The following is a 144,179-nucleotide window of genomic DNA, read 5'->3' on the forward strand; positions in this document are numbered from 1 at the left end:
GTGTCAAAAGCCAAAGTTCCAATGGATAACCTTTATCACTTGAAATACTAAAAAATAAATATATCGAAATAAAAATTTCTTGTACAATTGGAGAAATCTAATATCAGATTTCAAAAAGAAAAAAAATCGTCACCCATTACATTGCAAAATCATTTTAAATTCATTAATCCGAAAGAAAAAATGCATAATTTTTAAGTACAACAATTTGATAAATGGAAGATAGAAGTCTATAAAAGAATTGTCTTTTATCTGCATTTATTGAGAACACACAATTTTTTAACTTGCATGTGTATCTAAATGCATATAAATTAGGTACATTTCATGTTTAATAAAATTTAGTAATCTATTTCTTTCACATTCCACCAATATTTTAATTACTACTTACTGAAAAAAAAAGGGTATGGTTAAATACTACTAAAGAACTAAAAATGAAATCATACTTAGTATAATATACTGTATAAAAATACTAGCACATAAAAAATTATATTTATTTATTATTTCTATAACCAGATATAAATAATCCATCTATAATTTGAAAGAATAATACAGTCAAAAGTCGTTAATTCGGACACCCATAATCCGGAATGATCTGTAATCCGGACCTCAAAGCTACAAACTTTCTTTCAATGTAAGCGTTGACGCATGCGCAGAAGACCTTTGCGTCTGCGAATATGTGTGTGCGCGTGCGCAAAATACGTTTACGAATGCGCGTTTAATGTATAACGGATGGTATAAGTTAAGCTAAAATTATCTAATTATCTATTTCAGTTAATGTTGCAGATTGCGTTGTTCCTAAATCTTCGAACTGGATCCAGCTTATTATTTTTTGCAGACTGTTAGAGCAATTTTATAAAAGTAAGCTTGAACTTTCGATTATGTCAAATAGAATTTCTGATATATATTTACTAATATGTAAAGGATGCACAACACGAAAGTATGTTTCGAAGTCCATTAAACAAAAAGTGGAATTGCTGCAAAAAATGGATAAAGGCATATCCTTTGTTTATCTAAACTTTAACGTTTGTTTATCTTTAACGCCGCGCGCGCAATGAATTGGAAGTTGATTTGTCAGCACTATCCTTATCTTCAGGGCAGATGTTTTTATTTTATTTGGCTTATAATTCCTTACTAAATGTAGTATTTCATCTCGATGTACTCCGTCTTTGATATGATTTAAATCAAGTTTCTCGTCATTATAATTCGCTTCCGATAGTGAAGAAAGTGACAGAGAGGTTATTGAAAACGAAAACATTTCGATTGACAAATTAGTCGGCATTCTCGACACAGCAATTATAGGACCTGAACAGCGGAACTTTGTAACTGAACAAGAAATTATGTCTGTTTATAGAATTAAATAGAATGTATTATCACATAAAAAACGAAGCAACTTAAACAACTTACATTGAAAGAAATGTTTAATAAAATAAACAAATAAATATTAAGCTTTTTTTTTTTTTTTTTTTTTTTGCAAATTTTGATACCCTTTAGATCATAATTGTTCTTTATTTCATAAATTACGGTTTCATATTTTTAATTTTATAACTTCTGCATGCCGTCTTACCAGATTTAAACTGATGATCTGTAATCTGGAAAAATCGATAATCCGGAATCGCCGAAGTCCCGACGAGTCCGGATTAACGACTTTTGACTGTATTATAACAATAATATCAAATACATTCTAAATGCAGACAAATTTAATCAAAACATACTACAGACTGAAAAATTGGTACTCTGTTATCGGGACTGGATTAAGGAATATATATATATATGCATGTATGTATGTGTCTATATGCGTACACATATACATACGTATGTACATATCATATACATATACACTCATTTCTGAATCCAGTTCCGATTACAGAAGAGTACCGAAAAATCTTATTTCAGGATTACAAGAATTGAGGATGTATTGATAACTGACATTCAGTTTCTTCCTCTGTCCCTGAAAAATACTTATTTGCGCTTCATTTAATTTCTCAGAGTACAAATATGTTTGACAAAATGTGCTTATTTCCTTCCTTAAATAACTTTATTATAAAATTTTGGGCACATAGCTATAAGCCAATAGTTTGTCCCTCCCTGCACTGGCCAAGAAGTTATGAACTGCACTGGCTCCATAAGAACGTGTCATGAACACAAGAACATTTTGCATTTATTGTCAAGATATTATGATCAGAAACCTGCAAAATATTACTGTCGTACATAAAGATCTTATCTAAAGGCTTAAACAAGAATAAAGGAACTATATGCTATCAATAACAGGAAATATAATGTTTATCAGGATTATAGAAATACATATGTTTGATAACTTTTAAATGCTTTGAAACTTATTAGCTAAATGATATTAATCTACTTAATATGAAATAATATTCTACAATATAAAATTATTGAGGAGTGTTACTTAAAATCCTTGGGTTTACTAAGAAAATAAATTACATAAGCATTATACATATCTTATTTCAAATTTATGGAAAGATACATGTTCATAACATTATGAAAGCTGAGTTATTATTCAAAACTAATCCTACGTCAGAAAATTCTCAATACACAGTTTTATAGTTTTACATATATGTAACAATTATGAGTACAATCTCATAAAATTAACATAACCTTCTCATTTGTGGTGTCCAAAATCAAGATCCGAAAGAGATTAAAATGACCTACTGACACCTACTAATTTTTTTTATAAACTGTATTAATCTATCTCATGAGAAACTTGCAATATTTTCACATGATGCTTCTAAAATATCATAATAATATACTGGTAAAGTAAAATGTAGAAAAGACTACTCTTTTTTCAAACAATTGCATAACAACATATCCTTCATAAGAAGAAACAGGGTATTTTACATCAATAGGTAAAAAATTACAATCCCTTTTCACATGAATTTTTAAGCACTATAATTAGATAAAATATTAACAGATGACTTCAAGAATAATATCAAAATCTAAAATCCCAACAAACACCGTAATTCGTTTTTAAATAATACTGCAAACGAATCCAACTAGTTATCTTTTTTCAGATCCTGATTTTTGACAACAAAACACAAATAAGAATGTTATGCACCAAAGATGTAATTTATTATGAAAACCAGAGAGAAATTTAACTAATATATTCTTCTCTGTTTACTATTCTATAATTCGGAACTTAATTCCAATTGAATTTTTCGAATGTTTCAGGTGATACATAAAAAATATTAAGCAGAAAATTATTCGTTAAGTATAGACGAATTCATAAAAAAATGTTTCTACAACTGAAATTGATCAGAAAAGCAGAAATCGCGACACATGTAGAATATATTATAGAATAAGTGATTAAGTTATTTGCAATTTTAGACTGAAATTTCAACAATTCAAATAAGTAACTTACTCTTAGCTCAGGCGGCAATCCAGTAAAATGTAAGTCTTCGAACAAAAGCTGTTAGTTCAGAACAGAATACAACTGTTTATCTTCTCTAAATAACTTTATAAACTGCTTAACAGATAAGGCAAACGTATCCAGTATGCTTCGGAACATTCTTCTTTGAATTGAATTACGATGATGTATTCAATTTAAAAGATACATCGCTAAACATCCATTCGACGCCATTACTTTTCGATCGCAAGATTTTTAAACGGTTGCATATAAGCAGCCGAAAACCAGACGATCGCTACGCCGTACGAAATGGTTTCGATCGGTGCTGGAGGATTGCCAATTGTCGCTCCGCACGAAAAACCCGTCATATGTGACGTCACTCTCGTATCGAGATCTCGTCGCACGCAAGGAGGATACGGCCCATGGTCTAGCGTTCGCTGGATGCGATCAAACGTAAGATGTTCCTTCATTTTCGTTAGAAGCGCAACAATTAAAACAACGAGGAGAACTCTTACAAGAATTCGAAGGATGCTCGTGCTTTAGAGAGAAATTTATACACACAGGCGCTGCCTTACCCTGGTGGCTGGTGTGACCTAAGGCTTGGCAGTTATAAGAGCGATTAAACCTTATGTGTCTTCTAAATGGACAAGAGGAAAAGCCAAAATAGAGTCTGCCTTGACTTCTTAATTTATTGAAGTAGATCCTATCAAGGCTTACTATCCAATTGTTCTTGGAATCTGTGCAAATACTATTGGAGTATTATACTATTGGATACTATTGTGCAAATACTAAATACTGGAGGCAAAGGTGGCTGACCTAGTAGGTGCTTCCATAATAAAGGGACCTCCACTTCTGACCTTAGTAATCGCCAAGCCGAAATCGGCTGAGGGTCCGCCATTGAGTAAAAAAAAGAGAGAAAAAAATTTCGAGAACTGTTATGTATGCTAATGTTGTGAAATACCCAGCTGCGATAAGATATAGCCTTCCTGCAAAGCGAGGTTAGGGTTGCCAGAAAATGGCAGGAAAAGGCATGGTTGCCAGATTTAGCGCGAAATCGCCTATTTCCCGACATGCCATAGGCAGAGCGAGAACATTTTAGAACGCATTTCTTAGCGGTTTTCCAGAGAATATCCTCGAAAGGAAATCTATATATACCATGCCTTTAAGCGGAGCAGGATTATCTGGAATTCAGTAGTGTAGTAATGTCTTGGGTTCAGAGATTAGCTTAAGAGCGATTGACCGATTCGAGAGCTGTACGTGTCTTCTCCGTTATAGTTTGAAGGTAATGTTGTTGATTGTTTTAGCATGTTTATCGTAGTTTTTCGATGGCTGTAAACATGTCTTTGGAACTGCCGTGTGTAATACTGGCAAATAAATTGTGTTTTGATTTTTCGTCAATTGTTATCATCAATTACTTCAAATCCACGATCTCGTATAATGCAACGACTGGTGTCAGGAGTAGGATTTGTGAGTGAATGCTAGTGACCCGCATACAGGAAAATGCCATGGCGGAGGCAATGAAGGCTTTGATGGACTTGTTAGCAGCTGCAAAAGCCGGATAAGTAGAGGTGAAAGCCAGACAGCAGGAGATTAATACTCAGATCAAGAGCAATATAAAATCGGGACAAGAAGAAAGAAAAGCTGCAAGAGAAATTACATCGAGCAAAAGCAAGATTAGAAGCGACTTGTGGATCTTAAAGAGATTAAATAAAAAGATAAATTAGATAGATAATTAGAAGATAAATTAGAAGACATGGAAAAGAAAGTGAAGGAAAAGTTAGAGGAAACTGGAGCCAAAATAGCAGATGTGGGAGAAAGATTTGAAGAAAAATTGAGAACGTTCTGGAAAGAAGTAGATGTTTTGAAAGAAAATGATACTCAGCCCAAGAACGAACCTGAAGACTTTAAGGTTCTCCCAGTTTCTTCTCATACCGTAATGAAACGAAGGATATAAGATGGAAAATCAGCATGGAGCGTATATAAGACCCAGTTTTTGATCGTGGTGAAAACTAACAAATGGAACTTCCACATGAAGGTCTCGCAGCTCACCCCGAGGCGATGCTGCAGATATCTTAGCGGTCCTATCAGAAGACCAGATTTCAAATTTCAACGTCCAATGCAGTTGAAAACTCGCTAGCAGAAAGTCACGGAAAGAACTGGTTATTGACATTGAGAGGTTGGCACATCAACCATTTCCGGATTGTCCATCTGATGTCTGCAAAAACCTGGTCGTGATTCATTTCGTCAATGCAGTCAAGGATGCAGAAATTCAGAAGGCTCTCAGATTGGCGGATCTGAAAGACCTAAAATGCGCCTTAGTCTACGCCATAAAGTTCGAGTCAGCTCAACAAGCTACTCTAAAAGATCGTCATCCTAATAGAGCAGCTCGAATAGAAGACTCAAATTTTGATATCATTAATTTCAGGAAAGAAATAAGAGAGATTCGGGAGACGTTGAGAAGGCCGAATATAAGCAACACTGAAAAGAAAACAGTAAAGTGCTGGAATTGCGGAGACCACAGGAATTGTGAAACCAAACCAGAGAAACTAAAATGTTACAATCTCATGGGGCGGAGATTGCCAGGCAGAGCTGCAGCTCCTTTGAAAGTTCTCCAGATCGACAGAACAGATATAGCTCGGGTATTGAACGTAACGTTGCTATGGACTCCGCAAACGTTTCAATGGACTATGTGACTTTACAGACAGTGACAGGTGATAAGATCCCCACTGAAAGTGAAATTAACGTCACCATTACCTTCGGAAGTAAGATATACCAGCACTCTGCTTTCGTCGCTAACATCGCGGATGAATTAATACTTAGACTGGACTTTTTGCGGAACTACGACTTTACACTGGACTTTAAACATAACGAGATGCACTCTGCAAAGGGAGATATAGTTGTGTTTGAAATGAGAAACAGCATTCCTCAGCTCACCAATTACAACAAAAACATATGTCACCATCCCTCCGATGACAGAACTATTAATAACCGACTCCATAGAACACAGCAATAGCTTCAAATTTGGAATAACTGAACAGCCCGAAAATAACTCAAGAGTTGTATTAGTGGCCTTGACAGTTGTATTAGTAGACTTTTTGAGAGATTTCGTCCCTGTCAGAGCGGCGAATGTTAGCCCATAGAAAAGAATAGCTTCAGATTGGGATTAATTGAATACCCTGAAAATAGCCCAAGAGAGGTATTAGTGGCCTCCTCATTAGTAGACTTTTCGAAAGGTTTTATCCCTGTGATAGTGGCGAATGTTAGCCACAGACCGAGAAACATCCAGAAGGATGAAATGCTAACACCATGCACTCCAGTTATGTGCGTTTACAAAGCTCCACCTCCAACTCCGACTGAGATACTTGGAAATTAATGGAAGAACTTCTGCAGAGTGCAAACTCAACCACAAACAAAGATGTACTGCAGAGAAAGCAATTAAAGAATTTGAAGATCTATTTTCTATAGCATCCAGAGATGTTGGCCTCATAAAACCGAAGTAACATCGAAGTGATATGGGGAATTACTCTGTCATCAAGTAACATCCGAGACATCTGGCATTCGCAAAACAGGAAGAAGTTGGAAATCTGAAGAAAATGACATCATCGAACCATTCACAAGCTGATGGGCGTCTCCTATAGTTCTCGTCCGGAAGAAAGATGGTTCGACAAGATTTTGTGTTGAATACCGGAAATTAAATAATGTCACTAAGAAAAACAGTTACCATCTTCCTAGAATTGACAACACTCTAGACACCCTATCAGGACACAAGTGGTTTTAAAATATCATAAAGACTCCTCCCACGGAAATGCGGATGCTTAATCCAGGAAGCCTTGTCCTGCACACTGCAGGCATTGTTCAAGAGCCGTTGAATCCTAGCATCCGACAAACAACATCTTCAACATCAGCCAATCCACATTGATTGAAAAAGTTAGAGCAGATCAATTGGTGGACCCTGATATTGTGACAGATTAATCCCATACTATGGTCATAGTACTAGTTGTTCTCATTCTTAGAGGTACCGTAATTATTATAGAATAATTTTCCTGTATAATTTGTGTATATAACTTGTATGTAGTGTAAACATTTGATTCTTGTTTTGTTAGTATTGAATTTAGCTTTTGACCATGGATGGTACTGCCCAGGACGAGCAGTCCTTGGGAGGGGGCAGTGTTGCGAAATGCTCAACTGCGGTAAGATAGCTTCCCTGAAAAGCAGGGTTAGGGTTGCCAGAAAGTGGTAAGAAAACTCATGGTAGCCAGATTTGATTCAAAATCGTTCATCTGGCGACAAAATTCGCAGTATGCCATATCTCTACCCTGCCTGTATGTGGAGTAGGAATATCTTGAATTCAGAGATTAGCTCGAGTACTTGCTTGCTAAGTACTTTGCCATGAAGCTGTCTTCACAGTTATAGCTGGGAGACAGTGCTGTTGATTGTTTCAGTGTGTTTATCGTAGTCCTTTGATGACTGCAAACGTCTTTGGAACTGTCCTGTGTAATACTGGCAAATAAATTGTGTTTTGATTATTCGTCAAGTGTTATCTTCAAGTACTACAAATCTACGAACTTGTAGAGCACAACAGTATGTTGTTGGCACTGTGATAACATTGTAAGCTGAGAGCTGAGTTGATAACTCCATTGCCAATGCTGTAATATAAGCGGGTAACTCTGTTGTCACTGCTGTAATATCTGTGCTTCATACATGTAGGAAGATATTTTGGAATATGCTTATTGTAATCAGTCTGGTGAACAAGATGGCTGCATTTCTTCCAACTTTTTATCAACATATTCCTTATCATAAAATAGGTGGAAATCATAAGTATGAAATAAAAAATGGATTTTCATTAAGCGAAGATGAATTCGAATTTACGGTACAGAGATAATTTGGCTGAAAATAATTAAAATGAAAATGCATATGGCAGTGGCTGGCAGGTGGTACACAAAGAAACAAAGTATGTATAACTATTAAATTCAAAAATTAAATACCCCAATATCATGTTTAAGTTTTTTTTCTCTAACAATTAATCTATGCGACCTGCCAGGTTGCATAAATTAATTGTTTAGGTCAATAGCCACTCAGACTTTAGCAAAATAATCAGTTTTTATTTTCACAAATTTCTTTTAGCCATAAAAAAAAAAAAAAAAAAAAAAAAAAAAAAAAGTCATACATGATGTTTTCAAATGGAGTAATAGCCACCATTTTGGGCTCATATTGCTTTATTGTCACTTAGAATCATTTTCTTTTATGTTGATTTGCTGTCTCTAACAGCAGAAAAAAAGAATCACCAAGACTGGGAAGGTTCAAACTATTGGAGAAAAAAAACTTAATAATATTCCATTCTCAAATGATAGAGTAAGTCGACGAATTCATAAAATGATAAATTCGATAAAAGAGACACTTATTTAAAAAATAAAACACAGTGAGTATTTCGCATCGCAATTGGCTGAAAGTACTAATATAATGAACTTTGTTCAATTATTAGTTTACATACATTTCGAAGAAGATAAACGAAATGCCAAAGAGTATTCTTATTCTGTGAATCTCTTCATGATAGAGCAGCTGCAAATGAAATTTTCAAAGGAACTGACAGAGAACAATGTCTGAGAATGATATTCCCTGGAATAACTGCATTGCCGTATGCAGTGATGGAGCTCAGGCTTTAACAGGAAAACATTCCGGTCTTATTTCTCAAATAAAGAAGGTCACACCCGAAACTAAATTTACTCACTGCCCTATTAATCGTTAGCTTTGCCAAAATAGTCCCTGAAAATCGTTTTGAATGAAGCTGTAAAAATTGTTAATTTCATTAAAAGCCAATCTTTAAATTCCAAGAATATTTACAATTTTATGCCAAGAGATGGGCTGTGAAGATGAAATGGTTTTGTTACATTCCAAAGTAAGGTGATTTATTCAGAGGCAAATTTTTAAATTGTCTCTTTGAATTTCTCATCAAAATTCGAATTTTCCTCCGTGGTTCAAATTTTGAATTGCAAAATTGTTTATTTAGTGAATAATAGTTGACATGTTTAGCATATTTAGGTGATATTTTTAGAAAGTTAAATGAATCAAGTTTAGGATAAAGTGTTAATTTGTATACCAGAGATAAAATAAATGTAATGATAAAAAAAAAAAAAAAAAAACTGAAGCTAATAATCAAAGAATTGGATAATATTTTAAGCTTAAGTTTTCTAATAGAAAATAATTTGAAAATAAAAAAAACAATTAGCATCCAACATTAAAAATCACTCTTTTAAAATGATAAATATTTATTATTATGAAAAAGAAAATTGGATTAGAAATAAATTTAGTGTTGCAATGTACCTGAAATTTTATCTTGTGAAGAAAAAAAAAAAAAAAAAAAAAAAAAAAAATTGATAAAAATTTTCTGCGATCGAACTCTAACTGAAGATTTAAAAAATCATGTACTTAACTTTTGGCTGAACTGAAAAAAAGAACTTAAAGGCATTTAAAATAAACCTATTAAATTTTTATTACCTTTTTGCACAACCTATTTGTGTAAACAAGGATTTTCTTCCATGTTTTATTTTAAAAATTAATAGAGAAGAAATTAAAAGTGGATCCTAATTTATGGTTAAAACTAATTAAAATAAGATGAGACATAAAGAAATCAATCTCTCTTAAACAGGCCCAAATTTCATACTAAATTTTAGAATTAAAGTATTATAACTTAAATTTTGATAATTAAAATGGTAACCAATTTTTAAGCTAACATTTTTTATGTGGACATATTTAATATGAATAGCCAATAGGTTATGCAAACGGAAAAACATTTTTTAAATATTTTTATTGAGAAATTGGAAAATAATCACTGTAAAATGTAATGGTGGTACTAAAGATTTTCAATTTTTGTTTAGCTGGTATATGTTAGTCAAAAGGTTGAGAACCGCTGATCTAGATTATACACTTCTTTAGATGTTCAGCAGCCATTCACTTTTCCCTTTTATGAGAAACTGCGGTGTCACGAATACTTTATTTCTGACTCCTAAATTTAATTATTGATATTGAAGCTTGCATGTGCATGCCAAGTTCTGTAGTCACTTTTTATAGATAAAGAGAGCTTATGACAAGGATTTTCTTTTTATTATTACGATAAAACATTAAAAGGATTAAAAGCCTAAATATTTTATAACATAAAAGCTTAGAAAAAAGACTTTTATGTTATTAAATATAGAAAATTTTAGTGATTTCTAAAACTTAGATGACTAACTGGTTGCAACATGAAATTAAGAAAAATGGGCTCTCATTAAATGAGAAATTTTTGTCTTTATTTTTTTAATGTAGAATATAGCTTATCCTTTAAAAAATATCTCAAATGATATATTTCTCATTACAAGAAAGCTTATTTAAATTTCACATGATGTTGTTAAATCCTTTATTCTCTTTGAAAAACATCTGTACTGTTATCAGATACAGGCATTTTATACAGAAGCTGTTTTTTTCCTATGTAAAAATATCTTAAAATGTGCTGGGTCATCTAATATGTAGGGCTGTCTTAAATTCTGGCCAATATAGTATTATTTTTTTGCATTTTTCATGAAAGACCTAAAAAAGAAATCTGCACATTGTCAGTCATTTGAAATTTTACTGTTCGAAGAATACTGGGATACAGCTCTCATTATGCCAGTAAGTCTTCATGTCCTTATATGTCCCATTTAAGGATTGAATGCACCTTGTAAAAGAATCAGCCCAATAAAGTACTTACTTTTAAAAACATTCTGGAGAAAAATTGCCAATTATTTGGTATGCAGAGGTCGTTGAAAATAAATTTGTAAATAAAAATTACGTTTTTATGGCTTTTATTTAATCTTATTAATACATGGAGGAAAACTGTATAAAAGATGGCAAACTGAAACTGAGTTTTGAAGAGCCAGATTGTGCATCCAAATAGTCTCCTTGGAAGCTGATACTATGGTTCAAACATTCTACCATTATTACAATATCTTTTGTTTGTTCTTTTAAACTGATTTTCATCTTTTTGTTTTAAAAAAGGAGGAAAGTCACAAATTGCCAAATTAGCAGAACAGGGGCAATTTGAAATATAGGTTTCAGATTGAAAACTGTATTTTCATAAAACTAAATAATCAAACTGATGGAATAAAAAAATGATAGCGAAAACAAATCATAGATTTCAGATTGAAAACTGCTTGCCAGAAGAGTCACAGATAGCCAAATTGGTAAATCTGATATGGATAGGAAAGCAAATCTTATGTTTTCGATGAAAAACTGTTTGCTCTTGGATGTCTGTGACTATTTCCTCCTCCTGTGGAGAAGTGAAGTTGTGGGGTCAAATTGAAAGCTTAGTTTGCTAGAAAAACCAAATAGCTTATTGAATTACACCACTTAAACTGTGATAATTAAAATAGTAACCACTTTATAATTTAATATTTTTATGTGTGCATAATTAATGCAGATAACCAATAGGTGCAAATGGCAATTTACATATTTTTAATAGTTCTATCAAGAAATTGAAAAATAATTATTGTAAAACTGGTACTAAAAATTCTCAAATTGTGTTTAGATGGTGCTTAATAGTCAAAAGGTTGAGAACCGCTGACATATGGGAATATTTAGAATGATAATATCAAAAGCAATATTGTAGTTCATCAAAGACAGAAATTATGACCTATTAAATCTGACACCAATAGTACAAGCACCTAAGAAGCAGACTATAATTGGGTCAATATTACAGAAAATGAGTTCATGCCCCTTAAAAGTACATTTTTCAATAGGTACAAAAGTGACATGTTCACAAATTTCCTTTGATAGGTTTGAACAAATTCTTTTTTTCAAAGACCAACTTTTTGATAAAATAATAAAGAAAACTAATAACTATACGAAATCTGTATTGTTATCAAAAAATCTAATTAAAAACTATTTCACAGACATGGCATGACATAAATAAAAACAAATTCTGGGCCTTTCATTGGACTTGTACTAAAAATAAGGAGTGAATACTGCGATAATTGTCCTAATGAGGCAAGAAATGAACACTGGTTATTATTTTTCCAAATATCATACATTTTAAAATAATTTTTCATATTTATATTTTTTAAATTGTACTTTAAAAATGTATGCACACTTTTTTAATGACAAAGTAGGATGTTCGATAGAGACACATTTGACACATTGTTAAGTACTCCTGGAGCACCTAGTAGCTCATAAAAAATTACTCCATTTGCAACCAGTTAAAATATTATTAGTTTACATTTATCTTGATGGCATCTAAATGAGTGAAATGATCTAAATGAAAGAAAAAGAAAACAAGTAGATTAATTCTTTTATTTTCCAGTCTTGTCAATAAAACTCTTCCAAAGCAAAGAATTGAACATTGCAAGTAACTTTATACAAATTCTGTTTTTACACAATTTACAAAGCATTATCTCTACACTTCATGTGTATATATAATATATATGTTTGTATATTCTACAAGGAATAGTCCTTTTTTAACTGTTATCTACAGAAACAGGGTGGAACGAGAAAGGCACTGAAAAAATATTTCCTTTTTTTTAATCATCCTGAAAAGGCTTCCATACATACTAGGGAAACAATCTAAACAGTTCATGAAATAATAAAATTCCAAAGAAATTTAGAAACATTTCTTTGAGTTTATGTGCATAATTTACCACATAACTAAATTAGATTCTGAAATATTTTAAAAGAGACTGCTCATCTCATTCAAGTATACTAGTACCTGCTTATATATTTATACTGGTTGGTAGCAAAAAAAGTAAGAAAATGTTGCTTTTAAAAATTACTGGGTTTAGAACATAAGAAATACTTAAAAGTTAGATGATATTTTCATGTTTTAAAAATCTGATCAAGTAATGTTTAAATGTGTAAAACAATTAAAATAGATAAGAATGAATAAAAATAGTAATTAATTAATGCAAATAACTCATTCATCATATGCAACTATATTTTTTTAAGTGCAAGTTTAAATTTGCATGTCAATCATCACAAATACATATCTATTTTATTAATATTGTTACAATCCTGTTTCTTTGATACTGATAATTAATATTTAATTTGTGTGCTAATTAATTTAATCACATAAACATAATAAATAAGAATTTTACATCTGAAAATGTGCACATTCTTACAAACAAGGTTTTAGCATCCTAAGCAAAAGTGAATACACTTTTAAAATAAAAGCTTCATACAAAAAAAACTACCAAATTTAAATACTATAAAATGAAGAATTCAAAAAAAGAAAACGCAGGAAATATTCAGAACACAGATTACTAAAGAAATAAAAATACTCGTCTTCATTCTTCTATAAAAAATTTCAAGTGGTGGATTTTTTTATGAAATGAATTACATTTTCAGAGATATAACAAATTTTACATACTCCAATATAAAAAATTAATTCATAACAGTGCACTTTTATCACAAAATAGGGAAAATATTATATTACACTTTACAGAACGGCATTAAAATAATATTTTGTTCTAGAGTATAAATAATAGTTTTATCCAGTTGTGAATACTTTTATACTTACAAAACTCTGCTTGTTGATGATTAATATAAATGACACAGATCTGATTTTTAATGATTTTCCTTAGATATAATATTGTATCTAAGGACCATGACATACTGAAAAACTAGAATTATCATCACATCAGATCATGTAAATAGTACATGAGAAGGTAAGCATGTACTGAGATGTTATGATTTTTACTTATAAGTACATATTTATTAGCTATGGATTTAGAAAAGAAATTTCATTTCATTTTTTGATTCTGTGGATTTGTTTAAAAAATTATACAATTTTTTAGAAAATTTTAAAATTAACTAAATATTTAGCATTTAAATCCAACTTAGTGTAACAGAAGTAATTATAAATTGTTTCAAGTGTTTTAATTTCATGTCATCTTCCTTTAATAAAATTTCCCCATGAATTATAACTGACCATCTTAATTACACATCAGCCACATTTTAAATAATAATAAAAAACTATACAGACGAAGAGAAATATTTAGGGTAAAAATTTATATATAAATATACAAATGTTATGTTTCAACTGCTTTTCACATTATTGTTATACACTAAAAAAACTGAACATAGTTTTATGGAATTTGGAAACAGTTTACTAGTTTTATATGATTACTTCCAGTTTTAGAATATACATAAATTTGTATATTACAAATCTTTTTAACTACTCAAAATTTTAAAATAGACAACAGCTTAACAATGTGTTTTATTTATCTGAAAAGTGCTTGCTGTTATTCATATAAAATCATACTAAAAGGATTATTAAACTTTTACAAAAAAAAAAGTATCAGTAATGTTAAAGAACTATTTCAAAAATAATACACTAAATAATATTTAAAAAGAAAACAATGCGCAAGACAGAAAATGTGTGTACAGTTTTTTTACTGACTTAGAAATATCTCACAGAATTTAAATATTTTTTTCATATGGATCTTTTTACAAGTTCCACAAGCAACTTGCAGAAACATTCTACAACCATATTTACAAATTTTCTACAAAAAGCAAATTGAAAGAGTAACATTGTAATTCACATGCGGCTGCTCACATATTCACATAAAAAAATCTATCCTGAAATTCTTAGCAAGAAAGATCACAAAAATGTCTGCACATTAAAGCACAGGACTATAATCATTAATCTGCATTTCTTTAAAATGCATTGAACTGATCAATAATGATAGTTTTATGTATAAGTGATAATGAAAAAAGAGACTTGTATGCCATCGGCTCCTTAGTCTCATGTGAATACAATCAATAACAAGGCAAAGATGTATACTTTGCATGACGATAAAATCCTAGAAAAAAAGAAAATATACTTTAAATATTTTAATTTGCTTGATAATTGACAAGATTTTTAAAATACTATGTTAATTAAATAATGGATTTTAAAGCTGTCAGTTGAAAAGTGAAAAACTGGGATATTTTTAAAACAATTCTAAATTGAATTAAAGTCACTTTAGAATGCACAATTCATATTATTCAGCTATTTATAATATAATTCAGATGTAAAATATACTAATATTTACTAATTAGATAATCTAAATTTTATATAAAAAATAAAATCAATAAATAATAATGTATAAAAAATAAAATTAATAATGTACACACTGTTGTGCAGTTAAACTTGGCAATATAACGTATATTGATGTACAATAAAATTAAACATATGTTGAATCTTCACTATTTCCTTATCACAGCAGCCTCTGAGACTGAATCAGTAATCAACGCCAACATATCTCTCCACAGGTATTAGCATTGTTTTACATATTTTCTCTCACCAGGTGTTTTTATATTAGCATCATATTTAAATTTTGTTCCGATTTTCAAATTGCATTGGTTCAAAAAAATATTACTTGTTTTTATGTAAATATGCAGTTAACAATCTTTAATTTACCAAATACAGAGGTAGACACCATGTAATTTTTTCAAGAAAGAGGTCTTTCACCTGACAAAGAGCAACTGATTGGAACAACTGCATGAAGGAAGTTTCTTCCCAACATCTAATGCTTCATTAACCCTAGATTTAATGGGCAAGTAGATAAAATCGATGACAGTTTGTTCATCTGGCATAAAAGCAACAGCAACAGAGCACTCCGTGAACAGTAGATTTGATCATATCTTTCGAGATTTATGTGGAGAAAATACATATGAATAAAATGATGTTTCTGATGAATTTTTGAAAAATATTTTGCAAATACGCCCTTATCATGACGACTGTAAAAAATTTTCTTAGAAAACAACGTGCGAGTATTATTATATATTGGTGTCATTTATTTTTACACTCAGGCTTCATGAGCTTGACGACATCCTAAGGTTGGGGGCTATTATAATGAGAATGTATCAGATCTTCATATAAAATTCTACAAATGCCTAAAGTAGATACATTCAGATCAATAAGAAATAATAAATTCAATAAGAAAATTTATGCTGAAAATCGCTAGGAATGTAAAATAGAATTTACACAATTTAAGTTTAACTAATTCAATAAATTCATTTATTGCTGGGAAATATTTTCCTTAGTAGAGACTAAAAATTAAAACCCAGGAGATTTGGCAATCTACTAAGAGACTGAGCAACCATAGGACTTGTACACAAAAGCAGAGTAATACAGATAAAATCAATGTTGATTCATCATTCAATCACTTGCATTAGATTTAAAACTACCTCACGTTTAACTTAAATCTGATGCTTAAGGTTAAAAAAAAAAAAAAAAAAAAAAAAAAAGAAATTAATCAATATGGATGATAATTGAAGTGATAAGCATTAAATAAACTTGCATGTATTCAATTTAAATATTTTAAATTATATATTTGCTTTCAGGTACCATAAAATCTATTTTATGACAGTAAATAATATAATAACATGGTAAATAAAATTATAATGGCAGAAACTTTGCGTCTGAGGGAATCTTAGAAAAATCTGATTACACTGTTCAACAATAATATTCAAAGAATGCAAGAAATGTTACTGCCAAGAATAAAAAATATGAAAGTAACATGGGGGGGGGGAATGTATAGTCACCTCTCTGTTGCACTTTGGAACTACGAACTGTTGATCAAGGTGTTAACGGTAATGCCATGCTGCTGAAGATGGGCTCGGAGTATTTGGTTTTCATTCTTCAGTTCTTCACACTGTTGACGAACCGCATCCAAATCCATATTTAGTCTTTCATTTTCTTTTAAAACATCTGGTAAGCGAGCACTAGCAACTCTCAACTCTTGGATGTAGTCACAAGCCTTTGCAAGGATTCCTCCCTTGCTTTGGGAATAAAACTGTAAATTATACAGAAAAATAACTGTTCGTACTATAAATAAATATACTTTTAAAAATTAAAAAAACAAAAGGAAAGAAAAAATATTAATGTCTTTCTAAAAAATGTAATATTACACAAAAATACATTTAATTATAAGGACCTATATTAAATACAAACAAAACTTAATATTAAGCAAATTCACACATTTTTTTTTGCTGCAGAATATTTGTGTGCAATTTAACCACTTAACAGTTTCTTTTTACCGTCATATTATGACAAAAAAATAAGCATATTTTTGATAAAAATTTTTATGAAGAAATTCATTATATAAACCCAAATCAGCAGTCAGAACTATTACAAGTGTTGAATTTATTGATTTATGCTAATTTTTATTTTCATCGTAAAAAGCACATTTTTCCTTAAAGTTGGCTTTTTTCGAAAAAGTAAGCAAACTGGAAAGAACACTTTACAAAAATAGATGTCAGAATTTTAAATGTTTTATTGTTATTACATATATGTTCGATAGCAAAGAAGAATTATTAATATCAAGTTCACAAAAGTTCCGAAATTGCGTTAGATTATCTATACTTTCCACTTCTTCATCACTAGAGAAGTCAGACAACAAACTTTCATTATCATTTAGTGATAATGATTATAAACATTTAGTGAAATTTCAGATTCACTATCTGAGTCAATATCAGAGTTATCTTCAGTTATAAGCTGCTCATTATCATTCATTTCTTCTTTTATTTTAGCTCCAAATTTAAAAGAAATAGTATTTGCAGTAGCCAGAACACCAAGCTAGTGAAAAGTAATTTCGTGCCTTTACTTGCATAAAAGAATTCAGTAAAACCTAACCTTGAAACCAGTTGTTTTTCAATTCTAACTTTACTGGATTACTAGTGCCATCTGTTAGAAACATTACACAATAAACAAGCAAAAAATTCGGGCAAATCAGTGTATTAGACTAGAAAAAAATGTTGCCATGCGCTGCTCGGGAAAATAAAAAAAGTGCCATTTCCAAGTACCCGAATAGCGTTCAGGCAAAACTGGGAAGTGGTTAAACACATCAAAAACTTATGCATACCTCTGGACACTGTCAAACAATATTCAGTTTTAGCGTACTTCATAAAAATAACAGAATTAGATAAAACTTAGGATAACCTAAAATGGGTGAAAGGTCTTTTTATAGTGGAAATCATAAATTTATAACGGTACTTTTTAATTAGTTGCCCAACCCTGAAAAGAATTCACAAGGCAATGTTGTCAAGCCAGGCAAACCATAATGTAACGAAAATATACTTGCATGGCAGCAACTGTGTACAATTGTGGATGTCACCTTTTCAAATCTCACAATCATTTTTCTGTTAAGTGTTTGATATGCATGTGCACTTTTTTCTTTTAAGAGATTGTAAAAGAACTGCAAAATTTGCTGGCTAATGAAAAAGGAAACATTGCATTTCTGCAGAATATGGAGTTTTGCTGATCAGAAAAAGAATGCAAAAATTCACATTCCACGAAGCTGTACTTTTTTAATGACTAAATTTGTGAGCTGATGCTACAATCTGTGAAATATTCTGACATTTTTTAAGCTAAAACAGATCACTATGCATATGGGGAGGAGTGCAGGGAAAAAGAATGCAAATGTTTTAGTAGGGATGTTGATTGAATTTACGTAATTCTTAGTACGGCACCATTTTCGAAAATAGCTGTTGTCTTTCCATGTTTAAATTTGACAAAAAATTAGTCACTATCTCTTTTGTGATGGTGGGCCGATAATCAAAATAAGCCTTTTTATCCAAGATACTGTTAGGGTACAGAGTAAGAATCAATTATACATAAAAAAGGATTAAAATTTTGTAACTTAAGAAAGAACAGTAGTATATAGTACACAAAATAAATAAAAATATCATGAAAGTACTCTTATTCTGAAGTACACCTAATTAAGAAAAATGGATTTATCTTTTGTCAAATACACATTACAAATTACATATTAAATGGCCATGTAAAACATTAAGCAGGAATTGTCAATGCCCTGATAAAACCATAAGACAACTGACGTTTACAGCCAGTGAAGCTCTAAATATTCCAGTTTTTAATTAGTCTGAATCTAGAAGTATTGTTATGCAAATCTAGAAGCAGTGGTTGTGTTATATTTATTTATTATATATCACATTCTTCACACTTAAACCATAAAATTCAATTCAACAGCAATATCGCAAAATAGTTTTAAAATGAGCATATCTTCAGAATGTCCAATACAGAGACTCATGCCCTGGAGATAAAAATGTTTTTCCTGTACAACGTTGCCATTGTTCAATTTGAAATCCTTGAGTTTGTTAATCAAAAATTCGTTAAAGGTTTACAAAATAGGAAATCGATAATAAAACAATTCCAAATTTGGTCTTCCACATGCCCATATTCGTAGAAGGATTATGCCATTCAAAATTCGATGGCTCTGTGCGAGCAATATACATACATTTATGCAGATTTTTCATTATTTAATTTCTTTAAATATAACACAGGGCGATACTTTGTGGCAACAGTTTGAAAAGTGGTTCACTGTTTGTAGTGAATCGATGCAAAATCACATAACGAAAACAATAGTCCTTTAGGGACAAATCTCTTTGGACTACAAATGTACAGTTTCACCTTTCAAATAGTGCAATACCTTTTTTTCCTTTGAGTGACTTTTACATAAATTTTTTTGAATAAATTTTATTTGATCTGAAATATTTTAATAAATTAGTTTTGTACAGAGTTTCATGAAAAGATAACAGACACTTAATAGTGCCAAAATCTGTATTTAATTTTGCTTTAAAATTACTTATTATAAATTTTACGTGCATGATTATATGTCCATTGACAATTAAATGTATTTTTAATCAAATCTGCTTCCTTATATGGGTTTTAATTAATATTAAATTTTGAAAGAAAATTACAAAATCAAATGACGTTAACCTCTTCCCCTTAAAAAAAGTCTTAGACGTCTAAAGTTTTTAGAATCACACAGCTAAATTTTAATTTAAAATTGTTTACAACAAAATCACATCACATAAGTTATATAACTCAAATTATGCATTCAAGTTAAATCTGACACTGTGAATCTTTAAATCAATATGGTTCAGTGCTGATAAATTTGTGCTTATTTCCTCACATATTTTTCCCACTTGCTTATCCCCCCCAGCTTCTTAATACTATGTTCTGAAAATTTTTTTAACTACTGGCAGTATTTCTCCCTTTTTCATACAGAGAATTAGCTCCCCTAAATTTTAAAATGGATTCATCCACATAGTGACTGTTTTAATATTACTGACAAACAGAAACCCTCCCAAACTACTAAAGCTCATGCCCTTCTAACAACTGAATTTTATTCCCAATACTAACAGACCAATCACTAAGCAAACATAAAACTGAAATTCAGCTTATGATTTTGCTGAGTGAGCTGCATATTCACTTTCTTCATTTATGAATGATTTGAGGACTAAGGAAAAGCAGACATAACAATAAGAATGGACCAAATTTCAAGTTACAGGGGAGTAGAAATGAAGACATTTTTAGATATTGTAGTGTTAACATTACTAAGTTTTCTTATTAAAATATAGGTTCCTTATATTAAAAAAAAAAAAAAGAGTTACCTGCAATCTACCCATGAATACTTTTCTTTCATTTGTTATGTACTTAACAGCAATCATGTTCTTCCGAAATTAAATCAACCGCATAAATTTCTCCTCCTGATTTTCGGATTAAAAAAAAAAGAGGAAAATATGTTTGAAAATATGGTAATGCTGTATACCTTTATGCCTGTATGAAAATTAGCAGATAGTCTTTAATTATTTGCTTTACATTAATCTAGCTTTTCTAGAAACATGCAATTATTTCAAATTTTTATTTACATACCGCATTTTTTCAATACTAAGGTGCTACTGATTAGGAAATACACCGGTTTCCTGGGAACGGATTTTAAGAAAACATTGAGCAAAATAAAATGTTATAAAATATTATTTTTTAATAAGTGACTTCAATTTATTACCAACAACTGCATTCCAATTTAGCAATTAAAAAAAATTACTATTTTAGAATAATCAGCAATTCAGAAAAATCTAATGATTCTAAGGAATCACTGATTCTTAAATGCAACCTGTTTAGAACAAAATAATTTTTTAGGAAAACAGGCATATTAAAATAAAAATAAATATACTTAACTTTTAAATTTGGTTAAATGTAAAACTATAAATAAATGTTTGCAATTTCCTCCATTTCATTACTGGAATTGTACCTTTTTTAAACGGCTTTTTTATTTGAAACAGCTAGCAAAAGATGATGAAAACAAATTCGCTATTGAAAAATGAAGTTGAAAAGAAAACACACATTATGTGGTAAAGTCATTCTATCTTCACTTTTTATACACCCCTTACCATACTTTTCAGACTTTTCCTATTTCATTTAAATGATTTTAAAAGTTATTTACTATATGAATACATAAAATAAATACTAGGAATACCGACCGATTTGTGAGATTTTTAAAGAAACTCGCTTTATAACAAAATATTCCTCCCTTTTTCTCTGAATGTTATTATAAATTCTTACAAGCTCTGTAATTCAGGTACCAATATTTCATTTCGAAAGAAAAATCTAATAATGTAAAGTGGAAAAGAAGTCTTGCTCGCATTGTATAAAAAAATGTAGCTAAATCTACTGTAAGCACAAAAAAATACGGAAAACTGAATTGAGCTTTAGCCTTTACCTGTGCTCTTAGAGACTTCATAAATACAAACCATTTGGATATTAGAAAAATGGCTTGAAGTAAAGAGTAAAAATTTTCTTCAAACATTTCATGTCATTCACATTTTCCCCAACATATTTCAATCATGTGCAATTAATTACTTATGTATACACTGAGGTGATAAAAGTCATCGGATAGCAATATGAAAATATACAGATGGCAGTAGTATCGCATACAAAATGTATAAATGGGCAATGCATTGGCAGGGCTTTCATTTGTATTCAAGTTATTCATGTGAGAAGATTTCTGATGAGATTATAGCTGCACAATGGGAATGAACAGACTTTGAATGCAGAATGGTAGTTACAGCTAAAGGCATGGGACACTCCATTTTGAAAATTGTTAGGGAATTCAACATTCTTAGATTCATAGTGTCAAGAACGTGCCAAGAATACCTAATTTCAGGTATTCTTGGCAAACTCTAGATGGCTGGAAAACCGCGGCTTGGTCAGATGAGTCACAATTTTAGTTGTTAAGAGCTGATAGTAGAGTTCGAGTGTGGCGGAGAGCCCATGAAGACCTGGACCCAAATTGTCAACAAGGCACTGTGCTAGCTGGTGGTGGCTCCATAATGGTGTGGACCGTTTGTATGGCCTGAGTCCTCTGGTCCAAATGAACTGATCATTGACTAGAAATGGAATGATGGAACAACAATGGAATTTTTTCAGATGGCAATGCGTCATGTCACTGGGTCACAACTGTTTATGATTGGCTTGGAGAACATTCTGGACAATTCCGGCAAATGATTTGACCACTAGATCGCCCGACATGAATATTTTTGAGACACAATAGAGAGGTCAGTTCGTGTGCAAAATCCTGCACCGACAACACTTGTGTTATTATGGGCATCTATAGCGGCAACACAGTTCAATATTTCTGCAGGGGACTTCTAACAACTTGTTCAGGCCATGGCACATTGAGATGCTGCACTTTGCCAGGCAAAAGGATGTCCGACATAATATTAGGAGGTATCCCATGACTTTTGTCACCTCAGTGTGGAGAAGCACTCTACGACAGAAATGTATGGTTTAAGTTTTCCATTATATTCACATTGAATGAATATCAGCACATTAGACCAAAAAGTAACTTATCTCACTCTTAAATAACTGTTATTGGGGGGGGGGACAAATCATGTATTTTGTCTCTATTAAAAAGGAAAAGAAATGTAAAAGGATAAAATTGTATAAAACATAGTTATGTATGCATTTTTCATTTTTTTAAAAGCCTGCAGAATTCAAACAATAATATCTAAGGAAAAATAATTAAAACTACTTTACCTGATATATAGTCAGAATGATGATGACCCACCAGATAAAAAATATATACTAATTAGAAATTTTTTAATCCATGGTAATAATTTTTATTCCACAAATAATTTTTCTTAAACACAGTTTGCCTAAGATAACAGAGAAGCTGGTTAGTCTAAATTTTGGGATACCCCTTAAATTATCGCCAAGTTGTTGTTTCATTTATGGTAACCTCAATATTTTAGATTATATGCTTTGGAAACCCTATCATGATGCAATTGACTGTAATGCATCATCATGGTGATTTTGATTTCTCAGGGCATATTTCTGCATTGGATGTCGTGTAAGAAGTATGTTGCTTATTTTGTGCTGTGCATCGTAAAATGGCTGCCTGTGATAAAAGTAATCTGAAGTTTCTGTACAATTTGGAATGAATGGGAAAAAAAGCATTAATTGACTGGTGTGTAAATGAAGGTTTACTCAGTAATCATTATAAGTGTCCTGCTTATACGAAGAAAATGTGTATGGTCGAATATTAAGATCATTCAGATGGCTTTGAATGGGTTTGTCGCAAGAAAGGTTTATATGCTTACTACATAAAGCGTTCCATTAGAAAGGGATCATGGTTCAAGGAGAGTCATTTCAGTATTACTGAGATTTTGATTTTTACTAGGATGTGGGTGTATGAAGCTAATACTAAAATGATTAAGACAGAATTAAATTTGATTCTGATTTTTGTGGCGACCACAATATACCGATTCTAGTTCAGATATTTTTGGATGCTGTTAAGGAATTCTGTTTGTCACACACGGAAGACACAGAAATTTCTAAGTAAGGTAAATCAATATTTCCTTTTTGTACTGTGTAGATTAGATAACATGTATTTTCTTTCTTATGTTATTTTCTTGTTCATTTTAAAATGCAGTTTGTTGAGATTATATATTTTTTGTTTTAATTATGTTTCACATGCCATTTTACTGAGGAGGGTGTTGGATGTAAACAGGAATGGTGCCAAAAAATCACCAAGGAGTACCCTGGAATATATTTTTACCAAGAAGTTTTATATATTACAGAAAATTTCACTTTTCTTCTCTTCCTACCCACCCCTATTAACCAACTTAAATAATAACCTTCAGATTTCAGTTTTATTACGAAAACACACTTCTCACCTGTCCTTGTTTTGTATGATCTGAAGTACAGTCTGGCACTATTTTTGAAAGCTTAACAATCCAATTATTTATCTTGTCTCTTCTCCTCCTTTCAACTGCAATAATAAAATAAGAATAAAAATATAGAAATTACTGAAAATGGACAAGAATGTTAATATTGAATTATTAATCTAAACTAAAAAAAAATGCTGCACATAAATTAAAATAATGAATAATGTTTATAATGGGCATGTACCTGAATTTACACTTTAGGAATCCAAAGTCATTAAAAAAAAATTCATTTTCAGTTCCCAAGCAAACAAAATTTTAAGCTTTTCTGCACATAAAACAATAAATATTTAAGAAATAAACCACTAGAGAAATTAATTGAAAATTATATTTTTAAATCTCAATACAATATTAAAAAATTCTATGCAGATAAACTACACAAAATCTTTTGCATTGCTTGAACAAAAAAATAATCCATCCATTCTAGCTAAAAATAAATGCAAAATATATTTTAAAGATGCATGTTCCAAAAATATAGAACAATAATATTTAAGCCCTATGGAGCATAAGGCATTGCTTTCTTGTTCCGTTAAGTGCAATTAAAATAGCCATACAGGCAGTGGCATAAATAAGGGTATGCAAGGAATGCCGTCACATAGGGGCTTGAAGGCTTAGGGGGGCCCTTAAATGTCCCCGCTGAACTACATTTACATGTTTAAACTTAAAAGACGGATTCTATTACATATATATAGAAGCTTTAATTAATTTCCTCCTTCCCATGAAACTTCAGAATTGGAGTTTCAGTAAAAGGAGATTAATTATTATTTTGATATTTTTTCCCTTTTCACTTTTCATTTCTATTTTTAGAGTTTGTACTGCTATGAATTCTTATTTTAATTTTGATATGTTTGGATTTTGTGTTAAACCTCTTTTACACGATTACTAATATTAATATAGCTCAGGAATAACCTTGCTTTGACGCCAATTTACTTTTAACTTTAGAATCTTTAAGTGTATATAGTCAAAAGTCATTAATTCGGACACCCATAATCCGGACCTCAAAGCTAAAAACTTTCTGCGCATGCGCCGCGTTTACACATGCACATAGGCGTTTACGTGTGTGCGCAAGACCTTTACGACTGCGCATATGCGTGTGCGCAAGTGCAGAATACGTTTTCGCGTGTGCGTTTTATGTATAACGGACGGTATAAGCTAAAATTATCTAATTATCTATTTCAGTTAATGTTGATGATTGCGTTGTTCCTTAATCTTCGAATTGGATGCGGCTTATTATTTTTTGCAGACTGTAAGAGCAATTTTATAAAAGTAAACTTGAACTTTCGATTATGTCAAATAGAATTTCCGATGCTGGAGCTCCCAAAGGATCTACAAAATGAAAGTATGTTTCGATGTCCATCAAACTAAAAGTGGAATTGCTGCAAAAAATGGATAAAGACATGAAGAAGGTGACAGTGAGGTTAGTGAAAACAAAAAAATTTCGATTGACAAGTTAGTTTGTATTTTCGGCACAGCAATTACGGGACTTGAACAACGGAACTTTGTAACTTAACAAGAAATTATGTCTGTTTATAGAATTAAAGAGAAAGTATTATCACATAAAATGAAGCAACTTAAACAACTTACATTGAAAGAAATGTTTTATAAAGTAAACAAATAAATATTAAGCTTTTTTTTTGTAAATTTTGATACCCTTTAGATCATAATTGTTCTTTATTTCATAAATTACGGTTTCACATTTTTAATTTTAGAATTTCTGCATGCCATCTTACGAGATTTAAACTGATGATCTATAATCCGGAATCGCCGAAGTCCCGACGAGTCCGGATTAACGACTTTTGACTGTATATAAAAGAATTCGTCTTCTTTTAAATTTTTAAGGGCCCTCTTCCTATATGGTGCAGTGACACAGTTCCGTATATGACGCAGAAAAGGGGCTCTTGGATGGACATGAAACACATTCCTTGGATGCACATTCAGTGTGTGCAAAAGTTAATATTCCATCATTCGACAATGAAATTGTAACTTCGTGACCTACCCAAGTTCAGGCATAGGAATCAGCAGAAAATAGCAAAAGTTCCTTTGTATTTCTTAGTCTCTTACCTGAAAATTATTAAAGGCTACTCAGGGAAGGAAAGGTTTCTCCCTTTGCAATCCCAACTCAAAAGGGAGTTGAAGTGGAAATTAATTGTAACTATTTATTATAATAGAATTATTTTGTATATTAATTTATTTCTGTATAATTTGTTATTATGATCGAATAATTAATAGACACATTTTTTTAAGTTTAAATAAAGAAGTAACTAGGCAGGATTCTGGTATTTAATTTCAAATGACCTTTGCAAGTTAAGAGGAAACGTGGTATATTATTTGCAGTTCGAAATTTTCATAATATGTCATTCCCAAGCATTTAATTTTGTTCACATATTGAATCTGTTACTAGCACTTCCATTAAACTCAAGTCTAAAAATCAGGACTCATATTAAGCTTGAAATTGAATTTATTAATGTGAATGATTTTTACAATTTATTTTAACATGTATTGCATTGGTTCACTATAAACGGCATATCACTTTTCAAATTGTTGCCACCAAATAATTTCACCCTGTATTATTTTTATAGAAATTAAATAAGGAAGAATTTGCATTAATGTATGTATGTATGTTTCTCGCACTGTGACGAAACAATGTTACCTAGAATGTTTGAATGTATGGTTCTCATAATGTAAAAAACGACGATGCAGTTGCACCAGGAGGCAGGGTATAGGGACGGAAAATTTTGGGATTTAGAAGTATGGAACATTCCAAAATGGCCAAGTTAAAAGCGGATTGATTTTTTCCCTTCTTTTTTAAACTAATAATCTGGAGTGGGAAATCATTCGTAAATATCAATTGCTAACTCCAGAATTTCTGCTTTCCTTTTTTAAGGACATAAAATGATTGACGTAAGTTGGGCAGTCGTGGTGTGAAAGGACTTTGCCCCACTCACATGTGGAAATGGTGTCCTCGTCCAGAAAACGCAAAGAATTTATAACACCACATTTAGAAAAGAGAGATTTCCGGTTTCTTAGGGATCTTTAAATGAATTCCAGGTCAGAGAAAAAAGGGGCAAGTTTTATGCGACAGGCTAAGAACACAAAGTTTCATTCTGGTTTCTTAAACAATAAGCGGCAAATATTCCAGTTAATTTTTTTTTCAATAAAATTTATCGAAATTCATGACTTCTTCACTCATGGGGAGAGGAAATGGAATAGATGTATATTTTTAGTTGAAATAATGAGTAAATCAATATTTATCCAATTTTTCATATCAAAATCTTCGAAATATTCTCACATCGCAGATAAAGTGCAGGTTAAGAATTCTTTAAAATTCCTAAACGAGAATTAAATCTGAAGGCATAGAACTCCCAAAATATATCTAAGCATATTTTAATGCTTGAGGATTTACATGATTTGCTTTAGGAAAGACAACAGCTGTGGTGTTTCTTAGCCAGTAAATTACCCATCTACCAAAAATTCACACTAATCTGTAAAAGAAAATTCTGATGATATTAAATTTGTTTTGAAAGAAATATTTTAATTTCCCTTCGTTTGAAAAAATACAATAAATTGCAATTCGTTTTAACAACGTGAAACATTTAATCGTAGAATTAAGTAATGCCCAATAATTTGTATGTTATTTAAATGGAACTGAATTGAATTACTATATAATAATAAAACACTTTAGGAATATTTGCCTAAGGGGAAGAATGCCTTCCTGGAGTACTTTCTACTCGCTATTTGAAATGAAACTTTAAAATTTACACTTTTGCTTTTAATTTATTTTAATTTTTATTCTACTTTTACTTTCCACAGCATTCAGTACGTGAAATCATCAATAATAATATAATAATGATAATAAAAATGACATCACAAAACTAAAAGTATACAGTCAAAAGTCGTTAATCTGGACTCGTCGGGACTTTGGCGATTCTGGATTATCGATTTTTCCGGATTATAGATCATCAGTTTAAATCTGGTAAGATGGCATGCAGAAATTACAAAATTAAAAATATGAAACCGTAATTTATAAAATAAAGAACAATTATGATCTAAAGGGTATCAAAATTTACAAAAAGAAAAAGCTTAATATTTATTTGTTTACTTTATTAAACATTTCCTTCAATGTAAGTTGCTTCGTTTCATGTGATAATACTTTCTCTTTAATTCTATTAAACAGACATAATTTCTTGTTTAGTTACAAAGTTCCGCTGTTCAAGTCCTATAATTGCTGTGTTGAGAATACCGACTAATTTGTCAATCGAAATGTTTTCGTTTTCAATAACCTCTGGGTCACTTTCTTCACTATCGGAAATGAATTATAATGACGAGGAACTTGATTTAAATCATATCAAAGACGGAGTATATCGAGATGAAATACTACACTTAGTACGGAATTATAAACCAAATAAAATAAAAACATCTGCTCTGAAGATAAGGATAGTGCTGACAGATCAACTTCCAATCCGCAGCGTGAAATTGATAAACAGATTTCGGATTTCAAAACATACTTTCGCTTTGTAGATACAAATTACATATTAGTAAGTATATATCGGAAATTCTATTTGACATAATCTTTCTAATCTATCATAATCTAATAATGACGTTTCTGCCCCCCCCCTCTGCAGCAGAGCAGCGTGAAATTGATAAACAGATTTCGGATTTCAAAACATACTTTCGCTTTGTAGTAAATATATATCGGAAATTCTATTTGACATAATGGAAAGTTCAAGCTTACTTTTATAAAATTGCTCTAACAGTCTGCAAAAAATAATAAGCCGGATCCAATTCGAAGCTTAAGGAACAACGCAATCTGCAACATTAACTGAATTAGATAACTTTAGCTTAGCGTATAACTCTTACACATTAAACGCGCATGCGCACAAACATGTTCGCAGCTGTAAGGGTCTTATGCGCTCTCGTAAACGCCTGTGCGCATGCGTGAACGCGACGCATGCGCAGAAAGTTTGTAGCTTTGAGGTCCGGATTATAGATCATTCCGGATTATGGGTGTCCGAATTAACGACTTTTGACTGTATACTACTTCGTAAATTTCAATAAATTAATTACTGAAAATATTAAGCATATCAATGGCAGCGTTGACCTAATAGTTTTAAATTGCATTTCAACATCTAAAAGAACACGGATTAGATTGCAATTTTCACTGCACAGACGAATGGAATATTTCAGAAAAGAATTCTCCCCCTTTATTGAAATATTTCAATAATTTTCACAATTAAATTTAGTTATTTAGTTAAAACGTTTTATTAGTAAATGATGCGATTTTCACTCATAAAATCTCTTTTAGCATTATTCTCTTTCATTTTGGCACCACTGCATAGCTTTTCTAATAGATAAATAAGTTCCGTTAATATACGTTCCCATACATTATATCTATTTTTCATATTTTTGTCATTAATAAATTAATGTTTAAGATAAAAATTATACGGCTTAATTTATAAGCAATGTAAAAACTGGAAATCTGAGGTCATTAATTTCTGAAACAGAAATAGTTGTTTTAAGACGTAAATAAAAAAGATAACAATAATCAAATATATTAATGCTCCTAAAATATATTGTGATTTTTGCTTTTTGATTCACCTGGGGTAAAAAATAAACCTATTTTCATTAAATGATGTTTTGCGCATTTCTCTAAGAAGTGAGCAAAACTTGTTTCAGGGTTGCCACTCAAAGAGGAGAAGGAAATTCCCTGACTTTTCCAGGTATGTTTCGAGAAAATTCCAGTCTATCCGCGTAATGTACGTTGGCTGTGCTAAGAGGTAAATTCATTATGGTATTACTTGTACTGTGTAGCATATTCAATAAATCCCAGAGGACATTTATTCTTAATTATTCTTGCTACACTTTGTTTGATAATTTTGTTTACTTTTCTGCTTAAAAAACTTAGTAAAATTTAAGATATATACAATGGATTAAACTGTACGTTTTATTTAATTATTACTCATGATTATCTCCAGTTCAACACGAGGCTAATCCGGTTCTTATAAATCACAACACAATGCTAAAAGTTAGGTTAGATTTTAGGTAAATTTAATTTGTGTGAGGTGTATTCTTAAAAGGCACCTTAACACTTGAAAAGACAAATATAATTATAATAGTTGTTTACTCCACTGAAGATTGAAATTAGAACCTGCCCAATCTGGAATAAAATAAGGCTTTTTTTGCAGACATTCTGGAGCTAAACGAAAGAAAGAAATCTATTTAATGATATTTTTTTACTAAATTGAGGTATTTTATATTTATTTCGCAGCATACATAAGGAAAAAATATGTGCATTAAATTTCGTGATGTCATCATACTGCTAGAATTAATTTCAGGATTATGCCAGAGAAAATTTCCTGAAATTTGGAAATATTATTTACTAATGATAAATAAATTTAGAGAAGAAGCAACATTAAATGATATGAATAACATAAAAATAAAGATAATTACTTAAAAATTTAATTAGAATAATCGATATTTTAGCGAATATAGTTATATATGGTTAACCTAGATGATTGATTACTATTTTTTTTATTTTACTGCAAAATGACAAGGTATTTATTAAAAAGAAAAAAAAAAAAAAAAGAAAAAAAAAAAAAGATTTTGCTGTAATATCCTAGTATACGATATGGCCTTCGCATGATTTTGAAACGGCCAAGAACAAAATGACCTGTTTACTGCTCATCATCATGTCGCCAAATCCCGCTGTACCCCATACATGGAGATTATTCTGACCAAAAGAACGTCTATGTAAAAAGCGGAGGGAAAATTTGCCAAGGGATTTGACGACGGAACGGCCAGAATTTCCCTCTCCGCGATTTGTACAGGAAATTGAGAAACACGTGTTAAGAAGAAACGTTCTTTGACAAAAAAGAAAACTACGAAAATCCGTTTTTAAATTATTGCAAAAAATCCAAGTAGAAACGTTTTATCAAAAAACGTTTTTTCTTGGATCTTTCGCAATAATTTTAAAAACGGATTTTCGTAGATTCCCCCCCCCCGTCAAAATAACTAATCCATGAATTAATTTACTTGCGCCAAAAAATATTTTCTTTTCCTTTAGAGTTTAAAGACATTTTAAACGATATTCATTTTATGAACTCTTGATAACGTGACCTTTGAACTTCGACACCGGTTTCGAGCTTTGGCGACAGATATATCGCGCATGCACAGCTGTTTCCCGCTATGATGGAACCGAGCCACGTCTGTTGCAGAGAGGTTTTCCTTCTTTACAATACATATTTTTTTAATTCTAACCTTCATGGTACCATATACTACGATTAAACCCATTTTGTTTTATACGAGAACAGGTACTTTCTTTAGTTCATGCACTGCACATGCGATTCTCAAGGTTACTGGAAACCAAAAGTTGCGGGAAACTTGCTTTGCCTTTCTAAAAAGACAATCAAATTGGAGCTACGAAAATTGGCTCTATGCCAGCTGCCCGAATGACACTCACGTGATACACAATTCGCCAAAAAAGTGATCTCTTCTGACGTCGGCGCAAAACTCGCCTTTTTTGGCGGGATCGTTGTATGAAATTCCCTGACTTTTCCAGATTTTGACTAAAACACTTAAATTCCCTGAATTTTTTGGTCAATTTCCGAATTTCCTGACTTTTTCCGGTTTTCCAGGTAGCGTGACAACCCTGTTGTTTCATACAACTTTATTTTTACTAAATATGAAGAAACTTCACACTTGTTTCCTAAACAAGTATTTATGTGTACTAATTTTAGAGACCTGTATCCAAAGAGCTTTGAAGTTTCTACCTGTTTATTACTTCATCCTAAACTTGTGGAAGAATTTTCTAAAATTATTCGAATATCCATAATGTTTACTGTTAAATATTTAATAATTATACATTAACTGAAATACATTTATAGTACAGAGGAAATGCTAAAAGATATTGTAGGTCATGTATTATGTGTCATTGGAATATGACAATAATAAAAGTAGAATTTGACTGGAAAAAAAAAAAAAAAAAAAAAAAAAAAACCAGATGTTTCAGCATTTTAAAAAGGAAAGTGGACATCTTTACAGTAAAATCTTAGATGAAAGTTTTACTGTGACTCAACTTGGAAAGACACTGGAAATTTATGGTGGAGGTGGGGTCTCTTTCTTTGCTAAACTGCATTGAAGTGTGAAATGCTATCTTCAGTATACTTGTAATTGGCTGATGACTCAGAACAGTAAACTGAACTTGCTCTTATTCTAATGGCGTTTCTCTATACAAAGCATATCAATGGCATATCTAGTCTAGTCTTTCTCTAGGAGGCACAAATTTTAAGAAAAAAAGATGAATGTTGGCCACCAGTGTTATAATTACAATTATTGAGGGGGGGGGACATTAGAGAAGAGCAGTGAGGACTGAGGAAAATTAAAAGGAAACAGTAAAAAACTTTAGCATTCATATTTTTATAAATATCATGTATTCAAGTAGTACAAAAAAGTTTTTTAAAGAGACAGGAGAAAAAACTTTACCGTACATTTCTACAAAAACTGTATGTTCAAATAGTTTTTTTTATGAAGTTATGGTAAATATGTTTTATATTTAACAAATGCATCATTTACATTATAAAAGTTCTTATTTATTACTTTTATATTATTGCATAAGTCTTGTTCGTAAGCTGAGTAAATCACAGAGTACTATATATTAGTGTAATATCTTTTCTGTATGTTTACATATTATCATGTCTGTCAGTTTATAATATAACCAGTTATTTAAGTTTGTTAAATTAAGCGAAAAAAAAAACTTAGATTGGTGCAGATTTTATATAAAAATTCAAAACCTATTTGTATGTAAAACCTCTTGGATTTTATATAAAAATCTCCACAAATCTATGCTTTCTTACTTTTCTTAATGCTAACTGGTTCCCTAAGGATGTGCTTTTATTTTTTAACAAATAATCTGGATGTGATAAAAAATCATGAAAACAATGGCTCGTGAAATCCTCAATTTTTTAAAATTTTTTTCACTTTTTTATTTTTAATTTTAAGCACATTAAATTTTTCGGGGGAGGGGCTCAGGAAAATTTTTTGCATAGGGGTCCAAGAGTTCTAGTTATGCCACTGCATACAGGAAAAGAAAAACACTTTTAATTTTCATAATACGATTCAGAAATTCCAGCCATTTCTATTAATTAAATCAAAACTTTTCTCCAATTTAGATATTTTGCTTATTGTCTTTAAAAAAACATAATGAAATTCCCCTGAGTATTTTTAAGGACATGAATCCTTAGAAAAACTATAAATTAATCTCAACTATTTTTCAACATCACAGAAATAATTTACATACTCAATTTTGGAACATAATGGTAAACAAAAAATAAATATTAAAAATACTCATCAAGAAATTAAATACAAAGCAAATAACTCTAAATAAATAAAAGATAATCGTAACAAAGAACTATATAACAAAATTATATTTTCCAATAAAATATGCACCTTTAAACTTTATTAACATGTGTATATTAACTTGTATTAAATTATGTCTTTTTTAAGTAAAAAAAAAATAAGGTTTAATTTATATACTTTATACTCAAACCATACCTTCATTATGAGTTGCTCTTCTCCTTTCATCTCTAGCAGTTCGACCACCTTCCAATTTAGGACTAAACTGGTGTGTCCTTGGTGCAAGAGTTCTCTGTCCAGTCTGTAGCACATCTTGAGGAGACATCATCACATAAAATGGTCCTGCAATTGTTTTATTATTATATTATTTTTAGGTTTACAAATGTGAATGATGAGACTAATTTTTGCATTGGAAAATCATTTCTACAATCATGCAAGTGCATGTTTTCTTTAAAAAAAAAAAAATTTTTCTAATAAAATATATGTATTTTCTGATTATCCACATACTTGCCAAAGTGCCACAGAAAAGTATTGATTATGAAATGCATCATATTGCCCAAAATTATTTATAAGGAAACTCAGGTGCACAAAGCACACGTAGATTTGTACTTTTGAAATTCAATGATAATTTTTTCCGATTAATATTTCTTTTTGCATTGAATGTATTTGCTTTTGAATTTGTTGCATAATGAAACTGTAGAGGAATGGAATCATAATGTCTTTTAATTTTATTATATTGGAGTCCAAGTTAAAATTTAAACTATTCTTGGATGATCATTGTGGCAGGTGCACAGTGCCGAGTTTGTGGATTTTCTGACTTTTCCTTTAACGAAAACATATTACTGTATACAAAGGGTAAACATATTACTGCACGAGCACAAAAAAATTACGTAAGGATTTCTCAAAAAAGGTGTTTCACTTTCTTATTGAATAAAAAAAAATAAGGGGCACTGAATGCATTGCTGAAACAGAAAAAGATACCCAAACAAATGTTTACCTTCAAAGTTGGCAATATATTTATGAATGATCTCCAAAGTCACCATTGAACTTACAACTTTTTAGTCTGTATGCCAATACTCAGAAAGTACCAAAACACATAACAGCAAAAGATTATTTTGCTGACCCTTTTTTTAAAAAAACTTTGTATTGAATATTAAATTATATACCTTCCATTAAAAAAAATTACAGTTAATTTCCCTCTATAATATTATAAGTCACATTTATCTAATAAGGTCTGCAAATGAGAGTTCACTTTGCCAAAGGTTTTTAAAATCCCATACACCTATTATTAAAAATATAGAATGCATTATAAGGTTTAAAAACAAAAATAAAACTTCAGAAAATTAAAATCGTTAAAATTAAGAGGGAAAACCACAAAATCAATATCAGCAACGCTTTTTTTTTCTCGCTGCTATAGCTAAATAAAATTATGTCAAACAGCCAAAAAAATCTGGTCCAATACTGAAAACTTTTATTATAATATATCCTAAATGAAAAATTTTTTCACTTTAAAAAAAAATTGAATCTAATTAATGTGTGCTATTTGCGAAAAGCAATTGTATGCAAACAAATATACACAGAGTAGAAAATTTTGTTTCTTCAATCAATTTTATCAGGTCCAATGGGAAATTGCACAACCTGTGGTCGAGTAATCAAGACTACTGAATGCTCGGTGCATGACCCAGGTTTGATCCTGGATGAATGGGCTAGCTGCATGATTGGTTTTCATAGTATTCAATATGACTAATGTGAGTATGGGCCAGTTTCCCTTTGAAAGTCTTCCACAAAGACATCACTCCCTGTTGGCAGATAAGCCCTTGCATTTTTTTAAACTTTTTATTATTATTATTATTATTTTATTTTTATTTATTTATTTATTTGTGTGTGTGTGTGTGTGTGTGTGTGTGTGTGATATTCAAATAATCAAACAATGGGAAATTAAATCTTTTCCCATAAGAACTAACATAACAATATTTTATTTATATACAGTCAAAAGTCGTTAATCCGGACTCGTCGGGACTTCGGCGATTCCGGATTATCGATTTTTCCGGATTATAGATCATCAGTTTAAATCTCGTAAGATGGCATGCAGAAATTCTAAAATTAAAAATATGAAACCGTAATTTATGAAATAAAGAACAATTATGATCTAAAGGGTATCAAAATTTGCAAAAAGAAAAAGCTTAATATTTATTTGTTTACTTTATTAAACATTTCTTTTAATGTAAGTTGTTTAAGTTTTGCTTCGTTTCATGTGATAATACTTTCTCTTTAATTCTATTAAACAGACATAATTTCTTGTTCAGTTACAAAGTTCCGCTGTTCAAGTCCTATAATTGCTGTGTCAAGAACACCGACTAATTTGTCAATCGAAATTTTTTTGTTTTCAATAACCTCTCTTACTTTTTTTCGCTATGGGAAGCGAATTATAATGACCAGGAACTTGTTTTAAATCATATCAAAGAACGGAGCATATCGAGATGAAATACTACATTTGGTAAAGAATTATAAGCCAAATAAAAACATCTGCGCTGAAGATAAGGATAGTGCTGACAAATCAACTTCCAATTCATTACGCGCCCGCCACGGCGCGGCGTTCCCCCCGCCAAGCAGCGTGAAATTGATAAACAGATTTCGGATTTCAAAACATACTTTCGCTTTAGATCCTTTACATATTAACAAATATATATCGAAAATTCTATTTGATATAATCGAAAGTTTAAGCTTACTTTTATAAAATTGCTCTTACAGTCTGCAAAAAATAATAAGCCGGATCCAATTCGAAAATTAAGGAACAACGCAATCATCAACATTAACTGAAATAGATAATTAGATAATTTTAGCTTATACGTCCATTATACATAAAACGCACACGCGAAAACGTATTCTGCACTTGCGCACACTGATATGTGCAGTCGTAAAAGGTCTTATGCGCACGCGTAAACGCCTATGCGCATGTGTCAACGCGGCGCATGCGCAGAAAGTTTTTAGTTTTGATGTCCGGATTATAGATCATTCCGCATTATGGGTGTCCGAATTAACGACTTTTGACTGTATTTATTTTAATCCACGCTCACTATTTCAGCAGAGCTATAAGACTGGCCAGATTTTGGATACCTATTCAAGAAATGAAGACCTTCTAAAGAACAAACTAAAAATATGCAAAGAAATGAAAAAGACTGCTTGAAAGAAATTATGAAAGACTCTGACTGAATAATTTAATTGACAGAAAGGAATTTTTCGTACATGTACTGCACCATCTTTCAAAGTATTCATGTAGAAGTTAACAACTGTTTTGGAAAAAGCTGCTTGTGCATAAAGTTGCCATTTCTTCCTTTTTAATAAACACAACTTATTTAAGAAAGTAAATTGTATCATAAAGTAGCTGAAAATTCATCATATCATAAATTAGCTGAAAACTTCAGAAATGAATTTATAAGCGTGTCTAAGAAAGAAAATATAATGTTTTCAAATTCAGTTGGAACCAATGTCAATGATGCTTCTGATATGTGGCAGATATAATTTACAGAGATTCAGAATGAACATGCAGAACTTTCATACAGCAACATTTGTTAATGTTTCATTAAAAAATAACTACACTCAGATATTTATTCAAATGTCTCAAAACATGCTTGTCAATCCATTCTGCTATTTAGTTGCATATATGTTCCTATTCTCAAAGATAAAAATAAAATCTAAATCCCTTCTGATTAAAAATATATAGATAGATATTCAAGTCGTGACCATAGAGCTGTAATGTACTAGAGAGAGAAACGGCAACTCTGAGGGGAAACTGGAATGCAAACCACGTGGGCATATGGAACATTTCCCAGATCGTATTTCCCGCGTGTCTTCCGTACCCTTGCAGTTCTATGGAGAATTTGTGAGAAGCAAGTGTTTCGCGAGTACGCACACTGTTTCGGACTTCAAAAAGTACTTTCTTGCTCTGCATATGGATGTAATTCCAGATACGTGAAAGGTGGAGGAGTAACATTTTACAGGTGAGCTTTTTCATTCACAGATGTTTTAAAATCCATTTTTTATAAAATGTAGAGGTTTTTTAATCCACTCTACTTGCCGTTTCCTAATAAAAATAGATTTTCTAATTTTATATAATATATGCATACTTGAAATAACATTTAAATAAAAGTATCTTAATATATATGCATTTTTTTAATAACTGTGTTCTGAAAAAAATGTTAAAATTTTAATTAGTATTCTGCTTTGGCGACATTTTTTATATGCCAACAAACTTTGCTTTAAATGCGTTTGTTTATGTATTCTTGGTATGCGTTTGCTTATACGGGCATGTACGAAATAGTACTGTATGTATTTAATACTTGGTAATGTCGATGTAATAGACTGAGTAAGAACTACATAAAATTAAGATTTTTTTTTGACATGAATGACCTTATTTTATCCCCTTTTCTTGCATCCAAATATAACAAATATGTTTACTTTTAATCACGCATTTTCTTTCTTATATCATGTTTCTGGCATTTATTTTAATATTAAGAATTTGTGAAGTATTAAGAAAATAGTCATTATATAGCAGTTAAATTTCAAAACTTTAATAGTTTTAAGTTTCTTTTTAAAATTAATGAACATTTTAAAATAAGTGCGACTACATTGTGCAACGTACATAATATATTTATTTTTGCTAGTAAAAAGAAGCCTTAATTTACCACTTTTTTGTTTCATAATTTATTAATTTACCTCTCTCTTTTCCTTTTAACTTATATCTGCTATATTGACATTCATTCTTAGTTCATTTAATTTAATATCTTTCTCACTTTAATTTGCCTACTCTGTAGTTCTCTGTAATACACCATATTAACATTAAATTTCCTTTTTGTATTAATATTAAATTTTCTTTTTGTATTATTTTCTGTTTTCACTCATTTTTCTTATGTTATCTATTTTTTTATTTTTTATTCTATCCTAAGTATTAAAAAACCTTCATCAAGAATCATTCTGCATTTGAATCTATCACTGACATTTTTGTATTTTTAATTTCAGATTATTATTAGTTTGTTCTCTCCAGTTTTTTTTTTATTTTACTTTTAATTTTGTAGATGCCGATGGACATTATATTACAAAATGTTATTCTACAGCATGAAAATTATCCTGTTAAATTTTAAAACAAAGTGTCCAATTTTAGGGAAATTATTAATTTTGGCTTTTGTTTATCGATCTAACCTCTTCTGCAAATTCAACGGCAGCTTCTGCGAAGTGACATCTTTCTAAGTTCACATTTCGGACTGAGAGAAAGGAAGGGGGAAAAAATCGCCAGCTGTGGCAATAGTACGCTAAAGTCTGGGTTCAGTTCCATTTCATGCCCAAACTCTTGCAGCTCATTCCTGTGCCGCCTTTTTCAGCCGGTTTTGAATGGCGATGCTCGGTCTAGTATATAACAGGTCTATGGTCGTGACTACTTGTATAGCATAGACAATCCCAGCCTTTTCATAATTCAAAATACTGCACCTAACAATAATAAATAAATAAATTATTGTTAAAGAAATTTTTGCAGTTCATTTCTATTAATGTATAAATTTGAAATCTCTAAAACACACTTCTGATGTTTTTCAAGAATATTCAATAATCTTTGACTTGTGAGCAATGCATAAAATGTTTAACCCTCTTGCTGTGTACTTTTTTGATCAAAATAGATTCAAAAATTGCGTATATTTTTTATTACATATTTCAAATCTACATATATTTTAGAGTTAAAATATACAAAAGATTTTTGTAAAGGAGTTTTTTTTTTTTCAATATATAATTAGATTATAGAAAAAGGTTGTCAGAATACTGAAATTGAAGAATAATGATATAAAAGGAAAATTTTGAAAATTAATATTGGTTAAATTATGATTTATTTTACAAAATACAAAGGTAAAACATATGTGCTGAAGAAAATATTTGCATAATGTAATATTTTGCATATCAATTGTGCACCGCTGTCGAACGTTTTCAATAGAAACTGAATTTTCAGATTCATCACTATCTGCAAAGGAATCCGAGAAATTCTCATCAGTTTCGTTATAACTATCTTCAATATACTTGAAATCAGAGTCAGAACTACTATCAGTGTCGGAAATATCGTCAGGAATATAGGTTATATCATTCGTGAAACGCTTCCACAATCTTTGAGTTCTGAAAAGCGTGCGCAAAATGCTACATTACATATTCTTGTATATATTTGGCAGAAATGTGGACAACTAATGCCATCTATTAGCCTACATATAAATAAACAATTAAACATCACAGAAAAGCTGAAAGGAAACCTTGAACGGGAAAAGAGCGAGTTGCACAGTTAAATAGTTGACAAAAATTCATCTCTGTGGAAATCGCGGGTTGTGCAAATTTTTTGCTACTTTTACACTGCCCGTGGAAATCGTGGGATGCACAGCGAGAGGGTTAAGTAGCCCATCTTGTACAAAGAGAAAGTTTACAAAGTTTAACACAAATGATAAAAGAAGATAATATTTATACAATACTTAAATTAAATTAATTGTACTGCTTTACAAAAAATTAAAAAGGGGGAGTAAACTCCTAAATTTTGAGTTTTATAAGCAATCAAAATTCCTCATTTGCAAGTTTTTCAAATTGAATGTTAGATAATAATAATCAGTGCAGCAAGAAATATAACTGTATGCTAAATTTTACACACCATTTGCCTTAATTCCTTATTTTAATTTTGCTATGATCCCTTCCTGTCTTAAAACTACTAATATAAGAGTTCAAAGTGCATCACCTGAAAATTAATCAGCATTATAGCATTGTGAATATTTTTTATCCAATCACTAACCAAATTTTTTTCCTACTTTGCCTTATTGCAGCTAGCCACACATAGTTTGCTGCTCCCCTTCATCCTTTGTCTAAAATGATGTAAGCTGTACAGAATTGTGGAGCATATAATGCCCCCATTATGAAGACATGTGAACCTGTTATGCTTATCTAGGTTTGCTTATATTGAATCTACAGCCATGTCTCCAAGTCCAACATTGCACCTACACATAAAAGCTTCTTCAAGTAACTAAATATGCTGATAAATATTTCATTTCTAACCACTACTTCTCCAATCATCTTATTACAATTAAAAAGTTAGACAGGCTTCCTCAAGTGCATGGACACTTTCAATGAAGAATTTCTTCAGCCAGCTCTTCGAATCATCACTTGACACTTCCAATGAAAAATTTCTTCAGCTACTTCTTCGAATCAACACTTATGCGATAAATTCAAGTTAATGTATAAAAAGTGAAAAAAAAAAAAAAAAAATACTACATGCACCAAATGCTTCCAGCAATCTGCTAGAAAGTTATTTCCTTTCTGCTTTTTCACAGTCGCATTTACATTTTATACTTACTAAACTCAATTAAAAAAAAAAAGTTACTCTTTAATGAAAATATCAGACTAAAATTTTATGGTATCAAAATTCAATTTTTGTAATTACATTAATTAATTAAGTAATAAAGTTTACAATATTTTAATTATTTTTAGTAATGGTTATTAAGATAACTAATTATATTGTTGTCTGCATATGGGGTGCACCCAGAATTGATGATAACACTTCACAGTTCTGGAACTTTTTACAAAAATACTTATACAACCCTTCACAGTATCACAGAACACAATCAGTAATTATAATTCAAATTACTGAGAATGTTAAGTACAACACAATACAAACCCCATCTAAAGAACGGAGGTAACATTGGTATATCAGTACTCAGAATTTAGCTCCACACTAATTACTACTACTCAGAGCAGATGCTCTCCTCTATCGTATACCGATTTCATTTGGCTGCCAAGAAAACTAGTACTTCTCAAAATTACTGGAAGGCATACGAAGGCTGGACATGGTTACAGCTATATATAGAATTAATTACAGTTATTCAATTACAATACCCATTATAAAATGAGCAGACAAAAACGTTGCCAAGTTTGGTGACAAAATTTAGTTGCGAAAACCATTGCCAGCTTGAGTAAGAGAGCCATTTACTCAAATAGACTTGCCCCATGTATTCTTACTTTTCCAGCATAGCATAGTTTATTTAGATTTTCATGTTACATTACACAGAAAAATATAACATTTTCACTAAAATAATTACATGTACAAAACTTATAACAATATTTTTGAATTTACATTGAAAATTCTGAATTATTGCTAAGAATTTTATAATTATTTTGAAAAAGACATGAACATGAAAAATTAAAATTTATAATTATATATACCAGGTGGCCATAATTAAACTGACAGTGCTCACAGTGTTCTGTAGCGCAATCTATTTGCGAGAATGACGCCACATTTTGCAGGAAGATTAAACAAGACGGGGGACAAAGCATTCCGCAAAAAACAAATTAGTTCCAAAAGTCACCGTAGGGGAATATTTGGTGCTGTGTTACTTGAAGAAGCTTTTATGTGTAGGTGTAAGAAAATAGAATGTTAACAAATGCAAATCAATACGGAAATTACCTTTTATTTTGTATTCAAATGAGGTTCAATGTGGTTGCTGTTGTTGTGGACCACATATTGCATTCTGTGCACAGTATGCACAACAGCAGAAAGTAACATGTTTGCAGGAATCTCCCGTACAGTCCGTGATATGTTATCCTTCAACGTAGCCAGGTCCTGGACCACTCCTTGATAGACCTTCGACTTAAGGTAACCCCATAGCCAGAAGTCACATGGGGTAAAATCAGGTGACCGAGGTGGCCATGCAGTTGGAAAGTAACAGGCTAATGACTCTTTCTGTTGTGAATTTCTGTTGTAGCATCTGTTGCAACCATACAGCAATGTGTGGAGGGGCTCCATCTTGCATGAAAATGATTTCCCCCAGGCATTGTCTTTGCTGAAGTGCCGGAATGACAAAGCTGTTCAACATGTGACGATATTTTTCTCCGGTAACAGAACAGGTTTCCGGTCCAGTCGGGGTAATGTTCTCATAGAAGAATGGACCTACGATAAATTCCACTGTGAACTCACACCAAACAGTTACCTTTGGTGAATGTAAGGGAATTGCTGCGACTGCATGTGGTGGTTTGTCATCCCAAATTCGGCAGTTCTGGGTATTCACAGTTCCATTGAGGTAAAAGTGGGCCACGTCTCCCCATAAGATTTTCCATGGCCAAGCATCATCCACCTCCATTATGGCAAGAAAGGTGAGAGCAAAAGTCAATCGCTTATCATGGTCGGGGTACAGTAACTCCTGTACACGGCTGATCTTGTACGGATAAAAGTTGATAATCTTTCGTAAGATTTTCCATACCGTACTGTAAGGCATATCCATATTCCAAGCTACTCCACGAGTGCTAGAGGTTGCAGCAATATTGTCTGGTCCTCTGTTGACAATCGCCGTGGCAACTGCTTCGATTGTATCCTGTGGTACAGGTTTTCATCCTCTGCCTGACTGAACCTTCAGAGAACCTGTTTTCTCAAACGTCGCAACCATTGCTTTTAGCCCATTAACTAACACAGGACCGTTACCTTTACGCATTTTTTTTTTTTTTTTTTTTTTTTTGTGCGTTCTAAAAGCATGAACAGCGGCTAAGGCGTTGCACTGGTTGAGGTAAAAGAATTTGACCAGTAACGCATGCTCGACTAAAGAAGGAGACATTGCACATAAACTTTCAATCCGATTGATTCGAAACGTAACACATTGCCTTTTAAAACCCAAGCAGCTGGCACTGTGCGAATGGATGTAACGTGAAATTTGAATAAAAAACTTCTTCTGCTCAGCATACATGATATTGCAGATCACGAGATTTTATTGGTGCTTATGTAGATTTTACGCTTTTTAAAAAGTGTTGCCATATTGCACTTGAACTAAATCAGAAAATGTGCATAATAAAAGGTAATTTTATTCCGTATTAATTTGCATTTGTTAACACTCTATTTCTATTACACAGTGCCAAATATTCCCCTAGCGGTTACTTTTGGAACTAATTTGTTTTTTCGCAGAATCCTTCGTCCTCCGTCTTGTTTAATCTTCCTACAAAATGTGGCTTTTAAACCAACTCATTTTGGACATTGTTTCAAGACTACAGAATAGCAATTTTGTTGGTGATCACTCATATTATTTTTGGCATTTATTTTTCATTAGCTCCACCTATCTTTATTTATTTATGAGACTCTATGGAGAGGTCACACTTATGTAAGACAAAAATATGATTTAGCTTTTATACCTGATTCAATATAAATATTACAATTATAAATTTAATGCTTTATTGTTTAAAATACACAAAATTTTCAATATTTTAAATGAAGAGCATACAATGTTTTCTTACCATCTGTTCCCGGACTGGCACTCCCATTTGCTGCAAACTGGTTTGCAATTATTGCTTGTGTAACTTGCTGCCCACCAACTAGAGCTGCAGATGTAGTAACTATCTGTGCAGCAGGAGCATCATCACGAGATGTATCAGAAGCTAACTGCACAACTCGGTATGTTACTGTTGCTGATGGAAAAAAATCAGTAATTGACATTTATGCCTTACAATTAAATATTAAGAAAGATCATTTGTAGATGCAAAATCAGCTTAACCATCTGCATACAGCTCGATTTTGATACATTCTGCTCCTGAAATACAGGGCTTTTTCTTTTTCTTTCTTTTTTTTTTTTAATATATATATATATATATATATATATATAGTTTCTATATCTTCATATATTCACATCTTTATAAACAAAATTAGTATGATACAGGAATTTTGATAGTTTTTTTAAATATATACAATATTGCTTGCGCGATTTTAGCATGCAAGGAATAAAAATACAAAGGAGCTTTTTGATTTTGACAAATATACATGCTAACTAATTCGTACAGCAAATAATATTACTTGTACTCACTCACTATTATACAAAAATTTTTTAGCGTGGTAAACATTGAAACATAAACATATAACACGGCTCACGCGATTTTAGCATGCTTGGAATAAAAATATACAAGATCTTTTTTTATTTTGATAAATATACATGTTAACTAATTTGTACAGCTAAATATATAACCTGTACTCACTTATTATTATACAATTTTTTTATTATTATCATAAACTTTGAAACATAGCTATAAAAATTATTCAACTTTACATTTTTCACACCAAATGTGAGTTTCTTTACGCAATTTTTTCCCATTGTTGTCTTTTTTGGAGCAACACACAGCACATTGCCTCCTAGGTTCCTTTTTTTTTTTTTTTATACAATCTGGTGATATGTGGCTTGCAAAATGCCTCCTTACAAGGTGAATAAAGTTCATACTGTCATCATTACACCACACTGATGCATATAGCAAAAGAATACTTGTCAAAGATTTCCTTGATCACGGCTAGCTCAAAATCAAGAAGGGAATTTTCTGTGTTTGTTACTTTTCTGTATATTATATACAAATTCCACACTGCTGGACCCAATATATGGAAAAATATTTTCTTTAAATATTTACAAAGTTGTTTTCGGGTACTAGGGTAGTATGACACCTCCTGATCACATCTGTTGACACTCTCCATTGTAAAGTTATAATCATAAATCACTTTTGGCTTTGTTCTACTTTTGCCATGCCTGAATAAACTGATACAGAAGACACAGCATGAACTAAGCATGTTTACTATTTTCTTACCATTCCACAATGAAAGAAGCAACAGCATCCATTGTGTTTGGCTGTGAAGAAAGAATAGTAACCCCTTACAATGATATAAACCTGTAGCACTATCTAGGTGCAAAACGAAACGTGAAATATGAATAATACAATATTCTGAATCTACACGGAGAAAAAGCGTGATCTGTATCGAAAGTAAGAGAACTAAACTTTTTCACGCCACCTGTATTACGAGATAGATTTCGTATCCCGTGGAAATCGCAGGCGCTGTATGCGAAGGGTTAACAACCAGGTCAAAATAAATAAATCTCCTAATAATAATTTTTTAAATTTCTATTAAAGAGATTTTTCACATATATAAACAACATTATAGAAACATTCTATTCAAAACAAGGCAATTTAATTTTGATGCTACATTAAGGCATCTGTCAAAATCAGAAACTCTTCTAATCAGACATAAATAAGGATATGAGATTAAAACATTATAATAATGTCTTCCACACAGTTTTTGAAAGTTACACGAAATATCATAAATACAGTGCTTTCAAAATTAAGTCTGAAAGTAATTGTATACAATATAAATATCTATATTACTAATGGAAAGTTTTTCACTCTAGCACATAAATAATAAAAGATAGCTCCCCCCAAAAAAAAGTTGGAATTACAAAAATATATTACTTTAACACTGTTAAATACAGTAAACTCTCGCTACAACGATACCCGATACAACAATAACTCCCTCTACTACAATAATGTTTTGTGGTCCCGGTGATTTTGCATATAAACTAATGTTAATCTCCCCTCAATATTGCTATATTCTCTAGAACAATAAACCTCTGTAAAACGATTTTTTCAATCTAAATTTCAGTATTATTTTCTCCCTTTATAATAATATTTTGATTTTCAAATGCTTTTTTTTTCCTTTTTTTTTTTTTTTTTTGTTATTTTTTCCGTCTATTAAGACTCATTGTGGATATTCAACTTATCCCTGAATAAATAGCTATTGTTCAGATTTCAAAATAGATGAAGACCACCCTTTTGGGAATTGGAGTGGGTGAGGGGGGGTGAAGTGTAAATGTATGCCTAGTCTCATTTCCCAGTAAGCTTTGGAATTCTGATAAGGTTTAAGGACATCTAGACCTGTCTGGTCACCTTGTCACAGAACAAGTGCCCTTTGTTAGAGGAACAGGGAGAGATGGAGGCGGGGTGTTGTTAAGTGACGTACTGAAAAGTGAGTTCAAAGGTTGTTTTATAGTCTTTAACGATTCTGAGTTCTACGCGAAACATTTGGTTTAAACTTTTCTTTCTTTCACGCGATATTGTTCCCTAAGATGGCAGGGCGAAAGCAACTATCTTTTCGAGATAAACTGAACGTTATCAATGATATTGATGAGGGAATGAAGCAGATTGATGCGGCTAAGAAACATGGATTATCACAATCTACGGTTGCAACAATCCTAAAGAAGAGAAAGCAAATCGAAGATGCTGTAACTTCAAATGAAATTAACCCAGAGCGAAAACGATTGAAAGTTGCGACAAATGAAAACATTGATGCTGCTGTTTTAAAATGGTTTCAAGAGATGAGAGCAACAAATGTCCCAATAAATGGACCTTTATTATGTGCAAAAGCACGGAAATTTGCAGCAATGCTAGGGAACGAAACTTTCAAAGCTAGCAATGGTTGGTTAATGCGTTTTCGAGATCGTCATGGAATAACTTTCCAAGAAGTTCACAGAGAGAAAAAGTCAGCCCCGATAAATGAGGCAAATGAATGGCGGCAAAACAAGATGAAAGAAATCTTAGAAAAGTATGCTCCAGAAGACATTTATAATGCAGATGAAGCTGGGCTGTTTTTCCAACTCCTACCCGATCGAACATTGGCATTCAAGGGTGAAAAGTGTTATGGAGGGAAGAAATCAAAGCAGAGACTGACTGTTCTTCTGTGTACAAATAGCACAGGAACGCATAGAATACAACCTCTTGTCATTGGTAAATCATTGAAGCCAAGGTGCTTTAAGAACGTGAAAAGTCTTCCCGTGGAGTATAAAGCAAATAAGAAGGCTTGGATGACGTCTAAATTTTTTTCCGAATGGTTACAGAAGTTAGACAATGAAATGAAGAAGAGAAAGAAAAAAATCGTTTTGTTGATAGATAACTGCGGTGCTCACACGTCATTTCCAAAGCTACAAAATATCGAAATCGCTTTTTCCCCTGCCAATTGCACTTCAATTTTACAGCCTCTTGATATGGGCATAATTAAGTGCTTCAAAGGATATTACAGAAAACGGTTGGTGGACTTCATACTTGTAAACTTTGAAAATAAAGTAGAAGACCCTTTCAAAGCTGTAAATGTCAAGGAAGCGTGTGACAATATTACTGGAAGTTGGTGGGAAGTAACAGAAAAAACCATTCGGAATTGCTGGAAAAAGGCCGGTCTTTGTGTTATGGAAGATAAGAAATCTGATAATGATGAAAATTCCATAGACAATGATCTCTCAGATGATCAAGAATGTGTTTTGCACATCAAGGAGCGGTAAAAAGAGGAAACAAGCGGTAAAAAGTTTGGAATTAGTATAGAAGACTATTTAACAGCAGATGATGATCTTATGGTTTTCGCAGGAGTTACTGATGAAGATATTCTCTCTGAAGCTTCTTGCAGAAGAAACACATTAGTGGTAACAAAAAATGGAAATGTACTACATAGTAATGTCTACTGCAAACACACAGTTAAGTTTACATGTAAGTTTTCTATCTGTGACTTCATTTTAAAACCTGCAAATTGAAAAAATCAGCATTTTTACTTCCTTGTAAGAAGTAAAGCATGTACTGAAATCACGGAAAATTCCAGGTGTCATATTTGAACGAAAATATCCATTTTGATCGCTATCGAATGCAATTTAACGATGTTTTTGCATGACATTTTTATCTAAGGACAGAATGAAGGACTCTTTTTCCCCAAATGAATTACAAAACTGATTTAAAATGGACTCAGAAGAGACTTTCTTCGTGGTGCCTGTACATATGTATGTATCTCATATAACCCAAAAACGAATAGCCTCAGAACATTGAAATTATGTACATAGGACTGCTATAACATGCAGTTGTGCACGTCCTATTTTGGTAGCAATAGGTTGCACCAAAGTATATATATATGCGGTATTTGTGGTAGATCGGCATTGGAAATGATGAAGCTTAGCAATTTGGTCACATCAGGGTCCGGGTGTAGTCGTTACGTAGAAGAGAACAGCCGAATTGGAGACACAGGAGAATTTCAATTTTTTTAAAACTCCATAACTTTATTCACTTAAAATAGCAGATCTAGATTCTCCATAACTACATATCCAGTAATGATTTAAATTAAAATAAGATTGAAGTTAATTTTTCGACATTATAACTATTGTAACAAAGGGACAGAGTGGCAACAAAAAGGTCTTAAGCGGCACGAGGAGAAAAGCAATCTGATGAAAAATGGCACGAACTCTTCATTTATAGTAGTTATTATGTAACATGTCAGAATGTTCTTGAAAGTACTGGTCTAGGAAGAAGATCATGAAACTGCAGAAAGTTAATTATGGAAAAAAAAAAAAAAAAAAAAAAAAAACACTTAGTTCCAGAAACACTGATAGGTGGTGCTGTGCAACGGAAAATATCCTGAAAAAGCACAAATAATAATAATAATAATAATAAAATTTAAAAAAAAAAAAAAAAAAAAAAAAAAAAAAAAAAAAAAAACCCGAGGTATGGAAATATTCCTTTTAAATTTCTATTGCTGATATGGGAAAAAAAAAAAAGTTAAGAAACTTAAACTGTTATTGTAACTGCAAATTTTGCTCTCTGGCCCTCTCGTTCTCCAGATCTTAATCCATGTGATTTTTGGTTGCGGGTTGGGGTTACTTAAAAAACCTTTTTTATTGACAATGTCAGGTAACTTTGGCAAATTTGAAAGAGAGTATCACTCTGCATGTGAGAAACATCTTAATCGACCAATTACGATCCACAGTTGAACAAGCTGTCCACAGGCTGCAGATTTTACATCTTGAAGAAGGAAACAATATTCAGAAGCTTCCCTTGCATCAATAAAGTCAAAAGTCGTTAATTCGGACACCCATAATCCGGAATGATCTATAATCCGGACCTCAAAGCTAAAAACTTTCTGCGCATGCGCATAGGCGTTTACGCGTGCGCGAAGACCTTTACAACTGCACATATGCGTGTACGCAAGCGCAGAATACGTTTTCGCATGCGCGTTTAATGTATAATGGACGGTATAAGCTAAAATTATCTAATTATCTATTTCAGTTAATGTTGATGATTGCGTTGTTCCTTAATCTTCTAATTGGATGCGGCTTATTATTTTTTGCAGACTGTAAGAGCAATTTTATAAAAGTAAACTTGAACTTTCGATTATGTCAAATAGAATTTCCGATTCTGGAGCTCCCAAAGGATCTACAAAACGAAAGTATGTTTCGATGTCCGTCAAACAAAAAGTGGAATGGCTGCAAAAAATGGTTAAAGACATGAAAAAGGCGACAGAGAGATTAGTGAAAACGAAAAAATTTCGATTGACGAGTTAGTCGGTATTCTCAACACAGCAATTATGGGACTTGAACAGCGGAACTTTGTAACTGAACAAGAAATTATGTCTGTTTATAGAATTAAAGAGAAAGTATTATCACATAAAACGAAGCAACTTAAACAACTTACATTGAAAGAAATGTTTAATAAAGTAAACAAAGAAATATTAAGCTCTTTTTTTTTTTTTTTTTTTTTTTTTTGTAAATTTTGATACCCTTTAGATCATAATTGTTCTTTATTTCATAAATTACGGTTTCATATTTTTAATTTTAGAATTTCTGCATGCCATCTTACGAGATTTAAAGTGATGATCTATAATCCGGAATCGCCGAAGTCCCGACGAGTCCGGATTAACGACTTTTGACTGTAAGGTCTTTGTGATATGAATGTTTGGTACGTTCGAATAAAATGTGCTATAAAGTGTATTTTGTGTCTTTCCAGCATATGTTCTGTTGTGCAGCACCAGCTATCAATGTTTCTGGAACTAATTTTTTTCCACGTAATCCGTTTCCCCATGTCTTGAATAGTATGGTTAACAGTTTTGGAGCCTTTACACTCAGTAGTTCGATGTATACAGAGCTCAAAGTAGGGGTGTTTTAATTTTAACTATCTTGTGTATATATATATATATATATATACAGCCACTCTGTTACTCGACTAGGTGAGCTCAGTCCCCCCTTATATGTTGGTAAATTGTGCCTTTTGATTGAATTATTTTATGCTTATCTTCGAGTTAAGGTGTTTACGCCTTTAGTTAATTTGCATGCAATATTTGTAGAATTATCAACAATTTAAAAGTGTGGCTAAGCCTAATTTTTTTTTTTTAACCCATAGCAGCCATATTTATTTACATTTGAAACTTAGCAGAATAGTGAATTAAGCCTTTCCGCACTTTCAGTGTCTTTTTGCTGAGTAGGACCAAAAGGAAACTTTAAGTTTTGTGCACCGAAAAATCTGCCTTTTTGCCTGCTGGTCAAATTGCTTGTTTTTGCATAGAAACTGTAATTTTAATTGCAAAAATCGGTTTTCTTTTTTTTTTTTTAAATGGTTTTAGCGTTATTTGGTGTTTTATGTTTTTCTATATCTTTTTACTTTTAATGAAAATATTTTGAGTTTTTAAGTATATCTTTTGCCTTGCCGCAAAGTGAGAACTGAATTAATTGAATGACAAATATATCATATCTGTAATGAAATTCAAAGCAATAAGTTTAAATGAAATACAAGAAAAAATTAGCATAATTTAATATTCTGTACGGTGCACATAACAGATTTTTTGAAAAGAAATGCTCTTAAGGTTCACGCTGTTCAATTATTCTGTTAACAGAATTTAAAAGGATAATCAGCAAGTGTTCCTGTTTCAAAATTTTATGACATTTAGTTTCACAGGATAATTTTAAAGAATTTTTACGTTTCAAAGCTTTGAGCTTTTCTGAAGAAGCAAAGAAACTGAATCGAAACTTGTTCAATATTTAAGTCTATGAACTGGCTTCAGCCATTTTAAGCAGCTATGTGAAAAAAATACAAGAATATCCTTTTAGAATCATGGAAGGCTAAACTTTTCTAATGAAAGCAGCATCTTTCTTCATGAATTTCTTCATGGTACACATTTCTGAGTAAAATCATTCTTCAATCTATTGAAAATTCTTTTCTGTGAATTTATCATGAAACAACAAGAATATACAATTTTACAAAGTTTATATCATAATCTGAACAACCATCAGTAGCTAATACAAACAGACACATTTTATAATACTTGTAGTTTCCTTTTACATAGAATGCTCCATGGATTTAACAGAGCAGCACCTTTGCACACACCAATTTTTTTTTTTAGCTGCGAAAGAATAGAGCAACATTAACTGAAACAAAGAACCTGTATGGAACATGCAATTAGAAAAATGATGAGAATAAAAGCCCAGCATTCAACAGAGTTGTCATCACTTTTTTACGAAAAATAATGATATTATCTTTGAAATGAATTTTATTTTCATATAGTCCCCATGTTTTTTACCCTGCACATCTTGCTTAAAGTTATTATTAGCTGCCTTGAACAACTTAAAAGTCAAAACTGCACACAGAACACAACCCATGATTTTTTGAAAATTTCAAAGCAAATAAATATTGCCCTTCCTTCACTATAATTTTGTATTTTTGAAGACCTTTTCACATCTTCAAAAACAACATGGTAAGTATATTTATCACAATAGTTTTCTTTTATAAAAATACACGAGAGAATCAATACACATGTGATTAGAGCTTCAATAAGCAACGTACTAAAAACCTGACATAGCTCATATAACATAAAATGTAAAGTCAGCACAAGAGTATAAGTTGGACTTACATACTGATTGTGATGCTAGCATAACCATTAGAGTTGATATTATATATATAGATATCAATCCAGACATCAGCATAACTATCTTTGATCATTTACTTTTGCTCACTGGTATTTAACAGCCAAGAGATTCAAACTTGGCATTTTCGATAGTAATTCCTTAACACAAAGTAGAAAGTAAAAATTACCTACCCATTACAGCCAGAATCTTTGTAAGAGCATAAACATTTTTCATAATTATATAAATGCACATTAATATTTATCAAATAAACTGTATATTTAATTTTATTGCATAATAATTTGTGACTAAGATACATAAACAACTCAAACTTCAACAAAAAATTAGATTTCTCAGTATCTAATGCTTAGCCTTCAAAACCACCAAGTTCCCAAAAAGCACACAAGAAAGACTTAGGAATTCATACAGAAACTGTTTTTCTCACAGTATGTTGACCAAATAGCTTTATATTTCAGATATATTTTAGGAATTATGCACGTTTGCTTAGAGATATTGGGAAGATATTAATGGACGCTATTGTAATACAAGAAATCATAATTTTAAATGCTATATCTTCTATTCTTGGATTATATTACTTAAGACAAAGATTATCATTAAAAATTATGAAACCACATCTGCTCTTACAATGCAAAAGTGGAAAAAAAATAATATCCATCAGTATACTTAAAAAACACAAAAAAACTACATTTGTTTTATGATGCATAACAGTTGTCAGCATAAGCACATAAGGTGTAAGTCTGAGGAAGCATAGTAAATGATGCACATAAATAACAGATACAAACAGAATTCTCCAAAAACTATTTTGCTTATCAATTTTCCTTCTTAATTTCTTATTTAATCATAACAGAATATCTTACCATCAGTTATGGCAGGGGGATCATCTGCGTTAACTTTATCTTGTGAACTGAAATAAATCAATTTTAAACACGAATCAATACATAGTGAGATAATACTTTTATTGACTATTTAGTCATAAATTGTATCCATTTAGAAGGAAAAAAAAAAAAAAAAAAAAATTTTATTTTTTAATAAAGAGTTTTAAGTTCTGATTCCAGACTGCTATACATTATTTTCCTAAATGTATTATTTTTTAGTAATAAACCTCTTTCTTCCCCTTTAAAATAAAATATCATTATTTTACATATAATGAAATGTGATAAAATTTTAAAAGAAGAATTTGCTTTGTATAAAGTGACAATAATGAAAATTATTTTCTTGTGCCATATATATATATTTAAGTGGACTCAAACATGGACATTTGTTGTGGGGGCAATCATGACAGACTTTGGAATTTCTTCTGTGGTTACCTTCCTTTAATTTCAATTTATTAATTAAGACACAATAACACACCGAACAAATACTGATTCAGAAGAATACAAATTCAGAAGGACATATACTAATTCAGAAGTATACAAATACAAATTGAGAAGAACAAATACTAATTCAGAATATCATTTGCACTTTGGCAGCTGATGATGGTGGTTTGGTAAAACCATCGAAACTAGTCCTGTGAAAATTTGAAAATAAAACGCTGATTTTTGTTGTTTGACTTCTGAATTAGTATTCATCTTATTTTTAATTCCTGAAGTAATGGCTCTTTCTTACAACATAATTTTATTAATAGAATGTTCCCATTTGTCTCCATTAATCAATAGCAAAGGCAAGAGCATTCTTGTGCATTCAGAGCATACGCTAAGGATTAGGGTTACTACATTCAGATCTGTACAGATATGTAATGAGTGTTTTGTATAATTTACACTGCTTGGCAAAATTTTCACACAATGAAAACACAAACATTTGTATTAAACATCCCCCTTTAAAAAAATACTCAACCGATGACTGAAATCATCTGGAATAATGATAGTCATATTTTAGAAAATTCACCATACTTTCATGTACTTCTTTTAGTAACTTTTATTATTATTTATTTATTATTTATTGTTCTTTTATTAACAACATAAACCTAAGAAATGGTAATTTATTTCCATTATGAAGCAAGACTTCTTATAATCTTGCTTTTAAGTAGTCTGTCTAAGTAGTGTATCTTATTTCAAGACAATAACTGTTTTTGAAAAAGTTTTAAAAATGAGGTTTACCTCACTGAAATGTACAGGATCATCTACTCTGGAAAATAAGTGCTTTAAAATTAAACACGATTTTTACTAAGAGCTATATATTTTTGTACTTTTATGTGAAAGAATACATTCTTTTAATCTTGATACTCTAATCTAATCTTTTACTATCACAATCGGGCATTGACTACATAGAGTTTTGGTCCCGTCGTTCCAACAATTGCCTTTGGCCAGTCAGTGTTGTTAAAAATATAAATGGCGCCTAAACACCTCACCAAAAGGCGAAAATCATATCTGCAGATGCATACAATCTTCAGTGGAGTCAGAAAAAGGTACGATAAGCAGAAAATGAAAGTAACATAAGGCATATGGTCTGTGAGAGGCTTTTCTATCGAAGAAGAGCGAAAATAAAGTCCATAAACAGCTCCTATATTGTCCGATCGAGTAAGCAAACTAAAAAGTTCTAAAAGGCAATAAAAAAAGCACAGTCGATAAGCATCAGTCCAATCAATAATCCGAAGCAATAACATGGCATTCTAAGTAATTTCAAAGCAAATCTTGATAAGCAATGGCAATAATCAGCTTAAACTTGATTAAATAAAATGTTTTTGATTAATGAAATAAAAGCTATATACAAATATACAATATAATCCTGATAGTGATATTAGATCACTTTAATATTATATCACTTTAATAATTTCACTCACAAGTGTATCTTAAAGTGATCATAATCTTGAAAGTGATATCAAGATTAATATCAATCCTTTAATCTTGATAATTAATCTTGATAGTGATATCCTTTAACCTTGATAGTGATATCTCAGTTTTAGCTTTAGATAACTAAGAGCACTAAAAAGATCACATAAGCAAGAGAGATGGATAGTATATGTCAAAATTGAGACAAACAACTACACTACACTATCTCTGAAAAAAAAAAAAAAAAAAAAAAAAAAAAAAAAAAAAAAAAAAAAGAGAGCATCAAAGGAAAGTTCTGTTATAAAAATACAGAACCCAATGGATAATGCAATCATATACTGATTTCATTATCAACATTTACACTACGAAAAACAAAGGAGTCACTAAATTGATCAGTATCATTTACATAATTAGAAAGATAATTTTGTTACTAATTATTATTATTTAGCAATTACAGAGATAATGTTTGCATGAAGACAAAATGTCATTAACCAAATTTTTGGAATATGAACTAATTTTAAAAGAATAGCTTCTCCTGAAATTAAAAGTGATTTTAGTTCCCTAACAATTTTAACTAAGCTTTCAATTCAAGATTTTTATTACTAAGATTGAAGAAGGGGAAAAATATATTTGAGTTATCCCCCCCCCCAGTATTCAATCCCGCATTTACTCAAAAACAAGATACTCTGAATATAAGATTTTTCTAATAATTTAGGATAAATTTTATAATTTAGAATAAATTTTAAGAAATTTAAAAAAAAAGTTATTTGATGAGAGCATTAGACCGAGAGACTAGAGTTAATTAAATACATTTTTTTTACTATATATACACAGTATTTTAGTATGTGTTTAGGAAGGAAAATTAGAAAAAATTCCTAATGCATTATTACTTATTTGTTTTTAGACATACCAGTAACCAGTACAATGGATACATATTTAAACTGAAACTGCTGTACTAGATGTGGCTATGATAATTAATAGTAGTTATGGAGTTTATACATATGGTAATAACCAATGTGGCTTATTTAGTATTTAAATGGTGTAATTATTCTATATTGTATTGCAATTGAACTCTTTAATCTTGTTCTGCAATTTCATTAATTAAAATATCTGTCATGAGATCCTACCATATTTGAAAACAAAAATGTAGAGTGTCTTATTTTTGAGTAAATGCACTTATTAAATTAACACTACATGCTTCAAAATGAAAAAGTAACATATTGCAGACAACAGAAAATGATAAAAACGTGGATTTAACATACATTTTTATACCCGAGACTTACAAAATACGGAAGCACATAACAGTACAAAATGTAAAGACACAGAAATTTTTTTCAGGCTCAGTTTTGATCACATTAGCATACAATACTGATAAAAAAATCAAAATCAAAGAACTGAAAGTGGGAAAAACAAAATTACGTCACTGTAGAAGAAACAATACTTAACATTCAAGACACTCTTCGGAGAAATATAAACTTACTTGAGTTGATCTGCACAAATTATGTCTGTATGAAGATTGCGACTACTATTTAGATCTTGAATTACTTCAACTACTTCCCACCTTCCAGCATTTGCACTGTCCTCACCATTCACATCCATGGTAACCCTAAAATAATTAATTCAAAAGATAATTTTTAATAGTTACATTTTAAATCTGCATCTTCAAACTATTTAGTCATAAACTCTTTTACATTTCACATGACATAATAGAACCTCTTAAAAATTTCTAACGCAGCAGGAAAGTTTTTTTGGTTAAAGTTTGACTTTGAATTGAACGTATGGGGGAATGAAGTTTTACACATAATTAAATTATTGTTATAATAACACATTTTCAGTTTAACTATTAATAGAAATACAAAAAAAAAAAAAAAAAAAAAAAAAAAATCTAAATATGTTATATTTTTAATATGCAGAATGCTTTCTTTTTCTTAATTTGCATTTTACCCTAAATGCTTTTACATTAGCTTTACTTGCTGAAAATTGTTTTACTATCAGCATTGTCTGGTCACAATCTACACATCAAACGAATTTCAATACTCTGGTTCTAGGAAATGCTAAAAATTCAATACTGCGTAAAAGCAAGCAAGATTTTCATAATAAGTGACAGGGAAGATTGGAACTCCACTTTGATAATGATTCTTTCTCACAAAAGAAAGGTCTGTGATAGTACGAAAAAGTTCTCTGTGATAGTAAGCTTATAATTACACAGTTGCCTCTATTTTGCATGAATCTTGGCTTGAGTATTTAGGAGGTAGAGATAAGTATTCAAAATATAACTCCATTAGTATTTAAATATTTATTTTAGTTACTTAGTTACCAGTTAAGAATATCTAAGTACATGAAAGAAACTTATGCTGATACAAACTCAAAAGTCAAAGATACATTAATTGTAGTTCCAAAGTTTATGAGCTTATCGTCACTATGGCAACTTGTTACTACGCAATGAATCTAATTGTTACCCCAGTGGTCCCAGTCCAGAGGATGATCTAAGAAGATTGGCAAGGTTGAACAATTTTTACACATCTGCCTGACTTAGTGAAAGTTGGGAATGTTTGGTTTACCATAGAATCAGGTTCAGACTTTTTGTTGTTACTTATATGATTTTCTTCTCAAGAGTCTACTAGTATGTATGCAGGCTTTAAGTGATCTACTGATACTGTCAATTTATTGCCATTTATATCGATAGTAAAACAATTTTCAGTCCTAGCTAATACTTTGAATGGTCCCTGGTATGGTTGCTCTAAAGGTTTTTGCACAGCGTCTCGTCTAAGGAAGACATGCGAGCTTGTAAGTAAATCATCACAAATGAACACGTTGCTCGAAGAGTGCCGCGAAGCAGAAGATGGTCGAATAAGTTGCATCTGTTGACAAAGACTGTCGACAAAGTTTTTTGTAGGAACAACATTTGAATAAGAATTGAGAAAAAATTCTCCTGGAAGAAGCAAGTTCCATAGACTATTTCAGCTGGCGAAGATTCAATACCTTTCCATCTAATTGTTGCATGACATTTAATGAATGCTTTTAGTAGTCGATGCGTGCGTTCTACAATACCGTTAAAAATTGGATGAAAGGCAGTTCTTTTTTTGTGAGTTCCTAGGAATTTTGTGAGTGATCTAAACAATTCACTTTCGAAACTGGTGGTACCACGATCAGTCATATGGCATCAGGTACTCCAAATCTAGCAATCCATCCACAGTAAAAAGTCTCAGCTACAGTTCCAGCAGTTTGGTAAGGCATCGGAAAAGCTTCCGGCCACATAGTGAATCTATCTATGCAAGTTAAAATATATCTGTAGTCTTTTGATGGTGGAAGTGGGCCAATTATCTCTATATGTATATGGCTGAACCTAACATCAGCTACTGAAAATGTACCAAGAGGACTTTTAATGTGCCGACGAATTTTAGATTTTTAGCACATTAGACAGTTTTCGCACCAGTTCTTGATATCACTATTGAGTGATTTCCATACAAATCGAGTTTTTATTAGGTTTGTACTTGCTTTTATTCCTGGATGAGATAAGTTGTGCAACGTTTCAAAAACTTGAAATCTGAACTTTTTAGGACGGTCGAATGTTTTTTGAAGATATATCACAATAAATTGGAAGATTTGTTAAAGGAAAATTTAATTGCTTAAAAACAAGACCAGTATTGGATTTGAGAAGGGTTTGCAAATCGCTACCATATTCCTGAGCACGAGCCAATTCATCATAATCAATAACTTATGGCAAATGAATTTCTGGAATTCTCGAAAAAGCTCCTGTTACTGTGTTATTACTTCCACAAACATATCTCAAATCGGTAGTGAATTGTGATATTAAATCTAAATAAGAATTTGGCAAGGTGTTGCTTTATCATGCTTTTATTGTAGAGCATAAATCAAAGGTTTGTGATCAATGAATACCACGAAATCTTGACCTTCGACTACGTGCTGAAAAAATTTAACCGCTGAATATATTGCCAAAAGCTCTCTATCATAAGTGCTGTATTTACTTTCAGAAGGTGTTAATTTTCTGGAATAAAATCCTAAGGGTTGAACCTTATTACCAATATGTTGTTGTAATACGGATCCAATAACTATTTCTGAAACATCGGTAACTAATGAAAGTTTCGTATTTTGAACAGAATGTGCCAACATAGTAGCATTGGATAATAGTTGCTAGCATAAGTTGAATGCATCTTTTGTCTTAACATCCCATGTAAGTTCTGATGTGTGTGTGTGTGTGTGTGATAATGGCAAAGCCTCGAGGGCTATCTGCCCAAGGGGAGGGATGCCTTCGTGGAGGACTTTCTAAGGGAAACTGGCTCGTATACACGTTACACATGGGGAAAACCACGAAAACACCCATGCAGCCAGCCCGTTCGCGGGATTCGAACCTCAGACCGAACTACCAGTGTTCAGTGACTTTACCGCTCGGCCGCTGGTGGGCCTCGTAAGTTCTGATGTGTCGTTCTTCATTTTTCCTTTAATCAAATCATACAGACAAGCTTGCGTCTCAACTGCATTTTGTATAAAATGATGGTAGAAGTTAAGCATTGCAAGAAATCTCCTTAGATCCTTTACAGTGTTAGGTAAAGGGTATTCGGATACAGCTTTTATCTTTTCTGGTAATGGGGATATACTATCTGATGAAACTGGAAAACCTAGGAATCGGATTTCTTTTTGCCCAAAAATGCATTTAGATAAATTAACTTTAAGTCCGTAGTTCTTCAATCGTTCAAACACCTTTTCTAAATCAGTTTTGTGTGTGGTTTCATTTTTTGATGCTATAAGTACATCATCGAGGTAAGCATAACAGCAATCCAAACCTCGTAAAACTTGATCAATAAATCTTTGAAATGTTTGAGCTGCATTTTTTTACACAAATGTCGTGTTTGTGTATTCATATAATCCAATGGGAGTAATTACCGCTGTCTTTTCTATATCAGATGCTATACTGGAATTTGATGATATGCCTTGATTAGATCTATTCTGCTGGAAATATTTTTTTTTTTTTTTTGGTTAAACATTGAGAAAAGTCATGCATATGTGGTAAAGGGTAACAGGCAAGGTAATGGAATTTAATTTCCTGAAATCACCACAAATTCTCCAATCACCATTTTGTTTTTTGACAAAATGTATAGGGCCTTCATAATGATTCCTTGTTCCATTAAGAATTTGAATTCCTTTTTTAAAGCTTCTAATTTTTCACTTGAGAGTTGTCTGACTTTCGAATAGACAGGAAGGCCTTTAGTTTCGATACAGTGTTGTACATTATGAAGAATTGAGCTTGCACTTATTGTGGGATTAAATAATTCCTGAAATTTGTTTAAAATTTCACTATAAGAAGCATTGTCACAAATGAGAGTTTATCCCAAAGAAGGTTCCATGGCCCTGTATCCTTTAGAAGTCAAATTGATGAGGTTATCGATCAAACGTCGATTTTTAATATCCACCAAAATTCCAAATTTATTTAAAAAAATCTGCCCCAATGATAGGTTGGGATACATCAGCAATAATGAAATGCCAGGGAAATCATCTTCTTAAGCCAAGATCGAGTTCGAGGCTTTTTGTGCCATAACTGCATATTTTTGAACCATTGGCAGCATATAAAGTCAAATCTTGAGTCTTCTTACATTTTGTAAATTTTTTAGGAATGCAACTAACTGCAGCACCGCTATCAATCAAGAATCGAAAAAGGGTACTTTTATTCAAAATTAATAAGTGGCAGTGCGCTTGACTACCATCTGTCGCCGCTAATAGCGAGGCATCCAGAAGTTTTTTTGCCATTTGCATGGGGAAATGCATTTTTTAGCTCTTTGAGCAAAACGGCTATGATATCAGCACAAATCGTGAGTTTGCGATTTAACATAATGACTTTGACTTCTTCATTTGCTAGAATTTCTCTTTCTGCTTTCACTACATTGCTGAAATTTACTACGGGATGTACACTCTACTGTTACTTTCAATGTCATGATTTCATCTTTTAAGGTTCGAAGAGAAAGTGCACCAGAACTTACAACCGCTGTTTCAGGTGTGTAACCAAAATATCTCATTAACTTTATCAGCTATTTTAGCCAAACTATCTAATGTTATCGCTGCATACTGATAATATCTTTTGAATTGAAATTTGAAGTCTTTGAAGCCAAATGGATTTTAATACTTCCTCGCTTACATTACAGGCAGATAAATTAAGCATTTCAAATAAACTTTGTAACGGTTTTTTATCTCTTAACTGTAACTCTTGTAAAAGTATATGCATTTTAGAGTTCTCTGATTGAGAAAACTGCTCTAAAATTTTTGCTTTCAGCTGATTATACATGTTAGTTGTCAGAGGATTACGCACAATATCAGATACGTATGCCAGAACTTTTGCATATAATGCAGCTATAACTGAGTGAAATCTCGTTTGATCTGATGTGGTACCAGATAAATTAAAATTTGATTCTAATTGCATGAACCATAATTCTGGATTATTTTCCCAAAATGAAGTTGCACAGAAAGCAATACGAGAGAGTTCGACAGTTTGAGTTTTGCTGTTAGGAGGCATTTAATTTTCAAAAAACTTGAACTTACTAAACAGAATTAAATATAAAATAACACACAAAAGTTGATCAATTAAAAATTGTAAGATAAAATACTGATCTTACTTTTTTAAGAACCGGAAATAATCAAAGTTGTTAACTGGTTTCTATTTTGCCGTTGGTCATCATTCTAACATGATGTCTTCAAATATCCGGGTCAACCAATTTACGAGGTAGAGATAAGCATTTAAAATATGACTCCATTAGTATTTAAATATTTATTTATTTTAGTTAGTTAGTTACTAGTTAAGAATACCTAAGTACATGAAAGAAACTTATGCTGTTAAAAACTCAAAAGTCAGAGATATATTAATTGTCGTTCCAAAGTTTATGAGCTTATTGTCACTATGGCAACTCGTTACTATGCGATGAATCTAATTGTTGCCACAAGTATATTTACTACCCACTGAAAGATGAATGTTGAATGATGGTATTAGCCATAAATTTCCAAACTCTGGTATGAGATATTCATCACGGGTTTTAGAAAATACCTTTATTCAAATTTAATATTTATAAAGATATAATTTGTTAGCACCAAGCAAGAAGTATGTACATTCAGCTAAAAAAGAACAGTTCTATATCTCATGTTCTACTCGGCCGACTGATGAAATTCAGCTTGCGTCTTCATGTCTTGAAAGCACAACTTAGGATATATATTAGATTCATACATAGCGTTTTTCTAACATACATGTTTTGACATAAAATCTTTTACTGAAATGACATGGGATATTTTTCCAACATTTCAATTCTATGACTCGTTATGCCTAAAAACTAAATTTTGTAAAATTTGGTCTGAAATTTAATGAGTAATATGGAAATTTACTTTGTGTTCTTTTTTACTCGAGGGAGCTTCTCACTTTAGGGCAAATTATTTCACTTTCCCTTTCATTGTGTACGAGTGGATAAAAAAGCATAATTTTTTTCTTTCTTATACATACTTTTACTACATATTATATTTTTAATCAGTTATTTTTATTCTTTTTAAAAGGATAATTTAATTATTTAAGTTGTATGGTTGAACTGTGGTTTTTCAAATAGTTATTTTTAAAATTTTTATTTTTTTCATTTGCATTATGAACATTAAGCATGGATTTTCATATTAATGTTTTTTATTATTATTATTTTGATTTTTTTTTTATTTGAACAGCATTTCTTTTGAAAGAATGCTTTGTCAAATAGTACTCATCATGATGCCTTTGAAACCTACATTAAAGAGAAAATACTATACATAATAAGTTAATACATCTTTCAATGAGTTATTCAGAAAAGATATATAAATGAGAAAGTTGTATTATCTACATTTTAATTTACAATGATATGTATCATAAAACTTTTTGATGGTTTATCATCGTGCCAATGCTTTCAATTTTATCATCCTACATTTAGTTTGTTAAAAATATTATCCACAGTTCTCAATAAATTCAGATTTTTCAAACTGTAAAAATTAAATAGCATAATATAAAAAAGACAAAATTTTAAGCAAATGACTTAATAAATAAAAATAAATAAATATTTTATTTTCTTATTGCCTTAAAATTTTCTTTTTAATGGCTTATTGTCTCAAAAAAACCATAACATCTAAAAGATTTTCCTGAGGCATTCTTTAGATATACCTGTAATTAGTCTCCCTTTTTATTTGCTATATACCATATTCACTTTTGAAACAACTTGCTTTCCGTGGCTTTCTTTTGAGTAAAGACCTTCCGCTCCATCAGTAACTGATCGGAGTAAAATTGTAAAGCAATTTTGTCCATGCTATTGAACGTCTTCAGAGGTTAGGCATTTTAACAACATCAGATGAAAAAAAAGATTAGTTTCATCAATACTGAAAACATACGTTTTGGGATAAATTATGAATCTTCAATAAATCAGCTGATACATCAGCTAAATATTCAGACATTTTTAGATTCTCTATTTATGGTATAATATAATATTCTATTATGTACAAATTTATACAGCTATGCAGTGAAAAACAATCTTCCTTTGCAGTATAATGTCCTGTGCGTTTTTCACTAGTATACGCCCATTCACTTGAACATTTGGCGCAATGCACTGAATGAAAACCTCAGCAAAATATGATTTGAATCTCCAGATATTAATTACCCCTTGAACACATAAATGCTCTGAAGCATTTTTCTACAAACTGGTATTCTTTTTTTTTTTTACTTCTTTTTTTCAGAAATATTTGTTTTAAATGTTGACATAAGAATGTTCATATTTTTTCAACAATTTATTTCCATGAATTTATGCTCTTATCAAATTCTTCTATTTTTTTTTTTTTTTTTTTTTTTTTTTTTTAATGAAAGAAAAAAAAAGAAGATAAATATTATGATAGAAGAATAAAGGATCTCCCAAACATTTTTTGGTCAACAGAAACCATCATTTAGCTTCTCCCATCTAATGATCTGATATTAATAGTGGGTGCAAATTTCCTAAATTATATAATTTTGAACACGAGCAAATGGCATATTAAACAGCATATTTTTTTAATTATCTGTAGTACTATGAAGAAAGACTAGCTAATAGAAGCATTCTTTGTAAGAGGGTTGATACAAAATTTATATTTTATACATTTTTACTAAAAGTCAAGATACAGGGTTGCCACTCAAACAGGAGAATGAAATTCCCTGACTTTTCCAGGTTTTCCAGGTGTGTTTCAAGAAAATTCCAGTCTATCCGCGTAATGTACGTTGGCTGTGCTAAGAGGTAAATTAATTATGGTATTACTTGTATTGTGTAGCAAATTCACTTAATTATTCAATAAGTCCCAGAGGACATTTATTCTTAATTATTCTTGGTATACTTTGTTTGATAATTTTGTTTAGTTTTCCACTTAAGATACTTAATAAAATTTAAGATATATATATTGGATAACAAATGTATGTTTTATTTAATTATTACTCATAATCATCACCAGTTCAACATGAGGCTAATCCAGTCCTTATAAATCACAACGCAATGCTAAATAGTTAGGTTAGATTTTAGGTAAATTTAATTTGCGTGAGGTATGTTCTTAAAAGGCACCTTAACACTTGAAAACACAAATATAATTATAATAGTTGTTGTTTTCTCCACTGAAGATTGAGATTAGAATCTTCCCAATCTGGAATAAAATAAGGCTTTTTTTGCAGACATTCTGCAGCTAAACGAAAGAAAGAAATCTATTTTAATAAATTGAGGTATTTTATATTTATTTCGCAGCATACATAAGGAAAAAATATGTGCATTAAATTTCGTGATGGTATGTCATCATACTGCTTTAATTAATTTCAGGATTATGCCAGAGAAAATTTCCTGAAATTTGGAAATATTATTTACCAATAATAAATAAATTTAGAGGGAAGAAGCAACATTAAATTATATGAATAACATAAAAATAATTACTTAAAAATTGAATTAGAATAATCAACGATATTTTAGCGAATATAGTTATATTACATGGCTAGCCTAGATGACTGATTACTATTTTTTTATTTTACTGCAAAATGGCAAGGTATTTATTAAAAAAAAAAAAAAAAAAAAAAAAAAAAGGTTTAAAAAGATTTTGCGGTAAAATTCTAGTATACGGTAAGGCTTTGGCACGATTTTAAAAATTGTCGCCAAGACCAAAATGACCCGTTTACTGCGCATCAAGATGTCGCCAAATCCCATTATTATTCTAACCAAAGAACGTCTATGTAAAGAAGAAAAGGTTCCATACAAGTAAAATGCTATTACGCCGCTAGAATGCGGAGGGAAAATTTGCCAAGGGATTTGGCGACGGAACTTGGCGGCCAGAATTTCCCTCTCCGCGATGTGTACAGGAAATTGAGAAACACGTGTTAAGAAGAAACGCTTTTTAACAAAAAGAAAACTACGAAAATCCGTTTTTAAATTATTGCGAAAACGTTTCTTCTTGGATTTTTCGCAATAATTTTAAAAACGGATTTTCGTAGTTTTTTCCCCCCCCCTGAAAATAACTAATCCATGAATTAATTTACTTGCGCCAAAAAATATTTTCTTTTCCTTTAGAGTTTAACCACTTGCGCTAAGACTAAACTTCACAGTTGCGGTGCCGTGTGCTACAATATAACAAGCCGTAAAGTGTCTCATTTGCGCCGCTCCGCATCTGCGAGTGCAATCCAGAGCTGTAACTCGAGAAATAAACAATCTCGTTGTTAGGCGACGTTTGCACCACGTTATTTTCATTTTTGCGATAAATGCTTATCGACGTGGTGTTCACGTCGCTCGCGGTTTGAGACAAAAGCATCTCGACGTGCGTGGCACGTCTTTTTTGCGCAAGTGGTTAAAGAAATTTTAAACGATATTCATTTTATGAACTCTTGATAACGTGACCTTCGAACTTCGACACCGGTTTCGAGCTTTGGCGACAGATATATCAGACATGCACAGCTGTTTTCCCTCTATGATGGAACGGAGCCACAGCCACGTCTGTTGCAGAGAGGTTTTCCTTCTTTACAATACATATTCTTTGATTCTAACCTCCATGGTACCGTATACTAGGATTAAACCCATTTTGTTTTATATGAGAACAGGTACTTTCTTTAGTTCATGCACTGCACATGCGATTCTCGAGAATAATGGAAACCAAAAGTTGCAGGAAAGTTGCTTTGCCTTTCTAAAAGACAATCAAATTGGAGCTGCGAAAATTGGCTCTATGCCAGCTACCCGAATGACACTCACGTGATACATAATTCGCCAAAAAAGTTACCTCTTCCGACGTCGGCGCAAAAATCGCTTTTTTTGGCGGGATCGTTGTATGAACTTCCCTGACTTTTCCAGATTTTGACAAAAATACTTAAATTCCCTGACTTTTCCCTGAATATTTTGGTCAATTTTCGAATTCCCTGACTTTTCCCGGTTCTCCCGGTAGCGTGGCAACACTGAATATATGATCAGCCATTAAACTCTGAAAAATTGACTGAAACTCTGAAAAAACAAAACGTATTTTCTGGCATATAACGTGCACTGGTGCATAATGCACATCTTTAATTTCAAGCTACATTTTTTAATTTTTAGGTATATTTGCCATATAATGAACACCCAGTTCTTCACAAAGAAAAGTAAAAAATACATGTGCAATGCTCTTATCTCTTGAGGAAAGATTTAAAGATTTGTCTTAGACCTTCAAACAATTGTATACCAAATTGACTAGCGATAAGGGGTATAATATGCATGTGGCTTAAATGCCTGAGGGAGTAAATATTTCTGCAAACAGTGTGGGCTGTAATCAACTGCAGGTGTCCAAAAGAATGCTATTGTAGGGTTTTCAGAAAAGAGGGATATAATTTGGAGTAAGAATGCACTTCCATCCTGACCGAATTCAGGGAATTAAGAGTTGGATGTTTTCTTTTTCTGTAGTCATTTGGAGCTATGATTTTGATGTGAAAATCAAAGGCTTTAGTAAATCACATTTGCTTCAGTTGAAACACAGTTGATGTAGTGTTCCTTTTAGTAGTAAATATGGCTCCCATGAAAAGAAATAAACACAGTCTTGGTTTCAAATGCAAAGACATTCACTTCATGAAAGAAAATGGAATTCGTGCTGCAGCAAGGTTGGGTGGTGTTGGTGAAAAATAGAACAGATAATGAGGATTACTTATTTATGGATCAGAGTAACAATGATGGTAAAGATGAAACAGAATTCAATGATGTGCCTAAGATACAATGGAAGATGAAGATGACAAACTTTTCATGTCATCTGATAATAAACATTTTTAAGTTCATAAGATATGTCATTTCTTTTAAATAATTGGCATTTAGGTACATATAGAAATCTAATTTTTTTATTCTCATTCTTCATTTTTAAATCTATCATTTTTATACCTGGCGTATAACGCGACACCCATAAATTTTGATCTTTCCTTTTGCACTGAAAGTGTGCATTATACGCTGGAATATACAGTAATTTACATTGTTAAATACTTAGTTAAAACTAATTGCTATGTTATAGGTATATCATGCATAAGATTTTTGCTTTTATGGAAAAAAGTGAATAATCAATATAAATACAATTAAATTTCAATAAGGTAAAACTGAAGAAACACAATCCTCAAAAAACAAATATTAAAAATTTAACTTTGCTTCAGTTTCCATATCAAATAGTATATTTTAATATTCAGTCTGTCTTCCCTTCAAATTTATAATTGCAACAATCATTCCAACTAACTGAAATTCAAGTAATCAAAATTTTAATGTATACAGTCAAAAGTTGTTAATCCGGACTCGTCGGGACTTCGGCGATTCCGGATTATAGATCATCAGTTTAAATCTCGTAAGATGACATGCAGAAATTCTAAAATTAAAAATATGAAACCGTAATTTATGAAATAAAGAACAATTATGATCTAAAGGGTATCAAAATTTACAAAAAAAAAAAAAAAAAAAAGCTTAATATTTATTTGTTTACTTTATTAAACATTTCTTTCAATGTAAGTTGTTTAAGTTGCTTCGTTTTATGTGATAATACTTTCTCTTTAATTCTATAAACAGACATAATTTCTTGTTCAGTTACAAAGTTCTGCTGTTCAAGTCCCGTTAATTGCTGTGGCGAGAATACCGACTAACTTGTCAATCGAAATTTTTTCGTTTTCACTAACCTCACTGTCACCTTCTTCATGTCTTTATCCATTTTTTTGCAGCAATTCCACTTTTAGTTTGATGGACATCGAAACATACTTTCATTTTGTAGATCCTTTGGGAGCTCCAGCATCGGAAATTCTATTTGACATAATCGAAAGTTCAAGTTTACTTTTATAAAATTGCTCTTACAGTCTGCAAAATATAATAAGCCGCATCCAATTCGAAGATTAAGGAACAACGCAATCATCAACATTAACTGAAATAGATAATTAGATAATTTTAGCTTATACCATCCGTTATACATAAAATGCGCACGCGAAAACGTATTCTGCACTTGCGCACACGCATATCAGAGACGTAAAAAGTATTACACGCACGGGTGAACGCCTATGCGCATGTGTCAACGCGGCGCATGCGCAGAAAGTTTTTAGCTTTGAGGTCCGGATTATGGGTGTCCGAATTAACGACTTTTGACTGTACTCACAGTATGCAATTAAGTAATCATAGTGCATTAAAAAAATAGAAATGTTGTAGAGTTTATATCGATGCAACTTCTCATCTTAATACAAACATGACAGGTACTTGTAGTGTTCTTTTTTGGCATGGCTCCTAGACGTATAACATTGCATTCCTTTTATCTCTTCCATGACAAGAAAAGTTTCCTTTAAAAGAATACTTTAGTTTTGTGAAGTGAAAATAAATGCAAAGAGACGCATTTAGAGAACACATGGGGCATACTTATTTTCAGGACAGAGCGGTTCTTCAAAGTGGTTATTGACCGGTGTGAAGATGGTTTATCAAGTAATACAACAATCTCTGAATAAATAATGCAAGATTAAAAACCATCTGCCTGATTCTCAGCTTTTTCAGTCAACTACTGAACAAAGCATTTAAAACTCAGCACTGTTTTAACACTTCAGCTTAGAGGATTAAACTTAATGTCATTTAATTTAAACAGCTGCTTAGTCTTCTCATGGTTAATAACACAGTGAGATAATGGCCCCATCTTAAGCTTAGAATCCAAGAACACAAAGTGAATACAATCATAACAAATGCAACTGAACTTTCATTTACATTACTGGCTTATATTACATTTAAGTTACATTTAAGAACTAATGCATTAACAAAACTCTTGCTGTTTGTTCCTAAGAATATACTAACACTTTAAATATTAATCACCAGTAAATTAGTAACTGTAGTATTGTTATAAATGGAAGCAAGTTAAAGGGAGAAACTGCTTTCCCTGCAACACAATACAAGAGTTATCAATACAGAGTTACGTCTTGAACAATTTACAAAACACTATTAATTCTTTCTTCTTATTTATAAAGAAATGTATTAGCTTGTTATTGTAGTTAAGATGCTTTAACTCCAAGAGGCGCCTTGAACAACTCATTTGACAAGCCCATATAACAACTAACATGCAATAGTTTTTAATAAGCACCTTTCATGAAACCAAATTTTATTTAATACACAAAATACCGTCGAATGCAGAATGTTTTCTTCTCCCCCCCCCTCCTCAAGTGTAATGGATAACACCTCATGCAACCATTTGTCAATATCATTCTTGGAACTCGTGCTTGGCTGAATGTCACTTAACAATTTATTGTCACTATTATCAAAAATCTTTTTCCCGTCTGAACATCATTTTATTACTTATTGGTTGCACAAGGCTTTTTGTATGTTTGTTTACCATTCATCCATTAATAATAAGCTGTGATATAATATTATAATTAATAATGAATAAGTACAAAAAATATACACGAAGCACAACTACAAGAACTAAGAAGTAACAAATAATTACCAAGACAACAAATAATGCTGTGTTTTCAACAAAAGTTGATTGGAATATGGCAGTAGACAATAGTAATATTTTTATGTTCTAGCCAGACTTGAAGTCATCACTGTCATACAAAAACTTTTGTTGGGTTATGCTATGTACTCCAGTCAAGCATTGTAAAGTTTTGACGGCCCACAAGATAACATTAAAATAGGGATTAAATTCAGTGTTTTGATTGTATGACGGCCTGGCATTTGGGAAACACACTGCTTTAAATCATAAAACCATTTTATTTTTAATTCATTTCAAAGAAACCATAGTTTTACTTCAAAGGCCAGGTTTATATGAAACATCATTTGGGAAATGTAACTAAATTGATTACTGATGCACAAAAGAATTTACGCTATCTACCTAACCTTGATAAGAATCATGGGGCAAAATGTCATCTCCAAATTATGCAACTGAGAATTTTATGAAATGTATCTCTGGCAACTCACTAATGGTTGCACTCATAAAGCACTAGTGCAATGTGTGCGATTTTGAAATTCGAGGGTCACGTTTGAGATTTCTGCCTGTAGCGATTAATGTGTGGAGTTTTTCTGTTGCAACAAATCACAATGCTACAGGAATTTGCCTGCTGATGGTAAGAAAAAAAAAAAAAAAAAACACGTGCACAGAAACTGCAGTTATTTAATGTTTTAAGTTAAAACATATTTCTGTGCACATCAGCAGAACATGGAGGGAAAAGGAAAGTTACATGTTTTTACATGAATGTTTATTATATTTTTAATTTAGTTAATTTGTTGCCATTTTATGTAATTTTCAGTGTCTCATTTTGGATGTTTGTTTTACATAATTTTTAGTATTTCATTATGCATAATTCTTTCATTTCTAATTTCATGAATTTATTGCCGTTTTATGTAATTTTCAATGCGTTGCTATTTTTTAAAATCACTACTGTTTTTCACAGGTCACGTTGGCAAAAAGTTAGTCACCAACGGACTAGGCAGGAAGACGGGGCAGATAAATAAAATACTGAACTTGCAGCTTTATTTTGGGGTAAATAAGTAAACCAGAAGCTAAACGTAAAATATGCATATTCACTTAAACATGATAAACTGCAAATTTAAAGCTTCTTTTGATAATAATACTAATTTATAAACAAAATACAGTTCATGGAAGAGCATGAGATATTTAGCAAGCAGCAAAATGTAATAAATTTAACAGGGAAAGGTAAGGTTATCATATTGAAAGAAAAGTAGGTAGGGTTATACCATATTTTAAAGAGAATCCACGTTTTCGTAAGAAAATTTTTACGTAAAATCACTTACAACTTTTACATTACACAACCTCGCTCCCTGCTGGGCAAATGAAATTTGGTATGAAGAAATTAAATAAAAATGCAAGAAGCATCATTAACAAAACATTAGACTGCTGCATGCCTTTTGCAGCCAATTTCTTGTGATGATGCAAAACTGTTTTAGCAAAATTACTCACAAAACCTCAAAAAATTACTTGAGTTATCTGAAAAGCATGCATTCCAGTAAAAACACCACCAAGATTTCTTGGAGCCTCCCTTTTTCGATTTTTTGTTACAAAATTTGCATTTTCCCTCGTGGTTGTGCAGGGTTGAACAGACCAAAGGTTCAGAGCTATATTATCTCACAATACAAGCTAAGAAATGAATGAAGACTGCATTGCCTTGATGTGCCTATCCAGGATGTGTGTTGTCCTGATTATTAATAGGGCCAGTAGCCATGATTCTCCCAGTATGCTGGCTGGAATCCTGATATGGAATCCAAGCCAGCATACATATAGCTGTGGGAGACTAGAGTGAGAATAGGTATTCAGTAAAGTGTCCCAGACAGCATTTATATGAAGTTACGTCTGGAACTGGCAGTACAGGAGTCGGGAGAAAATTTAGCAAAAGAAACACACTACACTATAGTATTACGATTAGTGAAGGTGTTAGGAGAAAGTTTAGTATTTGTTTTAAACTTACATTAAAATATTTAGATGAATAATAAATATTAATTTTTGAAATCACTAGATTTAACTAAATGATGAAGTTATTAACATATTCCAAACACATATACATCAAAAACTTAATATGGAAAATTTTGTTTTAAGAAGCATTACAATGACATTCAAACAGATGGATTAGAGGAAAGAAGTTTAATAATGAACTGCATCAAGTATGCAAAAATGTAGATATTTTTGGTTAAGGTAAAATAAAAATCATGAAAAGACTGTCATATGGTTTGAATGCCCAAATAAAATAGTACTAAAAGAACATTTTTAACTAACCCACTATATTATCATCCAAAAGGGAACTTCACACTGAAATCGAAAAACTTCTTGAATTAAAATTTCAAATATTACGACTAAAAAAAAAAAAAAATCACTGTTGAAAGAAATGAATAATAAATGTGAAGACCAAGGCTCATACTATAATTGTAAAGAACTTTTGAAATTTCCTCTTTCAAATTAATTGTGTATATCTCAAATTGCTGATATGCATACACTACTCTACGGATTTAATAATTATGCATTTCCTGCCATTTCATAAACATCACAACTTTGGATTATAGGATTTAAAAAGATTCTCTTGCAGAACATTATACAGATAATTCTATGTAACAATAATTATACAGTAATTTCTTTCAGATTAATTTAAGCTATAGTTTTCCAATGTGCATATTATTGCCCACCAGTGGACACTGAGGTAATCTAGAGAGACATTAACTTATACAAGAGCTGAGTACGAGGAATGGGAGATAAGAATAGACAATGAAAACATTCTAGAAAAATTTGGTTACTTAGCGCTTTTGAAATAACTATTTAAACATTCATTTGATAATAAAAAATAATACAATCTCCCATTTTATAAGAACTATAGCAAATTATGTCAATTCTATTTTTCATGGAAGTTGGCCCTATTTGCATTCAGTTTCCGGCCCTATTTGCATTCAGTTTCCTTTTTTTATTCCAAAGGAATCGGAATCTACCGACTATCTCTATTCGGAAAACATGATCAAAAATCTCAACTTCCAGTAATATCCAATATGACCAAGTTGAATGATATTTCAATACACATCACTCTGCATGCTAGGCGGGAATCTGCATATATTTTTGCAAGCTCATTATTCTAATTTTTTTTAATCATTACCATTCTGTTTCTGAATTGCACAGTGGATTTAATTGATAATTTTCCATAGCGCAAGTGTAAAAAGTATCTAACAATTTTTATGCATTTCCAGCATATGCCTATAGATTACATTCAAAAGACATATATCATTTTCAGCAACAGTACGGGGATGCTGAGCTAACTTGGCACAATGAGCACGATAAACTTCAAAGAAAAGGCCTGAACTGGGAAACAATGACCAAAGTAAACATAGATAAAATTTTACATTTTTTTTATTTGATGTACTTATTGCATTAAAAAAAGGAGGGACTATCGTTTGAATAATTATAAAGTACATGATTTACTCTATCCATCAAGACCAAATCAAAAACCTAAAACCTAATAACATTCAATAAATCAAATTTTAAGCATAAAGGCATTTATTTTCTTCATACAAAATGCTTTTCAGTGAGATTAAATAACACTATATGTTGTCCTTATTAAGCTTCACAAAGACTACATAACAATTATAGCAAAATTTGGCTAATCTTTGGAATATGGTAACAGGTAGTTTGGCGACATTTTGGTAGGCGATAAAGGTTACTACTACCTACCTAGGACTTTGGGAATAATGTGAGAAGTACTCAGTTCCGATTACACATTATTTTGTGCGAGGGAAATGAGAGATCATGAGATATGTCATGTGACATTAATGGACAAATTACATTTCTTTAATCCGAAAAGGGGGGAAATCTGGAAAAATATCTGCAATACTTTATAGCATTTTGTATTTAGCTTCATTCTGTGTTGTGTGAAACAGTGTTGGTTAATTTTGGGATCCCATGGCCCTATCTAAAGTGAATTCGAAATGGGTATTTAGTGGGATTGAAAGGGGTAGTAATAAGTTTTTTTTTTAAGGTTGTGCGAGATAGAAGTAAAGATTGCTTAAGTTTTATTAAGCAGTATATTCTACCTGGTACAATAATAATATCTGATTGCTGGAAGTCATATGTCTGTTTGGAGGATGAAGGTTTTCAACATCTTGCTGTGAACCATAAGTATGATTTTAAAGATTCTGAAACAGGTGCACATACGAATACAGTAGAGGGCACGTGGAGTGCTATGAAAAGCGCCATTCCGAAGCATTATGATAAAGAGAATTTTGCTTTTTATTTAGCGGAGGAAATAAGAAAAGTTTATCCGCCACGTAATCAAGATTCTGAAGAAGATTAGGTAAGTTAGCATTTTTAATTATTTAAGGATATTGTTCAAGATTTGCAAGAACTAACCGTTCTCCTTTCTCCTAATAAACTTAAAATAAAATAACTTTATATATAAAATTCTACAGCGTCATATTTATTTTCAAAATTCGTAGAAATACAACAAACTACAACGAAAATCAGATGGTTGCCATTCTTACAGTGACAAACTATGAAAAGAAAAATAACAACTGAGGCTGGGTTCTAACAATACTTCCACCTTTTGATTGATGACATATGCTTAATCAATCAAAACAAATATAATAAAAAATACTGTCCATACAAATATTAAGGCTAAATAGTAAACAAAAGAAAAAATTAAGTTCTTGAATTTCTACTCTAAAATAACTCAAATAGTGTTCAGGTTAGAAATCTAGATGGAATTTTGATTTGTCGTCCACTTCTAGTCACGACAGTCTTAATGTCCTTTGATAAATCTGCACCTGAATTATTCTTTGGCAATTTTGAGACTAAACTGTCTTCACCCTGCATCTCAGTTTCATTTGCCTCATCTGACTCCAAAGATGAAGGTATTTCGAGGGGGAATATTCTCTGGATTGGTCGAACTAATTCTTCAGACATGGTTTTGACACGAACTACTCGAATGTTGCCATCTTTTCCGGGATATAGTTCAATTACTTTTGCTAGAGGCCACAACACCTTTTTGTGTGATGACCTTATTTACCTTTATTTACCTTTTTGTGTGATGACCTTATTTACCTTATGACCTTATTCACACCTTTTTTGTGTGATGACCTTATCGAATGTGATGACCGTTTGTCATCACATTCGATAAGAACTATATCCCCGATTTTTATCTGTTGAGAAATCGGCACTGTAGATGTACATTGCACTAGCAGGCCGAGATATTCATTTCTAAATCTCTTTCTCAAGAGCTCTCGTAAATTCTGCAAATGTCTCAGTCTCTTGTTGAAATCAACTTTATCAAGATGATCCAAGTCAGGAACTCCAAAGACTGGAATTTCACCTAAAAGCAAGGACGGTGTCAAAGGGATGAGATCATCAGAGTCCTCTGACACATAAGTGAGTGGTCTGGCATTCACAGTTGCTTCGCAGTCGCATAGCACACTAATCAATTCTTCATAATTCAGACATGACTGGCTTAGGACTCGACGCAAAAGCTTCTTAATCATTTGAACAAGTCGTTCCCAAAAGCCACCCCACCATGGTGCTGCGGGTGGACTGAACTTCCAGTCGATCTTGTTTGTGGCAGCTTCTATCTCAATGGTATTCCAATTAATCGATCTCAAGAGATTATTGGATCCGACAAAATTGCTTCCCTTATCGCTATAAATTATCGATGGCCTCCCTCTACGAGCAATAAATCTTCTAAGACCAAGTAAAAATCCTTGAGTTGAAAGGGACAAAATCAGTTCCAAATGGACCGCCCTGAAAACAGCACATGTGAAAAGTAAAATTCAAGCTTTTTTTTTATCCTTCAAAATTAATGGGACAGCTAAATCAATGCCGACAATCTCAAAAACACAAGCATCCCTAACTCTGTTTTCTGGTAGAGTAGCAGGCACAGTCTGTAGTCGTTTACCTCCATGTCTCCTGCACCTGACACATGCATATAAAGCTTTTCGAATCGTAGCTCTACTTTTCAGGATCCAAAACGTCTCTCTAAGTTTTGACATCAGTACGTGAATTCCTGCATGAGACATAGAGAGATGTTTATCAATAATCAATTTCTCCACAATCTTATGATTCTTCGGAAGTAACATCGGATAAATAAAATTTTCATGGTCTTTCCTTTCAGTCAACCTAGACCTGACACGTAAAATACCTTCGTCATCTTTGAATACACTTATTGACTTCAGCTTCTTAATATCATCAGATGAAAAAGAATCATGTTGAATAATCTGCACGATAGATTTCTCAGCCCTTATCAATTCATAAACTTTTAACTCTCCTGATTCTCTTTCTTCTTTCCTCTTTCGGGTATTTCCTATGAATCTGTGTATCCACCCAATCATTCTAAGTATTTTCTTATAATTTGAAAAATAGCCAAAGAATTGTGAAGACATATCTCTAACATTGCTTAATGAAACTATAACTGCTTTACGTTTTTCAGTATTAACCTCTTCTTTATTATCGATTGGGATAGAACGAGGCCATTCTTCTTCCGGCAGTGCCAACCAAGGTGGGCCCTCCCACCATCTTGATACAATGAGTTTCTTCACAGAACATCCTCTTGATGGCATATCGGCTGGGTTTTCCGCACCTGGTACATGATGCCAATTTTCACGATCCGACAGGATTCTAATTTCTCAAATTCTGTTATTCACAAAAGGGCTCCAAACTTCTACGTTCTTTATCCAGAACAGTGCTGTTGACGAATCGGTCCTTTGAAATTTCGACCTTAAGGTTCTTCTTGACAAATGATGCTAATCGCACCCCAATAAGACAAGCAAGCAATTCAAGTCATGGTATACTTATTTTTTTCAAGGGAGCCACTCGTGCTTTGGCTTGCACTAGGGTCACTTTGACTTCTCAAATATACTGCACTTGCATAAGATCCCTGTGAAGCATCGGCAAACGTATGCAAACTAAAAGATTGTCTTTCTGTCAATGAAAGTAGTCGAGGAATCTTCACAGAGGATAACAAGGGCAATTCTTTGACCCACTTCAAGAATTTTCTTTTAATATCTTCAGGTAGCTCTGCATCCCAGTTCAATTTAGTTTCCCAGCTCTTTTGCAAGTATGAGTATAACTTTGGAAGGAGAGTGAAAGGGCATGTGAAACCTATTGGGTCAAAAACTCTTTGTACAATTGATAGTATGTTTCGTCTTGTCACTGAGAGATCAGTCAAGTTGATATTAGGAATGTCACAAAACAAAGAATCTTCATATTTATCCCACAGAAGACCAAGTACTTTCAATGGTTCACTCATTGTAGATTTTCCACTGTTCAGTTCTGTTTGCTCCCACCCTCTTAAGTCAAAGTTAGCACTTGCCATTAACTGAGTTGATTTTGCAATAAAGTATTCTGCTTCTTCATTCGAATTCACTGAAGTGACACAGTTGTCAACATAGAAGGAATTTTTCAATTTTGTAGCCACTTACTTCAAAGAAGGTTCACATTGGTCTAAATGAGAGTTGATCACTGCTCCTAAAAGAAACGAACTGCATTTTAGTCTGAAGACTACTCTGCAATGGCGAAATTTTCTTATTTCCTTTTGTTCCAAGTTTTTCCACCATAGGAATCTTAGGAAATCCCGATCAGATCTTTGAACAGATATTTGAAGAAAAGCTCTTTTAATACGAGGGTTGGAACTTTAATAGTGGCAACTATTTATTTACAAGGAATACAAAAGTGATTTATGTCACCATGTTTTACAGTCCTTCAATATAGTCGCCAGCATTGTGTACAACCCATTTCCAACAATGTGGAAGTCGCAGAGTACCTGTAGCAGCGCCTGCTTTGTTGATAGTTTGGATGGACCGGTCTACTGCCACAAGAATCTCAGGAACAGTTTGGAAGCGAGTGTCACGAAGTGGTTCCTTCATCTTAGGAATTAATTCACAGTCACAAGGGCTTAGATCTGGGAAATATGATGGATGGTAAAGCACTTCCCAGCCCCCATCGCTTGAACAAATAAGTCACAGCTTGCGCTGCATGCGGCCGAGCATTGTCATGCAAAATGAGAGGAGCGTCCTGCAGAAAGTGTCGCCGTTTTTTTCTCAAAGCTGGTCGGAGATTGTGCTCCAAAAATGAGCAGTAATACTGTGCAGTGATGGTCTGCTGTGGGGGAACGGTATGCGTTAGGATGACACCATCACAGTCGTACATGAGAATCACCATAACTTTCACATTGCTGGGGTTCTGACGAAATTTCGAACGTCGTGGTGACCCGTGATGACGCCATTCGTTTGATTGGCATTTCAGTTCTGGCTGGTATGATCGGGCCCAAGTCTCATCCGGCGTAAAAAAGCATCTCCTTCGCGCTCATAGCACTCCAGGTGGGTTCGGGCAGCATCGTATCGTAGCCATTTCTGCATTTCCGTCAATTGATGTGGAACCCATCGTGAAGCAATTTTTCTCATGGACAGGTGTTCCTTCAGAATGTGCAGCACAGTCGTATGCGCTAATCCTGTTTGTCCGGCCAGCTGACGAATCGTTTGGCGGCGATCACTGTCCATTAGTGCGGCAACAGCTTGCAGTTCTGCATCGCTGACACTCGGACGACCTGGCCGCAGCATGTCTGCCATGTTTTGGTGTCTTTCACTAAATGCTTTCACCCATCTTGCTACGGTTCTGTAAGGCAATGCAGATTCCCCGCAAGCCTCTTGAAGCCTTTGATGACACTGTCGTGCTGTACGACCTCTGGCACATTCAATTTTTATCCAACATTGTTGTTCTTGTTTTAAAAACATCCTGACAGCACTTACTTTAGACCGCAAGCTAATACAAGGATCCGTTCTTCGCGTCACTCCGCATGCGCGTGACGTAGGCACGACGAGTCTTTTTGCTGAGAGGTAAGGTAGGTATGTAGTTGACCTGTGGTATACGCGATATTCTTTGGTTTTGTTGTATAGCGTTTTTTCAGCTGTGTTGCCACTATTAAAGTTCCAACCCTCGTATCTGCGATAATCCCTATTTTTCCTTGCCTAAATTCAAGAAGCAGTCTAGGTATTAATTCAATTAAATTTTGACCTTTTGCTAAAGAGTCATTAAGTGACAGGAAATTCTTTTGCTTGCACGAAGCATCAAATACAGGCCTTACTGCTGTTGTACAGTTATCTTTGAAGATCGGTCTGTGGGGAAGATAATGATTGTTAACTCGTTCCTCTTCTTCTGTTACTTCTTCTATTACTCCAGATTTGAGCCATTCTTCGAACACTGCATTGTATGTTTCAAATTTATCTTTCAACATGAGCTTCTTTGTCGTGGAAATCAATCGCTTTTCAGCAACTTCTCTGTTACTTGGTAAACCTTCTTTATCGTTGATCCAAGGTAAACTGACTTCATAGCGATCATCCACCCTCTTCAGAGTCTTGTAAAAGTGATCCCACACTGCTTCTTCTAACTCTGAGTCAGTTTTACTTTCTTTGGCATCTGTAATTCCCATTGCTTCTAGCTTCCACAAGTTTTCTATGTCACTGCTGTGAGTCAACATCGACATTATGGTTGAAGACATGGACAAGGAGTTTCTTCCTGAAACGTTATCTTTTATCTTTCCCATGATTGTCCATCCAAGTAGTGATTCCACAGCAGTCAGTCCATTTTCTAATTTCTGAATTCTTCCGGTTAACAGAACACCTGCGACGTCAGCTCCAATAAGAACTTCTATTTTCAAATCCTTTTTTCCTACATCAGATGCATGGATATTCTTCTGTCTTAGTTCTTCTATCCATGGTCCAGGATGTAAACTGACTACTGGTCCACAAATCTTCAACTGTTCCAACAAGATTAGTCGTCTAGAAAAATCACCTCTTAGGCTTCTAACGTTCACTTCACAGCGTTTGTGAATTTCTCTCTTCGTTGTTACTCCTCCAAAAAGTGCATGGATTAAAGATTCAGATCCAATTGCGTGGCACCCTATGTCTACAGCAGTCTCCTTTAATATGTATGAACGTTGCGATCCTGTATCGATAAGTGTCCTTACAGTCTCCTGCTTTTTATTTGCGTCTATATTAATTAATAGTGTTTGAAGAAACACTTCATCTATGGAATTGGTGCTCGCAAGTGATACGTTTTGTGTTTCCTCTTCTTTATTCTTTTCAACATCATTGCCCTTTTGATTCGTGGGCAAATCTGGGCACATGACACCCCAATGTCTTTTTGAGCATATCATACATCGTACATTTGTCTTACATTGCTTGGCCCTGTGTCCAATTTTGAGGTAGATAAAGCAAACCTCCTTTTTCTTAATTTCATCATTCTTTTGACTCAGAGGCATCTTCTGAGCAACAAAGCAATCTCGACTTTCATGAAATTTTTCACAAAATATGCAAGAATTCTTCTCACTATAATTGGTTGCTTTATTATGGCCTGAGAATAAATCATTTGCTGTAGGCACGAAATGTTCACTCTAGTTCCTTTTATCTCCTCTACTTTCTCTCTTAGCACCCAAATCAATTAATTTAAATCCAGCTTTTGCCAAAGAAATTCTCTGCTCTCCTTCCACTTCATTTTTTAAAAACAATAATAATTGTTTCAATTTCTCAGAGTGAGAATTTTCTGCTGTAATTATTGATGCATGATTTCTAATCCAAACTCGTAAAATTTCCTCGGGAATGCAAGATTCCACGAGCGGAAACAGCATTGCAGCATATTTATCGCTTGTCATTCCTATTGACTCCAACGAACGTAAATACGACTCTAACTTGTCATACAATTCTAATATACTGTATTTTCCATTTTGATCAGTGACATTTTTAATAATCAAACCTAATAATTCCCGAATATAGAATTCTACCAACAATTCTTCCGTGCCAAACCTATTTTTTAAGCTTACTATAACCTTTTCATAATTTTCGGCAGTTGCAGAGAAGCTGTTTACAATATCCCGTGGTCTCGGACTGGGTAGAGTCGCTTGAACGAGATAATGCATCTTATCCTCGTTTTGAATTTATTTATCTTCATGTATTCGCCGAAATTGCCCCCAAAATGGTAACCAATCTTTAATTTTGCCACCGAATTGTTTTAACTCTATTTTAGGTAATTTCAGTTTCCGTTTGTTCGAATTTGGTGGAACACTGAAAATGGATAGTGTCGTTTGGCGATTGAAGAATAACTCCATTTTTACTCGTATTAAATCTAATTTTTCTTTGTATTCTTCAATTTTCGCCCATTCATTTTCAAAATTGTCATTTGAAGAAAATTCCGAATTTAATATTTGAGTATCAAATGCATTAATTTCAACAGATAAACGTTCTAAAGTAACAAGATTCGTTTTTATGAATTCTTCATCAGGAATTTCCTTTCCTAATTCCTGCAAAATTGCATTAATTGTTCTCGTAAAAGATGCTCTGACAGGTTTTCGTTTCTCAATTAACGATTCCATTTCAATAAAAATAAATTCAATAAAGTCAAATAGAATTAAATTCGATAAAACCAATGAAATTACCTTGACTTGTTTTACCGATCACGTCCGAGTCACCAAAATTGTTCGAGATTTGCAAGAACTAACCTTTCTCCTTTCTCCTAATAAACTTAAAATAAAATAACTTTACATATAAAATTCTACAGCATCATATTTATTTTCAAAATTCGTAGAAATACAACAAACTACAACGAAAATCAGATGGTTGCCATTCTTACAGTGACAAACTATGAAAAGAAAAATAACAACTGAGGCTGGGTTCTAACAGATATTATTTTTATGCATTGTTCTAAATGTAAGGAGTAAATAAATTAATATGGTATTATTGTAAAATTGTTATTAGCAATGATTTAGTTTAAAGTAATTAGGATTGTAAGCTAATTTTTATTAATTTAATGTATGTGCTTATTTATATTTTAATTAGTGTTTTTTAATTTAATTATATTTTAATTAAATGATAGTTATTTTGTGAATTATATGTTTGTAGCAATTTGGTATACGTTTCAGTGGAAGTAAACGTGCATGGAAATAATTTAAATATTTGACACTAAGTATTTGCAACCATTTTTAATGTTTGCGTTATAAATTCGTTGATGACGTTTATAATAGATAATTTAGAGGTAAAAGTTTTTGGATATTTTATTTATTTTATACGTGCAAATGTTCATCCTTGGAAAGGGTATATACTTTTTCGCGATCAGGTAATTTCATATATGTGCTTTTTACTTGAGTTTAAAGATTCACAAAATTTTCCTGCATTTTCGTTCAAATTTTAGTAATTTATGAGAAAATAGCAGTGTAGATGGATAAAGAGTGTGCGCAATGCCATTTTTGTGCAATTTTGGGATGTTTTTTTAATTTAAAAATAAGTCGACGTGTACACGGTTAGTGTGTATGTGCGATTGTGAAAAACGCGGCAAGGAGTTTGCGATTCTGCAATTTTCCCCTATTTTGCAGTTAATATTTGTCATGATTAAGCAGTTTTGTTCCATAAAATTTCTAGCATAAGTGTAATTCGGCTAGCAGATTGTTGTAAAAAGTGTTGAGTAAATAAAAAGAAAAGAAACATATCTTTATTTCGTGAAGACAAAACGGCGGCGAAAAAAATAGAGGGTTGCTGCAGCAGAGTTTGTCGCCAAAAAATTGCCAAGTTACCATAATCCAAAGATTAACCCAAAACTTTCTCTCCTTGTTTTACAGGTGACTACTTTGTTTTACACATTATAATACAACACGGCAAAGTACACAGACTACAAGCTCTGCTTTAGAGGCCATTGAAAATTAATAGATTTATTCATGCATTTTATTAAAAATACTTGTAGATTTAAATAATAGAAAAGGATAAAACAGTGTAATTAATTTTTTAGAAGCTATTAAATTAATTTGAAAGAATGTGTATGACATGGTTATTGGCTTGTAATAAAAAAATTATGTGTTAACCATAAGGCAATAAGAATGCATTATACAGTCAAAAGTTGTTAATCCGGACTCGTCAGGACTTCGGCGATTCCGGATTATCGATTTTTCCAGATTATAGATCATCAGTTTAAATCTCGTAAGATGGCATGCAGAAATTCTAAAATTAAAATATGAAACCGTAATTTATGAAATAAAGAACAATTATGATCTAAAGGGTATCAAAATTTACAAAAAGAAAAAGCTTAATATTTATTTGTTTACTTTATTAAACATTTCCTTCAATGTAAGTTGCTTCGTTTCATGTGATAATACTTTCTCTTTAATTCTATAAACAGACATAATTTCTTGTTCAGTTACAAAGATCCGCTGTTCAAGTCCCGTAACTGCTGTGCCGAGAATACCGACTAACTCATCAATCGAAATTTTTTCGTTTTCACTAACCTCTCTGTCACCTTCTTCATGTCTTTATCCATTTTTCGCAGAAATTCCACTTTTTGTTTGACGGACATCGAAACATACTTTCGTTTTGTAGATCCTTTGGGAGCTCCAGCATCGGAAATTTTATTTGACATAATCGAAAGTTCAAGTTTACTTTTATAAAATTGCTCTTACAGTCTGCAAAAAATAATAAGCCGCATCCAATTCGAAGATTAAGGAACAATGCAATCATCAACATTAACTGAAATAGATAATTAGATAATTTTAGCTTATACCGTCCGTTATACATTAAACACGCACGCGAAAATGTATTCTGCGCTTGCAGCATATGTGTCAACGCGGCGCATGCGCAGAAAGTTTTTTAGCTTTGAGGTCCGGATTATGGGTGTCTGAATTAATGACTTTTGACTGTACATCCACATTATTTAATTCAATAACATGTAACCACATAACATTTCGCAATTGTATATCTTTTAGAAACAAAGGCAACTGTGCACTGATAGAAACAGCAAAACTGCAACTCGTAGAAACCAAAAAACCATTATGTATGTTGTTAGAAATACCAAACAAACAAACAAACAAAAAAAAAAAAAAAAAAAAAAAAGAGGGAGAAGATATGTATTGTTAGAAAAGGAAAAGCAATTATATAATGTTTTTTATTTTCTCAACAGAGATCATAAATCTAAAACAGATTAAATAACTGTAATAAAACTGTTGTTAAATTTGAATAGCCTCTTAAACAGAGTCGTAGCTAGGGTTTTCAGCGCCTAGGGACAACTGAAGATTTCGCGCCCCCTACTGCTTGCCAAGGATGGAAAACATTTAATTCTAAAATGTTGTAACATCAGTTTGGCGCCCCTTGGATTCTGCACCCGGGAACAGATGCCCCCCTTGCCCCCCTCTAGTTACGCCCCTGCTCTTAAAATATTACCTGCTTCATAGCATACATACAGATTTATATTCAAAAGACAAGTGAATGAAAGAATGTTAGTGAATAAATTAATGAAGAATTAATTCTAAAATGAACTGAATTGACTGAATCATTCTAAAATAAATTAATGAAGAATTAATTATAACATATCATCGCTAATGAGGAATTCATATTATGCTTTTCACCAGATTTCATTTCTCAAGATAAAAAATATCATGTTATTCCTAGAATGTAAACTGTAATAGTATTTGTTTTAACAGTACAATCTTTGTTTAAGCAAACAGAAAAATACAGTTCACTTGCAATAGAATAAATATGTATCCCCCCTCCTACAAAAATTTACCCATGTTTATCCACTTAGAACAGTTAAAGAGTACTGTCAAATTAATCTCGAGTTTAACTGAATAGAGTTACAGTAATATAAAACTGTTGTAGTAATCTATTTTAACTGAATGCAGTTATAATAAGTTAGGATTTTCTAAATTATAGTAAGTTATAGTAATTGAATTTATGTGCAAGCTTTCCACGAGATTCTGAAGGAAAGACATGTTTTTATTTCAGTAATATTAAATGTCCATTTTTAAATAGTAACATTCCTTTCTAACTATCAGTTTAACAATCATTCGAACTGCTTATGAAATCTGAAATTTTAAAAACAGTATATAACGCACTTTTAAGGAAATTCACCTAATTTCTGCAAAACTTCCTGTATGTAATTTTATTTACTCTAATATATGTTCAAATTCATAAACTAATTTTATAAGCAATTTGAGAAATGGATGGTGCTGCAAGCAATGAAATGAATTAATGAAAACCACGAATAAATATATACTTACTTTGGGTCTACATAAACTTCTTGCATGTAACCCTTCTCTGTTTTAATGGTTCGAGTAGGTCTATAAAAAGAAAATATGATTTAGTCAACATAAAAGTTTATGTTCTCAACTTTAAACAAAAATAATAAGGCAAAAGTTTTAAATATCATAAAAGCCTTTCGTGAAACAAAACGTGTACTTTTACTGCAATTCATCACACATGGTAAATCAAATACACAACTAATAAATAAGAATAAACGCACTCAAAATATATTATTAAAAGGTATAAGAAATGAAGAGTGATAATGCAAGCAATACCTTCAACACTGGAACATATAACACATCAACAATTTTAAGATTTCGTTTTTTTCTCGTTGAAAAACAGGTACAGAAAATGTAACAAAATTTATAAAAAAAAATTATCAAGTTATGAATTCCGTAACAATGGCTCAATAAATTTATTTAAAATACAGTTATTAAGTTATTACTCCACTAAACATTTTTTACTCTTCAATGATCTGCAAATTTCACTTCACAACTTAAGGTAACAATACACTTTAATTAATGTTAATCTATGTACATAAAGAAGGAATTATAAAGAATACTAGTTAAAACGGAATTAATTAAAGCACGTCTGATAATACTTAGGATTTTTCAGACTATTAAACATAAATAATATTTTTCCATTCGAAATGATATTGTAAACTAGGAGAATAAACGATAAATTTAGAGAAAGACTTAAAAACTTTTTAAATATTAAGAATTTATAGATTTTGAATACAATGAAAGCTGGTTTAGGCCATAGCAACCACTACTTCCTGCTTAGCACGGTAATCACGCAAAGGGAAATTTTCAACCAGGGTTGGTTCGTGAACTGGAAAGGAAGAAGTATAGGCATGTAGATTCGATCGGTAGATGTTATTTTTGTGTTCTTACCTGCCATCTAAATCTTCATCAAGCATATCCATGTGGTCAAAGGTAAATATTTTGAATTTGCCAGGAAGTAATGTGGTAGTGATCACGGGGACAAACAACAGGTCATGTGAGTCGCAAATATGAACATGTGACAATATGGCGCTTTTCCCACTTAGTTGCAAGTCAGCGCAGTAAAAATGTTCATGCGCCGCCCCTAAACTTAAAAATTCTGTAGTAATAAATATCTCTACAGCATTCTGAAATTTCTTTGCATTGATTTCTTATACAAAAGCAACAATTAAGTGGTTAATCTCCTCTATTAGACAAAATTAATAACGAACTACTTCCCTTCCACAATACGCTTTAGCAATCGTTTCACTATCTCTCACAGAAATTCGAGATCATAAGTGTATAAAGTAGAAGAAACTAGTGCTGTAGAAGTAACGAGAAATTGTGTACCCGTATGTATTCGTTACTCGGTGAACCAGTACTCGTTACTATCGTATCGTTACTCGTTACTTTCGGTAAAATCGATCGGTATCCGTATCCTGAGCCTATTTTATCGGTATACGGCCTATGCGATAGGGAATTTTGCGTCGTATTTTTGGGTAGAAATAATTCACCTCCTTTTGTGGTGTCACAAAAGTCAGAAGCGCCTACGGGAGGCCGCCAGGAAAATGGGAAAAAATAAAATAAATAAAATAAATATTACAATAATAACATTAATTAGTAATTAAAATAATAAAAAATTACTTATTAAAAACTTAATAATTAAAATAATAAAATATAGTGATTAAAATAATGAATAATAAAAGTAACATAATAATTAGCAACTGAAATATAAAATACTTATAAGTAAAATTTAACAAAACTGTAAAGACAAATATAAATTAAAATAATTCTTAAATTTATGATGAATAGTTAAATTATTAAAGTAAAAGACCAGACCTTGTCTTATTGGCTTAGTATCTTTTCGTCCTTTCTCATTTCATCCCAGCTTCAAAAAGTGTCATTTTGTTCGCTGCCTTTCCTCACCAATTCCCTCTTTCCCGTTTTATCCGCTGTTTGAAAAATAGGTGTTTACTTTACGATAAGACGAATGTCTGTTTACTTCAATTAAAATGGTTTAGAAGAGATGACTGTTTCTACTTCGACTTAGCTTTTGATTTCTAATACTATTTATTATTTTATGCAGACGAATTATGCTAAGCAGAAGAATGAATTTCAGACGTGTTCAGAAGGTGTTGTATCTGAATATAATAACATTTTTGTTACATAGTATCCATTTTTTTAATTTCACACATTTCTAAAGCAACAGAACCACAGTATCACTATTTTGGCACACACACCAAAAACATGTATAATTAACATTAATGTTACATTCTTTATTAAAAGTAATGGGTCCTCTTTAAATGCAACCATTCATGCTTTTTAGAGGATTTTACATGTCGTGGTCTTAAAAAGGTGATGTTCACTACCAATGTTTGTTTATGTTCTCAAAAATACAGATCTCTTAGAAAGTGACCTCTTAGAGATGTCGTAATTAGATGATTTGTTATAATTATTTTCTAATAGATAACGAAATTAATGTAATTTAATGTCAATAACTCGAAGAAGCAAGTTTAAATACGGTGCAGAAAAAATACAGAAGTATTTTAAATGACGAAAATATTCATATTTTGTCAATGTCAAATTTTAAAAAGAATTTAATTTTGGACAAATTATGAAATCTAACTTTTAATGTTGTCTTCTGGTTCCTATATTTATAGCTGGCCAAGTTTTATATTCGTTATGAAAAAATAAAAATACAAGAAGTTTGAGTCCCGTAGACAGAGATTGACCGGGAAATTTAAATTCAAAATTTGCAGTGTTTGATGCCATTTGTAACTTGCCTTCGGGTATCGCTTAATTAAGTTAGAATAATTCGAGGAAATAAGTTTAAATGAAGTGCAGCAAAAATAAGCATAATTTAAAAAGTTATGTGGTATCCATATCAAATTTCACTTTTCATAATGACAATAAAACATTCTCAAATACAAATAAAGAAAGTGGTTGGTGTTGGTGTATTTAATTATGGCAAAGCACACTAGGGCTATCTGCCTAAAGAGAGGGATGCCTTCGTGGAGGACTTTCTAAGGGACACTGGCTCGCATAACTTTACATATAGGGAAAACCACGAAAACACCCATGTGGCCAGCCCGTTCACGTGATTCGAACCTCAGTCCGAACTACCAGTGTTCAACGACTTTACCGCTCTGCCGCTGGTGGGCTAAAGAAACTGGGAGACCTCATTAAAGATTAGATTTCGTTATTTGTCCGTTATTCATTATTTCGTTCGCTGCTTTTCCCCATTCCTTTCATCAGAACCGCTAATTACGAAAGGGTGAATTTCTAGTAAAGCATGTATATTAATAGACTAGAAGAGAAACACGCTAATGTGACAATCAAAATCGTAAAAAACAACCTTATATTTAGAGTAGGTATAATGAAACACTCAATCGATTTCGAGGGCAGCTAAAGGTCCCTCCTCATCAGGAGAAAGAAATACATAGAAAGAAGAAAATAGGAGAAGGAGTCACAGAAACACGTAGTGCTTATCAGCACTGCACGTGGTTATAACTAGATTTTTAATCAGAGTTGCACTGGCCGCCTACTTTTACTGAGCCAGGCTGTCTGATCAAGCATAAAGAAATATTAGCGAAGTTAAAATAGGGAGCGAGGGGCAAATGCACATTACGCTCAAAATCTGAACTTCAAATAATGGAGAGCAACCACTGAACGGATTTTTATACCCTCTGGTAGTACCAAGCGCGAGGAGGTAACGCCATCTATCGGCAAAAATAATTGAATTAAGATAGTAGAATTTTAAAGGCATTAGGAAGGACTGGATTGGACTTCAAATCATTAACTAAACTTTCTAAATCTTTGTGAATGTGAAAAGCCTCAAGAAAATCCAATTCGCCTATGGAAGAAGCCTTTTGGATGATTTTTGCAGACCCAAAATCAAAATTATGGTTAAAAGTCCAGCTATGATACGCTATTGAAGACTTGTTAATTTCGCCTTTTTTGACATAAGATTCATGTTCCTTGATACGAAACTTCAACGCTCTTTTTGTTTGGCCAATATATCTTAAACCACACTGACATGATATACTATAAATTCCCCAAGAATTCAAGACAGAAACGCAATCTTTTAGAATCGAAGGGTGAATTTTATTAATAGGGGAGAAACCGACTTGAAAATTGAATTTCTGGAGAATCCGTGCAATTTTATAGCTAACAGAAGGATAAAATGGAAGCACGACAAGGTCATTAATATTATTTCTAACAGTGGAATGTCTTCTTTGATGGGAATCTGAAAATTTTTTGACGCCTTTATCAATAATCACGGGAGAAAATCCACGGTCAATCGCAACTGCTCTCAAATAATTAAGTTCATTGGTAAGCAAAGATTCAGAGGAACAAACTTTTAGCGCGCGGAAAACATAATAGTAAAAAGAAGCCATTTTTTGCTTAACAGGGTGGCATGACTTGGCATGGGGTGGTAAACAAACTGCAAAGGGTTTACGGTACACAGTGGTGCTAAAATCGGTTTCATTGCGGATTATAAGAATATCGAGGAAGGGGAGGGAATTGTTGGATTCAATTTCAAGAGTGAATTGGATGGCTGGATCAATTGAATTCATAATAGATAGAATCTCGGATAAATCCTCTTTATAACCGTCAAAAAGTGCGAAAGTGTCGTCAACATACCGAATCCAAAGACGAAAACATAATTTATCAAATAATTTCATCTCAAAATAGTGCATATAAATGTCAGCAAGTACCGGACTGAGAGGATTACCCATAGCCAATCCTTCAACTTGACGAAAATATGCATTTTGGAAAACAAAGTGGGTTTGACTTAGAGAAACTTTAGTAAGCGAAACCAACTCATTAATTTCAGTATGTGTGAAGTGAAATTCCCGAAGCCTAGTTTCAAGACAATTTAGTGCTCCTTCGACCGGAACATTAGTAAACAATGATTTGACATCAAATGAAACCATAATGGAACGAAGTGGGGAAATATTTTTAAGTTTATCAATGACTTCAACAGAATTTTTTACAGTGTGAATATTGTTAGCAAGTAGAGGAGAAAATCTGGAAACTAAATATTTGATGGAAATTAAGGATATGAAGCAGTACCTATGTTGGAAACAATTGGTCGAAAAGGAATACCGGTTTTGTGGACTTTTGGAAGAGCATAAAGTCTAGCGCAATTAGTAATAGGCGGAATAAGTGATTTCTTCAACTGAGTTGGCAGAATGTGGGAAGATTTAATAGCACTTTTTACTTTCATGAGGTCCGAAGTTGAAGGATCTTTAGGGATCGAGCAGTATGGGCCTTCATTTATCAATTTAGAGACTCCAGTAATATATGTGTGTTTGTCCATAACAACGATCTGTCCGCCCTTATCAGCTTTAGAGATCATGATATTAGTATCAGAATGAATTTCACGTAAGATCTCATTTTCCTTTTTGCTAAGATTAGAACTCAAAGATTTATTGTTAAAATTAACGTTATGAGTAATTAGGTGGCGGATTGTATCCTTCTGCGTTTCCGAAATTTTGGAGAATTTAAAGGCTTTCTCTATAGGGGCGATGATTTGAGGAATTGAAGGTTTAGATGTCTTTGAAAAGTTGAAATTATATTTTAATACTTTTAACTGATCCTCCGAAAGATTCCTATTGGAGATATTAACGATGGAGTTAACGTTTACAGTGGGAAGATCAGCTGGATAATTGGGACTATCCGACTGGTGTGTGAGTTTTAGGAATTTAGAAATGAGCACATTTTTATGCCGTTGACAAACGGTATCGGTTCTAGACCAGGATGTATGTTCAAATGAGGAAAAATTTTCAGTGGAATTAGCAATTTTTAAATGGAGGTAATATAATTCAAATTCAATTTTAGATAAACGTTTGCGTGTGTCCCTTATAATGTGACGAAGAAGTGCCAATTTGAATTTATGCAAAATTTTTGAAACGTGAACGGAAGCTTGAAGGCTGCATTTCACATGTATAAATTTGGGAATGAAATTTTGATGTTTGCATTTAAGTAGAAACTGTAGATGATTCAAGAATTTCGTACGCTTAAGGCGTAACTTACAAAATCGGTTCCTGTCAGTGGACATATTGTGAAAAAGGCACAAGCAAGAAACAAGTGAACAAAAGAAATGTAATTCCGAAAGTCCAAACAAGTAATTACTTATAACATGAAAAAACACCAATAAATAATGAAGACAATTTTCATCAACAAATGACAAAAACATTCCAAAAGGAAAGAAACATCCAATACTGAAAACCAATAGCCACGTGGAAAGAAGCAACGAAAGTCAAAATCGTGCACGTGGTAAACCTAAAAAAATAGAATTACCTCGAAAATGCCGGTTGATAGCATAAACCAAATCCGAAAAAATGATGGCCACGTGAAAAGAAGTAAATAAAATGGTGCACGTGGTAAAACAATAAACAGTAAAATATTCTCGAAAATGCCGGTTGATAGCACAAACTAGACTAGAAGAGAAACACGCTAATGTGACAATCAAAATCGTAAAAAACAACCTTATATTTAGCGTAGGTATAATGAAACACTCAATCGATTTCGAGGGCAGCTAAAGGTCCCTCCTCATCAGGAGAAAGAAATACATAGAAAGAAGAAAATAGGAGAAGGAGTCACAGAAACACGTAGTGCTTATCAGCACTGCACGTGGTTATAACTAGATTTTTAATCAGAGTTGCACTGGCCGCCTACTTTTACTGAGCCAGGCTGTCTGATCAAGCATAAAGAAATATTAGCGAAGTTAAAATAGGGAGCGAGGGGCAAATGCACATTACGCTCAAAATCTGAACTTCAAATAATGGAGAGCAACCACTGAACGGATTTTTATACCCTCTGGTAGTACCAAGCGCGAGGAGGTAACGCCATCTATCGGCAAAAATAATTGAATTAAGATAGTAGAATTTTAAAGGCATTAGGAAGGACTGGATTGGACTTCAAATCATTAACTAAACTTTCTAAATCTTTGTGAATGTGAAAAGCCTCAAGAAAATCCAATTCGCCTATGGAAGAAGCCTTTTGGATGATTTTTGCAGACCCAAAATCAAAATTATGGTTAAAAGTCCAGCTATGATACGCTATTGAAGACTTGTTAATTTCGCCTTTTTTGACATAAGATTCATGTTCCTTGATACGAAACTTCAACGCTCTTTTTGTTTGGCCAATATATCTTAAACCATACTGACATGATATACTATAAATTCCCCAAGAATTCAAGACAGAAACGCAATCTTTTAGAATCGAAGGGTGAATTTTATTAATAGGGGAGAAACCGACTTGAAAATTGAATTTCTGGAGAATCCGTGCAATTTTATAGCTAACAGAAGGATAAAATGGAAGCACGACAAGGTCATTAATATTATTTCTAACAGTGGAATGTCTTCTTTGATGGGAATCTGAAAATTTTTTGACGCCTTTATCAATAATCACGGGAGAAAATCCACGGTCAATCGCAACTGCTCTCAAATAATTAAGTTCATTGGTAAGCAAAGATTCAGAGGAACGCGCGCGGAAAACATAATAGTAAAAAGATGCCATTTTTTGCTTAACAGGGTGGCATGACTTGGTATGGGGTGGTAAACAAACTGCATTTTCGAGGTAATTCTATTTTTTCGGTTTACCACGTGCACGATTTTGACTTTCGTTGCTTCTTTCCACGTGGCTATTGGTTTTCAGTATTGGATGTTTCTCTCCTTTTGGAATGTTTTTGTCATTTGTTGATGAAAATTGTCTTCATTATTTATTGGTGTTTTTTCATTCTTTGGGTTCCAATCTTGCAAAAAGGAAAATGAGATCTTACGTGAAATTCATTCTGATACTAATATCATGATCTCTAAAGCTGATAAGGGCGGACAGATCGTTGTTATGGACAAACACACATATATTACTGGAGTCTCTAAATTAATAAATGAAGGCCCATACTTCTCGATCCCTAAAGATCCTTCAACTTCGGACCTCATGAAAGTAAAAAGTGCTATTAATTCTTCCCACATTCTGCCAACTCAGTTGAAGAAATCACTTATTCCGCCTATTACTAATTGCGCTAGACTTTATGCTCTTCCAAAAGTCCACAAAACCGGTATTCCTTTTCGACCAATTGTTTCCAACATAGGTACTGCTTCATATCCTTTGGCCAAATATTTAGTTTCCAGATTTTCTCCTCTACTTGCTAACAATATTCACACTGTAAAAAATTCTGTTGAAGTCATTGATAAACTTAAAAATATTTCCCCACTTCGTTCCATTATGGTTTCATTTGATGTCAAATCATTGTTTACTAATGTTCCGGTCGAAGGAGCACTAAATTGTTTTGAAACTAGGCTTCGGGAATTTCACTTCACACATACTGATATTAATGAGTTGGTTTCGCTTACTAAAGTTTCTCTAAGTCAAACCCACTTTGTTTTCCAAAATGCATATTTTCGTCAAGTTGAAGGATTGGCTATGGGTAATCTTCTCAGTCCGGTACTTGCTGACATTTATATGCACTATTTTGAGATGAAATTATTTGATAAATTATCTTTTCGTCTTTGGATTCGGTATGTTGACGACACTTTCGCACTTTTTGACGGTTATAAAGAGGATTTATCCGAGATTCTATCTATTATGAATTCAATTGATCCAGCCATCCAATTCACTCTTGAAATTGAATCCAACAATTCCCTCCCCTTCCTCGATATTCTTATAATCCGCAATGAAACCGATTTTAGCACCACTGTGTACCGTAAACCCTTTGCAGTTTGTTTACCACCCCATGCCAAGTCATGCCACCCTGTTAAGCAAAAAATGGCTTCTTTTTACTATTATGTTTTCCGCGCGCTAAAAGTTTGTTCCTCTGAATCTTTGCTTACCAATGAACTTAATTATTTGAGAGCAGTTGCGATTGACCGTGGATTTTCTCCCGTGATTATTGATAAAGGCGTCAAAAAATTTTCAGATTCCCATCAAAGAAGACATTCCACTGTTAGAAATAATATTAATGACCTTGTCGTGCTTCCATTTTATCCTTCTGTTAGCTATAAAATTGCACGGATTCTCCAGAAATTCAATTTTCAAGTCGGTTTCTCCCCTATTAATAAAATTCACCCTTCGATTCTAAAAGATTGCGTTTCTGTCTTGAATTCTTGGGGAATTTATAGTATATCATGTCAGTATGGTTTAAGATATATTGGCCAAACAAAAAGAGCGTTGAAGTTTCGTATCAAGGAACATGAATCTTATGTCAAAAAAGGCGAAATTAACAAGTCTTCAATAGCGTATCATAGCTGGACTTTTAACCATAATTTTGATTTTGGGTCTGCAAAAATCATCCAAAAGGCTTCTTCCATAGGCGAATTGGATTTTCTTGAGGCTTTTCACATTCACAAAGATTTAGAAAGTTTAGTTAATGATTTGAAGTCCAATCCAGTCCTTCCTAATGCCTTTAAAATTCTACTATCTTAATTCAATTATTTTTGCCGATAGATGGCGTTACCTCCTCGCGCTTGGTACTACCAGAGGGTATAAAAATCCGTTCAGTGGTTGCTCTCCATTATTTGAAGTTCAGATTTTGAGCGTAATGTGCATTTGCCCCTCGCTCCCTATTTTAACTTCGCTAATATTTCTTTATGCTTGATCAGACAGCCTGGCTCAGTAAAAGTAGGCGGCCAGTGCAACTCTGATTAAAAATCTAGTTATAACCACGTGCAGTGCTGATAAGCACTACGTGTTTCTGTGACTCCTTCTCCTATTTTCTTCTTTCTATGTATTTCTTTCTCCTGATGAGGAGGGACCTTTAGCTGCCCTCGAAATCGATTGAGTGTTTCATTATACCTACGCTAAATATAAGGTTGTTTTTTACGATTTTGATTGTCACATTAGCGTGTTTCTCTTCTAGTCTAGTTTGTGCTATCAACCGGCATTTTCGAGAATATTTTACTGTTTATTGTTTTACCACGTGCACCATTTTATTTACTTCTTTTCACGTGGCCATCATTTTTTCGGATTTGGTTTATGCTATCAACCGGCATTTTCGAGGTAATTCTATTTTTTTAGGTTTACCACGTGCACGATTTTGACTTTCGTTGCTTCTTTCCACGTGGCTATTGGTTTTCAGTATTGGATGTTTCTTTCCTTTTGGAATGTTTTTGTCATTTGTTGATGAAAATTGTCTTCATTATTTATTGGTGTTTTTTCATGTTATAAGTAATTACTTGTTTGGACTTTCGGAATTACATTTCTTTTGTTCACTTGTTTCTTGCTTGTGCCTTTTTCACAATATGTCCACTGACAGGAACCGATTTTGTAAGTTACGCCTTAAGCGTACGAAATTCTTGAATCATCTACAGTTTCTACTTAAATGCAAACATCAAAATTTCATTCCCAAATTTATACATGTGAAATGCAGCCTTCAAGCTTCCGTTCACGTTTCAAAAATTTTGCATAAATTCAAATTGGCACTTCTTCGTCACATTATAAGGGACACACGCAAACGTTTATCTAAAATTGAATTTGAATTATATTACCTCCATTTAAAAATTGCTAATTCCACTGAAAATTTTTCCTCATTTGAACATACATCCTGGTCTAGAACCGATACCGTTTGTCAACGGCATAAAAATGTGCTCATTTCTAAATTCCTAAAACTCACACACCAGTCGGATAGTCCCAATTATCCAGCTGATCTTCCCACTGTAAACGTTAACTCCATCGTTAATATCTCCAATAGGAATCTTTCGGAGGATCAGTTAAAAGTATTAAAATATAATTTCAACTTTTCAAAGACATCTAAACCTTCAATTCCTCAAATCATCGCCCCTATAGAGAAAGCCTTTAAATTCTCCAAAATTTCGGAAACGCAGAAGGATACAATCCGCCACCTAATTACTCATAACGTTAATTTTAACAATAAATCTTTGGGTTCTAATCTTAGCAAAAAGGAAAATGAGATCCTACGTGAAATTCATTCTGATACTAATATCATGATCTCTAAAGCTGATAAGGGCGGACAGATCGTTGTTATGGACAAACACACATATATTACTGGAGTCTCTAAATTGATAAATGAAGGCCCATACTGCTCGATCCCTAAAGATCCTTCAACTTCGGACCTCATGAAAGTAAAAAGTGCTATTAAATCTTCCCACATTCTGCCAACTCAGTTGAAGAAATCACTTATTCCGCCTATTACTAATTGCGCTAGACTTTATGCTCTTCCAAAAGTCCACAAAACCGGTATTCCTTTTCGACCAATTGTTTCCAACATAGGTACTGCTTCATATCCTTTGGCCAAATATTTAGTTTCCAGATTTTCTCCTCTACTTGCTAACAATATTCACACTGTAAAAAATTCTGTTGAAGTCATTGATAAACTTAAAAATATTTCCCCACTTCGTTCCATTATGGTTTCATTTGATGTCAAATCATTGTTTACTAATGTTCCGGTCGAAGGAGCACTAAATTGTCTTGAAACTAGGCTTCGGGAATTTCACTTCACACATACTGATATTAATGAGTTGGTTTCGCTTACTAAAGTTTCTCTAAGTCAAACCCACTTTGTTTTCCAAAATGCATATTTTCGTCAAGTTGAAGGATTGGCTATGGGTAATCTTCTCAGTCCGGTACTTGCTGACATTTATATGCACTATTTTGAGATGAAATTATTTGATAAATTATCTTTTCGTCTTTGGATTCGGTATGTTGACAACACTTTCGCACTTTTTGACGGTTATAAAGAGGATTTATCCGAGATTCTATCTATTATGAATTCAATTGATCCAGCCATCCAATTCACTCTTGAAATTGAATCCAACAATTCCCTCCCCTACCTCGATATTCTTATAATCCGCAATGAAACCGATTTTAGCACCAGTGTGTACCGTAAACCCTTTGCATTTTGTTTACCACCCCATGCCAAGTCATGCCACCCTGTTAAGCAAAAAATGGCTTCTTTTTACTATTATGTTTTCCGCGCGCTAAAAGTTTGTTCCTCTGAATCTTTGCTTACCAATGAACTTAATTATTTGAGAGCAGTTGCGATTGACCGTGGATTTTCTCCCGTGATTATTGATAAAGGCGTCAAAAAATTTTCAGATTCCCATCAAAGAAGACATTCCACTGTTAGAAATAATATTAATGACCTTGTCGTGCTTCCATTTTATCCTTCTGTTAGCTATAAAATTGCACGGATTCTCCAGAAATTCAATTTTCAAGTCGGTTTCTCCCCTATTAATAAAATTCACCCTTCGATTCTAAAAGATTGCGTTTCTGTCTTGAATTCTTGGGGAATTTATAGTATATCATGTCAGTATGGTTTAAGATATATTGGCCAAACAAAAAGAGCGTTGAAGTTTCGTATCAAGGAACATGAATCTTATGTCAAAAAAGGCGAAATTAACAAGTCTTCAATAGCGTATCATAGCTGGACTTTTAACCATAATTTTGATTTTGGGTCTGCAAAAATCATCCAAAAGGCTTCTTCCATAGGCGAATTGGATTTTCTTGAGGCTTTTCACATTCACAAAGATTTAGAAAGCTTAGTTAATGATTTGAAGTCCAATCCAGTCCTTCCTAATGCCTTTAAAATTCTACTATCTTAATTCAATTATTTTTGCCGATAGATGGCGTTACCTCCTCGCGCTTGGTACTACCAGAGGGTATAAAAATCCGTTCAGTGGTTGCTTTCCATTATTTGAAGTTCAGATTTTGAGCGTAATGTGCATTTGCCCTTCGCTCCCTATTTTAACTTCGCTAATATTTCTTTATGCTTGATCAGACAGCCTGGCTCAGTAAAAGTAGGCGGCCAGTGCAACTCTGATTAAAAATCTATTAGTTATAACCACGTGCAGTGCTGATAAGCACTACGTGTTTCTGTGACTCCTTCTCCTATTTTCTTTTTTCTATGTATTTCTTTCTCCTGATGAGGAGGGACCTTTAGCTGCCCTCGAAATTGATTGAGTGTTTCATTATACCTACGCTAAATATAAGGTTGTTTTTTACGATTTTGATTGTCACATTAGCGTGTTTCTCTTCTAGTCTAGTTTGTGCTATCAACCGGCATTTTCGAGAATATTTTACTGTTTATTGTTTTACCACGTGCACCATTTTATTTACTTCTTTTCACGTGGCCATCATTTTTTCGGATTTGGTTTATGCTATCAACCGGCATTTTCGAGGTAATTCTATTTTTTTAGGTTTACCACGTGCACGATTTTGACTTTCGTTGCTTCTTTCCACGTGGCTATTGGTTTTCAGTATTGGATGTTTCTTTCCTTTTGGAATGTTTTTGTCATTTGTTGATGAAAATTGTCTTCATTATTTATTGGTGTTTTTTCATGTTATAAGTAATTACTTGTTTGGACTTTCGGAATTACATTTCTTTTGTTCACTTGTTTCTTGCTTGTGCCTTTTTCACAATATGTCCACTGACAGGAACCGATTTTGTAAGTTACGCCTTAAGCGTACGAAATTCTTGAATCATCTACAGTTTCTACTTAAATGCAAACATCAAAATTTCATTCCCAAATTTATACATGTGAAATGCAGCCTTCAAGCTTCCGTTCACGTTTCAAAAATTTTGCATAAATTCAAATTGGCACTTCTTCGTCACATTATAAGGGACACACGCAAACGTTTATCTAAAATTGAATTTGAAATATATTACCTCCATTTAAAAATTGCTAATTCTACTGAAAATTTTTCCTCATTTGAACATACATCCTGGTCTAGAACCGATACCGTTTGTCAACGGCATAAAAATGTGCTCATTTCTAAATTCCTAAAACTCACACACCAGTCGGATAGTCCCAATTATCCAGCTGATCTTCCCACTGTAAACGTTAACTCCATCGTTAATATCTCCAATAGGAATCTTTCGGAGGATCAGTTAAAAGTATTAAAATATAATTTCAACTTTTCAAAGACATCTAAACCTTCAATTCCTCAAATCATCGCCCCTATAGAGAAAGCCTTTAAATTCTCCAAAATTTCGGAAACGCAGAAGGATACAATCCGCCACCTAATTACTCATAACGTTAATTTTAACAATAAATCTTTGGGTTCTAATCTTAGCAAAAAGGAAAATGAGATCTTACGTGAAATTCATTCTGATACTAATATCATGATCTCTAAAGCTGATAAGGGCGGACAGATCGTTGTTATGGACAAACACACATATATTACTGGAGTCTCTAAATTGATAAATGAAGGCCCATACTGCTCGATCCCTAAAGATCCTTCAACTTCGGACCTCATGAAAGTAAAAAGTGCTATTAAATCTTCCCACATTCTGCCAACTCAGTTGAAGAAATCACTTATTCCGCCTATTACTAATTGCGCTAGACTTTATGCTCTTCCAAAAGTCCACAAAACCGGTATTCCTTTTCGACCAATTGTTTCCAACATAGGTACTGCTTCATATCCTTTGGCCAAATATTTAGTTTCCAGATTTTCTCCTCTACTTGCTAACAATATTCACACTGTAAAAAATTCTGTTGAAGTCATTGATAAACTTAAAAATATTTCCCCACTTCGTTCCATTATGGTTTCATTTGATGTCAAATCATTGTTTACTAATGTTCCGGTCGAAGGAGCACTAAATTGTCTTGAAACTAGGCTTCGGGAATTTCACTTCACACATACTGATATTAATGAGTTGGTTTCGCTTACTAAAGTTTCTCTAAGTCAAACCCACTTTGTTTTCCAAAATGCATATTTTCGTCAAGTTGAAGGATTGGCTATGGGTAATCTTCTCAGTCCGGTACTTGCTGACATTTATATGCACTATTTTGAGATGAAATTATTTGATAAATTATCTTTTCGTCTTTGGATTCGGTATGTTGACAACACTTTCGCACTTTTTGACGGTTATAAAGAGGATTTATCCGAGATTCTATCTATTATGAATTCAATTGATCCAGCCATCCAATTCACTCTTGAAATTGAATCCAACAATTCCCTCCCCTACCTCGATATTCTTATAATCCGCAATGAAACCGATTTTAGCACCAGTGTGTACCGTAAACCCTTTGCATTTTGTTTACCACCCCATGCCAAGTCATGCCACCCTGTTAAGCAAAAAATGGCTTCTTTTTACTATTATGTTTTCCGCGCGCTAAAAGTTTGTTCCTCTGAATCTTTGCTTACCAATGAACTTAATTATTTGAGAGCAGTTGCGATTGACCGTGGATTTTCTCCCGTGATTATTGATAAAGGCGTCAAAAAATTTTCAGATTCCCATCAAAGAAGACATTCCACTGTTAGAAATAATATTAATGACCTTGTCGTGCTTCCATTTTATCCTTCTGTTAGCTATAAAATTGCACGGATTCTCCAGAAATTCAATTTTCAAGTCGGTTTCTCCCCTATTAATAAAATTCACCCTTCGATTCTAAAAGATTGCGTTTCTGTCTTGAATTCTTGGGGAATTTATAGTATATCATGTCAGTATGGTTTAAGATATATTGGCCAAACAAAAAGAGCGTTGAAGTTTCGTATCAAGGAACATGAATCTTATGTCAAAAAAGGCGAAATTAACAAGTCTTCAATAGCGTATCATAGCTGGACTTTTAACCATAATTTTGATTTTGGGTCTGCAAAAATCATCCAAAAGGCTTCTTCCATAGGCGAATTGGATTTTCTTGAGGCTTTTCACATTCACAAAGATTTAGAAAGCTTAGTTAATGATTTGAAGTCCAATCCAGTCCTTCCTAATGCCTTTAAAATTCTACTATCTTAATTCAATTATTTTTGCCGATAGATGGCGTTACCTCCTCGCGCTTGGTACTACCAGAGGGTATAAAAATCCGTTCAGTGGTTGCTTTCCATTATTTGAAGTTCAGATTTTGAGCGTAATGTGCATTTGCCCTTCGCTCCCTATTTTAACTTCGCTAATATTTCTTTATGCTTGATCAGACAGCCTGGCTCAGTAAAAGTAGGCGGCCAGTGCAACTCTGATTAAAAATCTATTAGTTATAACCACGTGCAGTGCTGATAAGCACTACGTGTTTCTGTGACTCCTTCTCCTATTTTCTTTTTTCTATGTATTTCTTTCTCCTGATGAGGAGGGACCTTTAGCTGCCCTCGAAATTGATTGAGTGTTTCATTATACCTACGCTAAATATAAGGTTGTTTTTTACGATTTTGATTGTCACATTAGCGTGTTTCTCTTCTAGTCTAGTTTGTGCTATCAACCGGCATTTTCGAGAATATTTTACTGTTTATTGTTTTACCACGTGCACCATTTTATTTACTTCTTTTCACGTGGCCATCATTTTTTCGGATTTGGTTTATGCTATCAACCGGCATTTTCGAGGTAATTCTATTTTTTTAGGTTTACCACGTGCACGATTTTGACTTTCGTTGCTTCTTTCCACGTGGCTATTGGTTTTCAGTATTGGATGTTTCTTTCCTTTTGGAATGTTTTTGTCATTTGTTGATGAAAATTGTCTTCATTATTTATTGGTGTTTTTTCATGTTATAAGTAATTACTTGTTTGGACTTTCGGAATTACATTTCTTTTGTTCACTTGTTTCTTGCTTGTGCCTTTTTCACAATATGTCCACTGACAGGAACCGATTTTGTAAGTTACGCCTTAAGCGTACGAAATTCTTGAATCATCTACAGTTTCTACTTAAATGCAAACATCAAAATTTCATTCCCAAATTTATACATGTGAAATGCAGCCTTCAAGCTTCCGTTCACGTTTCAAAAATTTTGCATAAATTCAAATTGGCACTTCTTCGTCACATTATAAGGGACACACGCAAACGTTTATCTAAAATTGAATTTGAAATATATTACCTCCATTTAAAAATTGCTAATTCTACTGAAAATTTTTCCTCATTTGAACATACATCCTGGTCTAGAACCGATACCGTTTGTCAACGGCATAAAAATGTGCTCATTTCTAAATTCCTAAAACTCACACACCAGTCGGATAGTCCCAATTATCCAGCTGATCTTCCCACTGTAAACGTTAACTCCATCGTTAATATCTCCAATAGGAATCTTTCGGAGGATCAGTTAAAAGTATTAAAATATAATTTCAACTTTTCAAAGACATCTAAACCTTCAATTCCTCAAATCATCGCCCCTATAGAGAAAGCCTTTAAATTCTCCAAAATTTCGGAAACGCAGAAGGATACAATCCGCCACCTAATTACTCATAACGTTAATTTTAACAATAAATCTTTGGGTTCTAATCTTAGCAAAAAGGAAAATGAGATCTTACGTGAAATTCATTCTGATACTAATATCATGATCTCTAAAGCTGATAAGGGCGGACAGATCGTTGTTATGGACAAACACACATATATTACTGGAGTCTCTAAATTGATAAATGAAGGCCCATACTGCTCGATCCCTAAAGATCCTTCAACTTCGGACCTCATGAAAGTAAAAAGTGCTATTAAATCTTCCCACATTCTGCCAACTCAGTTGAAGAAATCACTTATTCCGCCTATTACTAATTGCGCTAGACTTTATGCTCTTCCAAAAGTCCACAAAACCGGTATTCCTTTTCGACCAATTGTTTCCAACATAGGTATTGCTTCATATCCTTTGGCCAAATATTTAGTTTCCAGATTTTCTCCTCTACTTGCTAACAATATTCACACTGTAAAAAATTCTGTTGAAGTCATTGATAAACTTAAAAATATTTCCCCACTTCGTTCCATTATGGTTTCATTTGATGTCAAATCATTGTTTACTAATGTTCCGGTCGAAGGAGCACTAAATTGTCTTGAAACTAGGCTTCGGGAATTTCACTTCACACATACTGATATTAATGAGTTGGTTTCGCTTACTAAAGTTTCTCTAAGTCAAACCCACTTTGTTTTCCAAAATGCATATTTTCGTCAAGTTGAAGGATTGGCTATGGGTAATCTTCTCAGTCCGGTACTTGCTGACATTTATATGCACTATTTTGAGATGAAATTATTTGATAAATTATCTTTTCGTCTTTGGATTCGGTATGTTGACGACACTTTCGCACTTTTTGACGGTTATAAAGAGGATTTATCCGAGATTCTATCTATTATGAATTCAATTGATCCAGCCATCCAATTCACTCTTGAAATTGAATCCAACAATTCCCTCCCCTTCCTCGATATTCTTATAATCCGCAATGAAACCGATTTTAGCACCACTGTGTACCGTAAACCCTTTGCAGTTTGTTTACCACCCCATGCCAAGTCATGCCACCCTGTTAAGCAAAAAATGGCTTCTTTTTACTATTATGTTTTCCGCGCGCTAAAAGTTTGTTCCTCTGAATCTTTGCTTACCAATGAACTTAATTATTTGAGAGCAGTTGCGATTGACCGTGGATTTTCTCCCGTGATTATTGATAAAGGCGTCAAAAAATTTTCAGATTCCCATCAAAGAAGACATTCCACTGTTAGAAATAATATTAATGACCTTGTCGTGCTTCCATTTTATCCTTCTGTTAGCTATAAAATTGCACGGATTCTCCAGAAATTCAATTTTCAAGTCGGTTTCTCCCCTATTAATAAAATTCACCCTTCGATTCTAAAAGATTGCGTTTCTGTCTTGAATTCTTGGGGAATTTATAGTATATCATGTCAGTATGGTTTAAGATATATTGGCCAAACAAAAAGAGCGTTGAAGTTTCGTATCAAGGAACATGAATCTTATGTCAAAAAAGGCGAAATTAACAAGTCTTCAATAGCGTATCATAGCTGGACTTTTAACCATAATTTTGATTTTGGGTCTGCAAAAATCATCCAAAAGGCTTCTTCCATAGGCGAATTGGATTTTCTTGAGGCTTTTCACATTCACAAAGATTTAGAAAGTTTAGTTAATGATTTGAAGTCCAATCCAGTCCTTCCTAATGCCTTTAAAATTCTACTATCTTAATTCAATTATTTTTGCCGATAGATGGCGTTACCTCCTCGCGCTTGGTACTACCAGAGGGTATAAAAATCCGTTCAGTGGTTGCTCTCCATTATTTGAAGTTCAGATTTTGAGCGTAATGTGCATTTGCCCCTCGCTCCCTATTTTAACTTCGCTAATATTTCTTTATGCTTGATCAGACAGCCTGGCTCAGTAAAAGTAGGCGGCCAGTGCAACTCTGATTAAAAATCTAGTTATAACCACGTGCAGTGCTGATAAGCACTACGTGTTTCTGTGACTCCTTCTCCTATTTTCTTCTTTCTATGTATTTCTTTCTCCTGATGAGGAGGGACCTTTAGCTGCCCTCGAAATCGATTGAGTGTTTCATTATACCTACGCTAAATATAAGGTTGTTTTTTACGATTTTGATTGTCACATTAGCGTGTTTCTCTTCTAGTCTAGTTTGTGCTATCAACCGGCATTTTCGAGAATATTTTACTGTTTATTGTTTTACCACGTGCACCATTTTATTTACTTCTTTTCACGTGGCCATCATTTTTTCGGATTTGGTTTATGCTATCAACCGGCATTTTCGAGGTAATTCTATTTTTTTAGGTTTACCACGTGCACGATTTTGACTTTCGTTGCTTCTTTCCACGTGGCTATTGGTTTTCAGTATTGGATGTTTCTTTCCTTTTGGAATGTTTTTGTCATTTGTTGATGAAAATTGTCTTCATTATTTATTGGTGTTTTTTCATGTTATAAGTAATTACTTGTTTGGACTTTCGGAATTACATTTCTTTTGTTCACTTGTTTCTTGCTTGTGCCTTTTTCACAATATGTCCACTGACAGGAACCGAATTTGTAAGTTACGCCTTAAGCGTACGAAATTCTTGAATCATCTACAGTTTCTACTTAAATGCAAACATCAAAATTTCATTCCCAAATTTATACATGTGAAATGCAGCCTTCAAGCTTCCGTTCACGTTTCAAAAATTTTGCATAAATTCAAATTGGCACTTCTTCGTCACATTATAAGGGACACACGCAAACGTTTATCTAAAATTGAATTTGAAATATATTACCTCCATTTAAAAATTGCTAATTCCACTGAAAAATTTTTCCTCATTTGAACATACATCCTGGTCTAGAACCGATACCGTTTGTCAACGGCATAAAAATGTGCTCATTTCTAAATTCCTAAAACTCACACACCAGTCGGATAGTCCCAATTATCCAGCTGATCTTCCCACTGTAAACGTTAACTCCATCGTTAATATCTCCAATAGGAATCTTTCGGAGGATCAGTTAAAAGTATTAAAATATAATTTCAACTTTTCAAAGACATCTAAACCTTCAATTCCTCAAATCATCGCCCCTATAGAGAAAGCCTTTAAATTCTCCAAAATTTCGGAAACGCAGAAGGATACAATCCGCCACCTAATTACTCATAACGTTAATTTTAACAATAAATCTTTGGGTTCTAATCTTAGCAAAAAGGAAAATGAGATCTTACGTGAAATTCATTCTGATACTAATATCATGATCTCTAAAGCTGATAAGGGCGGACAGATCGTTGTTATGGACAAACACACATATATTACTGGAGTCTCTAAATTGATAAATGAAGGCCCATACTGCTCGATCCCTAAAGATCCTTCAACTTCGGACCTCATGAAAGTAAAAAGTGCTATTAAATCTTCCCACATTCTGCCAACTCAGTTGAAGAAATCACTTATTCCGCCTATTACTAATTGCGCTAGACTTTATGCTCTTCCAAAAGTCCACAAAACCGGTATTCCTTTTCGACCAATTGTTTCCAACATAGGTATTGCTTCATATCCTTTGGCCAAATATTTAGTTTCCAGATTTTCTCCTCTACTTGCTAACAATATTCACACTGTAAAAAATTCTGTTGAAGTCATTGATAAACTTAAAAATATTTCCCCACTTCGTTCCATTATGGTTTCATTTGATGTCAAATCATTGTTTACTAATGTTCCGGTCGAAGGAGCACTAAATTGTCTTGAAACTAGGCTTCGGGAATTTCACTTCACACATACTGATATTAATGAGTTGGTTTCGCTTACTAAAGTTTCTCTAAGTCAAACCCACTTTGTTTTCCAAAATGCATATTTTCGTCAAGTTGAAGGATTGGCTATGGGTAATCTTCTCAGTCCGGTACTTGCTGACATTTATATGCACTATTTTGAGATGAAATTATTTGATAAATTATCTTTTCGTCTTTGGATTCGGTATGTTGACGACACTTTCGCACTTTTTGACGGTTATAAAGAGGATTTATCCGAGATTCTATCTATTATGAATTCAATTGATCCAGCCATCCAATTCACTCTTGAAATTGAATCCAACAATTCCCTCCCCTTCCTCGATATTCTTATAATCCGCAATGAAACCGATTTTAGCACCACTGTGTACCGTAAACCCTTTGCAGTTTGTTTACCACCCCATGCCAAGTCATGCCACCCTGTTAAGCAAAAAATGGCTTCTTTTTACTATTATGTTTTCCGCGCGCTAAAAGTTTGTTCCTCTGAATCTTTGCTTACCAATGAACTTAATTATTTGAGAGCAGTTGCGATTGACCGTGGATTTTCTCCCGTGATTATTGATAAAGGCGTCAAAAAATTTTCAGATTCCCATCAAAGAAGACATTCCACTGTTAGAAATAATATTAATGACCTTGTCGTGCTTCCATTTTATCCTTCTGTTAGCTATAAAATTGCACGGATTCTCCAGAAATTCAATTTTCAAGTCGGTTTCTCCCCTATTAATAAAATTCACCCTTCGATTCTAAAAGATTGCGTTTCTGTCTTGAATTCTTGGGGAATTTATAGTATATCATGTCAGTATGGTTTAAGATATATTGGCCAAACAAAAAGAGCGTTGAAGTTTCGTATCAAGGAACATGAATCTTATGTCAAAAAAGGCGAAATTAACAAGTCTTCAATAGCGTATCATAGCTGGACTTTTAACCATAATTTTGATTTTGGGTCTGCAAAAATCATCCAAAAGGCTTCTTCCATAGGCGAATTGGATTTTCTTGAGGCTTTTCACATTCACAAAGATTTAGAAAGTTTAGTTAATGATTTGAAGTCCAATCCAGTCCTTCCTAATGCCTTTAAAATTCTACTATCTTAATTCAATTATTTTTGCCGATAGATGGCGTTACCTCCTCGCGCTTGGTACTACCAGAGGGTATAAAAATCCGTTCAGTGGTTGCTTTCCATTATTTGAAGTTCAGATTTTGAGCGTAATGTGCATTTGCCCCTCGCTCCCTATTTTAACTTCGCTAATATTTCTTTATGCTTGATCAGACAGCCTGGCTCAGTAAAAGTAGGCGGCCAGTGCAACTCTGACTAAAAATCTAGTTATAACCACGTGCAGTGCTGATAAGCACTACGTGTTTCTGTGACTCCTTCTCCTATTTTCTTCTTTCTATGTATTTCTTTCTCCTGATGAGGAGGGACCTTTAGCTGCCCTCGAAATCGATTGAGTGTTTCATTATACCTACGCTAAATATAAAGTTGTTTTTTACGATTTTGATTGTCACATTAGCGTGTTTCTCTTCTAGTCTAGTTTGTGCTATCAACCGGCATTTTCGAGAATATTTTACTGTTTATTGTTTTACCACGTGCACCATTTTATTTACTTCTTTTCACGTGGCCATCATTTTTTCGGATTTGGTTTATGCTATCAACCGGCATTTTCGAGGTAATTCTATTTTTTTAGGTTTACCACGTGCACGATTTTGACTTTCGTTGCTTCTTTCCACGTGGCTATTGGTTTTCAGTATTGGATGTTTCTTTCCTTTTGGAATGTTTTTGTCATTTGTTGATGAAAATTGTCTTCATTATTTATTGGTGTTTTTTCATGTTATAAGTAATTACTTGTTTGGACTTTCGGAATTACATTTCTTTTGTTCACTTGTTTCTTGCTTGTGCCTTTTTCACAATATGTCCACTGACAGGAACCGATTTTGTAAGTTACGCCTTAAGCGTACGAAATTCTTGAATCATCTACAGTTTCTACTTAAATGCAAACATCAAAATTTCATTCCCAAATTTATACATGTGAAATGCAGCCTTCAAGCTTCCGTTCACGTTTCAAAAATTTTGCATAAATTCAAATTGGCACTTCTTCGTCACATTATAAGGGACACACGCAAACGTTTATCTAAAATTGAATTTGAATTATATTACCTCCATTTAAAAATTGCTAATTCCACTGAAAATTTTTCCTCATTTGAACATACATCCTGGTCTAGAACCGATACCGTTTGTCAACGGCATAAAAATGTGCTCATTTCTAAATTCCTAAAACTCACACACCAGTCGGATAGTCCCAATTATCCAGCTGATCTTCCCACTGTAAACGTTAACTCCATCGTTAATATCTCCAATAGGAATCTTTCGGAGGATCAGTTAAAAGTATTAAAATATAATTTCAACTTTTCAAAGACATCTAAACCTTCAATTCCTCAAATCATCGCCCCTATAGAGAAAGCCTTTAAATTCTCCAAAATTTCGGAAACGCAGAAGGATACAATCCGCCACCTAATTACTCATAACGTTAATTTTAACAATAAATCTTTGAGTTCTAATCTTAGCAAAAAGGAAAATGAGATCTTACGTGAAATTCATTCTGATACTAATATCATGATCTCTAAAGCTGATAAGGGCGGACAGATCGTTGTTATGGACAAACACACATATATTACTGGAGTCTCTAAATTGATAAATGAAGGCCCATACTGCTCGATCCCTAAAGATCCTTCAACTTCGGACCTCATGAAAGTAAAAAGTGCTATTAAATCTTCCCACATTCTGCCAACTCAGTTGAAGAAATCACTTATTCCGCCTATTACTAATTGCGCTAGACTTTATGCTCTTCCAAAAGTCCACAAAACCGGTATTCCTTTTCGACCAATTGTTTCCAACATAGGTACTGCTTCATATCCTTTGGCCAAATATTTAGTTTCCAGATTTTCTCCTCTACTTGCTAACAATATTCACACTGTAAAAAATTCTGTTGAAGTCATTGATAAACTTAAAAATATTTCCCCACTTCGTTCCATTATGGTTTCATTTGATGTCAAATCATTGTTTACTAATGTTCCGGTCGAAGGAGCACTAAATTGTCTTGAAACTAGGCTTCGGGAATTTCACTTCACACATACTGAAATTAATGAGTTGGTTTCGCTTACTAAAGTTTCTCTAAGTCAAACCCACTTTGTTTTCCAAAATGCATATTTTCGTCAAGTTGAAGGATTGGCTATGGGTAATCCTCTCAGTCCGGTACTTGCTGACATTTATATGCACTATTTTGAGATGAAATTATTTGATAAATTATGTTTTCGTCTTTGGATTCGGTATGTTGACGACACTTTCGCACTTTTTGACGGTTATAAAGAGGATTTATCCGAGATTCTATCTATTATGAATTCAATTGATCCAGCAATCCAATTCACTCTTGAAATTGAATCCAACAATTCCCTCCCCTTCCTCGATATTCTTGTAATCCGCAATGAAACCGATTTTAGCACCACTGTGTACCGTAAACCCTTTGCAGTTTGTTTACCACCCCATGCCAAGTCATGCCACCCTGTTAAGCAAAAAATGGCTTCTTTTTACTATTATGTTTTCCGCGCGCTAAAAGTTTGTTCCTCTGAATCTTTGCTTACCAATGAACTTAATTATTTGAGAGCAGTTGCGATTGACCGTGGATTTTCTCCCGTGATTATTGATAAAGGCGTCAAAAAATTTTCAGATTCCCATCAAAGAAGACATTCCACTGTTAGAAATAATATTAATGACCTTGTCGTGCTTCCATTTTATCCTTCTGTTAGCTATAAAATTGCACGGATTCTCCAGAAATTCAATTTTCAAGTCGGTTTCTCCCCTATTAATAAAATTCACCCTTCGATTCTAAAAGATTGCGTTTCTGTCTTGAATTCTTGGGGAATTTATAGTATATCATGTCAGTATGGTTTAAGATATATTGGCCAAACAAAAAGAGCGTTGAAGTTTCGTATCAAGGAACATGAATCTTATGTCAAAAAAGGCGAAATTAACAAGTCTTCAATAGCGTATCATAGCTGGACTTTTAACCATAATTTTGATTTTGGGTCTGCAAAAATCATCCAAAAGGCTTCTTCCATAGGCGAATTGGATTTTCTTGAGGCTTTTCACATTCACAAAGATTTAGAAAGTTTAGTTAATGATTTGAAGTCCAATCCAGTCCTTCCTAATGCCTTTAAAATTCTACTATCTTAATTCAATTATTTTTGCCGATAGATGGCGTTACCTCCTCGCGCTTGGTACTACCAGAGGGTATAAAAATCCGTTCAGTGGTTGCTTTCCATTATTTGAAGTTCAGATTTTGAGCGTAATGTGCATTTGCCCCTCGCTCCCTATTTTAACTTCGCTAATATTTCTTTATGCTTGATCAGACAGCCTGGCTCAGTAAAAGTAGGCGGCCAGTGCAACTCTGACTAAAAATCTAGTTATAACCACGTGCAGTGCTGATAAGCACTACGTGTTTCTGTGACTCCTTCTCCTATTTTCTTCTTTCTATGTATTTCTTTCTCCTGATGAGGAGGGACCTTTAGCTGCCCTCGAAATCGATTGAGTGTTTCATTATACCTACGCTAAACATAAGGTTGTTTTTTACGATTTTGATTGTCACATTAGCGTGTTTCTCTTCTAGTCTAGTTTGTGCTATCAACCGGCATTTTCGAGAATATTTTACTGTTTATTGTTTTACCACGTGCACCATTTTATTTACTTCTTTTCACGTGGCCATCATTTTTTCGGATTTGGTTTATGCTATCAACCGGCATTTTCGAGGTAATTCTATTTTTTTAGGTTTACCACGTGCACGATTTTGACTTTCGTTGCTTCTTTCCACGTGGCTATTGGTTTTCAGTATTGGATGTTTCTTTCCTTTTGGAATGTTTTTGTCATTTGTTGATGAAAATTGTCTTCATTATTTATTGGTGTTTTTTCATGTTATAAGTAATTACTTGTTTGGACTTTCGGAATTACATTTCTTTTGTTCACTTGTTTCTTGCTTGTGCCTTTTTCACAATATGTCCACTGACAGGAACCGATTTTGTAAGTTACGCCTTAAGCGTACGAAATTCTTGAATCATCTACAGTTTCTACTTAAATGCAAACATCAAAATTTCATTCCCAAATTTATACATGTGAAATGCAGCCTTCAAGCTTCCGTTCACGTTTCAAAAATTTTGCATAAATTCAAATTGGCACTTCTTCGTCACATTATAAGGGACACACGCAAACGTTTATCTAAAATTGAATTTGAAATATATTACCTCCATTTAAAAATTGCTAATTCCACTGAAAATTTTTCCTCATTTGAACATACATCCTGGTCTAGAACCGATACCGTTTGTCAACGGCATAAAAATGTGCTCATTTCTAAATTCCTAAAACTCACACACCAGTCGGATAGTCCCAATTATCCAGCTGATCTTCCCACTGTAAACGTTAACTCCATCGTTAATATCTCCAATAGGAATCTTTCGGAGGATCAGTTAAAAGTATTAAAATATAATTTCAACTTTTCAAAGACATCTAAACCTTCAATTCCTCAAATCATCGCCCCTATAGAGAAAGCCTTTAAATTCTCCAAAATTTCGGAAACGCAGAAGGATACAATCCGCCACCTAATTACTCATAACGTTAATTTTAACAATAAATCTTTGGGTTCTAATCTTAGCAAAAAGGAAAATGAGATCTTACGTGAAATTCATTCTGATACTAATATCATGATCTCTAAAGCTGATAAGGGCGGACAGATCGTTGTTATGGACAAACACACATATATTACTGGAGTCTCTAAATTGATAAATGAAGGCCCATACTGCTCGATCCCTAAAGATCCTTCAACTTCGGACCTCATGAAAGTAAAAAGTGCTATTAAATCTTCCCACATTCTGCCAACTCAGTTGAAGAAATCACTTATTCCGCCTATTACTAATTGCGCTAGACTTTATGCTCTTCCAAAAGTCCACAAAACCGGTATTCCTTTTCGACCAATTGTTTCCAACATAGGTACTGCTTCATATCCTTTGGCCAAATATTTAGTTTCCAGATTTTCTCCTCTACTTGCTAACAATATTCACACTGTAAAAAATTCTGTTGAAGTCATTGATAAACTTAAAAATATTTCCCCACTTCGTTCCATTATGGTTTCATTTGATGTCAAATCATTGTTTACTAATGTTCCGGTCGAAGGAGCACTAAATTGTCTTGAAACTAGGCTTCGGGAATTTCACTTCACACATACTGATATTAATGAGTTGGTTTCGCTTACTAAAGTTTCTCTAAGTCAAACCCACTTTGTTTTCCAAAATGCATATTTTCGTCAAGTTGAAGGATTGGCTATGGGTAATCCTCTCAGTCCGGTACTTGCTGACATTTATATGCACTATTTTGAGATGAAATTATTTGATAAATTATCTTTTCGTCTTTGGATTCGGTATGTTGACGACACTTTCGCACTTTTTGACGGTTATAAAGAGGATTTATCCGAGATTCTATCTATTATGAATTCAATTGATCCAGCCATCCAATTCACTCTTGAAATTGAATCCAACAATTCCCTCCCCTTCCTCGATATTCTTGTAATCCGCAATGAAACCGATTTTAGCACCACTGTGTACCGTAAAACCTTTGCAGTTTGTTTACCACCCCATGCCAAGTCATGCCACCCTGTTAAGCAAAAAATGGCTTCTTTTTACTATTATGTTTTCCGCGCGCTAAATGTTTGTTCCTCTGAATCTTTGCTTACCAATGAACTTAATTATTTGAGAGCAGTTGCGATTGACCGTGGATTTTCTCCCGTGATTATTGATAAAGGCGTCAAAAAATTTTCAGATTCCCATCAAAGAAGACATTCCACTGTTAGAAATAATATTAATGACCTTGTCGTGCTTCCATTTTATCCTTCTGTTAGCTATAAAATTGCACGGATTCTCCAGAAATTCAATTTTCAAGTCGGTTTCTCCCCTATTAATAAAATTCACCCTTCGATTCTAAAAGATTGCGTTTCTGTCTTGAATTCTTGGGGAATTTATAGTATATCATGTCAGTATGGTTTAAGATATATTGGCCAAACAAAAAGAGCGTTGAAGTTTCGTATCAAGGAACATGAATCTTATGTCAAAAAAGGCGAAATTAACAAGTCTTCAATAGCGTATCATAGCTGGACTTTTAACCATAATTTTGATTTTGGGTCTGCAAAAATCATCCAAAAGGCTTCTTCCATAGGCGAATTGGATTTTCTTGAGGCTTTTCACATTCACAAAGATTTAGAAAGTTTAGTTAATGATTTGAAGTCCAATCCAGTCCTTCCTAATGCCTTTAAAATTCTACTATCTTAATTCAATTATTTTTGCCGATAGATGGCGTTACCTCCTCGCGCTTGGTACTACCAGAGGGTATAAAAATCCGTTCAGTGGTTGCTTTCCATTATTTGAAGTTCAGATTTTGAGCGTAATGTGCATTTGCCCCTCGCTCCCTATTTTAACTTCGCTAATATTTCTTTATGCTTGATCAGACAGCCTGGCTCAGTAAAAGTAGGCGGCCAGTGCAACTCTGACTAAAAATCTAGTTATAACCACGTGCAGTGCTGATAAGCACTACGTGTTTCTGTGACTCCTTCTCCTATTTTCTTCTTTCTATGTATTTCTTTCTCCTGATGAGGAGGGACCTTTAGCTGCCCTCGAAATCGATTGAGTGTTTCATTATACCTACGCTAAATATAAGGTTGTTTTTTACGATTTTGATTGTCACATTAGCGTGTTTCTCTTCTAGTCTAGTTTGTGCTATCAACCGGCATTTTCGAGAATATTTTACTGTTTATTGTTTTACCACGTGCACCATTTTATTTACTTCTTTTCACGTGGCCATCATTTTTTCGGATTTGGTTTATGCTATCAACCGGCATTTTCGAGGTAATTCTATTTTTTTAGGTTTACCACGTGCACGATTTTGACTTTCGTTGCTTCTTTCCACGTGGCTATTGGTTTTCAGTATTGGATGTTTCTTTCCTTTTGGAATGTTTTTGTCATTTGTTGATGAAAATTGTCTTCATTATTTATTGGTGTTTTTTCATGTTATAAGTAATTACTTGTTTGGACTTTCGGAATTACATTTCTTTTGTTCACTTGTTTCTTGCTTGTGCCTTTTTCACAATATGTCCAATGACAGGAACCGATTTTGTAAGTTACGCCTTAAGCGTACGAAATTCTTGAATCATCTACAGTTTCTACTTAAATGCAAACATCAAAATTTCATTCCCAAATTTATACATGTGAAATGCAGCCTTCAAGCTTCCGTTCACGTTTCAAAAATTTTGCATAAATTCAAATTGGCACTTCTTCGTCACATTATAAGGGACACACGCAAACGTTTATCTAAAATTGAATTTGAATTATATTACCTCCATTTAAAAATTGCTAATTCCACTGAAAATTTTTCCTCATTTGAACATACATCCTGGTCTAGAACCGATACCGTTTGTCAACGGCATAAAAATGTGCTCATTTCTAAATTCCTAAAACTCACACACCAGTCGGATAGTCCCAATTATCCAGCTGATCTTCCCACTGTAAACGTTAACTCCATCGTTAATATCTCCAATAGGAATCTTTCGGAGGATCAGTTAAAAGTATTAAAATATAATTTCAACTTTTCAAAGACATCTAAACCTTCAATTCCTCAAATCATCGCCCCTATAGAGAAAGCCTTTAAATTCTCCAAAATTTCGGAAACGCAGAAGGATACAATCCGCCACCTAATTACTCATAACGTTAATTTTAACAATAAATCTTTGGGTTCTAATCTTAGCAAAAAGGAAAATGAGATCTTACGTGAAATTCATTCTGATACTAATATCATGATCTCTAAAGCTGATAAGGGCGGACAGATCGTTGTTATGGACAAACACACATATATTACTGGAGTCTCTAAATTGATAAATGAAGGCCCATACTGCTCGATCCCTAAAGATCCTTCAACTTCGGACCTCATGAAAGTAAAAAGTGCTATTAAATCTTCCCACATTCTGCCAACTCAGTTGAAGAAATCACTTATTCCGCCTATTACTAATTGCGCTAGACTTTATGCTCTTCCAAAAGTCCACAAAACCGGTATTCCTTTTCGACCAATTGTTTCCAACATAGGTACTGCTTCATATCCTTTGGCCAAATATTTAGTTTCCAGATTTTCTCCTCTACTTGCTAACAATATTCACACTGTAAAAAATTCTGTTGAAGTCATTGATAAACTTAAAAATATTTCCCAACTTCGTTCCATTATGGTTTCATTTGATGTCAAATCATTGTTTACTAATGTTCCGGTCGAAGGAGCACTAAATTGTCTTGAAACTAGGCTTCGGGAATTTCACTTCACACATACTGATATTAATGAGTTGGTTTCGCTTACTAAAGTTTCTCTAAGTCAAACCCACTTTGTTTTCCAAAATGCATATTTTCGTCAAGTTGAAGGATTGGCTATGGGTAATCCTCTCAGTCCGGTACTTGCTGACATTTATATGCACTATTTTGAGATGAAATTATTTGATAAATTATCTTTTCGTCTTTGGATTCGGTATGTTGACGACACTTTCGCACTTTTTGACGGTTATAAAGAGGATTTATCCGAGATTCTATCTATTATGAATTCAATTGATCCAGCCATCCAATTCACTCTTGAAATTGAATCCAACAATTCCCTCCCCTTCCTCGATATTCTTGTAATCCGCAATGAAACCGATTTTAGCACCACTGTGTACCGTAAACCCTTTGCAGTTTGTTTACCACCCCATGCCAAGTCATGCCACCCTGTTAAGCAAAAAATGGCTTCTTTTTACTATTATGTTTTCCGCGCGCTAAAAGTTTGTTCCTCTGAATCTTTGCTTACCAATGAACTTAATTATTTGAGAGCAGTTGCGATTGACCGTGGATTTTCTCCCGTGATTATTGATAAAGGCGTCAAAAAATTTTCAGATTCCCATCAAAGAAGACATTCCACTGTTAGAAATAATATTAATGACCTTGTCGTGCTTCCATTTTATCCTTCTGTTAGCTATAAAATTGCACGGATTCTCCAGAAATTCAATTTTCAAGTCGGTTTCTCCCCTATTAATAAAATTCACCCTTCGATTCTAAAAGATTGCGTTTCTGTCTTGAATTCTTGGGGAATTTATAGTATATCATGTCAGTATGGTTTAAGATATATTGGCCAAACAAAAAGAGCGTTGAAGTTTCGTATCAAGGAACATGAATCTTATGTCAAAAAAGGCGAAATTAACAAGTCTTCAATAGCGTATCATAGCTGGACTTTTAACCATAATTTTGATTTTGGGTCTGCAAAAATCATCCAAAAGGCTTCTTCCATAGGCGAATTGGATTTTCTTGAGGCTTTTCACATTCACAAAGATTTAGAAAGTTTAGTTAATGATTTGAAGTCCAATCCAGTCCTTCCTAATGCCTTTAAAATTCTACTATCTTAATTCAATTATTTTTGCCGATAGATGGCGTTACCTCCTCGCGCTTGGTACTACCAGAGGGTATAAAAATCCGTTCAGTGGTTGCTTTCCATTATTTGAAGTTCAGATTTTGAGCGTAATGTGCATTTGCCCCTCGCTCCCTATTTTAACTTCGCTAATATTTCTTTATGCTTGATCAGACAGCCTGGCTCAGTAAAAGTAGGCGGCCAGTGCAACTCTGACTAAAAATCTAGTTATAACCACGTGCAGTGCTGATAAGCACTACGTGTTTCTGTGACTCCTTCTCCTATTTTCTTCTTTCTATGTATTTCTTTCTCCTGATGAGGAGGGACCTTTAGCTGCCCTCGAAATCGATTGAGTGTTTCATTATACCTACGCTAAATATAAGGTTGTTTTTTACGATTTTGATTGTCACATTAGCGTGTTTCTCTTCTAGTCTAGTTTGTGCTATCAACCGGCATTTTCGAGAATATTTTACTGTTTATTGTTTTACCACGTGCACCATTTTATTTACTTCTTTTCACGTGGCCATCATTTTTTCGGATTTGGTTTATGCTATCAACCGGCATTTTCGAGGTAATTCTATTTTTTTAGGTTTACCACGTGCACGATTTTGACTTTCGTTGCTTCTTTCCACGTGGCTATTGGTTTTCAGTATTGGATGTTTCTTTCCTTTTGGAATGTTTTTGTCATTTGTTGATGAAAATTGTCTTCATTATTTATTGGTGTTTTTTCATGTTATAAGTAATTACTTGTTTGGACTTTCGGAATTACATTTCTTTTGTTCACTTGTTTCTTGCTTGTGCCTTTTTCACAATATGTCCACTGACAGGAACCGATTTTGTAAGTTACGCCTTAAGCGTACGAAATTCTTGAATCATCTACAGTTTCTACTTAAATGCAAACATCAAAATTTCATTCCCAAATTTATACATGTGAAATGCAGCCTTCAAGCTTCCGTTCAAGTTTCAAAAATTTTGCATAAATTCAAATTGGCACTTCTTCGTCACATTATAAGGGACACACGCAAACGTTTATCTAAAATTGAATTTGAATTATATTACCTCCATTTAAAAATTGCTAATTCCACTGAAAATTTTTCCTCATTTGAACATACATCCTGGTCTAGAACCGATACCGTTTGTCAACGGCATAAAAATGTGCTCATTTCTAAATTCCTAAAACTCACACACCAGTCGGATAGTCCCAATTATCCAGCTGATTTTTCCACTGTAAACGTTAACTCCATCGTTAATATCTCCAATAGGAATCTTTCGGAGGATCAGTTAAAAGTATTAAAATATAATTTCAACTTTTCAAAGACATCTAAACCTTCAATTCCTCAAATCATCGCCCCTATAGAGAAAGCCTTTAAATTCTCCAAAATTTCGGAAACGCAGAAGGATACAATCCGCCACCTAATTACTCATAACGTTAATTTTAACAATAAATCTTTGGGTTCTAATCTTAGCAAAAAGGAAAATGAGATCTTACGTGAAATTCATTCTGATACTAATATCATGATCTCTAAAGCTGATAAGGGCGGACAGATCGTTGTTATGGACAAACACACATATATTACTGGAGTCTCTAAATTGATAAATGAAGGCCCATACTGCTCGATCCCTAAAGATCCTTCAACTTCGGACCTCATGAAAGTAAAAAGTGCTATTAAATCTTCCCACATTCTGCCAACTCAGTTGAAGAAATCACTTATTCCGCCTATTACTAATTGCGCTAGACTTTATGCTCTTCCAAAAGTCCACAAAACCGGTATTCCTTTTCGACCAATTGTTTCCAACATAGGTACTGCTTCATATCCTTTGGCCAAATATTTAGTTTCCAGATTTTCTCCTCTACTTGCTAACAATATTCACACTGTAAAAAATTCTGTTGAAGTCATTGATAAACTTAAAAATATTTCCCCACTTCGTTCCATTATGGTTTCATTTGATGTCAAATCATTGTTTACTAATGTTCCGGTCGAAGGAGCACTAAATTGTCTTGAAACTAGGCTTCGGGAATTTCACTTCACACATACTGAAATTAATGAGTTGGTTTCGCTTACTAAAGTTTCTCTAAGTCAAACCCACTTTGTTTTCCAAAATGCATATTTTCGTCAAGTTGAAGGATTGGCTATGGGTAATCCTCTCAGTCCGGTACTTGCTGACATTTATATGCACTATTTTGAGAAGAAATTATTTGATAAATTATCTTTTCGTCTTTGGATTCGGTATGTTGACGACACTTTCGCACTTTTTGACGGTTATAAAGAGGATTTATCCGAGATTCTATCTATTATGAATTCAATTGATCCAGCCATCCAATTCACTCTTGAAATTGAATCCAACAATTCCCTCCCCTTCCTCGATATTCTTATAATCCGCAATGAAACCGATTTTAGCACCACTGTGTACCGTAAACCCTTTGCAGTTTGTTTACCACCCCATGCCAAGTCATGCCACCCTGTTAAGCAAAAAATGGCTTCTTTTTACTATTATGTTTTCCGCGCGCTAAAAGTTTGTTCCTCTGAATCTTTGCTTACCAATGAACTTAATTATTTGAGAGCAGTTGCGATTGACCGTGGATTTTCTCCCGTGATTATTGATAAAGGCGTCAAAAAATTTTCAGATTCCCATCAAAGAAGACATTCCACTGTTAGAAATAATATTAATGACCTTGTCGTGCTTCCATTTTATCCTTCTGTTAGCTATAAAATTGCACGGATTCTCCAGAAATTCAATTTTCAAGTCGGTTTCTCCCCTATTAATAAAATTCACCCTTCGATTCTAAAAGATTGCGTTTCTGTCTTGAATTCTTGGGGAATTTATAGTATATCATGTCAGTGTGGTTTAAGATATATTGGCCAAACAAAAAGAGCGTTGAAGTTTCGTATCAAGGAACATGAATCTTATGTCAAAAAAGGCGAAATTAACAAGTCTTCAATAGCGTATCATAGCTGGACTTTTAACCATAATTTTGATTTTGGGTCTGCAAAAATCATCCAAAAGGCTTCTTCCATAGGCGAATTGGATTTTCTTGAGGCTTTTCACATTCACAAAGATTTAGAAAGTTTAGTTAATGATTTGAAGTCCAATCCAGTCCTTCCTAATGCCTTTAAAATTCTACTATCTTAATTCAATTATTTTTGCCGATAGATGGCGTTACCTCCTCGCGCTTGGTACTACCAGAGGGTATAAAAATCCGTTCAGTGGTTGCTTTCCATTATTTGAAGTTCAGATTTTGAGCGTAATGTGCATTTGCCCTTCGCTCCCTATTTTAACTTCGCTAATATTTCTTTATGCTTGATCAGACAGCCTGGCTCAGTAAAAGTAGGTGGCCAGTGCAACTCTGATTAAAAATCTAGTTATAACCACGTGCAGTGCTGATAAGCACTACGTGTTTCTGTGACTCCTTCTCCTATTTTCTTCTTTCTATGTATTTCTTTCTCCTGATGAGGAGGGACCTTTAGCTGCCCTCGAAATCGATTGAGTGTTTCATTATACCTACGCTAAATATAAGGTTGTTTTTTACGATTTTGAATGTATATTAATGTTCATTATACATTTGTCACATTTTTGCTTTCTTCCAAAACAGCGATACTGTGGTTCTATTGCTTTAGAAATTAATAAAAGGGGACCTATGTTATAAAAACCTAATTATATTCAGATACACACATTTTCCACATGTTTGAAATCCATTATTCTAATCAAAATGTCTACCGAAAATATTGAATCAATATTAGAAATCAAAAGCTAAGTGAGAATGAAGTAGTAAGAGTCATATCGTCTAAAGTGTTTTAATTGAAGAAAACAGGTGCTTGCTTTATCGTAAAGTGAACACCTGTTTTTCAAACAGTGAAGAGCCCACCAGCGCTCGAGGGGTAAAGTCGCTGAAGACTAATAGTTCGGTCCGGAGTTCAATTCCCGGCTAACGGCTGTCTGCACGCAGGGGCGTAGCTAGAGGGGGCATCTGTCCTCGGGCGCAGAATCCAAAGGCCACCAAACTGATGTTACGACATTCTAGAATTAAATGTTTTCCATCCTTGGCAAGCAGTAGGGGCGCGAAACCTTCAGTTGCCCCTGGGCGCTGAAAACCCTAGCTACGACTCTGGCTGCACGGACGTTTTCGCGATTTTCCCCATGTGTAACTTGCATATGAGCCAGTTTCCTTTAAAAAGTCCTCCACGAACGCATCCCTTTCCTTAGGCAATAGCTCTAGTGTGCATTGCCGTAACCAAATAATCCGAAATCGGAAAAAAAAAGGGAATTGGGAGGGAAGGCAGCGACGAAACGTCGTTTTAGAAGAATAGGCTACATAACCAAATTTCTATCTATACTCTGGTAAACAGTACATTATTTGCTCCTCAAGGGCCTAAATTTAGCTAATGCTTGGCTTAGGTCTTGCAATTTCAGCCACAGCCCCGAAACCAGACGATGTCTGGTATTTTATTTCATTACTTAGTTGTTCATCATTAATTTAAGAATTAATTAAATTTTCATTTGTCTTTACATTTTTAATGAATTATAATAATAATCATTTATTATTCTAGTTGCTAATTATTTTATTATTGCATTAGTTACTTTATTTATTTTTTATTTTTACTTATTTATTCATCTTTCCTGATGGCCTTCCATAGAGCTCCAGCACTTTTAATTTTAAAAATTAAGTCCTGACTACAAACAACGATTGCGAACATAAAAGTCAAGTAACTTATTTAGTGATAAATAAGTAAAATAAAAACCAAGGCCTTTATTTTTGCTTTACTTGGCTCTTATTTTATATTTATATATGTATGTGTGTACTTTACATTTAATAATAAGGATATATATATATATGTACTAAGTACTTTACATTTAATTATAATTTATTTAAAATATACATATTTACGTTTTGTAGTATTACGGATTGCAATAAAAAGGAAGGTGCACATCTAGATGTTATAACGGGCCCATATACAAAATTTCAACGTTCTAGAACTAATCGTTTTTGAGTTATGCGAAATGCATATATACATACTTACACATCACGAAGAAATCCCTTTCAAGTATCAACTTAGAGTCATAATCATTAGTCATAGGTATCAGCTTAGAGTAAATGGGATTACATTTAACAATCCGTTTCTGGAAAAAAAAATTGTTTTTGTACGTACAGACGTCACCCAAAAAAATAATTCACATGGATTCTGTAATTGTCAAATATGGATATTTCCGTTGAAATATGATACCCAAAAAATTTTTCTCTATTACAATACTTACTTCCTTTTTATTTCGTACAAGGAAGTAAAGAACTTATATTAACCTACATATTCTTATATAAACAATACCTAAGTGCAGTATATAAATATTTCAAATCAATAAAATCTCACTATGGCACGCTCAAGAAAAAAAAATCAATAATCATCTAAATTTTCAAATTACAAACATAATATGCACTATAAATCTAAATGTAAAAAGCAAATACAAAATAACGCTTCACGCTATCAAAATTTATCATTTTCTTAAATATCAACAACTAAACAATATTTCAACTAAAACACATAATGTAAACAAGAGTTTGCCCGATGAGTTAACCAAAAAAATTCGAAATCATCAATGATAAAATTTGGCACACGGGTATTGTTAGCAAATATATCATTTGTATTCGCATAGAAACTGCATCATTCGTATTCGCATAGCAACCGCATCATAGGTATTCGAATAAACCGCATCGTACGACAGATGCCAGTAACGAACAGATGCGAGTAACGAAATGAATTTGTGAGTACCGAATCGGTTCAAGTCAACGATGTACCCGTTACTCGGTAACGAATACATGCGGTTTGCTCCAGCTCTAGAAGAAACTAACAGAAACATAAAAACACAATCATGTGCTAGAACTTCAGAATTCTGACTCTTAAAAGAAATAATATTTTAGTCTGAAGGAAAATGATATAAGAAATTAATGTTTTAAAATTTTTCTGGAATTAGTTTAATTGTTTTGAACCAAAAATGTGGTCAATTTTGTTTTTCAAAATTTTTTTTCTGTTTTTTCAGGATTCTGTATATCTGGAGTCTTCAGTTTTCCACTTTATCAAATATTATACAATAATGTGTTTACAATAAATATATTCATATAGTATATTTGCTACAACTTCTTGCACGTAACCCTTTTTAGTTTTTTGAAGCAAGCATGTTTATAAAAACAAATATTGATTTAGTCAAAACAAATGCTCTCAATATAAACAAAAACGAAAGTTAAAGATTTGACAAATCATAAAAGTCTTTCAAGGAATAAAACGCAATTGTTGTATGGTAAAATTACGCTTCTCTTCTATGGTAACTCATATGTAAAAATAATACAGTAAGAAGGCACTCATTTGGACAATATTACTCAAAGACGTAAGGAAGGAAAGAATACAAATACAAGCAATGCTTTCAATACAGTAGTACACATACAATGGCTCACAAAAGTGTTCGTACGATAACGATTTTTAGTGAAATGTTGCTTTATTAATAACAATTAAAATTTTAGAATGAACATTTTCAATAATATCTATAAATTTCTCCTAGCAAAACTACATTAATTATTTATGAACATATTAAAACTTTTCTTTTGGAAGATCAGTAATAGAAAAGTAACAGAAAACTTATCTCACAAAGTCTTCGTACTCTTTAAAAAAATCTGCACATATTGATAAAGATTGTAGTATTTCTGTCAGTTAGTATTTTGTAGTATAGTATATATTGCAATATTCATGACAGCTTTCAAACGTATGGCCATAACCAATTCAACGAGTTTTCTTTGGGGGGGGTGTAATATTGTTTTAATGTTGTGTGTTAGCACTCTAACATTTAATTTTCTCCGGGTGTGTTCTGTTGCGTTTAAATCTGGTGACTGAGGTGGTGTTTTCAGAACGTGTAGACAATAATAAACACCCAAAAGGCGAATATTGACGGGTGTGTGCTTAGAATCGTTGTCCTGACAAAAAATAAAGTTGCTTCCAATATATTTTGGGCTGATAGTTTCTAATTAATTAAATAAAGAGCATAGTTCATTGCACCATCAATAAGTACTAAATTATAAAATCCTGATGCTGATACGCACCTTCACACAAGAACACCTCCACCGTCATGCTTTACTATATTAATTAAGGTCTTGGGATTAAGCTCCTCATTTCTTTCTCTCCATATAATTATACGCCCATCGGAATCAAAAATGTTAAAATTGCTTTTTTTCTGGAAATAAGACATGATTCTAATACGCTTCGGGCTTTTTTACCATTGACTTTGAGAAGAAAAGCCTAAGTTTTGTAGTTTTCGGCCTATCCAAAAAACTTCTTCGAACAGAGCGCCCCTGTAATCCAGCTGATCTGTGTACTCGTTGAATAGTTTTAAGTGAAACTTAAGTAAAAAAATTTTCAGTGAATTCTGTAGAAACCTTTACTACATTAAAACATGGATTTTTCACAGATTTTCTAACTGTAAATCTCTGATCACGTTGAGTCAGGTCAAGTCCTCTTTGCCGGACAACCTCTGTACCTCAGTTTCTATATCTTTACTTTATTTTGGATCCGATATTCTTCTTTAAAGCATTTCATCACATATTGCACGTAGAATGGGATAAATTTACTAATTTAGCGACATCCCGAATGAATTTCAATCTTTATGATAAAAAATGATCAATTTTCGAATGCTGTTCGTTGATTCCTTGGGACTAACGAAGTAAGCAAGCAAAAATAAATAAATAAATAAATAAATAAATAAATAAAGCACAATTTTTTAACCCTCACCAAAATGTGAAAATAACAAAGTGGTAGACGATAATTTTGTTTCTCAAATTTTAGAAAAATATTTCGGTGTACGAGCACTTTTGCAGCGTGTTTTATTTGTGACTCGTTACATTTTCAATTTTAGAAAATAAGAATAAGTTAGTATTAAAATTTAAAAAGTTTGATTTATTCAAAGTTACAAGGAGATGATATAAAAAAATATTGGTCATTGGTCATCAGGATACAATAGGCATTTACCATTTAAAATATACTTTTACCTATATTTGAAGTTTTTGCCGGAGGGCGCTGGCGTTAGGTAAATGTTTAAGAGCACAAAGATGCTCACGCCGAAAAGGGCGTCATTGGCGACCTCGACTAAAGATTCTTTTAGTCGACTAAAAGCGTCTTTATTTTAGTAAAATTTGATAAACAAAAGTATCGTCTACCACTTTGTTATTTTTACATTTTGGTGAAGTTTAAAAAATTTTGCTTTATTTATTTATTTACTTTGCTTGCTTACTTCGTTATATTTTAGTTAATGTTTAAAGATAGTTAGCTCGTAGTCCTAAGGAAACAACGAAGAGCATTCGAAAAGTGACCATTTCTTATCATAAAGATTGAAATTCATTCGGGATGTCGCTAAATTAGTAAATTTATCCCATTCTACGGTGCAATATGTGATAAAATGCTTTAAAGAAGAATATCGGATCCAAAATAAAGTAAACATACAGAAACTGGGGTACAGAGGTTGTCCGGCAAAGAAGACTTGACCTGAATCAACGTGATCAGATATTTATAGTTAGAAAGTCTGGGAGAAATCCAAGTTTTAGTGTAGTAAATGTTTCTACAGAATTCACTGAAAAATTTTCTACTTAAGTTTCACTTAAAACTATTCAACGAGTACACTGATCAGCTGGATTATAAGGGCGCTCTGTTCGAAGAAATGTTTTGGATAGGCCAAAAACTACAAAACTTAGGCTTTTCTTCTCAAAGTCAATGGTAAATAAGCCCGAAGCGTATTAGAATCATGTCTTATTTCCAGGAAAAAGCAATTTTAACATTTTTGATTCCGATGGGCGTATACTTATATGGAGAGAAAAAAATGAGGAGCTTAATCCCAAGACCTTGATTGACAAAGTAAAGCATGACGGTGGAGGTGTTCTTGTGTGAAGGTGCGTATCAGCATCAGGATTTAATAATTTAGTACTTATTGATGGCGCAATGAACTATGCTCTTTATTTAATTAATTAGAGACTATCAGCCCAAAATACATTGGAAACAACTTTATTTTTTGTCAGGACAACGATTCTAAGCACACAGCCCTCAATGTTCGCCTTTTGGGTGTTTATTATTGTCCACACGTTCTAAAAACACCACCTCAGTCACCAGATTTAAACGCAACAGAACACACCCGGAGAAAATTAAATGTTAGAGTGCTAACACACAACATTAAAACAATATTACACCCCCCAAAAAAACCTGTTTAATTGGTAATGCCCATACGTTTGAAAGCTGTCATGAATATTGCAATATATACTATACTACAAAATACTAACTGACAGAAATACTACAATCTTTATCAATATGTGCAGATTTTTTTTAAAGAGTACGCAGACTTTGTGAGATAACTTTTCAGTTACTTTTTTATTACTTATTTTCCAATAGAAAGGTTTTAATATGTTCATAAATAATTAATGTAGTTTTGCTAGGAAAAATTTATAGATATTATTGAAAATGTTCATTCTAAAATTTTAATTTTTATTAATAAAGCAAAATTTCACTGAAACTCGTTAGCTAAAAGAGTCTTTAACTGAAAGCGAGAGATTTAATCACGAGTTGTTGTAGGGGAACTCAGTCAATATAAGTTATATGAAAATATAATTTTTAGTAGGAGAACACATATTTCTTGTAATATTTAGAGTAAGCTGTAATTTTACACTTGAAACTATAACGCTTTGAAGATGAAACTACACAATACAAATCACTAAGTCCAAAACCTGCTTAGTAAGGTATTGCAAAGTCTATAATCCGCTTTGTCAGGTGATAAAACACATAAACTTGAAAAGAACAATTGAAAATGATGGTAGTAAATGAGAACAAAGTCTCTGCTTTGTCAAAATTTGAAGAAGCGCAGTCCATACCCTGCCCTGTCAGGTTATAAACAAATGTAAACACAGGAGAAAAAAGATTCGTCCGTGTCAGTCACTTAGGTGGTCACCCACCCAAGTGCTGACCACGACCATGATGGAACATCATAGAGATAGGATTTAGGAACGGGGAAGACGGGCCTTTACCATTTGGTTAATTGGTTTAGCCCCGTCTCCCCACTACGTGATCCCAGCCGTTTATTGATATTAGCAAACAGATACATAATTTGAAATGAATACAAAACTTGCAATGATACATAATTCAAATGAATACATAATTTGAAATGAATACATAATTTGTAATGATACATAGTTTAGAATGTAAATAAATAAAAAAAATTCAAGCATAATGTATAAAATAGCATAATTATAAACGTACAGAATTTTGTAATACAAAAATTTTAAACATAATATATGACATAACTCTTTAAAATATATGCGGAATTTTGAATATAATATGCGACGAAAAGAAATAGTAGTGATGAAGAGTAGTTTGTAGTTCCAACAAAAGTCTATAGTTCAAAGTCTGCATTCAGAATTCACAGTTCAAAGTCTATACTCCATATTCTATAGATATAGTACAAAATCTATAGATCAAAGTCTGCAAGTTAAATATTTTGTTTAGGTAATTCATGTATATCGCTCAAATTTGCAGATTTTGCAAGTCAGTAGGATGTAGTCGGCTCAGTAGGATAAGGTTCTTACATTCAGTAAAAAATTGTAATACAAATTGGCTAAATAGTTGGGAGCCCGATGCAGGCTAACGTGACAAATTCTTACTACATTAGATAAGTACAAAATAAATAACTAACATGATGCCATCAAACTAACATTTACAATTTCTGGTATGGTAAAGAGCTGACAGAAATAATACAGTTGAACATATAGTACAATAGAACATAGTAACATAGTGTACTGATAATGCTAGATTTGTTGACTGGATGATAATGCATGCTAATATAATATAAAAAGAAAAGCATACAACAATTATTTTCTTATAAACAAGTAGATAAATGAAAAATGCTTAAAAACAGTAGAAAATACAGTACAGTACAAACAAACCAACATAAAATCTGTAGAAATGCTTGGCTCAAAATTCGATAGGTAAACAAGAACATATACAAATGCTATATGCTATATAATATATATAATATTTACTTTTTAATTAAAAAGTTGACAGATTCGTACAGCGATAGATAGTACAATGCAATTAACTAACATGATGCCAAACTAACATTTACAGTTTCTGGTATGTTGAAAAAAAAAATGTAACTAAATGAAAAATGCATATAAACAGTAGGAGAGTACGGAACAAACAAACAAGTTATCTGTAAAAATACTAGGCTCAAACAAAAACATATACAAAGGCAGAAAGTTGCTTACAAACAAAGAAGAATTTGCGGAAAAAGCTATACTTGCTGACTGAAACTATCCATATTGTCAACAATAGCTATAGTACCGACAGAACTATATTACTGATTGAATGCGATATTTGCAGACCGACTAGAATTATTTACTGATAATGCTATACTTGCTGATTTAAGAATGAAACTAGCTAACATGAGACAAGAAACAATGATATTGAAATTGTGTACTAAATAAAAAGTAGACAGATTCTTACAACATGAGACAGATTTCAATGTAATTATATTAACATGATGCCATCAAATAAACATTTACAATTTCTGTTATAGTACAAAGGCTCACTATAGATTACAATAGAACAATACCAACATAATTTACTGATACTATAATGAAGATACTTGTAAGCATGATACAATGATTAAGATAATGATTGTCTTATAGACAATCATTATCTTAATCATGATTGTATTATAGACAATCAATAAGAAAAGCATACTATCGATAGAAGAGTACAGTACAATCAAACCAACGTGAGAACTATGTAAAGGCATGGCTTAAAAAAAAACAATAATAATAATAATACAAAATCGGTTATGAATTTAAAATATATATATGTATATAAATAAAAATAAAAATAAAAATTTCTAACAAACCTAAAAGGGTGATAGATGGAGTTCGATACACTCAAACTAACGTGATGCAGTCAAACTTATATTTCATTTGTTATTAACAGTCTAGCTATAAAAAGCAGATAGTATATGGTTAATACATTTCCTGAAAACCATTATTGTCTATAGAAATATAGCTTTAAGTACAAATACAACGTCAGTCTAGAATAAGGCTGTGTAAAAGTTGTATATAAATAGAAGAAGAACACCCTATTAAGAGTGTCCTTACACTATCCGCAACTAGAATGGTATAATAAGAAGAAGAGCACCCTGTAGAGAGTGTCCATATGCCACCTATTGCTATAAGACATATAGTGTAGATTAAACTTGACATAAGTCAAGCCCAATGCTGGAGTCTCCATTACGAAATTTAATTTGCGGATCAGGTGTCTTTGCTTAACTAAGAGTTTGCAAAATGCCTGACGATTTTGCGTAGGAAATCGTATGTGTAGGCCTTCTGTCAGGGGACAATTGGCTAAATAGTGTTCCGGAGAGCCGAGTTTACCACAACTGCAGACATTGGTATCACTAATGCCAAAGCGTGCGAAGAATTCAGGAAAAGGTCCATGCCCCGAAATGTAACGGGAAAGATGGGCATTGCCATAGCAGCGATCTGTCGACACATATGAAAGATGGTAGAAAGTACGTCGACCGGTGAAGCTATTGTCCCATTCCTCTTGCCACTTACTAATTACTCGAAGACGTAAAGTTCGCTTGAGAAAAGAATGTGGCCAAGGAATGGATATATTCTCATCAGCATCACCAGAAGCCGCCTCCTTGGCATAGGCATCTGCAAGTTCGTTACCATATTCTCCCACATGCGCTTTAACCCAAGCAATATGAATAGTGAAAGACGGAGAAGCACGTAAGTCCTGTTGAATGTCTCGTATAATTGGAGAGGAATGCTCAGGATTGCCAATGGCGTGGATGACAGAAAGGCTATCATAATTGATTGTCGCTTGTGTTATATTCTGAGTCAGCAAGTAGCGGATAGCGCGTGCTATCGCCACTGCTTTCCCTTGAAAAACACTATTCTGCATAGATAAATGTCCCTTCCAGTGGGCTAGAGGAAGATTATCATGAAAAGCAACAAAACCGCTTTCTACGTTATCATCTATCTCTGAGCCATCAGTATATATCACGTGGCTTGAAGAATTACGTAACACTGATGGTGGAATATGGAGCCTAACTCCAACCCCATAGTCTGCTGGATGAATACTAAAAGGTGTCAATTTTGCTTCATAGTCATCAGGCAAATAATGTTCTCCATCAAATGTGATAGGCCTGCGTAGTTGCAAAAGTAATTGACGAACAACCTCTTCCTCAGTTCTAATATGAAGAGGGAGTAGACCGGCTAGAACATTTAGTGAGTCTGAAGAAGTTGTAACATATGCCTGAGTTATACTCAGGGCAAAAGGGCGTTGGATGGTTGAAAGATGTTTGACTTTTCTCCCCTGCATGGGGAGTGCCCAAACAGCAGCGGCGTAAGTAACAAGCTTTTCTGTGACAGTAGTATATAGAATTTCTTGGATATGGTGGTTTAATCCCCACCGATATCCCTGAAGATAACGAAGCTGTTTGGCAATCATCTGCGTTCGTTTTTTAATGGACAGAATATGTGGGATCCAGGTTAACTTATTATCAATGATAACTCCCAAATATTTGATTTCTCTGAGGATTTGCAACCTGTGGCCATTGAGGACAATTCTTGGTCGCCTGACCAAGGAACCTCCTTTCTTAGGTACAAGAAGTACCTTGGATTTGTTTTCAGCAATATTCAATTTCAGATCATCACAATGCTGTTGAAAGAGTTGAAGAGACTCATTGCAATTCTGCTCTAAAACTTCGCGAGAATGTCCCCGGATAACAAGAGCCACATCATCGGCATATGCATATATATACGTATGATCAGGCCAGGGAGCTTGAAGGATCTTATTAAAAGTGAGGTTCCAGAGTTGAGGACCCGCGCAAGAACCTTGCGGGCATCCTCTTGTCTGTACTTTTTGGATAATTCCCGCTGGATGTACTGCAATAAGACGGCTGTATTGCAAATAGTGTTCTAAAACTTTATAAATATTACTCGGACAATTGGAGTTTACCAGAGCTTGCTTAATAGCTACCCACCACAAACTATCGAATGCGCTTTTGAGATCTAAGCTGACTAATGCGGTGTGGTAGCCAGAGAATTTATTATTCAGGATGTCTTGTGTGATATCATGCAGTGCATGTAATGTAGATGAACCGGGCCGAAAGCCATATTGTTGAGAACTAATAATTTGGTGCTGATGTAGATGAAAACGCAGACGAGTCATCAGTATCTTCTCAAAAATTTTCCCAAGCGCTGGAAGTAGGCAAATGGGTCGAAATGAAGTAGCCTCAGTCGGGTTTCTATCCTTCTTTAAAATCAAGACAACCTGGCCTATTTTAAAAGACCTAGGAAAAGTACCAGCTGCCAATAACTTGTTGAAAAATATAACAAAAAATACTGGTGAGGCCAAGATCGCAATTTTGACGATGGCATAGTCAATGCCATCCGGGCCTGGAGCTTTCCGTTTCGGCAAATGGGCAACAATGAATTTTAATTCCTTTAAAGTAATTTCTTTGTCCGGAGACGCAGTGGATGAGAGCTCTTCTTCAGATATCGATGAGTGATGGGAAGTACCCTCATAGAGATCAGACGGTCCAAAAACAGTATCCAAAATATGAGTCAGAGTATCTTTGGTAAAATCTTGTGAGGCTGTTGAGCCAAGAGGAAGAAATAATTGAGCAGGTTTGAATAATTTGCCTGTCATTATCTTATGGTGAATTTCATATGTATCATGTGATTCGGTACAGAAGGCATGCCAGGAATTCAATTTCGCTTGTAAAATTGAACGTTTATATTTTGCTCTCTCCTGTTGATATAGAGGGAGCGAAGTTGGTGGTAGATGCATTCGTCGCTCATATTTGATTCGCCGATGTATAGCGCGGCATTTCTTCTGCTGGGAACGAAGTTCACTGTTCCACCATTGTATATTATTTAACTTTTTGGCTTGGCGTTGTGGCAAAAGTTCATTACAGATTTGTTGAAGACCCTTCTGTAGAACAACCGTGAAATTATCCAAATCGGCGGAGTATTGGCCGGAGAAAGTTGACCATCGAGATCATTTACTAATGCTTTCACACGAACAATAAAGGCACGTATCCGTTTGCCTGGCAGATTGTAGCGTCGAATAATTTGAATGGTTGTAGGCTGAGCTATTGTAAATGTAATATAGCGATGGTCGCCAAGACTAATTTCATCTTCAACTGTCCAGTTCTGGAGAAGAGAAGCCGCAGAAGTGGAACTAATAGTCAGATCCGGCCATCCACGTGAATGAATTCTGTCGAAGGTTGGAGGGGCATCAATTGAGTTATGCAGAATTAAATGATGTGCTGATAGAAAATCATCCAAAGAATGGCCTTTTTCATCCGTTGAAGCATAACCCCAAGTTGTATTATGGGCGTTATAATCACCCAGAATAAACTGAAGAGGGATTTTAATGCGCTGTAGAGTAGTTGATAGAAAAGTCAATGAAGGAAGAATGGACTCGTATGGAGATGAATATTGTGAAATAAAAAGCATGGAGGTTTTCTGTACATCAAGAAGAATGGCTACATTGTCCCTATTAGCTGCGACGACAGTCGGTTTCCAATCCTTGTTTTAATTGATAATGATGGCTCTGGGTGGTTTCTCCAAATCGCCTGTTTGAAAGATAGACCACTGAAGCGGGAAACCCACAGCAAGTCCATCCTTAAAATAAGACTCCTGAACAAAGATGAGATCAGCCTCACGTTCTACTGCGAAATGCGTAAGTTGAGCAACAGCAGCCTTAGCGTGTTGAAGATTGATCTGTATACATTTAATTGAAAGTCCACTGCGGATAAAATCCATGTTTATAGTATCAGCCGATGCATTTCCAATAGAAGGCAAGGACTGATTATTAGTACTCATAGTTTGTCTTATCTCGGATAGATTGCACACGACGTTGGTACTGGATACAGGCTGAATCGTAGGCAGGATGGTCGTAGTCGAAACCAGTTCCGAATCGAGCATTGGCATCACTGCAGTTGATACACAGCGGATTTTGCGCTGTACAGTCCCGGATGCCGTGCTCCTCAGCACAGTAAGAACAAAATTGTTTTCGACTCTTGCAGTTGGCTTGTAGATGGCTGAACTGCTGGCATCGGAAGCATCTGCTAATTCCAATGTGTTCCGAGACTCTATGTGCGAGGAAGATCTTGCGTTGTTGAATGAGTGCACAGAAGCCTCGGGGCTCGCACTCGAAGATCCACTTAACGTGCCCTTTACGGCGCTCTCTGAGTCGATGGAGAGGCTTGAAGATGTTACTGGGCATGCCAGTGGCACCACTGATTTCGGCAACGACATCCTCTGGCTTGATGGATTCGGGCAGGTCATGAACTGCGCATCGAGGTCTGTGCCAGCGGGGACGGCTAATCTCCGCTGGGATGTCCTGCTTTTGGATTTCCTTTTCAAGGACATTGGCATCATCATTAGAGTTACACACCACCTCTAAACCACCTCGGCGGGTTTTAATAATTCTCTCAATGCCAACCTTAAGTTTTGAGAGAGGAACTTTAGCATTTATTTCAGCTTTGAGCTCAACTTCTGAGACATGCGCGTTGGGATTAATATATATAAGAGGCTTGTTATGTTTTCTAGCAATCTCCGCAAAAGTAGGTATTGGAGGAGCAGGCAAAGATGTAGACGCCGGTAAATCACTTAGCAAAGGAATTGAAGGTAGTGATGGCGAGGAATGAGCTAATTCGCAACAAAGTACTGTGGAGGTGTTAACACCAAGATCAGCCTTGGCGGACTTTAATACAAATTCAGGACCCGCTGAAGCAAGAGTTTGTAAAGCAGTAAGAGAATTTAAGAGTCTAGTGTGTAAATCCGTTGGCAGCGAAAATTTTGAACTTCGTTTAGTAGTTGCAATTCTTCGAATGTCGTCACACAGTGCAGTAATTTTATCAGTATGAGGTAAATCAGATGCCAATACTAACGTAGGATCAAGTCCATTTTCTGGATGTGCTGAATCACCGTCAATCGGGAGAACTGATTGACAAGACATATTTCAAAGAAGAATTCTGTAAATATTTAAAGTACTCGATGACTGAACAATTGTAAAGGTGGCAGACAGTACTTAATAACCTAACAATGTTGGGTGCACTCCAAAACTTGTAACAAACTTGGTCGTTAAACTTCTCTGTTTTTCATCTGTTTTAAAACTTTCTGTAATACAAAAGCTGTTATATTCAGGTGTTACACACTGAGCACACACTATTTCAAATCGCAAGTGAGTCACAAAACACAATTTTTACTAAGTCCAAAAATTAGTGCAAAAATTTGCATCTCCGCTTCTAATTAACGGATCTGTTTCAAATTTGGAAACTTGAACCTTCCGTGATCTTATTGGAAGTATGGCAAAGGTTTCAAGTTCATACAATAATTAGCGGCCTAATTAGCAGTGGCCTGATTAAAAGCCTACTATGAAGAAATTCGCCGTTGGATTTGGCCTTGACAGTTTCCTCTCCTCACGGGGGGGGGTGGAATGCGACAATCGAAATGCTGCTATGTAATTACAGTAATTTGGCATAATTAATTTTGTAATTATCCAATTGTCTTTACACATATCTTGAATTGAAGAGGAAATTTATCTCTACAAGGTGATGTAACTTTTAGGTCGCGACGGGTAACAACAGCTCCCTCAGAGGACTTCAAAGGTGGAATAACACAGCTCAATGCTAATTTGTTGTAAAAATTATAATTAGATAACTAATTGACCCACATATATAAATGGGGTATCAAATTGTTCCTGTTGATCTTAGGAACAGATAGCAACTACTACTAAGTCGATGCGAGTAGAAGTTACGTAGTTATTGAACAAATAGTGCTACTTACCCTTACGGCGTCTCAAGCCAAACTCGCACTTGGGGATAGCACAAAAAATGAGTATGAATTTGAAAATTTAAGCTTGAAACAATTAAAATTTTATTATTTTAGATTGTGATGAATGGTCCTTGGCCTATTAACAGTATGTTCAATAGTTGGGTCATAGTTATTATATGGTGGTATTCTGAATTTTGCATTTTCTGGAAAAAGTTATTGCAAGTAGAAAGTATTTTGTCATGTATGGAATCGATCTTTATATCTTTAAGTATCTGCTTGTTCCGAACATACCATGGGGCGTTTAAAATCATCCTTTGTAATTTATTTTGAAAAACTTTTAAATTCTTACTATAGGTTTTAGCAACAGTGCTCCAGGTAGGAATACAGTATAGTAAAATGGGTCGAATCATAGTGAGATAGTAGATCAATAATAAAACGCTTTTACCATTCAATAGTAAAACTTGAATCTTTGAAATACTACTCGGAACGTAAAGTAACAGAAATACGTTTATTAACGTTGACATGAAAAAAAAAAAAAATATGATGAAGAGTAATTAAGAAGGAATTCATTAAATCATTTGAAAATATATTCATTTTTCAGAATACTAACATGAAGAATATTCTTATGATAATAAACCAAAAGAATAAGAGATAAAAAGTTCAAAGGAATTACTTCAAAACTTCTCAGATACTAAGAATTTATCAATCTCTACATATAATAAAAGAAAGAGTCTGTATGTGTGTGTGTGTGTGTGTTTCGTTCATGCTGTGCGTAAGCTAATAGACCCAGGACTACGAAATTTGATACACAAATGCATCTAGACAAGCGCCAATGCATCTCGAAGCGATTTCTTCAAAATTCGAATCAGATTTTTTCTTATTTTATCTTTTTTGAAGAAATCGCATCATTTTGAATAGTTTCATTCTTTTACAAATGTGGTTTTGGCAACAGTTTTTCATTCAATGCTTTGTATACTGAACTGCTGACTGTTGAAAATATGAGATAAAATATTTATTGCTTATTTCACTGTTTTTAAGATAGTGAAAAATTAAGCATTTTTTTTTCAATGGTTGATTAATTTTTTTGTTAGGATAATTAATATTTGTGTTAAGGGATATTGTTTATTTCATGCTGCTTATTTTCTTTTGATTTTTGGACATGCAACACGCACATCGCAATCTTCTTATTCTGACTCTCATATGAGTCTCGCGAGGCACAACAGAAAAAATTTCTTTATTTCTCTCTCTCTCTTTATTAGGTAATGGCAAAGAGGTTTGTATATTTTGAATTTTGTCAACCACAAGGCACAATTTGATTGGTTATTGCTTTCTGTTGATAGTTTCATTCTTTTAGAAATGTGGTTTTGGCTACAGGTTTTCATTCATTGCTTTGGATACTGGACTGCTGTCTGTTTTCTCTTGAAAATATGAGATTTATTGCTTATTTCAGTGTAATTTTTGTATATTATGTTTTAATTAAATATAGTTTTAATTATATAAAAAGTTTTGGAGGATTTTTTTTTTTTTTAGGAAACAAAGTTCTTAACTTCCTTTATACAATTTGAATTCCTAAGATTTTGCAACGGGAAGTTGACTAATTTATTTATTTGGGTAATTAATATTTGTATTAAGGAATATTGTTTTTTCACTGTAATTTTTTAAATACGTGATATATTTTTATTGAAATTTTTTTGACAAAGTTGTTTTGCAGAGTAAAATTCTGTGCAGGTTTTAAATTTAATGTTTGGTGTTGAATTTAGGCATTTTTACGGTAAATTTAAAGACCAGACGAAGGTTGGTCGCGTAGCTGCTAGTTTCAAATGTATGAATGTTTTTAAAGGCAGGGCCGCTTTATTTGATAGCTAATAGCCTTTGACAAAACAAGGGCCGGAAGTGGTCGACATTTCATTATCGGAATACCTAATGGGCGGTCACCATTGCCTCCTATGAAGAGACGGACTGTTACAACCATGCCTTCTTCGACATTCCAACCCGCGCCCATCGCTACGGCAGTCACTGTCACAACCGATTGAGTGGCATATATGAAAGTTGATTAAGACAGTAGCAAAAACACTAGTTCCTGCTTAGCAAGGTAATCCTGCAAAGCGAAATTTTCAACCAGAGTTGGTTCTTGAACTCAAAAGAAACGAGTAAGATCCGATAAATATATTGTTACGAAATGTACAGGCGCGGTAAGATAGCTTCCCCGCAAAGCAGTTTTAGGGTTGCCATAAAATGGCAAGGGAAGGCAGGTTAGCCACATTTGACCAAAAATCGGCCTTTGGCGACATTTCGCGCCAAAATTGGCGATATGCCATGGACGAATGGAGAACCTTCTGGAACGAATTCTTACCGGTTTAGCCCGAATGTTCTCGAACACAAGCCGAAAGCTATATAAACTCTGCTGGTCAGCATTCAGAGTGTGTCTTTCATCCAAATAGTTCGTCCGGAGACGATCGAATTGACAGCCGGCCGCCAGTGAGTCGTCGAGTGCATCAAAGAAACTCTTAGTGTATCGCGGTTAGTGCATCGTCGAGAGAGCGTATTAAGCTCCGGGAACGACTGAACCGAAGAGTCGGGAGTTGTGCTCTGTGTGTCGTCGAGTGCATCGCGAGTTGTAGCGTGGAGAGTCTGGAGAGTACGTGGAGTTCCGAGAACGACCGAGCAGAGTCGAGAGCTGTATGCTGGTGCTTTGCAGTGAAGCTGTCACCACCGTTATTGCCTGACGGTTTGAAGGCTGTGTCGCTGAACGTGTCAGCGTGTTTATAACAGTTCGACGACTGTAAAAGTGTTTTGGAGCTGTCCTGATTAATATTGGTAAATAAAGTGTGTTTCGATACTTCGTCAAGTGTCGTCGTTATTCATTCCAAATCCACACAAACTCCGTACGAACGTGAAGGAAGAAAATAACGTAACAACTGGTGTCAGAAAAAAAATAAAACGCAACAATATGTCCTTTTTTATACCTGTCGTCTAATATTTAAGTATTGTAATGTATTTTGCAGTAATTGACAAAACAGGCAATCTTCTTATTAAAACATAAATTTTATTTCTAGTTCACGGAGATAGATAATTTGAAGAAATTCTTTTAGTGGCAAAACTTTCATACTACTACTAGCTGGTAAAAACTTCAGAATCTAATTTTAAAACAATTTCTCACGTTGCTGAGCAACGGTAACATAATACAAATATGGCGTTGCCACTTAAACAATAAGTATGGTTATTTATTAAATAACAAGATATTACAACCTCTCCCCCTCCAGATAAACTTTAATCTTTATTTTTATAAATTAAAGTTTACGGTTTTTTTCTTTTTTTCTTTTTTTTCCAAAACAACAATATCAGCACAATACAGAATTGAAATACAAGAAATAACATAATAACATGCACTGAACAAGACAGGAAGGAACAAAATATTTTTTTATCTATATAGAGAAGCAAATTGTTTAATCAGGCCAGGGAGTAAAACTTAATGCGTCTACATTTTTATGGTTTTTACCACTTCGATGAACGACCGTGTAATTGTAAGGTTGTAATACTAGTGCCCATCTCATAAGTCGTGGATTTAGACTCACATTATTTTTTAGTAAAACTAAGGGATTATGATCGGTCATGATGAGGAATTTAGTATGCCCGTCTAAATAACATTGAAGTTTCTTTACAGCAAATATTATGGCGGAGCATTCCTTTTCTGTGGTAGAACACTTTTTTTCAGTTTCTGTAAACTTCTTACTGAGGTATAATACTGGATGTTCATTGTCTCGTTCATCTTTTTGAGCTAAAATGACACCCACACCAGAGTTTGAAGCATCAGTTTGCAAAGTCAACTCCTTATTGAAATCAGGTGCATGTAGTATAGGCCTTTGAGACAGTTTCTTCTTTAGCTCTTCAAATGCTTTTGTGCACTCTTCTGTCCAATTTATTTTCCCTTTCTTTAAGTTTCCTTTCAAAGTTTCTGTTAAAGGTGCTGCTATAGATGAGAACATGGGAATGTTTAAAAAGATTGCCACGTCATCTAAATATGGAACAGCAAAGTTTTCACAACCGTGAAGGATTTCGGCCATCATTTCACTAAATGAAAATGGTGCATTTTTAAGTCCGAAAGGCATCCGTAGAGGCCATGTATCCGTATCTGCCAAAACTTGTAACAAAAGTGGCTAAACTTTGAGCAAGGTTAAAGCAAGGTGTTAAAGGTATTTGCCAGTATCCCTTTGTTAAATCCAAAATAGTTATATATTTTGCGTCTGCTACCGTCTCTACTCGTTGTTCGATGTTAGGCAAGGGAAAGAATTGTGTTTTCGTCAACATATTCAATTTTCTATAGTCGATACAAGGTCTTGGATCCCTCCCTGCTACTTCCACTAAAATCATAGAAGTGTAATCTGAATCTCCTATTTCAATTATTTTGTGCTGAAGCATTTTATCAGTTTCTATTTTTAATATATCCGTTTGTCTAGCAGACATTCTGTATGGTTTACAGTGGATTGGGATGTTTTCTGTCAATTGAATATCATGCGTTATTAAATGAGTTTTTCCAGGCTTATTAGAAAAGATGTTTGAAAACTTCAGCAGCATATCATGCAATTCTTGAATCTGTTGTTCATTTAGCTTATCACTTAAGGAACTGTTTTCTTTAATGTCCTCAAAATCGAACAATGTTGGTTCAGAGTCAATTGTTGGGAAATTTTCCTCTATATCATGAATTTCAGATTGGTCTTTTGTAATCATAAGGTTACCGATTCTGCTCGCCTATGATAAGGTTTTAGCATGTTAACATGGTAGACTTGGTAAAAGTCTTTTTTTCCTTCTAAACTCACAACATAATTAGTTTTGGATAATTTCTTCTCAACCTTCCCAGGACCTTTCCATTCAACTGCTAGTCTGTTTGGTTTATTCGTTAATACAACTAATACTAAATATCCTTCAGAGAATTCTCTTTTGATAGCTTTATGATCGTACCACACTTTTCTTTTGGTTTGCATTTCCAGTATTTTATTTGTAGCCAGCTCTTCGCATCTTTTTAACCTATTTATCTATTGAAAAACGTATTCAACAACATTATTTCCTTCGTCTTCAGGATTCATCCATTGTTCATATAGTAATGCTACAGGTGTTCTAAGATTTCGGCCATGTACTAATTCTGCAGGTGTAAATCCCGTACTCTCGTGCGTTATTGTTCTTAAAGCAAATAGAGCTGCGGGAACTTGCTTCTTAGGGGCTGCTTCGATATATAAGACTTTTAAAATTCATTTGATTGTTCGGTGAAATCTTTCAACAGGCTTGCTCTGCGGATGGATGAGCTTCTAGTTACTTTTATTCCAAATTTTTCTACAAATTCAATGGCTAGATTGCTCATAAAGGAGGTACCTTGATCAGTTTGTATTTCTTTCGGGGAACCCATTCTACTAAATATTTGTAACATGGCTCTTCTATATTTTTATAACAATTAGGAAAGTAAAAGTATCTTGTTAATCTATCTTTAGATTTGACAACGCCTAAATGTCATGATGTGCTATCATGACATAATGACTTTATTTGATCCCTATATTTTTCAGGAATAACAATTAATTCTCTTCCATTTCTATTTTTATCTATTTTCCTTTTCACCAACAATCCGTTTTCTTTTACTTTGAAATCATTTGTCTTGCTGGAATTTTCATTTTTAGCTTCGTTCAGCAATGACGCTAGATCTCTGCTTTGATGCTCAGATTCAATTAATTCCTTTGAATTAACATTAATCACTTTCTTAATTTCCTTGTCTTCCTCATCAGCTTGCGGTAAAATACCTTCGTCAGTCTCAATGAACGTCAGTTCTTCTAGTTTCTCCATTTCGGTTTCTCTACTTCGATCTTCTTCATGAGATCGTTTTACTTGAGATCACTTACAACGTGGTCGATATCTTTTGTCACATAAATTTTCTTGGTTTTTGTTTTGGAACTGATTCCTTTGCTGATGATCTTTGCAGAATGCTTAAAATGAGGCGGATGCTCTATTTTTTTTCACAAAATTATCATAAAGAGGTTTAAATGATCCTTTGTTAATTTTCTCAGTCTGATTGGCAGAAAATTTCGGTTTTATTTTTTTTCTCACATCTTAGTTGAAAATCTTCAATTTTCTTAACCAACTCAGTGGGGGAAATTATGGTAGTCCATTCATCCATAAAATGTTCTTTGAAATCAGAAGTACGCTTTTTGATCAACCAGCATGAGATCCTTTAGCTGTTCAAAAGTTTTAATATTTAATCCATTAAGCCATCCTTCTAAATAATTCTTTAATTCATAGTAGAAATCATACCAAGTACTTTCAGTAGGTTTTTTGGTGTTTATTAAATAGTTGTCAAAATATTTCCGCACTCAATTTAAATCGTTGTAACAGTAAAGGTTTTACATATTCATACATTTTCGAGTCCTCTTCTGGTTCTCTAGCAATAAGCTGAACAATGTCAGGAGGCAGCAATGAAATAAGTTGAGTCACTTGATTTTCAGCAGGTATATTCATTAATTTAGCTTGACGTTCAAATAACACCAGAAATAAACTTATTTCATCTTCTTTAGGATTGAAACGTGGTATAACATCGTGAATTCTGATTTTTAAAGACTGCTCAGGTAACTGCGTAGTTTCTACCGGCTGTACTGTTGCAGCCATCGCTTCCAACTGAAGTTTCTGTAGCTCAAAGGCTCTAATTCGCTCTTCTCTTCCACGCTCTTCTTTTCTTTCTCTTTCTTCTCTTTGGCGTTCTCCTCTTCTTTCTTCTCTTTCGCGTTCTTTTTCTCTTTCGCGTTCCCTTTCTCTTTCTTCCCTTTCGCGTTCCTTTTCTCTTTCTTCCCTTTCGCGTTCTTCTCTTCTTTCTCTTTCTTCTCTTTCGCGTTCTTTTTCTCTTTCTTCTCTTTCGCATTCTTTTTCTCTTTCTTCTCTTTCGCGTTCTTTTTCTCTTTCTTCTCTTTCGCGTTCTTTTTCTCTTTCTTCTCTTTCGCGTTCTTCTTTTCTTTCCCTTTCTTTTCTAATTGCAGCTAGTAGTTCTCGAGTAAACTCCTCATCATAACCGGGACTTTCAGTAATCAGTTTATGCTACTGAGCAATCTTAAATTCAGATTTCACGGTTAAACCTAACTCTTCTGCTAGTACTTTTAAATCCTGTTTTTTATTCCTAGCTAAGAATGACATGTTGACACAAGTTACCTTTAATAGGCTTCTTTTTGAAATTGAATCTAAAAGATCGTACTTGTATTAAAAATGTATAATTTCTGGCGAGACTTAATTTCTCAAATACGAAATTCACATTAACCAATTGGAGAGAATTATTTAAATAACTTTGCCAGGTTGGCACAAAACACTATAATACTATGTCGGGTTGACGTTTTAACTCACTATTCACAAGCCTCGTTACTATAACTATATAAACACCTTTGCCAGTTAGGCAATATAATGGAATTTTACCCACGTCAGTTTGACGATTTTACTATCTACCTCCACTCCTGGTTGGCGATAACAAAAACAATTTTTGCCAGTTTGGCAATACAAATTTAAGAATATACAATCTGTAATACGTCGGGATGACATTACTATCTACCCACGCCTGAATGGCGAGAACTTTTGCCAATTCTGCAGTATAATTAAATCACACTCAGTCAGTCGTTATTACTTATTTTTCAAGCGCCTGCTTGGCAACAAATTCAAAAACTCAGCTAGCAGTTTTTTTGTAATAAATGCCGAGATGGCTTACACATATCAATTATCAACATAAAAATTCAATACAAATAAAAATAAGGTGCTACTTTGGTAGACGGTTGCACGGATTTTGGCGATTTTTTTTGGCGATCAATACGACTTATGGTAAACCCATTGCTAGACAAGTTGTTTATGGTAACCGATACTTTGTTGTCATTTTATTTAAAAAATAATGCGTTTTATTATGCATAAATTCCGTGTTTTAAATATTATTTATGACTTCAAAATAATAAAAATGAATTTAATTTTGCATTTTTATTTGAAATAAAAATTTTATTGTTTATGATAGTTTATGGAATTTTATGTTGTGAATGATGTAATGAATAACGTCACATTATTTTAAAAGTAATTGGTTTTAATATCTATAAATTTAACCTAATGTTTTAAACATTTTTATGGGTGTTAAATATTAAAATATAATCTAATTTTGCATTTTTTAAAATATGATTTTATTATGAATGATTATTTAAATAATTTTAATTATATGAGTGATGTAATCAGCTCCAGATTTTCAGAATATTTGCGCATTACCGCGCCATTTTAAAATTTTATTATTCATCTCTTCGAATTCCTCAGATTTCAAAGCGAATGGATGTGTCCGTTTCGAATATGAATGTTGTTATTGGTAATTACCAACATTATTGGTATCGGAATAAAAAATTGCCGTCTGAGACCTTATTTTGGCCAACCTTGCTTTCCTAATCAAAGATTTATTTATAAATTCTTAATAGCGTCAGAGGAAATTTATTTTAAATTTTTGGAGAAAACCTGGCTAATTGCTTCTTCAATGAAGTGTGAGAGATATGGATCACACAGATGAAGATCGTTAGCGGACCGGTTTTTTTTTTTGTGTGTGTGGTACTTATCAATATACGACAGGTTAAAAAATGTGAGTACATAATTTTCTTTTACTTCATAATTGTATACTTCAATTTTTATTAAAAAATTAATACAATGTTTTAAAAAAGTCCTGAGATATTTATTGCCGCATATGTTTTAATGTTAAATAATTAAATCCTATAAAACTTATTTTAAAGTATTTAAGTAATATTTTAATTCTTTTAAAAGTGGTATGATGTTTTTAATTCGATATTCAGTTTAAGTAATATTTTAATCCAATTAAATGTTGAGCAATGTTTTTATAGCGGTGTTTTTATTCTATTATATGAAAGTAATAATTTAACCTTACTTTAGCATTTTATAGTCTTAGTAAATGTATTTATTTACATTTGCCAGCCATCCTAAAACACAACGTTTTCAACAAAAAATTAATCCATTATTTTTAAAGATATTTATTTTTTTTTAAAGTTTCGAATACTTTTGGATATCCTTAAAATACGTAAAAACAGCATTTTTCAAGATGGCTGACGACTGTAAAAACCGCGCCAACAATTGCGCCAATGTAAATCGCCAAAAATCCGTGCAACCGTCTACGAAAGTAGTACCAAAAATAAAGCATAAATAATAATTTTAAAATACTGCTTTACCACAAATATCAATTATAAATTTAAGCTGAATGTTTTTAGTGTCTGTTATTTTAAACAAAATTTTACACGATGAACTATAATTCTGAAACAAAGTATTAAAATTCAATAAAAGCGTTTTTAAGAAAACCAAAAGTTAATCTTATCTTCGGAGATCAGCAGTAACCTGTTTTTGATTTTTGACAATTTTTTGCTCGGACGCAAGTTATAGAAGCACAGAAGATAACCTTTGAATGATCCGCTTCAAATCTGGCTTTAAAATGGCAGACTTCTTACATCCATTTCTCCTTGAAATAAACGTCAATTGGTACTACCAAACTTGTTCTAAAAAATTTCAGCAACTTTCTGGGATTAGGAGACCAGCACCATCGAAATTGATAATTGCACTCCTAATTTCCAGTATCTCGGTGGAACCTTCAATTAATTAAGACTGTAATGTATTTTGTAGTAATTGACAAAACAGGCTATCTTCTTATTAGAACATAATTTTTATTTCTAGTTCACGGAGATAGATAATTTGAAGAAATTCTTTAGTGGCAAATCTTTCATACTACTACTAGCTGGTAAAAACTTCAGAATCTAATTTTAAAACAATTTTTCACGTTGCTGAGCAACGGTAACTTAATACAAATATGGCGTTGCCACTTCAACAATAAGTATGGTTATTTATTAAATAACAAAATATTACAGTATATTCATATGGCAAAAACAAACGTTTTGAATTTTCAG

General features: G+C 33.2%; 1 protein-coding gene across 3 annotated transcripts; it reads right to left on the minus strand.

The window, feature by feature from the left end:
• Nucleotides 1–12,644: 12,644 nt before the first annotated feature.
• On the minus strand, nucleotides 12,645–86,279 carry Usf (upstream transcription factor usf). 3 transcript variants are annotated; one of them, XM_035373928.2, is made up of 9 exons: nucleotides 85,918–86,279; nucleotides 85,003–85,062; nucleotides 56,482–56,607; nucleotides 53,091–53,137; nucleotides 44,003–44,173; nucleotides 33,917–34,060; nucleotides 24,323–24,417; nucleotides 16,889–17,121; nucleotides 12,645–15,162 (listed from the first exon to the last, which is right to left on the minus strand). In XM_035373928.2, the coding sequence occupies exons 1-8, from the start codon at nucleotides 85,947–85,949 to the stop codon at nucleotides 16,909–16,911; spliced, it is 888 nt and encodes a 295-aa protein (XP_035229819.1). In that variant the 5' UTR covers nucleotides 85,950–86,279; the 3' UTR covers nucleotides 12,645–15,162; nucleotides 16,889–16,908. The 3 variants fall into 3 exon arrangements, with proteins under 3 accessions (XP_035229819.1, XP_035229818.1, XP_085678281.1); XM_035373927.2 differs by having other exon boundaries at nucleotides 16,889–17,139; nucleotides 85,918–86,277; XM_085822155.1 differs by lacking the exon at nucleotides 85,918–86,279 and adding an exon at nucleotides 85,763–85,824 and having other exon boundaries at nucleotides 16,889–17,139.
• Nucleotides 86,280–144,179: the final 57,900 nt, after the last annotated feature.

The sequence above is a fragment of the Stegodyphus dumicola genome, chromosome 1 (assembly GCF_044657685.1).
Source record: "Stegodyphus dumicola isolate Sdum_Otavi_A_Nest chromosome 1, ASM4465768v1".
NCBI lineage: Eukaryota > Metazoa > Arthropoda > Arachnida > Araneae > Eresidae > Stegodyphus > Stegodyphus dumicola.

What these genes read in the sequence shown, in the direction of transcription:
- Usf (XM_035373927.2), bottom strand. Translation starts at nt 85,949, where the DNA reads ATGGATATGCTTGATGAAGATTTAGATGGCAG. An exon ending in TCCCCCTGCCATAACTGATG is followed by an intron (nt 44,174 to 53,090) that starts GTAAGATATTCT and finishes TTTTTCCATCAG; the next exon opens with CAACAGTAACATACCGAGTT. An exon ending in TGCCAGTCCGGGAACAGATG is followed by an intron (nt 34,061 to 44,002) that starts GTAAGAAAACAT and finishes AAACAATTGCAG; the next exon opens with GACCATTTTATGTGATGATG.